Genomic DNA, 144,179 nt, shown 5'->3' on the forward strand with positions numbered 1-144,179 from the left:
AGCCAAGAAACGCTGTCCCCTGCTTGAGGCGTGATCTCTGCCTGCTCTGCATCACCCCACCCTCGCTCTAGATACTGACTACTAGAGCATTGTGTACCTCCCTCCTCTGGACAGATGTCTTCCTCCTCCATTGACTCCTCCTCATCCTCCTCACAAAGTGTCCCCTGCCTAGGCCTTTGTGAGGAACTACGTTGCGCAGACTGTGCAGAAGCAGATGGCATTTGTGACTCCTCATCCTCCACCTCTTCCAAAACCTCGTCCCTTAGTGCTTGCAGTGTTTTTTCAAGCAGGCAGATAAGGGGGATAGTCATGCTGACTAGTGCATCATCTGCACTCGCCATCCGCATGGAATAATCGAAGGCACGCAAAACGTGGCAAATGTCCTTCATAGAGGCCCACTCAGTGGTGGTGAAGTGTGAACGGCGCGCACTGCGACTTGTTTGCGCCTGCTGCAGCTGGTACTCCATTACTGCTGCCTGCTGCTCACACAACCTCTCCAACATATGTAACGTTGAATTCCACCTGGTGGGTAGGTCACATATGATGCGATGTTCCGGAAGACGTAATCGGCGCTGCAGAGCTGTAATGCGCGATCTTGCGTTGCTGGAACGCCGCAAGTGAGCGCACTCTATGCGGACCTTGTGAAGCAGTGCATCAAGATCCGGATAGTCCCTCAAAATACTCTGCACGACCAAGTTGAGCACATGTGCCAGACATGGGATGTGAGTGAGGTTGCCTAGGCCCAGAGCTGCCACCAGATTTTGGCCATTGTCACACAGTACCATGCCTGGCTGGAGATTCGCTGGCACAAACCACACGTCGCTCTGCTGCTTGATGGCATTCCAGAGCTCCTGCGCTGTGTGGCTTCGATTCCCGAAAGAAATTAATTTTAATACGGCCTGTTGACGTTTGGCCACGGCTGTGCTCATATCGGTCATCATAACAGGTAACCGTTCACGGGTCGATGTGGAAGTAGACCGTGACGGCTCCTGCAGCGCTGATTCAGAGGAACTGGAGTATGAGGAGGAGTCAATGTGTACAGACTGGATTCCTGCAATCCTTGGAGTTGGCAGAACACGTACAACGCCACTCTCAAGATCTGTACCCGGCTCCACAACATTTACCCAATGGGCAGTGAGGGAAAGGTATCGTCCCTGTCCATGCTTACTGGTCCACGCATCGGTGGTCAGGTGGACCTTGCTACTGACGGCGTTTTGTAGCGCATGTTTAATTTTTCCCTCCACATGCTGTTGCAGGGCAGGGACGACTTGCCTGCTGAAATAAAAGCGGCTGGGCACGTTGTATTGTGGGACTGCCAATGCCATTAAGTTACGGAAGGTGTCAGTCTCCACCAGCCTGAATGATAGCATTTCAAGGGCCAGTAGTTTAGCAATGCCAGCATTCAGAGCCTGTGCTCGGGGGTGGTTTGCAAAGTATGGGCGCCTTTTCTCCCGTGCCTGTGCTAACGATGGATGTAGACTGGCCTGGGAGTGTGAGGATGACAGGGAAAGTGGTGCTGTGGGTGGAATTACACTGTGTCTCTGTACAACAGTGCCAGAGGTTCTTCCATGGTGATCCTGTGAGGAAGCCGAACCAGCTGTGTGTGAGCTGGAGGAAGAGGCTACAACACGAGCTGAAGAGGTGGTAGGTGGCGCTGTTGGTTGGCCTAGGTCTTCAGTGTGTTTTTGTAACTCCACCACGTGCTTGGTCCGCACATGTTTCCACATATTTGTGTTATTGAGGTTGCTGACACTTTTCCCTCTTTTCACCTTCTGATTACACAGCTTGCATTTGACAAAGCAAATGTCATCTGCAACTGTGTCAAAAAAGGACCAGGCACTGCAAGTCTTGGGAGCGCCCGCTTTGGATTTTGGAAGTGCCATGCTCCTAATGGGTGCCGAAGTGGAGGCTACAGGGAACCAAGTCTGCCCCCTCCCTCTACCTCCTTTTTGGGCCATTCGGGGAATCTCTTCCTCAGAGCTGCTCCCACCACCTTCCTGTCCCTCATGCCATGATGGGTCAAGGACCTCATCATCTACACCACCCTTTTCAAACAACTGCTTCTCCTGGGTAGTCTCGACAGCACAGTACGCACCAGAAAGTGGCACCTGAGTCTCATCATCAGATGCGTACTGAGGTGTGCTGCTGACTATAGGCACTGGCCCACCCGCCTCTTCAGATTCAGAGAGACAAAACGGTTGCACATCACTGCATACTATCTCTTCTTCAAATTCTCGAATTCTGCTTGGCTGGCCCCCTCTTTCCAAGCCAAGAGATTCAGAGAACAGAAGTAGAGATGGCTCCTGTCCAGGGCTCTCTGACTGCCTGGGCAGTTTGGCAGGTGGTGAAGAGACAGATGGGTGCTCTTCAGTGCTCAGGACCTGAGAGGATCTGGAACTAATTGAAGTCGATGTGTTAGCTGCCATCCATCCAACAACAGCTTCAATTTGGTCCTCCCGCAGCAGTGGGGTACGGCTAGCTCCTACAAAGCTGCGCATAAAGGACTGTTCCCTGGTAAAACTGGGGGATGCTGAGTCACTGGTGCCCGCGGCAGGCACAGAATCCCCACGTCCTCTCCCTGCAGGCACAGAATCCTCACGTCCTCTCCCTGCAGAAACTCCACGCCCACAAGCCTTACTCCCTGCCTTCTTCATCTTGGTCGACTGATAAAGATAGGCAGAAAAGTACTAAGGGCTTAGTGTGCTTATTCCTGAACAGCTGCTAACAGGTATAAGAAACACTAATTTTATAAAGTGTGGACTAGACTTTAATATGAGCTAATGTGGCCTACACAACTGTAAAGTGGAGTGTTTGGTGAACTTTATTTAGGATTTTTTTGTCACAAAAAGACACTGGATGTGCCCAAAGATGTAATACCGATAGTATCACAAACTATTTGTAGCTATTACAATGCAGGAAGGTAACCTACAATGCAATAGATGAGGCTACAAAAAATAGGCTAATACTAATCTGGCTGGGGCTGCACGGCACAATGCTGCAGAAAGGCTCCTCTATCTACTCCTATATAGTGTGTTTGGAACCAATTTAGCTGAATACGGATGGAACCACCACACTAATAGGAGAAATCAGGAAAAATGATCAATTAGCAAAAAAGGACAATTTATGAGGCAGTGACACACGCTGAGCGCACTACAACCAGACGTGGCTGAAGCACACACTACAGCGTGAGCTGCACTCACACACAGAGACCTTGCAGACAGGCGTGAACAGTGCAGATGCAGAGCACTGTGCACTAGCGCTGCAAGACAAAAAAAAATTCTCTATCTACTCCTATATAGTGTGTTTGGAACTAATTTAGCTGAATACGGATGGAACCACCACACTAATAGGAGAAATCAGGAAAAATGATCAATTAGCAAAAAAGGACAATGTATGAGGCAGTGACACACACTGAGTGCACTACAACCAGACGTGGCTGAAGCACACACTACAGCGTGAGCTGCACTCACACACACAGACCTTGCAGACAGCGGTGAACAGCACAGAGAACTGTGCACTAGCGCTGCAAGGCACAGCGATTTATAAAGTAGCTTGGGTAAAGCAGAATAGAGCAGATAGGTAGCTAAAACTGTCCCTCAGAACAACAGCGTCCTATGCCTAACTGAATTCACAGCAGAGTGAGCTCAAAATGGCGGCGGAGGCTTTTATAGTGCATCATGACATCATTTCAGCAGCCAATCACAGCCATGCCATTAGTCAACATGCCTACATGCCTAACAGGATGTGCCCACACTTCTTAGGATCCTCATTGGCTGAATAAAATGAAACTGGCTCATTGCATTCCGGTATACGATATGCTAAAAGTATCGGAATTAAGTATCGGAATTCCGATACCGCGAATATCGGCCGATACCCGATATTTCAGTATCGGAATGCTCAACACTAGATAAGAAACCACTGGAACTTGATGAAAACTTGAACACAACACAGTTCATTTAGGATCATCGTCCTCTGTAATCCTGGTGGTCAGTGGTGTGAATGTATTGAATTGACACATCTATCATCACTCAGCATTCAGCAATTTTACCTTCTGATACTTCTGGATAGCGTCTGTTTCTTCTTGTAACTTTTGAGAATCTCTTTAGATTTAGAAATATGGAAAGTCTTTATTAAGATAAAATTAATAATTGCAGTATTTTGATTGAAGTCTTCATTCCCTAATCTAATACCAAATCTGGCAATTTCCTAACCTATAATATCACAGCATACCATAGCAATCAGTAATATTCATCTAATTATTTTCAAAATATTAATATCAATGATGTTTGGAATAATAAAACAATAATAGAAAATAATTATTAATCAGGTTCTTCATGTGATAGAACATTTTTTCATATCATAGGTGTAATTACCTCCTTTTCCAACCCATAGGTGTCAGTGTGTTTTGATGTAACAAGTGTTTATATCTTTATTAACTAGAGATATTGATTAAACCAGTAATACCAAAGAATGTATACTCTTGAACCAAAATGAATAAATATATGAATGAATGAATGACTTGTATTTACTCAAAAAATTGAAATATTTTCTTTTAGTGGAACCATATCATTATATTTAATGAAGCAATATTCTTGTACTAGACATTACTTTATCAAATATTGATGGGCATGGAGAGGGGGTGAATATTCATGCTCTTTAACAGTGGGCACACGCGATCGCCCGGCCGCAGCAGGAGCCGAGCTGCTGATACACTGTGTGCCGCTATTAAGGAGCATGAACTGCGACTACGCTGTGTGCCGGCTATTAAGGAGCTTTAAGTCACTGCTCCCCACGCACACAGTCCCGACGTGGGGAGCAGTGACTTCCGGCAGCTGATCTCTCCTTGTGAGCCGCGCATGACGTCACATGTTGAGATCAGTGCGGGCAGACAGGATGCAGCGCTGGAGGAAAGAGAAGAAAGGTGAGTAGGAGTGTTTATTTTTTATGTGCAGCCTGATGGGGATTAGGGGGACCATGCATACTAGGATAAGGATGAGGGGGCCATACATACCAGGATAGGGATTAGGGGTGCCATGCATACCAGGATAAGAATGAGGGGGCCATGCATACCAGGATAAGGATGAGGTGTGCCATGCATACCAGGATAGGGATGAGGGGTGCCATGCATACCAGGATAGGGATGATGGGTGCCATGCATACCAGGATAGGGATGAGGGGTGCCATGCATACCAGGATAGGGATGAGGGGTGCCATGCATACCAGGATATGGATGAGGGGTGCCATGCATACCAGGATGGAGGGGTGCCATGCACATCAAGATGGGGATGGGAGCCACGTATAATAGGAAGGGGGGGGCATATCTACCAGGATGGGGGATATTATCAGAATTGGGGGACATTGCCCCTATTCCAGTGTCAGCAGCAGACCCACTCTCCCTTAACAGTGCATCGTGACCACATTTTTAGCTTACATTTTTTTTTCTATTTTCCTTCTCTAAAACCTAGGTGTGTCTTATAGTCCGAAAACTACGGTAAGTTATGCAACTTCGCATGTAATACCCTTCTTAGTTATACCATTGTACCTTATTAATATTTCTTCTTTATTAAAATGTGTGAAAAATAAGTATTGATCAAAAGTGATTATATAATCAGGATCAAAAACACATTTTCCCCCTTAATGCCCAAAAAATATTTTATAAAATAATTCACCAAAATTAAAAATAATTATTTTATAAATATTTTGCATACATTTCATATCAATGTGTAGCATATATTTGTCTGAAGATGTGTGTACTCATCTAGGTAACCATTAAAAAATATTAACCTTGAATACTATAAAATTATAATGTGGAAAATTATTCTAAATTATTCTAAATGTAAATTTCCTTTATAAATCATTTTGATGTGTGCTTGCACTTATCCACTATAAACTAAATCAAGAAATAATAATTACTAAAGATTATATATATATATATATATATATATATATATATATATATATATATATATATATATATATATAATGTGGATAATACTTAATTATGTATCATAATATTCTCAGAATGAAATGTATTTCTATTACTTCACATAAAAACTTTTTTTTGGGGGGGGGATTTTGCAGCTGCTCATGTACTCATCTGTCATTTCACTCTGTCCTAGATCTATTCAAACCATACATTCAACATGCAAAGGTATGAATACATATGTTTTTAACACAAAATTATTATATCCTAATTATCAATGAGCATTGTAAACTATTAAATTTAATATCTTTATATTTCTTTGAATATTCCCCACATACATATAACTATTTCCTTTACTTGCAAAGATAGAAATGTCTTGGAAATTCTCTCTACTCGGCTTACAAGCTTTAAGTTACACCAACTGAAAATAGGAATTCACATATAGTAAAAGGAAAGCCAGCTCACCCAATACTTATAATCTAGCTTGCATGGAACCAGGTGATTCCACACCAGAATATGCTAAAAAAAGGGATAGTTGTTCCAGAGTCTGGTAAAATAATTCTTTCTTTATTTTTCATCCATTAAAAACTTGCAAAAATTACAAAGGTTGCATAGACAGGGAAGGGGAGCAAGACGCGTTTCGAACGCTCACTTGCGTTCTTTATCACTGCATAGCTACACAATGAACAGGTTTTTATAAAATAATAAAAATGTGCCAATGAAAACAGTTGGAACAAATCACATAATATAATTACCACATTAAGCAACAGTCGTGTATGTTATCAAGCCAAAATCACCAGGGTATGTGAACTTTTGATCAGGGTCATTTGGATGTTTTTGGTTGTCATTAAGATTTAAAAAGAGAAAACACAGTAGTTTGACAATAAATGGCTTCACCCAACCAATAATCATGAGTGGAGAAAAAGTTTTTTTTGTTATCATTCATATTCTCTGAAACAAGGCCAAGAAAGGAAAAATTCTGCCGGAGTATGTAAACTTTTGATCACAACTGTATATACAGGGTGGGCCATTTATATGGATACACCTAAATAAAATGGGAATGGTTGGTTATATCAACTTCCTGTTTGTGGCACATTAATATATGAGAGGAGGAAAACTGTTCCAGATGGGTGGTGACCATGGTGGCCATTTTGAAGTCGGCCATTTTGGATCCAACTTTATTTTTTTCAATTGGAAGAGGGTCATGTGACATTAAACTTATTGAGAATTTCATAAGAAAAACAATGGTGAGCTTGGTTTTAACATAAAACTTTATTCTTTCATGAGTTATTTACAAGTTTATGACCTCTTATAAAATGTGTTCAAAGTGCTGCCCATTGTGTTGGATTGTCAATGCAACCCTCTTCTCCCACTCTTGACACACTGATAGCAACACCCCAGAAGAAATGCTAGCACAGGCATCCAGTATCAGTTGTTTCAGATGCTGCACATCTCATATCTTCACAGCATAGACAATTGCCTTCAGATGACCCCAAAGATAAAAGTCTAAGGGGGTCAGATCAGGAGACCTTGGTGGCCATTCAACTGGCCCATGATGACCAATCCACTTTCCAGGAAACTGTTCATGTAGGAATGCTTGGACCTGACACCCATAATGTGGTGGTGGCACCATCTTGGTGGAAAAACTCAGGGAACGTGCCATCTTCAGTGTATAAAGAAAGCAACACATCATCATGTAGCAATTTCAGCTATCCAGTGGCATTGAGGTTTCCATTGATGAAGAATGGCCCCACTATCTTTGTACCCCATATACCACACCATACTATCATTTTTTGTGTTCCAACAGTCTTGGAGGGATCTATCCACTATGGGTTAGTGTCAGACCAATAGCGGTGGTTTTGTTTGTTAACTTCACCATTCACAAAAAGTTTGCCTCATCACTGAATATAATGTTCTGTGTAAACTGAGGATGCTGTTCCAATTTTTGTTTTGCCCATTCTGCAAATTCAGTGCGTTGATCTGGGTCATCCTCGTTGAGATGCTGCAGCAGCTGGATTTTGCAAGGGTGCCATTTGTGAGTAGCTAATATCCGCTGAAGGGATGTTCACTGAACCTGTTTTACGAAATTTGGCAAGCAGTTTGGTAACTGTAGCATGGGAGATGGGTGGTCTCATAGGGTGTCTTGCATTGAATCTGCTGCAATGACCTGAGTACTGCGCGTTCACCAGACATCAACACAATTTCTATCCACTCCTCAAGTGTTAACCTCTGTGACATATCAATGGCTGTAAACAAAGAGAAACTTGTAAAAAACTCATGAAAGAATAGAGTTACGTTAAAACCAAGCACACCATTGTTTTTCTTATGAAATTGTCAATAAGTTTGATGTGTCACATGACCCTCTTCCCATGGAAAAAATAAAGTTGGATCCAAAATGGCAGACTTCAAAATGGCCGCCATGGTCACCACCCATCTGGAAAAGTTTTCCCCCTCCCATATATTAATATGCCACAAACCGGAAGCTAATATCACCAACCATTCCCATTTTATTTAGGTGTATCCATATAAATGGCCCACCCTTTTTTGGCATTTTGGCATGATTTTTTATAATTTTAACAAATTTTTCCTAACTTTAATTTGGAATTGGGCCTGTGTAGCTTTTAAGTTTTCTTCTAGTTTTAATGGTCTTTGTACATAAGCTCCTCCTACATCACTTGAGTCAATTATCATGTCTCCTCCTACATCACTTAATATGTCAGTTTCTCTTTTGTCCGTTCCCATGTCAGTCTCTTTGTCACCAGACGGTCACCTTCAGTAGCTGTTATCCTGTTCAATTTCCACATTACAGTCAGAATCAGTAACATCATTAGTATCCTTTACACTATTACAGAGTCATGCTTTGACTTTTCTGACACAAGTTTGTGAAATGTCAACCAATTGTAAAATATTTTTCAACTTCTCTTTGTCTCTATAAAAGGACACCAGCTTAGAATCTAATTTTAAATTCTCCATTTCACATTCTGCGCATAAGCTAAGCCACAAAACGTCTAAGTCAGTCTCGTCAGTAGCCTTTAATTTTAGTTTACTTTGCTTAGAAAAGAAGAAATAATATCCATATTTTTCCTTAACTTCAGATTTCTCAGATTCTCCTTTACACTGGGGTTTGGTCATCAGTGTACTTCTGATCCTTGTAGTACTTCTGGTGCCTGTCAATCCATCTGGAGAATATATCAGTCCTCAATCATCTGTAGGTTATTTCTGATTCTTGTGACAAAGTTAGTGGATTTCCCGACACTTGGACAACAGGTGTTCAGCAAAAGCTTTCCTCCTCTCCCCCACCTTGTTCAAGGAGAAGGAAGCCACTTGAAAGCACAAAAAAACTCAGGACTGGGGGCTCGCCAAAATGTTAAATATAATTATTTTTGTATATTTATATATAGATAGGACTGTTTATCAGATGCGATTGTTCAAAGAATATATTATTTATTCTTGGGTTGTCCATTAAAAAGAATAATTCCAGCAGTTACATAAAATAGGTGAAATAGTTACAAAGTGATTTTCCATTTGTCCATAATTAGCCTATTAGTTGAGATTCACCTATCTTTTCCTGGGATCCTGAATGGTAGGTTGCGTCTGTCTGTGTCCAGCACGTGTGTCAGGGCCTACATATCAGCTGTCTCTTCAGCTCTTAGATCCTAGGACTGAGCCATGTAATGTAGAATGGAAAAGAGACCCCGAGACCCCCACCCTGTGTGGGTTATATTGGCCCCTCACAGCACCTGTTGTTCTGCTTATGGCACTAACTTACACTGAGCTAAAAAGACAAGAATAGCCTGAATGTCTTGTCAGCAAAACCTAGCTCGAGGCTGATCTATATAGAATTCAGATTAAAAAATGAATATCCATAATTCATATTTAACAGTAATATAGCACACCTATAAGTGTATAGGATCATAATGTTTAATACAATAGTATGGTTATATAAGAAATTTCAAGAATGTGGAATGTTAATTGTAAGATATAGTGACTGCAAGTTATCAGACGGTAATGGGCAAGCTGAAAGGATATATAGGAGAGATGCATGTATGTCATCCTATGGTATGTTATTTTATTACTGTATGTACTGGTTTCTTGGTTTGTAAAAAAAAAAAACTAATAAAAAAATATCTATAAAAATGTATTGGATTAAAAAAAAAAGATTAGGAAAAAGGCTTCTCCCCTGTGTGAGTTCTCATGTGTCTATCCAAAGCTGATTTCTGGTTAAAACTTTTCCCACATTCAGAACATGAAAAAGGCTTCTCCCCTGTGTGAGTTCTCTGGTGATTAACCAAAGCTGATTTCTGGTTAAAACATTTCCCACATTCTGAACACGAAAAAGGCTTCTCTCCTGTGTGAGCTCTCTGGTGACTAACCAAAGTGGATTTCTGGTTAAAACATTTCCCACATTCTGAACATGAAAAAGGCTTCTCCCCTGTGTGGGTTCTCTGGTGCTTAATCAAATCTGATTTCTGGTTAAAACATTTGCCACATTCTGAACATGAAAAAGGCTTCTCCCCCGTGTGAGTTCTCTTGTGGATATTAAGAAGTGATTTCTGGTTGAAATATTTCCCACATTCTGAACAGGAAAAAGGCTTCTCCTTACTGTGAGTTCTCTGGTGTCTAACAAAAGCTGATTTCCAGTTAAAACATTTCCCACATTCCGAACATGAAAAAGGCTTCTCCCCCGTGTGAGTTCTCTTGTGGATATTAAGAAGTGATTTCCGGTTAAAACATTTCCCACATTCTGAACATGAAAAAGGCTTCTCCGCTATGTGAGTTCGCTGGTGCGCAACAAAAACTGATTTCTGGTTAAAACTTCGGCCACATTTGGAACAAAACAATCTATTATCCGCTGTGTGTATTTTTTGATGTTTAAGAATAGACTTTTCGAGGGTAAAACTATTTCCATTTTCTGAAAGTGAAAATGACCTCTTTCCTTTAGGAGCAGTTCGTTTTTTAATGCTTATTTTTTTATTTTGATTTTTTTCCTTCATAGTCGGTAATGAATCAGAAGACAGGATCTGTTCCATAGGCTTAGATGATAGATCTTTGCTTTGAAGGGAAGATGGGATATCTGGAGAAATGGCATAAACTTCAATTGTATCCTGTAAGATCTCAAGATCATCCGATTTAAAAATCTCCGGTCTCTCTGATCTCCAGGTACAGTCATCTGCCAAGAAAAAAAACAATTAATAATTTTGAATGAAATATCCTTGAATTTACATTTTTGAACATTTCTACTTAAATGTCTGTAGAAATGGCAAGTTATTGACAGAATGACAGTGAAAAGTGAAAACCTCACAGAATGAACCAGTAGAGCGTAGTGTTCAACTGTTTGTTCATTCTGTCTCCAAAATATGGAATAAGAAGCCATCAAAAAATGTTATGTAGGCAAAAATGATACCAATAAAAACTTCTACTCATCCATAAACCAATGCAGCAAAATCCGGTCTCCCAAAGTCAAATCTCCCCCTTCCTTCTGAGCCTTGAAGTGTGCCTAAACAATATTTAGCAACCATGTATTTGGCATTATTATAGTGAGAAGAACCCACTTAATTTACGGTGTGCGTCTCCTAGAGCACAATCTGGGCACTATGTGTTGGGTAATAAAATGGCAAATGTGTAATTTTCACCCTTCAACATCCACTGCGTGCTAATTTCTGGAAAGTGATTGTGGAGTCAAAATATTCACTTCTCCTATAGATTAATTCACTGAGGGTTATAATTTTCAAAATGAAGCTACTTTATGGTGATTTCTACTGCTCTGGTTTTCTGTCATTTTATTATATTAAGGCTTCTTTAAATGGTGTGTTCCATCTCCTCTGGGGATAAGCAAGGCAGTCCCTGGGATCTGGAAAATGGATTATATAGCACCAAGCCTGTTAGTGGTGGCCATCTTTTGAGCTGTCAGGTGACCATGAACAGCGCCCCCAATACATTGTGTCTGAAAACTATTCCAGCAAGATCAGCAATACAATAGCTAAATGTCGCTCCTTCCCTTCTTAACCTGCCATGTGCCCAGACAGTAGTGTACAGCTGTATATAGGGTATTGTCAAATTCAAGAGAAGTTGGAATATAATTTGTAAGGTCCATTTGTTTCCTATTATCCTTTGTGAAGAATTACAAAGTTATCACCACATAAAGTGACACACGTCTGATTTGAAAATGGAGCCTGACTAGGAACACAAAACTGGCTGCAGGAAGAGGTTAAATTAGAGGATCACTTGAGTCAAAAACTGTGACTATAGACAATAACACATCTACTGAAATGATCAAACTCAATAGTCTCCATCAGTTAAAAACGAGTAACTAGTGGTGAAACCTTTCTGTGGTAATTGGAGTATGGGGCTCGGTGGCTCTTCGTAATCTAAACTATGATAAGGGCCAATATTTTCTGTCAGAGGAGTTTCAAGAAGAAATATTAGACATTTAAAGAGAACTTTTTATAATAGTGCAGAGCTGAGGTGTCTTAAATTTAGACCTCGGGCATTGGGAAGACATAATGGAGACCTTCTTTTAAAGACAACGAGGGAGTTACAGAGTCACATAAGTGAGTCAGGCCGATTCCACCACACTCAAACTATCATACAAAATGAACCTGTAAAAAAAGACAGAATAAAAGATATGTTACATCCCCAACAACAATATATGTATCAGGGGAGAACTACAACACTAAACCGGAATTGCAGTCATTTATGGTGGACCATTGGATCTACTATGAGTCCTGATGAGAAGAGTAGAGAAAGTATTAGTGCTCCTGTCAGGCAAAATGTATTTTTGGTCATAGTTTTAAAAAATGAGAGCTGTCTCAAATCTCCACCCCCCTGTCCATTTGTAAGAGTTTTACATAGAACTCACTGTTGCTTTTCCCCCAAACCTCAGGAATTTTTATGAGCGTCATAAAGCCTCAGCCCAGAGCAAGCACTGGTATACCCTGGATTTTTCCCTCCAATCCTATTGTTTAGCTGCACAAATGTTTAATGTCGATTTTAATCATGCACATGACTGTCAGAAACACAGGGAGCACATTTTTGAGATGGTCATCTTTTTCCAATTGTGATGGTGTGGTTTTCGTGACGAGGAGACCACCGGAAGCCCGGGAAATGGGTTCTGAGCTTCTGAGCATCATAGAGATTTCATATTTGATATCCATCTTCATGAATAGTGGTGACAGCAAACATGATGTCTCCATCTTGGATGTGGGACCCCCCCCCCACACCAAGATATGAAATCTGAAGGAGTTTTAGGTCTTCTGCAGCTGGGTGGGTTCACAAAGCCGAGTCCCCGTGTGAGGTAAGCACCATGGGTGTCTCCTAATGTTTTGGCCCCTTTACTAAAAACCAGAACGGCCATTTTTTAAGTCATTCTTGCCCCGGGATGTCAGACGCATGCACACCACGCTGCGTGGAAGAATCACATCTAATTTCCGGGGAGCCGTCCCCCCCACAGAATCTGAGACCATCACCACGTGGCACAGGTTTTGCTATTACTTATCCCTTTTATTTTAATAACTGTTTATTCATATATGTACATTATCTCTTTTATAATATCTTGTATATCTTTTGTAAACACTGCCCACTTTTGGGAGTAAATCATTATTATTTACCAGCTTCGTTCTTCTTGTCCTATGTCGAGCAAACACGTTCCTCACCCGCTAATTCACATTACCTAACGGGTACCCAATCCACCTGTTAAGCGATCGGTGGTGGCAGTATACCAGTATTTATGTGATATTGTGGTTTGAGGGCGGCTGGTCGGAGGTATATATACAGTGCTGGCCAAAAGTATTAGCACCCCTGCAATTCTGTCAGATAATACTCAGTTTCTTCCTGAAAATTATTGCAATCACAAATTCTTTGGTATTATTCTCTTCATTTAATTTGCTTGCAAGGAAAAAACACAAAAGAGAATGAAGCAAAAATCAAATCATTGATCATTTGACACAAAACTCCAAAAAAGGGCCGGACAAAAGTATTGGCACCCTCAGCCTAATACTTGGTTGCACAACCTTTAGCCAAAATAACTGCGAACAACCGCTTCCGGTAACCATCAATGAGTTTCTTACAATGCTCTGCTGGAATTGTAGACCATTCTTCTTTGGCAAACTGCTCCAGGTCCCTGATATTTGAAGGGTGCCTTCTCCAAACTGCCATTTTGAGATCTCTCCACAGGTGTTCTATGGGATTCAGGTCTGGACTCATTGCTGGCCACCTTAGAAGTCTCCATTGCTTTCTCTCAAACCATTTTATAGTGCTTTTGGAAGTGTGTTTTGGGTCATTGTCCTGCTGAAAGACCCATGACCTCTGAGGTGAGCTTTCTCACACTGGGCCCTACAGTGCCTACAAGTAGTATTCAACCCCCTGCAGATTTAGCTGGTTTGATAAGATGCAAATAAGTTAGAGCCTTCAAACTGCAAACGAGAGTAGGTTTTATGAACAGAAGCATAAATCTTACAAACCAAAAAGTTATGTTGCTCAGTTGAATTTTATTAAATTTTAAACATAAAAGTGTGGGTCAATTATTATACAACCCCTATGTTTAATATTTTGTGGAATAACCCTTGTTTGCAATTACAGCAAATAATCGTCTTTTATAAGACCTGATCAGGCCGGCACAGGTCTGTGGAGTTATCTTGGCCCACTCCTCCATGCAGATCTTCTCCAAGTTATCTAGGTTCTTTGGGTGTCTCATGTGGACTTTATTCTTGAGCTCCTTCCACAAGTTTTCAATTGGGTTAAGGTCAGGAGACTGACTAGGCCACTCCAACATCTTGACTTTTTCCCTATTGAACCAGGCCTTGGTTTTCTTGGCTGTGTGCTTTGGGTCGTTGTCTTGTTGGAAGATGAAATTACGACCCATCTTAAGATCTTTGATGGAGGAGCGGAGGTTCTTGGCCAAAATCTCCAGGTAGGCCGTGCTATCCATCTTCCCATGGATGCGGACCAGATGGCCAGGCCCCTTGGCAGAGAAACAGCCCCACAGCATGATGCTGCCACCACCATGCTTGACTGTAGGGATGGTATTCTTGGGGTCGTATGCAGTGCCATCCAGTCTCCAAACGTCACGTGTGTGGTTGGCACCAAAGATCTCGATCTTGGTCTCATCAGACCATAGAACCTTGAACCAGTCTGTCTCAGAGTCCTCCAAGTGATCATGAGCAAACTGTAGACGAGCCTTGACATGTCGCTTTGAAAGTAAAGGTACCTTACGGGCTCGTCTGGAACGGAGACCATTGCGGTGGAGTACGTTACTTATGGTATTGACTGAAACCAATGTCCCCACTGCCATGAGATCTTCCCGGAGCTCCTTCCTTGTTGTCCTTGGGTTAGCCTTGACTCTTCGGACAAGCCTGGCCTCGGCACGGGAGGACACTTTCAAAGGCTGTCCTGGCCGTGGAAGGCTAACAGTAGTTCCATAATCCTTCCACTTACGGATGATGCTCCCAACAGTGGAGACAGGTAGGCCCAACTCCTTGGAAAGGGTTTTGTACCCCTTGCCAGCCTTGTGACCCTCCACGATCTTGTCTCTGATGGCCTTGGAATGCTCCTTTGTCTTTCCCATATTGACCATGTCTGAGTGCTGTTCACAAGTTTGGGGAGGGTCTTAAATAGTCAGAAAAGGCTGGCAAAAGAGATCTTTAATCCACACATGTGAAGCTCATTATTCTTGGTGCCTGAACTACTTCTTAATACTTTAGGGGGACCAAACAGAATTCTTGTGGTTTGAGGGGTTGAATAATAAATGACACTCTGAATTAACTTTTTACGTTTTAAAAAAAAAAAAAAAAAAATTTGCTGCAGTGCATTTCCCACTTCCAGGCTGATCTACAGTACAAATGTCACAATGCCAAGTTAATTCCGCATGTGTCAACCAGCTAAATCTGCAGGGGGTTGAATACTACTTGTAGGCACTGTACATTATGCTGCAAAATTTGTTGGTAGTCTTCAGACTTCATAATGCCATGCACACGGTCAAGCAGTCCAGTGGCAGAGGCAGCAAAGCAACCCCAAAACATCAGAGAACCTCGGCCATGTTTGACTGTAGGGACCGTGTTCTTTTCTTTGAATGCCTCTTTTTTTTTCCTGTACACTCTATGTTGATGCTTTTTCCCAAAAAGCTCTACTTTTGTCTCATCTGACCAGAGAACATTCTTCCAAAACGTTTTAGGCTTTCTCAGGTAAGTTTTGGCAAACTCCAGCCTGGCTCTTTTATGTCTCGGGGTAAGAAGTGGGGTCTTCCTGGGTATCCTACCATACAGTCCTTTTTCATTCAGACGCCGACGGATAGTACGGGTTGACACTGTTGTACCCTTGGACTGCAGGGCAGCTTGAACTTGTTTGGATGTTAGTCGAGGTTCTTTATCCACCATCCGCACAATATTGCGTTGAAATCTCTCGTCAATTTTTCTTTTCCGTCCACATCTAGGGAGGTTAGCCACAGTGCCATGGGCTTTATACTTCTTGATGACACTGCGCACGGAAGACACAGGAACATTCAGGTCTCTGGAGATGGACTTGTAGCCTTGAGATTGCTCATGCTTCCTCACAATTTGGTTTCTCAAGTCCTCAGACAGTTGTTTGGTCTTCTTTCTTTTCTCCATGCTCAATGTGGTACACACAAGGACACAGGACAGAGGTTGAGTCAACTTTAATCCATGTTAACTGGCTGCAAGTGTGATTTAGTTATTGCCAACACCTGTTAGGTGCCACAGGTAAGTTACAGGTGCTGTTAATTACACGAATTAGAGAAGCATCACATGATTTTTCAAATGGTGCCAATACTTTTGTCCACCCCGTTTTTTAGGTTTGGTGTGGAATTATATCCAATTTGGCTTAAGGACAATTCTTTTTGTGTTTTTTTCATTGAAGACAAATTAAATGAAGAGAATAATACCAAAGAATTTGTGATTGCAATCATTTTCAGGAAGAAACTGAGTATTATCTGACAGAATTGCAGGGGTGCCAATACTTTTGGCCAGCACTGTACGTTCCTGGAAGGAACTGGTGGTATATATACGTCCTGTCACATCACGTGCCGCAATAGTCGACATAAATTAGAGCAGCTGCGCCCGTGCTTATCCTCGGTCAATACCGTGTTTGACCAGCAGGATAAGGGGGCGCCAGAGAGCTGCAAGGTCTGACCAATTGGTGTTTTCGTGACAGCTCCCCATTTCAGGAGAGATTGTGCAGTAATCTGAATTCCTTAGGATTGAAAACATGGAATTTATGATGTGGAGTGAATCCATGAAACCAGGGCTCGAGCCAACACATCTTCTGCAGGTGTGAATATATGTATATTACAGTCTTCAGCCAAGCACAGCTTAGAGATATATCATGGCGCAGGTGTAATGTTTTTATGTAGTTTATCACGATCCTGTTTGAAGTTAATTGGTTTGAAAAGTCAAGATAAAGGGAAACTCTGTTGTTATTGTACAGAAATTCACACTTGGCCTCACTGCACATTTAATGTTGTTGATAATAAAAGTGAAGTTTGGCCAGAAAGACTGGACCTGGTCTTGTAGGGACCATATGAGGACATTCAGCAACACAGAAGGGAGAGAAGGTAGATTCATCCAATAAGATATCAGGGTTCTAGGAAGCCAACAGCATCATTACCCTCCACTTTCTCTTACGGCCCATCATAATGTTTTTCTTCAAGTGATTTTCTAACTTGTCAGCACATTCTACGTACGCTGTCATTTGACTTTGTAGTTTACAGATCTGGGCAGGTAACGGACAGCGTCTCCTAATCCCAGGGGGTAGGTGGATCCTCCAGGTTGTAAGTTCTCTAGAAAAGGGCTTTCCCAATTCACAAAGTAATTTGAACATTTTCGGATGGAGGAGAATGTTGTGGTCTAGCGGCAAAATGGTGATCACACGATTGTGATACGGCCGGTCTACACCACCATTAAAGCAGCCACAGCCGGTGACTGAGAAGAATCTGTGACTTCTCTGCATTTAGTGGTCACTACTCACCTGGGTAGTCATATGTAGGAATCTCCTCCTTACACCGCTCATCACCCCTCACATATGTCTCTGTAGTATTAATATGGGTCAGATCTTCACCCTGAAACAAATATTGTAAAAGTCACAGACAGATGAAGAAGTCACATCCATGATCAGCTCTAATCCTGCCATCTCCACCATTCTCATTTCACAAGTATAAAACATGTAATACTGGGGGATAAAACAAAATTGAGCACAAGACCTTCACAGACATCTATACATCATAGGGGAGATTTCATGACACCTTCTCTTCATCTACCTGATGATCCTGAGGAACACTGGGATCTTCTTGTTTACAGTCTTGTGAAAGAAGAGGACGGGGACATCTCTCTGGTGTTGTTCTCTTACTGGATAGATCTGGAGGAAACACATACAGGGACTGAATTCATCCTTTACATACAGATAATTATAGGCCATGTGTATTTAGTCCTGTCTATTACCTGGCGATGTGAGGGGCTGGGGAACCTCCATCATGATGTCCTTGTACAGATCTTTGTGTCCTTCTAAATACTCCCACTCCTCCATGGAGAAATAGACAGCGACATCCTGACACCTTATAGGAACCTAACACATACAATGATACAGTCATCCCCTGATCTCTTCATAGCATTACTGTATAATGTCCCAGCATTCCCAGCAGTGTCACCTCTCCAGTCAGCAGCTCAATCATCTTGTAGGTGAGTTCTAGGATCTTCTGGTCATTGATGTCCTCATGTATCAGGGTGTAAGGTGGAGGCCCCGTGATTGGGCTCAGGGGTCTTCTCCATCCCTCAGACGCAGGGTCCTGACAGCGCTCACTAGAGGTCTTCTTCACTACTGTGTAATCCTGGTTATGGAGAGACACATTAATAAATCTCACTCCAGACATTTCCAGAGTCCTCACCTCTCCAGTTCTGTCCATCTGTTATTCCCATAGATAAGAATGATGTAATGTGACGTCATCAGAATCTCTCACCTCTCCAGTAAGCCGGAAGAGGATCTCTAGGGTGAGGTGTAATATCCTCTCCGCCATCTTGTCTCTATCCATATCCATCTTTGATGGGTAAATCAAGAAAATTCTCTTATCTAGAAGATCTTCACTGAGAGGATCTGATATTGTAGAGACCTGAATGAGAAGAAGATGAGCCGATGTAACATCATAAAAATTCTGTGTAATAATACAATTACTGGAGATAATAAGGGAAACATTTGAGGAGATTTATTATTTTACAGTATTTAGTTTTCTTCTTCACATCTACTAATAAAACCTATATATTTTATGCCACAGAAAACAAGCAGTTTCTTCCTCTCCAGTTGAATGCGTTTCTCATAGACTCATCTTCCATAACACTAATTGTCGTCTCATTTACCGACACTGGAATCGGCATTAGCAATACTGCAGGAGATATTCATTACACGTGACTAGTGTTGAGCGATACCTTCCGATATCAGGAAATATCGTATCGGATTGGATCGGGCCGATACCCAAAAAGTATCGGATATCGCCGATTCCGATACCGGAAACCAATGCAAGTCAATGGGACACAAATATCGGAATGAAAATAAACCCTTTCTTTCCTTGTAGGTTAATTCTACATGAAGTAAAACAACTAAGAATAATGTAGAATGACATGAAAAGCCGGCAATTCATCAGCGGCATACACCGGTACCCGACAATTTACAACAGAAAGAATAGAGCATCACACATAGATTAGATAGATAGAAACATGTTAGTCACATATATATGAAGTACAGTGACAATGTTGCTTACTGTACTTGTCATTTAGTGTAAAGGATTTATTAAAAAAAATATTAGTGTTTTCATGCACCGTCTCTTTAAGAAAGCCAGCCGGCAATTCAGCAGCGGTACCCGACAATTTATAACAGACAGAATAGAGCTTCACACATAGATTAGATAGATAGAAACATGTCAGTCACATATATAAGAAGTACAGTGACAGTGTTGCTTACTGTACTTGTCATTTAGTGTAAAGGATTTATTTAAAAAAATAATAGTGTTTTCATGCACCGTCTCTTTAAGAAAGCCGGCCGGCAATTCAGCATCTGTACCCGACAATTTAGAATAGAAAGAATAGAGAATCACACATAGATTAGATAGATAGAAACATGTCAGTCACATATATATGAAGTACAGTGACAGTGTTGATTACTGTACTTGTCATTTAGTGTTAAAATAAAGGATTTATTTAAAAAAAAATTGGCGTGGGGTTCCCCTTAATTTTAGGCTCTAGCGGAGGTTAAGCAGACAGCTGGGGCAGATGTTTGAAGCCTGGGAAGGGGGTAATACCCACGGAGCTTCCCAGGCTACTAATATCAGCCCCCAGCTGAATACCTAGCCTTTACTAGCTATTAAAATGGGGGAACCCCCCAAAAAAAATAACGTGGGGTCCCCCCTAATTTAATAGCTAGCACAGGCTAGGCAGACAGCTGGGGGCTGATATTAATAGCCCAGGAAGGGTGCCATGAATATTGGCCCCCTCCCAGGCTAGAATCGTCAGCCGCCCCAGAAATGGCGCATCCATAGGATGCGCCAATTCTGGCACTTAGCCTCGCTCTTCCACGCTGCCCTGGTGCGGTGGCAGGGGGTAATAGGGTTGGGGTTGATGTCAGCTTATAATGCCAGCTGACATCAAGCCCAGGTTGGTAATGGAGAGGCGTCTATAAGACACCCCCATTACTAACCCCATAGTCAAAGTTAAAAGAAAACACAAACACCCAGAATAAAGTCCTTTAATTGAAATAAAGACACAATTCTTTATTGTTCTAAATTAAACCATACTTACCATCACGCCCATTCCAGCTGAAGCCAACGATCTCCTGCAATAAAAGTAAAATAATAAAGCAACCTCATCCTTACCTTTCAATGGTTCCCAGGACAGCTCCAGCTCTGCTACATCGAGATGACAGGCTGGACCGCAGCAGAACGCTGCCATCCAGCCTGTCATCCCGCAGACACTGAGAAGCGCAGGCATGCTTGCGCTCCTCAGTGTCTCTCTGTGACGTCATCCAGATGAGCCGAGTTCATGTCCAATGAACTCAGCTCACCTCATGCACGTCACTGACAGCGTGGGAAAATTCTCACGCTGAAGTGCTGAGTGCAGGAGAATTTTCCCACGCTGTCAGTGACGTACATGAGGTGAGCTGAGTTCATTGGACATGACCTCGGCTCATCTGGATGCCGTCACAGCCAGACACTGAGGAGTGGAAGCATGCCTGCGCTTCTCAGTGTCTGCGGGATGACAGGATGGATGGCAGCGTTCTGCTGCGGTCCAGCCTGTCATCTCGATGTAGCAGAGCTGAAGCTGTCGTGGGAGCCATGGAAAGGTAAGGATGATGTTGCTTTATTATTTTACTTTTATTGCAGGAGATCGTTGGCTTCAGCTGGAATGGGCGTGACGGTAAGTATGGTTTAATTTAGAACAATAAAGAATTGTGTCTTTATTTCAATTAAAGGACTTTTTTCTGGGTGTTGTGTTTTTTTAAATACTTTACTAGAAATTCATGGTGGTCATGTCTAATATTGGCGTGACCCCATGAATTTCGGGCTTAGGGCCAGCTGATAATGCCAAGCTGGCCTTAACCCCTTTATTACCCAGTGAGCCACCGCACCAGGGCCCTGGATGAGTTGGGTACAGCGCCAGAAGATGGCGCTTCTATGAACGCGCCATTTTCTGGGGCGGCTGCGGACTGCAATTTGCAGCGGGGGTGGCCCAGAAAGCTTGGGTCTCCCTGCGCTGCGGATTCCAGCCCCCAGCTGCCTAGTTGTATCTGGCTGGGCACAAAAACAGGGCGAAGCCCCACGCATTTTTTTTTTAAATTATTTCATGAAATTCATGGAATAATTAAGAAAAAAAGGGCTTCCCTATATTGTTGTGTCCAACCAGGTACAAATAGGCAGCTGGTGGTTGGGGGCAGCCCGTTCCTGCCTGCTGTACCTGGCTGGACACAAATATAGTGCGAAGCCCCACGTCAATTTTTTTTTAATTATTTCATGAAATAATTTTTTTAAAAAAAGGGCTTCCCTATATTGTTGTGTCCGGCCAGGTACAAATAGGCAGCTGGTGGTTGGGGGCAGCCTGTTCCTGCCTGCTGTACCTGGCTGGACACAAATATAGGGCGAAGCCCCACGTCAATTTTTTTTAAAATAAATCCTTTATTTTAACACTAAATGACATTTGAGGAGTTAATAAAGATGCAGTCCCTAAATTATTATTTATTTTTTAATTAATTTTTCCCAAAACTTTTGACGTGGGCTTCGCCATATTTTTGTATGCAGCCAGGTACAGCATCCAGCTTCTATGAACGCGCCATTTTCCGGGGTGGCTGCGGACTGCAATTTTCAGCGGGGGGGGGGGGGCAGAAAGCTTGGGCCTCCCTGCGCTGCAGATTCCATCCCCCAGCTGCCTAGTTGTACCTGGCTGGACACAAAAATAGGGAGAAGCTTCACGTATTTTTTTTTTTTAATTATTTCATGAAATTCATGAAATAATTAAGAAAAAAAGGGCTTCCCTTTTTTTATATAGTGCGAAGCCCCACGTCAATTTTTTTAAATCATTTCAGGAAATTCATGAAATAATTAAAAAAAAAATTGATGTGGGGCTTCGCCCTATATTTGTGTCCAGTCAGGTACAGCAGGCAGGAACGGGCTGCCCCCAACCACCAGCTGCCTATTTGTACCTAGCCGGACACAACAATATAGGGAAGCCCTTTTTTCTTAATTATTCCATGAATTTCATGAATTTAAAAAAAAAAACGTGGAGCTTCGCCCTATTTTTGTGTCCAGCCAGGTACAACTAGGCAGCTGGGGGCTGGAATCTGCAGCGCAGGGAGGCCCAAGCTTTCTGGGCCCCACCCGCTGCAAATTGCAGTCCGCAGCCGCCCCGGAAAATGGCGCGTTCATAGAAGCGCCATCTTCTGGCGCTGTACCCAACTCATCCAGGGCCCTGGTGCGGTGGCTCACTGGGTAATAAAGGGGTTAAGGCCAGCTTGGCATTATCAGCTGGCCCTAAGCCCGAAATTCATGGGGGCACGCCAATATTAGACATGACCACCATGAATTTCTAGTAAAGTATTTAAAAAAAACACAAACACCCAGAAAAAAGTCCTTTAATTGAAATAAACACACAATTCTTTATTGTTCTAAATTAAACCATACTTACCATCACGCCCATTCCAGCTGAAGCCAACGATCTCCTGCAATAAAAGAAAAATAATAAACCAACCTCATCTTTACCTTTCCATGGCTCCCACGACGGCTCCAGCTCTGCTACATCGAGATGACAGGCTGGACCGCAGCAGAACGCTGCCATCCAGCCTGTCATCCCGCAGACACTGAGAAGCGCAGGCATACTTCCACTCCTCAGTGTCTGGCTGTGACGGCATTCCAGCCCCCAGCTGCCTTGTTGTACCTGGCTGGACACAAAAATAGGGCGAAGCTCCACGTATTTTTTTTTAATTATTTCATGAAATTCATGGAATAATTAAGAAAAAAAAGGGCTTCCCTATATTGTTGTGTCCGGCTAGGTACAAATAGGCAGCTGGTGGTTGGGGGCAGCCCGTTCCTGCCTGCTGTACCTGACTGGACACAAATATAGGGCGAAGCCCCACATAATTTTTTTTTAATTATTTCATGAATTTCCTGAAATAATTAAAAAAAAATTGACGTGGAGCTTTGCACTATATTTGGGTCCAGCCAGGTACAGCAGGCAGGAACGGGCTGCCCCCAACCACCAGCTGCCTATTTGTACCTGGTTGGACACAACAATATAGGGAAGCCCTTTTTTTCTTAATTATTCCATGAATTTCATGAAATAATTAAAAAAAAAAAAAAAAAAACGTGGAGCTTCTCCCTATTTTTGTGTCCAGCCAGGTACAACTAGGCAGCTGGGGGATGGAATCTGCAGCGCAGGGAGGCCCAAGCTTTCTGCTCCCCGCTGAAAATTGCAGTCCGCAGCCGCCCCGGAAAATGGCGCGTTCATAGAAGCTGGATGCTGTACCTGGCTGGCATACAAAAATATGGCGAAGCCCACGTCAAAAGTTTTGGGAAAAATTAATTAAAAAATAAATAATAATTTAGGGACTAAATAAAAAAAAATGGCGTGGGATCCCCCATAATTTTAGTCTCTAGCGGAGGTTAAGCAGACGGCTGGGGCAGATGTTTGAAGCCTGGAAGGGGGTAAAACCCACGGAGCTTCCCAGGCTGATATTAATAGCCCAGGAAGGGTGCCATGAATATTGGCCCCCTCCCAGGCTAGAAACACCAGTCGTCAGCCGCCCCAGAAATGGCGCATCCATAGGATGCGCCAACTCTGGCACTTAGCCTCGCTCTTCCACGCTGCCCTGGTGCGGTGGCAGGGGGTAATAGTGGTGGGGTTCATGTCAGCGCCAGCTGCCATGAAGCCCAGGTTAGTAATGATGGGCGTCTATAAGACACCCCCATTACTAACCTACAAAGTGTTAAAAAGAAAAAACACACTACACCCAGAAAAAAATAATTTATTTGAAATAAAACACACAATTTTATTTAATTCTTAGTTTACTAAAAATAATAGTTACCTGTCCACGTTCCTGCGCTGATCTCCCATGCACAGCTGTCACATCTGGAGATGGTGACAGCTGTGCATGGCTGCTGTAAGCTCACGCTGCCGGGAACACGTCCGCTCCCGGCAGCGGGAGCCACTGACTGAGGTCACCGGAGTGCATTCAGGCAGCGCAGCTCCGGAGACCTCCTTTACGGCACTGCTGTACCGTGGGAATTTCTCACGATACAGCAGGGCCGTAAAGGAGATAACCGGAGCAGCGCTGCCTGAACTCCGGTGAACCCTTACGGCCCCGTCATTCTAGCGGCGGCAGCGGTTCAGAGCGGTCACATTCTATGTGGCTGCTCTGAACTGGAGATCTTCGTGGGACACTCGTGGACTGCTACGGAGGGGTAAGGATAAGGTTGTGGTTTATTATTTTATATTTTATTACAGGAGATCGATGGCTTCGGGGAATTAGGTGTCTTGGTGAGTATAGGTGTAGTTTTTTATTTTTTACTTTATTTTAGGTGGCGATCGGCGGGGACAGGTAATGTATGAACTAATTTCTTTTAGGTAACCACTGGCCACCAATGACATGTATTTAACATTTATTGGGGACACAGTAGGGCAATTTAAATAGCAGGATCAGTCTGATGGGAACTACTGCTCCCATCGAGCTGATCCTGCTGGCAGGAGTGGACGGGGGACAGACATAGGCCGATGGGAGTAGTAGTGTCACATCGGCCTATGTCTGCCTGCACGCACAGACACCGCGCACACCCGCACAAACATCGCACACACACCCCGCACACATCGCACAGACACCGCACACACCCTAATCATGACGGGTCTGGGAGGTGAGGCTGACCTGTGCGGCCGTGGGAAAGTTCATGTGAGTTCATGCAGTCAAGCATGAACTCACATGAACCCTCTGAGGGCAACGCGGCGACTTCAAATGAACAGCTGATCGGCATCACCTGATACCTCAGCTGTTCATTTGAAATAACCGGCGGGAAAGCGCAGCACAGAACGGGAAAGCCGGCGGTGAAGTGTTTTCACTGCCGGCTTCCCCGCCCGGGTCCTTCACTCCCCGCTCCTTGGAGCTGCGCTCCCCGCCCGGTCCTAACTTACGATCGGGATGGGAGGTGGCGAGGGGAGCGGAGGATCGGGGTGGGAGGCTGCGGGGAAGCAGTATGGGGCTGTGTGATTGTTTAAAAGCCGGCGGCTTTATACCGCCCGCCGGCTTTTAAACAATCAGGAGAATTCTCCCCCGCTGGGATGGCATTCTGATGACAGGCTGGATCGCGCTGCCATCCAACTTGTCATCCTTCACAGACACTGCAGAGCGCAGGCATTATGGGAACTTCCGATTCCGGTATCCGATATTGTAAAAGTATCGGAATTAAGTATCGGAATTCCGATACCGCGAATATCGGCCGATACCCGATATTACAGTATCGGAATGCTCAACACTACACGTGACATGAGAAATAACTACTTCATGATGAGGACGACATCTTCATCTTCTACTACAGCTCCAGAAACATTTTTGGCCAGAGTCTGTCACTTACTACATCACCACCAGCCATCTATATGAATGTTTCCCGTCTTCCCCGGGCTCTACCATGTTAGATCTCATGACTGATTCACACACAGAAGTTTGAGGCTTTTATAAAAGCTTTTTTGTTTGCACAAACACCGCGGACAGAAATTACTTGATACCAAAGTCTCCATATACAGTTTTTTATGGGGTTTATTTCTGGACTCAGGCTTTCCTATATTACAAGAAATACACCAGAAAAAAATCAGATATTAAAATGTTTCAAAAGAAAACTGGCACCAACAATTCTTGTAAAAAGAAAGAAACTTGCAAAACGTATTAGGCCCATTGTTATTTCTTAAGAGGTTAAACATTTGTTTTTAAAAAAAAAATAACTCTTTAGGGCACCAGAACATAGATGTACACTGCAGAGATGGCACAGGTGCGTCTGCAACAGAAACCCTGGCAGTTTAACCACTTGCTGCTGTCAAAAGGAAACATGGCATCTAAGAAGGTTTGACAATGTTCGGCTCAATTCCCCTCCTCACCCAAGTACTCCATAGTAATAAGTTACCTTTTAACACCCCCATACACATTAGACTAAAGTTACATTAAAGCACTGATTTCAGTGGGGTTTAGTCGACTATACAATGTATTCGGGGCCTACGGACAGATGATGTCAGGGCAGGGAAGGATCTGGCATCCTGAATTTCAGAGGCTAATCCATTTGTTTTTCCTGTAGATAATCCTCGACTAGAGGAGTCTGGAGGCGACGCTCTCATACAAACCACAGGAAAGCTGGAATATTTGTGTGTATGGTAGAGTTGGGAGAGAAAGCCATCTGCCAAATGACCATTTAGGCAACACTTATCTCATATGTATGGAGTCGTTAGTATTACACTGACAGGCAGGGATAATACACGGCACTACAGTAGTACAGTGCATCACCGGAGCGATCAGAGGCTTGCATGTTGTATGATCACACTAATCAGTGTTGTTTAAAAAAAAGTTTAAAGTGAAAAAAATATCACAGTTTTATCAACAAGAAATATCAGTCACTATAGTGAAAACAGATTCACTGCGCAATGTTAGGTAAGTCACGTCCATAACAACAATAGCTATAAGTGGACCCCCCAACCTCAAAAGGAAAAAAAAAAATATATATATATATAGAGAACTCATATCTCCTGACTCTGCAAGCCTGGACCAGATGATGTGGAGATGAATGAGGAAGAACAATGTCCAAGGGTACGTGCCCACGATCAGGAATAGCAGAGTTTTGGATGCAGCTCACCTGCGCTGCGTATAAAACGCTACATTCCACATTACAAGCACAGTAGATGGGATTTATAGAAATCCCATGCCCAAGGTGCTTCTATTTGACGTTGCATAAACTCACCGGTGGTGCGGGTTTACGAGCCACAGCATGTTAATTTCTGTTGTGGAGACACTAGTCTCCGCAAACAGAAATTTCCACAATAGAATGTATTAGATGTGGTAAATCCGCATTGTTCAATGAACACATGCAGATTTAACTGCGTGATTGAATGCAGCGTATGAATGCATAATGCAGAAGAAGCAGTCAGGAACTTTCTGGTTACATGTAGCAGTACATAACTTTTGTTACAAGCCACAACAGTCCAGCAAACCATTATGGGAAGGCCCATCATCCCCTGTGTCACTACGGCCCCTGAGAGCTACTCTAAGCTCCCAGTTGATTTGTGAGGACCTCACTGGCTGAGGTCCATCGGTACAACTTCTTAGTAGTACTCTCTATGTCCATTCGATGACTGGCTTCCTCAGGGGCTGGGGTTATAATTAGTGTTGAGCATTCCGATACTGAAATATCGGGTATCGGCCGATATTCGCGGTATCGGAATTCCAATACTTAATTCCGATACTTTTACAATATCGTATACCGGAATCGGAAGTTCCCATAATGCAATGAGCCAGTTTCATTTTATTCAGCCAATGAGGATCCTAAGAAGTGTGGGCACATCCTGTTAGGCATGTAGGCATCTTAACTAATGGCATGGCTGTGATTGGCTGCTGAAATGATGTCATGATGCACTATAAAAGCCGCCGCCGCCATTTTGAGCTCACTCTGCTGTGAATTCAGTTAGGCATAGGACGCTGCTGTTCTGAGGGACAGTTTTAGCTACCTATTTGGTCTATTCTGCTTTACCCAAGCTACTTTATAAATCGCTGTGCCATGCAGCGCTAGTGCACAGTTCTCTGCGCTGTTCACGGCTGTCTGCAAGGTCTGTGTGTGTGTGTGAGTGCAGCTCACCCTGCAGTGTGTGCTTCAGCCACGTCTGGTTGTAGTGCACTCAGTGTGTGTCACTGCCTCATACATTGTCCTTTTTTGACAATTCATAATTTTTCCTGATATCTCCTATTAGTGTGGTGGTTCCATCCGTATTCAGCTAAATTGGTTCCAAACACACTATATAGGAGTAGTTAGAGGAGCCTTTCTGCAGCATTGCGCCCTGCAGCCCTAGCCAGATTAGTATTAGCCTATTTTTTGTAGCCTCATCTATTGCATTGTAGGTTACCTTCCTACATTGTAATAGCTACAAAAAGTTTGTGATACTATCGGTATTACATCTTTGGGCACATCCAGTGTCTTTTTGTGACAAAAAAAACTAAATAAAGTTCACCAAACACTCCACTTTACAGTTGTGTAGGCCACATTAGCTCATATTAAAGTCTAGTCCATACTTTATAAAATTAGTGTTTCTTATACATGTTAGCAGCTGTTCAGGAATAAGCTTACTAAGGCCTTAGTACTTTTCTGCCTATCTTTATCAGACTACCAAGATGAAGTAGGCAGGGAGTGGTCGTGGTCGTGGAGTTTCTGCAGGGAGAGGACGTGAGGATTCTGTGCCTGCAGGGAGAGGACGTGGGGATTCTGTGCCTGCTGCGGGCACCAGTGACTCAGCATCCCCCAGTTTTACCAGGGAACAGTCCTTTATGCGCAGCTTTGTAGGAGCTAGCCGTACCCCACTACTGCGAGAGGACCAAATTGAAGCCGTTGTCGGATGGATGGCAGCTAACGCATCGACTTCAATTAGTTCCAGATCCCCTCAGGTCCAGAGCACTGAAGAGCACCCATCTGTCTCTTCACCACCTGCCAAATTGCCCAGGCAGTCAGAGAGCCCTGGACAGGAGCCATCTCTACTTCTGTTCTCTGAATCTCTTGGCTTGGAAAGAGGGGGCCAGCCAAGCAGAATTCGAGAATTTGAAGAAGAGGTAGTATGCAGTGATGCGCAACCGTTTTGTCTCTCTGAATCTGAAGAGGCGGGTGGGCCAGTGCCTATGGTCAGCAGCACACCTCAGTATGCATCTGATGATGAGACTCAGGTGCCTCTTTCTGGTGCGTACTGTGCTGTCGAGACTACCCAGGAGAAGCAGTTGTTTGAAGAGGGTGGTGTAGATGATGAGGTCCTTGACCCATCATGGTGTGAGGGACAGGAAGGTGGTGGGAGCAGCTCTGAGGAAGAGATTCCCCAAACAGCCCAAAAAGGAGGGATAGGGAGGGGGCAGACTTGGTTGCCTGTAGCCTCCACTTAGGCACCCATTAGGAGCATGGCTCTTCCAAAATCCAAAGCGGACGCTCCCAAGACTTGCAGTGCCTGGTCCTTTTTTGACACAGTTGCAGATGACATTTGCTTTGTCAAATGCAAGCAGTGTAATCAGAAGGTGAAAAGAGGGAAAAGTGTCAGTAACCTCAATACCACAAATATGTGGAAACATGTGCGGACCAAGCACGTGGTGGAGTTACAAAAACACACTGAAGACCTAGGCCAACCTACAGTGCCACCTAATACCTCTTCAGCTCGTGTTGTAGCCTCTTCCTCCAGCTCACACACAGCTGGTTCGGCTTCCTCACAGGATCGCCATGGAAGAATCTCTGGCACTGTTGTACAGAGACACAGTGTAATTCCACCCACAGCACCACTTTCCCTGTCATCCTCACACTCCCAGGCCAGTCTACAGCCATCGTTAGCACAGGCATGGGAGAAAAGGCGCCCATACTCGGCAAACCACCCCCGAGCACAGGCTCTGAATGCTGGCATTGCTAAACTACTGGCCCTTGAAATGCTATCATTCAGGCTGGTGGAGACTGACACCTTCCGTAACTTTATGGCATTGGCAGTCCCACAATACAACGTGCCCAGCCGCTTTTATTTCAGCAGGCAAGCCGTCCCTGCCCTGCAACATCATGTGGAGGGAAAAATTAAACATGCGCTACAAAACGCCGTCAGTAGCAAGGTCCACCTGACCACCGATGCGTGGACCAGTAAGCATGGACAGGGACGATACCTTTCCCTCACTGCCCATTGGGTAAATGTTGTGGAGCCGGGTACAGATCTTGAGAGTGGCGCTGTACGTGTTCTGCCAACTCCAAGGACTGCAGGAATCCAGTCTGTACACATTGACTCCTCCTCATACTCCAGTTCCTCTGAATCAGCGCTGCAGGAGCCGTCACGGTCTACCTCCACATCGACCCGTGAACGGTAACCTGTTATTATGACCGATATGAGCACAGCTGTGGCCAAACGTCAACAGGCCGTATTAAAATTAATTTCTTTGGGGAATCGAAGCCACACAGCACAGGAGCTCTGGAATGCCATCAAGCAGTAGAGCGACGTGTGGTTTGTGCCAGCGAATCTCCAGCCAGGCATGGTAGTGTGTGACAATGGCCGAAATCTGGTGGCAGCTCTGGGCCTAGGCAACTTCACTCACATCCCATGTCTGGCACATGTGCTCAACTTGGTTGTGCAGAGTTTTTTGAGGGACTATCCGGATCTTGATGCACTGCTTCACAAGGTCCGCATAGAGTGCGCTCACTTGCGGCGTTCCAGCAACGCAAGATCAGGCATTGCAGCTCTGCAGCGCCGATTACGTCTTACGGAACATCGCATCATATGTGACCTACCCACCAGGTGGAATTCAACGTTACATATGTTGGAGAGGTTGTGTGAGCAGCAGGCAGCAGTAATGGAGTACCAGCTGCAGCAGGCGCAAAAAAGTCGCAGTGCGCGCCGTTCACACTTCACCACCACTGAGTGGGCCTCTTTGAAGGACATTTGCCACGTTTTGCATGCCTTCGATTATTCCAAAAGGATGGCGAGTGCAGATGATGCACTAGTCAGCATGACTATCCCCCTTATCTGCCTGCTTGAAAAAACACTGCAAGCACTAAGGGACAAGGTTTTGGAAGTGGAGGATGAGGAGTCACAAATGCCATCTGATTCTCTACAGTCTGCGCAACGTGGTTCCTCACAAAGACCTAGGCAGGGGACACTTTGTGAGGAGGATGAGGAGGAGTCAATGGATGAGGAAGACATCTGTCCAGAGGAGGGAGGTACACAATGCTCTAGTAGTCAGTATCTAGAGCGAGGGTGGGGTGATGCAGAGCAGGCAGAGATCACGCCTCAAGCAGGGGACAGCGTTTCTTGGCCAGTTGGCAGTCTGCAGCACATGGTTGATTTCATGCTGCAGTGCCTGAGAAATGACCGCCGCATCGCCCACATTCTCAACACGGCTGATTATTGGGTGTCCACCCTCCTAGATCCTCGCTACCGGGACAACTTACAAAGCCTCATAACTAGTGTTGAGCATTCCGATACTGTAATATCGGGTATCGGCCGATATTCGCGGTATCGGAATTCCGATACTTAATTCCGATACTTTTACAATATCGGATACCGGAATCGGAAGTTCCCATAATGCCTGCGCTCTGCAGTGTCTGTGAAGGATGACAAGTTGGATGGCAGCACGATCCAGCCTGTCATCAGAATGCCATCCCAGCGGGGGAGAATTCTCCTGATTGTTTAAAAGCCGGCGGGCGGTATAAAGCCGCCGGCTTTTAAACAATCACACAGCCCCATACTGCTTCCCCGCAGCCTCCCACCCCGATCCTCCGCTCCCCTCGCCACCTCCCATCCCGATCGTAAGTTAGGACCGGGCGGGGAGCGCAGCTCCAAGGAGCGGGGAGCGAAGGACCCGGGCGGGGAAGCCGGCAGTGAAAAGACTTCACCGCCGGCTTTCCCGTTCTGTGCTGCGCTTTCCCGCCGGTTATTTCAAATGAACAGCTGAGGTATCAGCTGATGCCGATCAGCTGTTCATTTGAAGTAGCCGCGGTGCCCTCAGAGGGTTCATGTGAGTTCATGCTTGACTGCATGAACTCACATGAACTTTCCCACGGCCGCACAGGTCAGCCTCACCTCCCAGACGATCAGACCGTCATGATTAGTGTGTGTGCGGGGTGTGTGCGCGATGTTTGTGCGGGTGTGCGCGGTGTCTGTGCGATGTGTGCGGGTGTGTGCGGTGTCTGTGCGATGTGTGCGGGTGTGTGCGGTGTGTGTGCGGGTGTGTGCGTGCAGGCAGACATAGGCCGATGTGACACTACTACTCCCATCGGCCTATGTCTGTCCCCCGTCCACTCCTGCCAGCAGGATCAGCTCGATGGGAGCAGTAGTTCCCATCAGACTGATCCTGCTATTTAAATTGCCCTACTGTGTCCCCAATAAATGTTAAATACATGTCATTGGTGGCCAGTGGTTACCTAAAAGAAATTAGTTCATACATTACCTGTCCCCGCCGATCGCCACCTAAAATAAAGTAAAAAATAAAAAACTACACCTATACTCACCTAGACACCTAATTCCCCGAAGCCATCGATCTCCTGTAATAAAATATAAAATAATAAACCACAACCTTATCCTTACCCCTCCGTAGCAGTCCACGAGTGTCCCACGAAGATCTCCAGTTCAGAGCAGCCACATAGAATGTGACCGCTCTGAACCGCTGCCGCCGCTAGAATGACGGGGCCGTAAGGGTTCACCGGAGTTCAGGCAGCGCTGCTCCGGTTAGCTCCTTTACGGCCCTGCTGTATCGTGAGAAATTCCCACGGTACAGCAGTGCCGTAAAGGAGGTCTCCGGAGCTGCGCTGCCTGAATGCACTCCGGTGACCTCAGTCAGTGGCTCCCGCTGCCGGGAGCGGACGTGTTCCCGGCAGCGTGAGCTTACAGCAGCCATGCACAGCTGTCACCATCTCCAGATGTGACAGCTGTGCATGGGAGATCAGCGCAGGAACGTGGACAGGTAACTATTATTTTTAGTAAACTAAGAATTAAATAAAATTGTGTGTTTTATTTCAAATAAATTATTTTTTTCTGGGTGTAGTGTGTTTTTTCTTTTTAACACTTTGTAGGTTAGTAATGGGGGTGTCTTATAGACGCCCATCATTACTAACCTGGGCTTCATGGCAGCTGGCGCTGACATGAACCCCACCACTATTACCCCCTGCCACCGCACCAGGGCAGCGTGGAAGAGCGAGGCTAAGTGCCAGAGTTGGCGCATCCTATGGATGCGCCATTTCTGGGGCGGCTGACGACTGGTGTTTCTAGCCTGGGAGGGGGCCAATATTCATGGCACCCTTCCTGGGCTATTAATATCAGCCCCCAGCTGTCTGCCTAGCCTTTGCTAGCTATTAAAATAGGGGGGACCCCACGTCATTTTTTTGGGGGGGGTCCCCCATTTTAATAGCTAGTAAAGGCTAGGTATTCAGCTGGGGGCTGATATTAGTAGCCTGGGAAGCTCCGTGGGTTTTACCCCCTTCCCAGGCTTCAAACATCTGCCCCAGCCGTCTGCTTAACCTCCGCTAGAGACTAAAATTATGGGGGATCCCACGCCATTTTTTTTTAAAATAAATCCATTATTTTAACACTAAATGACATTTGAGGAGTTAATAAAGATGCAGTCCTTAAATTATTATTTATTTTTTAATTAATTTTTCCCAAAACTTTTGACGTGGGCTTCGCCATATTTTTGTATGCCAGCCAGGTACAGCATCCAGCTTCTATGAACGCGCCATTTCCCGGGGCGGCTGCGGACTGCAATTTTCAGCGGGGGGCAGAAAGCTTGGGCCTCCCTGCGCTGCAGATTCCATCCCCCAGCTGCCTAGTTGTACCTGGCTGGACACAAAAATAGGGAGAAGCTCCACGTTTTTTTTTTTTTAATTATTTCATGAAATTCATGGAATAATTAAGAAAAAAAGGGCTTCCCTATATTGTTGTGTCCAACCAGGTACAAATAGGCAGCTGGTGGTTGGGGGCAGCCCGTTCCTGCCTGCTGTACCTGGCTGGACCCAAATATAGTGCAAAGCCCCACGTCAATTTTTTTTTAATTATTTCAGGAAATTCATGAAATAATTAAAAAAAAATTATGTGGGGCTTCGCCCTATATTTGTGTCCAGTCAGGTACAGCAGGCAGGAACGGGCTGCCCCCAACCACCAGCTGCCTATTTGTACCTAGCCGGACACAACAATATAGGGAAGCCCTTTTTTTCTTAATTATTCCATGAATTTCATGAAATAATTAAAAAAAAAAATACGTGGGGCTTCGCCCTATTTTTGTGTCCAGCCAGGTACAACAAGGCAGCTGGGGGCTGGAATCCGCAGCGCAGGGAGGCCCAAGCTTTCTGGGCCCCACCCGCTGCAAATTGCAGTCCGCAGCCGCCCCGGAAAATGGCGCGTTCATAGAAGCGCCATCTTCTGGCGCTGTACCCAACTCATCCAGGGCCCTGGTGCGGTGGCTCACTGGGTAATAAAGGGGTTAAGGCCAGCTTGGCATTATCAGCTGGCCCTAAGCCCGAAATTCATGGGGTCACGCCAATATTAGACATGACCACCATGAATTTCTAGTAAAGTATTTAAAAAAAACACAAACACCCAGAAAAAAGTCCTTTAATTGAAATAAAGACACAATTCTTTATTGTTCTAAATTAAACCATACTTACAGTCACGCCCATTCCAGCTGAAGCCAACGATCTCCTGCAATAAAAGTAAAATAATAAACCAACCTCATCCTTACCTTTCCATGGTTCCCAGGACAGCTTCAGCTCTGCTACATCGAGATGACAGGCTGGACCGCAGCAGAACGCTGCCATCCATCCTGTCATCCCGCAGACACTGAGAAGCGCAGGCATGCTTGCGCTCCTCAGTGTCTCGCTGTGACGGCATCCAGATGAGCCGAGGTCATGTCCAATGAACTCAGCTCACCTCATGCACGTCACTGACAGCGTGGGAAAATTCTCCTGCACTCAGCGCTTCAGCGTGAGAATTTTCCCACGCTGTCAGTGACGTGCATGAGGTGCGCCGAGTTCATTGGACATGACCTCACCTCATGCACGTCACTGACAGCGTGGGAAAATTCTCACGCTGAAGCGCTGAGTGCAGGAGAATTCTCCCACGCTGTCAGTGACGTACATGAGGTGAGCCGAGTTCATTGTCGGCTCATCTGGATGCCGTCACAGCCAGACACTGAGGAGTGGAAGTATGCCTGCGCTTCTCAGTGTCTGCGGGATGACAGGCTGGATGGCAGCGTTCTGCTGCGGTCCAGCCTGTCATCTCGATGTAGCAGAGCTGGAGCCGTCGTGGGAGCCATGGAAAGGTAAGGATGAGGTTGCTTTATTATTTTTCTTTTATTGCAGGAGATCGTTGGCTTCAGCTGGAATGGGCGTGATGGTAAGTATGGTTTAATTTAGAACAATAAAGAATTGTGTGTTTATTTCAATTAAAGGACTTTTTTCTGGGTGTTTGTGTTTTTTTTAAATACTTTACTAGAAATTCATGGTGGTCATGTCTAATATTGGCGTGACCCCATGAATTTCGGGCTTAGGGCCAGCTGATAATGCCAAGCTGGCCTTAACCCCTTTATTACCCAGTGAGCCACCGCACCAGGGCCCTGGATGAGTTGGGTACAGCGCCAGAAGATGGCGCTTCTATGAACGCGCCATTTTCCGGGGCGACTGCGGACTGCAATTTGCAGCGGGTGGGGCCCAGAAAGCTTGGGCCTCCCTGCGCTGCAGATTCCAGCCCCCAGCTGCCTAGCTGTACCTGGCTGGACACAAAAATAGGGCGAAGCTCCACGTTTTTTTTTTTTTAAATTCATGAAATTCATGAAATAATTAAGAAAAAAAGGGCGTCCCTATATTGTTGTGTCCAACCAGGTACAAATAGGCAGCTGGTGGTTGGGGGCAGCCCGTTCCTGCCTGCTGTACCTGACTGGACACAAATATAGGGCGAAGCCCCACATCAATTTTTTTTAATTATTTCATGAATTTCCTGAAATGATTTAAAAAAAATTGACGTGAAGCTTCTCCCTATTTTTGTGTCCAGCCAGGTACAACTAGGCAGCTGGGGGATGGAATCTGCAGCGCAGGGAGGCCCAAGCTTTCTGCCCCCCCCCCCCCCCCGCTGAAAATTGCAGTCCGCAGCCACCCCGGAAAATGGCGCGTTCATAGAAGCTGGATGCTGTACCTGGCTGGCATACAAAAATATGGCGAAGCCCACGTCAAAAGTTTTGGGAAAAATTAATTAAAAAATAAATAATAATTTAGGGACTGCATCTTTATTAACTCCTCAAATGTCATTTAGTGTTAAAATAAAGGATTTATTTTAAAAAAAATTGACGTGGGGCTTCGCCCTATATTTGTGTCCAGCCAGGTACAGCAGGCAGGAACAGGCTGCCCCCAACCACCAGCTGCCTATTTGTACCTGGCCGGACACAACAATATAGGGAAGCCCTTTTTTAAAAAAATTATTTCATGAAATAATTAAAAAAAAATTGACGTGGGGCTTCGCACTATATTTGTGTCCAGCCAGGTACAGCAGGCAGGAATGGGCTGCCCCCAACCACCAGCTGCCTATTTGTACCTGGTTGGACACAACAATATAGGGAAGCCCTTTTTTTCTTAATTATTCCATGAATTTCATGAAATAATTAAAAAAAAAAATGCGTGGGGCTTCGCCCTATTTTTGTGCCCAGCCAGATACAACTAGGCAGCTGGGGGCTGGAATCCGCAGCGCAGGGAGACCCAAGCTTTCTGGGCCACCCCCGCTGCAAATTGCAGTCCGCAGCCGCCCCAGAAAATGGCGCGTTCATAGAAGCGCCATCTTCTGGCGCTGTACCCAACTCATCCAGGGCCCTGGTGCGGTGGCTCACTGGGTAATAAAGGGGTTAAGGCCAGCTTGGCATTATCAGCTGGCCCTAAGCCCGAAATTCATGGGGTCACGCCAATATTAGACATGACCACCATGAATTTCTAGTAAAGTATTTAAAAAAACACAACACCCAGAAAAAAGTCCTTTAATTGAAATAAACACACAATTCTTTATTGTTCTAAATTAAACCATACTTACAGTCACGCCCATTCCAGCTGAAGCCAACGATCTCCTGCAATAAAAGTAAAATAATAAAGCAACATCATCCTTACCTTTCCATGGCTCCCACGACAGCTTCAGCTCTGCTACATCGAGATGACAGGCTGGACCGCAGCAGAACGCTGCCATCCTGCCTGTCATCCCGCAGACACTGAGAAGCGCAGGCATACTTCCACTCCTCAGTGTCTGGCTGTGACGGCATCCAGATGAGCCGAGGTCATGTCCAATGAACTCAGCTCACCTCATGTACGTCACTGACAGCGTGGAAAAATTCTCCTGCACTCAGCACTTCAGCGTGAGAATTTTCCCACGCTGTCAGTGACGTGCATGAGGTGAGCTGAGTTCATTGGACATGACCTCACCTCATGTATGTCACTGACAGCGTGGGAGAATTCTCACGCTGAAGCGCTGAGTGCAGGAGAATTTTCCCACGCTGTCAGTGAAGTGCATGAGGTGAGCTGAGTTCATTGGACATGAACTCGGCTCATCTGGATGACGTCACAGAGAGACACTGAGGAGCGCAAGCATGCCTGCGCTTCTCAGTGTCTGCGGGATGACAGGCTGGATGGCAGAGTTCTGCTGCGGTCCAGCCTGTCATCTCGATGTAGCAGAGCTGAAGCTGTCGTGGGAACCATGGAAAGGTAAGGATGAGGTTGCTTTATTACTTTACTTTTATTGCAGGAGATCGTTGGCTTCAGCTGGAATGGGCGTGATGGTAAGTATGGTTTAATTTAGAACAATAAAGAATTGTGTCTTTATTTCAATTAAAGGACTTTATTCTGGGTGTTTGTGTTTTCTTTTAACTTTGACTATGGGGTTAGTAATGGGGGTGTCTTATAGACGCCTCTCCATTACTAACCTGGGCTTGATGTCAGCTGGCATTATAAGCTGACATCAACCCCAACCCTATTACCCCCTGCCACCGCACCAGGGCAGCGTGGAAGAGCGAGGCTAAGTGCCAGAATTGGCGCATCCTATGGATGCGCCATTTCTGGGGCGGCTGACGGCTGGTGTTTCTAGCCTGGGAGGGGGCCAATATTCATGGCACCCTTCCTGGGCTATTAATATCAGCCCCCAGCTGTCTGCCTAGCCTGTGCTAGCTATTAAATTAGGGGGGACCCCACGTTATTTTTTTTGGGGGGGTCCCCCATTTTAATAGCTAGTAAAGGCTAGGTATTCAGCTGGGGGCTGATATTAGTAGCCTGGGAAGCTCCATGGGTATTACCCCCTTCCCAGGCTTCAAACATTTGCCCCAGCTGTCTGCTTAACCTCCGCTAGAGCCTAGAATTAAGGGGAACCCCACGCCAATTTTTTTTTAAATAAATCCTTTATTTTAACACTAAATGACAAGTACAGTAATCAACACTGTCACTGTACTTCATATATATGTGACTGACATGTTTCTATCTATCTAATCTATGTGTGAAGCTCTATTCTGTCTGTTATAAATTGTCGGGTACCGCTGCTGAATTGCCGGCCGGCTTTCTTAAAGAGACGGTGCACGAAAACACTAATATTTTTTTTAATAAATCCTTTACACTAAATGACAAGTACAGTAAGCAACACTGTCACTGTACTTCATATATATGTGACTGACATGTTTCTATCTATCTAATCTATGTGTGATTCTCTATTCTTTCTATTCTAAATTGTCGGGTACAGATGCTGAATTGCCGGCCGGCTTTCTTAAAGAGACGGTGCTTGAAAACACTATTATTTTTTTAAATAAATCCTTTACACTAAATGACAAGTACAGTAAGCAACACTGTCACTGTACTTCTTATATATGTGACTGACATGTTTCTATCTATCTAATCTATGTGTGATTCTCTATTCTTTCTATTCCAAATTGTCGGGTACCGCTGCTGAATTGCCGGCCGGCTTTTTTAAAGAGACGGTGCACGAAAACACTAATATTTTTTTTAATAAATCCTTTACACTAAATGACAAGTACAGTAAGCAACACTGTCACTGTACTTCATATATATGTGACTGACATGTTTCTATCTATCTAATCTATGTGTGAAGCTCTATTCTTTCTGTTGTAAATTGTCGGGTACCGGTGTATGCCGCTGATGAATTGCCGGCTTTTCATGTCATTCTACATTATTCTTAGTTGTTTTCCTTCATGTAGAATTAACCTACAAGGAAAGAAAGGGTTTATTTTCATTCCGATATTTGTGTCCCATTGACTTGCATTGGTTTCCGGTATCGGAATCGGCGATATCCGATACTTTTTGGGTATCGGCCGATCCAATCCGATACGATATTTCCTGATATCGGAAGGTATCGCTCAACACTACTCATAACACCATTGAACCGGGAGCGTAAAATGCGGGAGTACCAAGACGCACTGGTGCATTCCATCATGTTCTCCATTCCAACCGAGAGCAGTGCTGCTAGTGCTTTACAAAGCAGCTCAGTGCTTCGAGGCAGTGGAGGAAGCTCTGCACAAAGAGGGAGCAGAAGCAGAGCCTCAGCACAAGGCAAGACCAGTATGGCCCAAATGTGGCAAAGTTTTGTGTCCCCACCGCCACAAATGTCTACACCATCACAGACGGCTCCAGTCAGCAGGAGGCAACGTTTTCGTCAGATGGTGACAGACTACATGTCTTGCCCTCTCAGTGTACTCCCAGACGGCTCTTCTCCCTTCAAGTTTTGGGTCTGTAAGCTGGATACATGGCCAGAGCTTAGTCAGTATGCATTGGAGGTGCTAGCTTGCCCTGCTGCTAGTGTATTATCGGAACGCGTCTTTAGTGCCGCAGGTGGTGTACTAACAGACCGTCACATGCGACTATCCTCCGATAACGTTGACCGGCTTACTTTTCTCAAAATGAACAAGGCCTGGATCTCTCATGAATTTGCCAGTCCTCTTCCAGAATAAGTAATTGGTTGGCAACAGTATCCAGGTCTCCTGTTGTGTTCATGTTTCTACCACCTGAACTGTAATCCCTGAGCTCCAACACCGCCAGTTGGCGCTCAGAAGTGCCGTCTGCACAGTCAACACTTGCTGCCGGGTTATTGGGGCTCAGTAACGTCAGCTGTACCCCTGCTGTGCGGATGTCAATTTCTCCTGCTCTGTCCTCATTCACACTACTACAAATTTTAAAGTTGCTCCAATTACACCTCTGGCTCCTCTGTTTTCAGTATTATCCCTGAGCTCCAACACCGCCAGTTGGCGCTCAGAAGTGCCGTCTGCACAGTCAACACTGGCTACCGTGTTATTGGGGTTCAGTAACGTCAGCTGTTCCCCTGCTGTGCGTACGTCAATTTCTCCTGCTCTGTCCACAATCACACTACTACAGATTTTAAAGTTGCTCAAATTACTCCTCTGGCTCCTCTGTTTTCAGTATTATCCCTGAGCTCCAACACCGCCAGTTGGCGCTCAGAAGTGCCGTCTGCACAGTTAACACTGGCTGCCGTGTTATTGGGGTTCAGTAACGTCAGCTGTACCCCTGCTGTGCGGACGTCAATTTCTCCTGCTCTGTCCTCATTCACACTACTACAAATTTTAAAGTTGCTCCAATTACACCTCTGGCTCCTCTGTTTTTAGTATTTACCCTGGGCTCCAATACCGCTAGTTGCTGCTCAGAAGTGCCGTCTGCACAGTCAACACTTGCTCCAGTGTTATTGGGGTTCAGTAACGTCAGCTGATCCCCAGCTGTGTGTCCGGCAAATTCTCCTGCTTTGTCCACATCCACTGTACTACTGATTTAAAACTTGCTCCAATTACACCTCTGGCTCCTCTGTTTTTAGTATTTACCCTGGGCTCCAATACCGCTAGTTGCTGCTCAGAAGTGCCGTCTGCACAGTCAACGCTTGCTCCAGTGTTATTGGGGTTCAGTAACGTCAGCTGATCCCCAGCTGTGTGTCCGGCAATTTCTCCTGCTCTGTCCACATTCACGCTACTACAGATTTTAAAGTTGCTCCAATTACGCCTCTGGCTCCACTCTGTTTTTATTATTTACCCTGGGTTCCAGCTGTTTCCCAGCAGTGTCTTTGGCACGGGTACTCCCTCCTGCCCAGCCTGGTTCCAGCACGCCAGCTGTTTCCGGGTAGTGTCAACGTCACTTTGCCTCCAATGCATTGTCCTGTCGTGTTGCGGTCGGGTTAGCCGACTCTATGGTGCCTGCAGTTTAGGTGACTCCTATGTGGGCTGCGGGATCTGGCAATGAAGGCTGGTTCCATAGTGCCAATAGGACAAGCACCCCCTGTAGGACTGTGGGTTTTGGTAACTGCGGCCGGCTTGCGGCCTTGAAACTTTTTTTTACATGGGTACCTTCTGCTACCCCTCCGGGTTCCAGTACCGTCAGCTGGTTCTTGGCAGTGCCTTTGGCTTAGGTGCCTCCTTCTCGGTATCCAAGTTCCACCAACGTCTGCTGGTCCTTGGTACTGCTTTCTGGCACAGGTACCTCCTGCTTAGTAACCGAGTTCCAGTACCGTCAGCTGGTCTTCGGTAGTTCCATTGGCTCTTGTACCTTCTGCTACCCATCCGGGTTCCAGTACCGTCAGCTGGTCCTCGTTAGTTCCATTTGCTCTTGTACCTTCTACTACCCATCCGGGTTCCAGTACCGTCAGCTGGTTCTCGGCAGTGCCTTTGGCTTAGGTGCCTCCTTCTCGGTATCCAAGTTCCACCAACGTCTGCTGGCCCTTGGTAGTGCTTTCTGGCACAGGTACCTCCTGCTTAGTAACTGAATTCCAGTACCGTCAGCTGGTCCTCGGTAGCTGTACCTTCTGCTACATTTCCAAGTTCAAGCTTTTTGAAATGGTTCTTGGTAATCACTCTGGATCTCCCTTACGAGGACCCTGAAGATGAGGACCCTGAAGACCACCCCGAAGAAGACGAGGACCCCGAAGACGAGGACCCTGAAAACGAGGACCCCGAAGACGAGGACCTTGAAGACCAACCCGAAGAAGACGAGGACCCTGAAGACGAGGACCCCGAAGACGAGGACCCCGAAGACGAGGACCCCGAAGATGAGGACCCTGAAGACGAGGACCCTGAAGACGAGGACCCTGAAGACGAGGACCCTGAAGACGAGGACCCTGAAGACGAGGACCCTGAAGACCAACCCGAAGAAGACGAGGACCCCGAAGACGACAACCCTGAAGACGAGGATCCTGAAGACGACCCCGAAGAAGACGAGGACCCCGAAGACGACAACCCTGAACACGAGGACCCTGAAGACCAACCCGAAGAAGACGAGGACCCCGAAGACGACGACCCTGAAGACGAGGATCCCGAAGACGACGACCCTGAAGACCACCCCGAAGAAGACCAAGAAGATGACCCTGAAGAAGTTGACCAAGAGGATAAAGAAGAAGAAGACAACCACCAAGATACAGAAGAACAAGAGACAGAAAACCAAGAAGCAGAAGTACAAGAAGCTGCAGAACAAAAAGCGGAAGAACATTAAGCATAAGACAAAAAATCAGAACAAAAGATAATATCTAAATTATAAGCAGAAGATGACTAAGCAGTGTATGGGGGTGAGTCCGTTTCTCCTCGTGGTGCCCCTGGAAAAGACCTGCTGCTGCAGGCCAAACTGAACGCAGACAAATCCTGTTGTAAATCTTTTGTGACACGCAGAACGAAAGGTGTAATGTTCAAACTTTTATAGATAACAACTACAGGAATGCCTGCCACAAATAAGAATATGATGAAGATGAAGAAGTAGAATATGAAGAAGATTAATAGTTGAATAAGAAGAATATGAAGAATGTAAAAAAAAAGAATAATAAAAAGAAGGTGAAGAAGAAGAAGATGAAGAAGGTGAAGAAGAAGAAGATGAAAAAGATGCTGATGCTGAGGATGATGAAGGAGAGAGTGTGGGAGAACTAAAAAAGAAGGTGAAGAGCATGGAAGTAATGAAACATAAATATCTGACAAAATATAAAAATACTTAACATAGTCAATATTTCGTAACTCAGAACGTCTTAAAAAATATATTAATTCCTGCTATTCCATTTGATTGGGCTAAACCTCCATGCCTTTATTGTCTCCCCCACCTCCCCCAATACATTCTACATTATTCTTAGTTGTTTTCCTTCATGTAGAATTAACCTACAAGGAAAGAAAGGGTTTATTTTCATTCCGATATTTCTGTCCCATTGACTTGCATTGGTTTCCGGTATCGGAATCGGCGATATCCGATACTTTTTGGGTATCGGTCCGATCCAATCCGATCCGATATTTCCCGATATCGGAAGGTATCGCTCAACACTAGTTATAATGCAATAAAAAATGGAGTCACTTACCTTTTAAAGCCTTTGCTTTAGCACCATAGGTCCAATAGGTACCAATAAATTGGCCACTTCTATGTCCAAAATCTTAACAGCTTCTTGCTCTTTCTTCCTGCAGTCATAGTGGAGATATGGCGAAATTTTAAATTGATATACCACTTTTAAAGATAAATCATGTTTTAATGCTTTTAATCCTTTATTTAGGGTTTATTTACCCCTACAGTAATTTGGTAATACGCAAATATCTCATAGGTCCTGGGTTTATTAGCATCTGCACCAAGAATGGGGCTAAGTAAGTATTTATTAATTAGCCGTGGGGTAGATAGTACCATATTGTGTATGTAGGAGGCAGTACTGTGGGAAAATTTTACTGTGTGTGGGGAGGTGGCAGTACTGTGGGAACATTACACTGTTAGTGGGGGATGGCAGTCCTCAGGAAACATTATAATGTGCATGGAAGGATGGTGGTATTGTGGGAACATTAAACTTTGTGCTAGGGGAATGCTAGTACTGTGGGAACATTATACTGTGTGTGGTGGGAATGGTGGTACAGTGGGAATATTATAATGTGTGTGAGGGATGGTTGTACAGTGGAAACATTATACTGTGTGTGGGGCGGATGGTGGAACTATGGAAATATTATCTTTTGTATGAGAGATGGCAGTACTGTAGGAACATTATACTGTGTGAGGGGCATCATACATACTGCATAAGGAGTGTAAGATTGTGCGCCATAAAAAGAGAAAATCCTCAGTGTTGTGCAGCATTTGTATAAGAAGATTGCCATCTGTCGTCCAAGCGGAACCCTCCAGAACCAATGGGAAGAGGTCGAGTTTCAGGAAGGAGTCTAGATGGTTCACCGGGTAAGGTGACTTTGATGACACAGTTTCTTGACATAAAAGGCCAGCTCCCCAAAATGGGAGCAGATTTGTTGCCAAGCAAAGAATCGAGCACGATATGTGCAGGGGAATCTGAAGCCGAGGAACCAGGCGGGGGTAAAACCCAAGGCAGCGCGTTGTGGTGCGCCGGGAAGCAGAACCCGGCCGGTGCCAGATGAGTCCCAGAATCCAGTCTATGCTAGCTGAAGCCCAAGAACCAGACCTGCGCCGGTCAAGAGCCGAAGTCATAGCTACGCCAGTCAAGGCCAGAGAACTAGACCCCAGTACTTCGGGTATGAGAAATGCCCACAGTTGGATAAGCACCGAAGATCCGCGAGGAGATTCCTCTCGGGAGTATACGGCTACAGTTAAGAGTGGGAGGCGCAAGTGAGCCAGGCTGCTGCTTCCAGCACTGACATATGGTACAGGGGTTGGTCCAGGCTACTACAACAAGCAGGGCAAGGCTGGTTGAAGTGATGGCGGCCCAGCGAGCCTTGATAAACTTTGTCAGGAGGACTTGCATCCTAGGGGGAAGAACCGGAAACCCCCGCTAGGGAAAATATTATATACAGTGGGTACAGAAAGTATTCAGACTCCTTTAAATTTTTCACTCTGTTTCATTGCAGCCATTTGGTAAATTCTAAAAACTTCATTTTTTTTCTCATTAAAGTCCACTCTGCACCCCATCTTGTCTGAAAGAAAACAGAAATGTAGAAATATTTGCAAATTTATTAAAAAAGAAAAACTGAAATATCACATGGTCATAAGTATTCAGACCCTTTGCTCAGACACTCATATTTAAGTCACATGCTGTCCATTTCCTTGTGATCCTCCTTGAGATGGTTCTACTCTTTCATTGGAGTCCAGCTGTGTTTAATTAAACTGATAGGACTTGATTTGGAAAGGCACACACCTGTCTATATAAGACCTCACAGCTCACAGTGCATGTCAGACCAAATGAGAATCATGAGCTCAAAGGAACTGCCCAAGGAGACAGGTGTACGGAGCGGAGCCGCGTGTGTACGAGGTGCACGGAGCGGAGCCGCGTGTGTACGAGGTGTACGGAGCAGAGCCGTGTGTGTACGAGGTGCACGGAGCGGAGCCGCGTGTGTACGAGGTGTACGGAGCAGAGCCGTGTGTGTACGAGGTGTACGGAGCGGAGCCGCGTGTGTACGAGGTGCACGGAGCGGAGCCGCGTGTGTACGAGGTGTACGGAGCAGAGCCGTGTGTGTACGAGGTGTACGGAGCGGAGCCGCGTGTGTACGAGGTGCACGGAGCGGAGCCGCGTGTGTACGAGGTGTACGGAGCAGAGCCGTGTGTGTACGAGGTGCACGGAGCGGAGCCGCGTGTGTACGAGGTGTACGGAGCAGAGCCGTGTGTGTACGAGGTGTACGGAGCGGAGCCGCGTGTGTACGAGGTGCACGGAGCGGAGCCGCGTGTGTACGAGGTGTACGGAGCAGAGCCGCGTGTGTACGAGGTGTACGGAGCGGAGCCGCGTGTGTATGAGGTGCACGGAGCGGAGCCGCGTGTGTACGAGGTGTACGGAGCAGAGCCGAGTGTGTACGAGGTGTACGGAGCGGAGCCATGTGTACGAGGTGTACGGAGCGGAGCCGCGTGTGTACGAGGCGTACGGAGCGGAGCCGCGTGTGTATGAGGCGTACGGAGCGGAGTCGCACGTGTGCGAGGTGTAAGGAGCGGAGCCGTGTGTACGAGGTGTACGGAGCAGAGCCGCACGTGTACGAGGTGTACGGAGCGGAGCCGTGTGTGTACGAGGTGTACGGAGCGGAGCCGCGCGTTTACGGGTGTATGGAGCGGAGCCGCGTGTGTACGAGGTGTATGGAGCGGAGCCGCGTGTGTACGAGGTGTACGGAGTGGAGTCGCACGTGTGCGAGGTGTACGGAGCGGAGCCGCACGTGTGCGAGGTGTACGGAGCGGAGCCGCACGTGTGCGAGGTGTACGGAGCGGAGCCGTGTGTGTACGAGGTGTACGGAGCGGAGCCGCGCGTTTACGGGTGTACGGAGTGGAGCCGCGTCTGTATGAGGTGTACGGAGCGGAGCCGCTTGTATACGAGGTGTACGGAGCGGAGCCGTGTGTACGAGGTGTAAAGAGGAGAGCCGCACGTGTACGAGGTGTACGGAGAGGAGACGCGTGTGTACGAGGTGTACGGAGAGGAGACGCGTGTGTACGAGGTGTACGGAGCGGAGCCGCGTGTGTACGAGGTGTACGGAGCGGAGCCGCGTGTGTACGAGGTGTACGGAGCGGAGCCGCGTGTGTACGAGGTGTACGGAGCGGAGCCGCGTGTGTACGAGGTGTACGGAGCGGAGCCGCGTGTGTACGGGGTGTACGGAGCGGAGCCGCGTGTGTACGAGGTGTACGGAGGAGAGCCGCGTGTGTACGAGGTGTACGGAGCGGAGCCGCGTGTGTACGAGGTGTACGGAGCGGAGCCGCTTGTATACGAGGTGAACGGAGCGGAGCCGCTTGTGTACGAGGTGTGCGGAGCGGAGCCGCGTGTGTACGAGGTGTACGGAGCGGAGCCGCGCGTTTACGGGTGTACGGAGCGGAGCCGCGTGTGTACGAGGTGTACGGAGCGGAGCCGTGCGTACGAGGTGTACGGAGCGGAGCCGTGTGTACGAGGTGTAAAGAGGAGAGCCGCACGTGTACGAGGTGTACGGAGCGGAGCCGCGCGTGTACGAGGTGTACGGAGCAGAGCCACGTGTGTACGAGGTGTACGGAGCGGAGCCGCGCGTTTACGGGTGTACGGAGCGGAGCCGCGTGTGTACGAGGTGTACGGAGCGGAGCCGCGTGTGTACGAGGTGTACGGAGCGGAGCCGCGCGTTTACGGGTGTACGGAGCGGAGCCGCGTGTGTACGAGGTGTACGGAGCGGAGCCGCGGGTGTACGGAGGAGAGCCGCACGTGTACGAGGTGTACGAGGCTTACGAAGTCGAGCCGTGTGTGTACGAGGCGTACGGAGCCGAGCCGTGTGTGTACGAGGCGTACGGAGCAGAGCCGCGTTGTACGAGGTGTACGGAGCGGAGCCGCGCGTTTACGGGTGTACGGAGCGGAGCCACGTGTATACGAGGTGTACGGAGCGGAGCCGCGCGTTTACGGGTGTATGGAGCGGAGCCGCGTTTGTACGAGGTGTACGGAGCAGAGCCGCGTATGTACGAGGTGTACGGAGCGGAGCCGTGTGTGTACGAGGTGTACGAAGCGGAGCCATTTGTACGGAGCGGAGCCTCGTGTGTACGAGGTGTACGGAGCGGAGCCTCGTGTGTACGAGGTGTACGGAGCGGAGCCTCGTCTGTACGGAGCGGAGCCGCATGTGTACGAGGTGTACGGAGCGGAGTCGCGTGTGTACGAGGTGTACGGAGCGGAGCCGCACGTTTACGGGTGTACGGAGCGGAGCCACGTGTGTACGAGGTGTACGGAGCGGAGCCGCGTGTGTACGAGGTGTACGAAGTCGATCCGTGTGTGTACGAGGCGTACGGAGCCGAGCCGTGTGTGTACGAGGTGTACGGAGCAGAGCCGCGTATGTACGAGGTGTACGGAGCGGAGCCGTGTGTGTACAAGGTGTACGAAGCGGAGCCATTTGTACGGAGCAGAGACTCGTGTGTACGAGGTGTACTGAGCGGAGCCGCGTGTGTACGAGGTGTACGGAGCAGAGCCGCACGTGTACGAGGTGTACGGAGCGGAGCCGCGTGTGTACGAGGTGTACGGAGCGGAGCCGCGCGTGTACGAGGTGTACGGAGCGGAGCCGCGCGTTTACGGGTGTACGGAGCGGAGCCGCGTGTGTACGAGGTGTACGGAGCGGAGCCGCGGGTGTACGGAGGAGAGCCGCACGTGTACGAGGTGTACGGAGCGGAGCCGCGTGTGTACGAGGCTTACGGAGCCGAGCCGTGTGTGTACGAGGTGTACGGAGCAGAGCCGCGTATGTACGAGGTGTACGGAGCGGAGCCGAGTGTGTACGAGGTGTACGGAGCAGAGCCGCGTATGTACGAGGTGTACGGAGCGGAGCCGTGTGTGTACGAGGTGTACGGAGCGGAGCCGCACGTTTACGGGTGTACGGAGCGGAGCCACGTGTGTACGAGGTGTACGGAGCGGAGCCGCGTGTGTACGAGGTGTACGAAGTCGAGCCGTGTGTGTACGAGGCGTACGGAGCCGAGCCGTGTGTGTACGAGGTGTACGGAGCAGAGCCGCGTATGTACGAGGTGTACGGAGCGGAGCCGTGTGTGTACAAGGTGTACGAAGCGGAGCCATTTGTACGGAGCAGAGACTCGTGTGTACGAGGTGTACTGAGCGGAGCCGCGTGTGTACGAGGTGTACGGAGCAGAGCCGCGCGTGTACGAGGTGTACGGAGCGGAGCCGCGCGTGTACGAGGTGTACGGAGCGGAGCCGCGCGTGTACGAGGTGTACGGAGCGGAGCCGCGCGTGTACGAGGTGTACGGAGCGGAGCCGCGCGTGTACGAGGTGTACGGAGCGGAGCCGCGCGTGTACGAGGTGTACGGAGCGGAGCCGCGTGTGTACGAGGTGTACGAAGCAGAGCCGCGTGTGTACGAGGTGTACGGAGCGGAGCCATGTGTACGGAGCGGAGCCGCGCGTTTACGAGTATACGGAGCAGAGCCGCGTGTGTACGAGGCGTACGGAGCGGAGCCGCGTGTGTACGAGGCGTACGGAGCGGAGCCGCGTGTGTACGAGGTGTACGGAGCGGAGCTGTGTGTACGAGGTGTACGGAGCAGAGCCGCACATGTACGAGGTGTACGCAGCGGAGACGTGTGTTTACGAGGTGTACGGAGCGGAGCCGCGTGTGTACGAGGTGTACGGAGCGGAGCCGCGCGTTTACGGGTGTACGGAGCGGAGCCACGTGTGTTCGAGGTGTACGGAGCGGAGCCGCGCGTGTACGAGGTGTACGGAGCGGAGCCGCGCGTGTACGAGGTGTACGGAGCGGAGCCGCGCGTGTACGAGGTGTACGGAGCGGAGCCGCGCGTGTACGAGGTGTACGGAGCGGAGCCGCGCGTGTACGAGGTGTACGGAGCGGAGCCGCGCGTGTACGAGGTGTACGGAGCGGAGCCGCGCGTGTACGAGGTGTACGGAGCGGAGCCGCGCGTGTACGAGGTGTACGGAGCAGAGCCGCGTGTGTACGGAGCGGAGCCACGTGTGTACGGAGCGGAGCCGCGCGTTTACGGGTGTACGGAGCGGAGCCGCGTGTGTACGAGGTGTACGGCAATTTCTTCTGCTCTGTCCACATTCACACTACTACAGATTTTAAAGTTGCTCCAATTACACCTCTGGCTCCTCTGTTTTCAGCATTATCCCTGAGCTCCAACACCGCCAGTTGGCGCTCAGAAGTGCCGTCTGCACAGTCAACACTGGCTGCCGTGTTATTGGGGTTCAGTAACGTCAGCTGTTCCCCTGCTGTGCGTACGTCAATTTCTCCTGCTCTGTCCACATTCACACTACTACAGATTTTAAAGTTGCTCCAATTACACACACTACAGCGTGAGCTGCACTCACACACAGAGACCTTGCAGACAGGCGTGAACAGTGCAGATGCAGAGCACTGTGCACTAGTGCTGCAAGACAAAAAAAATTTCTCTATCTACTCCTATATAGAGTATTTGGAACCAATTTAGCTGAATACGGATGGAACCACCACACTAATAGGAGAAATCAGGAAAAATGATCAATTAGCAAAAAAGGACAATGTATGAGGCAGTGACACACGCTGAGCGCACTACAACCAGACGTGGCTGAAGCACACACTACAGCGTGAGCTGCACTCACACACACAGACCTTGCAGACAGCGGTGAACAGCACAGAGAACTGTGCACTAGCGCTGCAAGGCACAGCGATTTATAAAGTAGCTTGGGTAAAGCAGAATAGAGCAGATAGGTAGCTAAAACTGTCCCTCAGAACAACAGCGTCCTATGCCTAACTGAATTCACAGCAGAGTGAGCTCAAAATGGCGGCGGAGGCTTTTATAGTGCATCATGACATCATTTCAGCAGCCAATCACAGCCATGCCATTAGTTAACATGCCTACATGCCTAACAGGATGTGCCCACACTTCTTAGGATCCTCATTGGCTGAATAAAATGAAACTGGCTCATTGCATTCCGGTATACGATATGCTAAAAGTATCGGAATTAAGTATCGGAATTCCGATACCGCGAATATCGGCCGATACCCGATATTTCAGTATCGGAATGCTCAACACTAGATAAGAAACCACTGGAACTTGATGAAAACTTGAACACAACACAGTTCATTTAGGATCATCGTCCTCTGTAATCCTGGTGGTCAGTGGTGTGAATGTATTGAATTGACACATCTATCATCACTCAGCATTCAGCAATTTTACCTTCTGATACTTCTGGATAGCGTCTGTTTCTTCTTGTAACTTTTGAGAATCTCTTTAGATTTAGAAATATGGAAAGTCTTTATTAAGATAAAATTAATAATTGCAGTATTTTGATTGAAGTCTTCATTCCCTAATCTAATACCAAATCTGGCAATTTCCTAACCTATAATATCACAGCATACCATAGCAATCAGTAATATTCATCTAATTATTTTCAAAATATTAATATCAATGATGTTTGGAATAATAAAACAATAATAGAAAATAATTATTAATCAGGTTCTTCATGTGATAGAACATTTTTTCATATCATAGGTGTAATTACCTCCTTTTCCAACCCATAGGTGTCAGTGTGTTTTGATGTAACAAGTGTTTATATCTTTATTAACTAGAGATATTGATTAAACCAGTAATACCAAAGAATGTATACTCTTGAACCAAAATGAATAAATATATGAATGAATGAATGACTTGTATTTACTCAAAAAATTGAAATATTTTCTTTTAGTGGAACCATATCATTATATTTAATGAAGCAATATTCTTGTACTAGACATTACTTTATCAAATATTGATGGGCATGGAGAGGGGGTGAATATTCATGCTCTTTAACAGTGGGCACACGCGATCGCCCGGCCGCAGCAGGAGCCGAGCTGCTGATACACTGTGTGCCGCTATTAAGGAGCATGAACTGCGACTACGCTGTGTGCCGGCTATTAAGGAGCTTTAAGTCACTGCTCCCCACGCACACAGTCCCGACGTGGGGAGCAGTGACTTCCGGCAGCTGATCTCTCCTTGTGAGCCGCGCATGACGTCACATGTTGAGATCAGTGCGGGCAGACAGGATGCAGCGCTGGAGGAAAGAGAAGAAAGGTGAGTAGGAGTGTTTATTTTTTATGTGCAGCCTGATGGGGATTAGGGGGACCATGCATACTAGGATAAGGATGAGGGGGCCATACATACCAGGATAGGGATTAGGGGTGCCATGCATACCAGGATAAGAATGAGGGGGCCATGCATACCAGGATAAGGATGAGGTGTGCCATGCATACCAGGATAGGGATGAGGGGTGCCATGCATACCAGGATAGGGATGATGGGTGCCATGCATACCAGGATAGGGATGAGGGGTGCCATGCATACCAGGATAGGGATGAGGGGTGCCATGCATACCAGGATATGGATGAGGGGTGCCATGCATACCAGGATGGAGGGGTGCCATGCACATCAAGATCGGGATGGGAGCCACGTATAATAGGAAGGGGGGGGCATATCTACCAGGATGGGGGATATTATCAGAATTGGGGGACATTGCCCCTATTCCAGTGTCAGCAGCAGACCCACTCTCCCTTAACAGTGCATCGTGACCACATTTTTAGCTTACATTTTTTTTTCTATTTTCCTTCTCTAAAACCTAGGTGTGTCTTATAGTCCGAAAACTACGGTAAGTTATGCAACTTCGCATGTAATACCCTTCTTAGTTATACCATTGTACCTTATTAATATTTCTTCTTTATTAAAATGTGTGAAAAATAAGTATTGATCAAAAGTGATTATATAATCAGGATCAAAAACACATTTTCCCCCTTAATGCCCAAAAAATATTTTATAAAATAATTCACCAAAATTAAAAATAATTATTTTATAAATATTTTGCATACATTTCATATCAATGTGTAGCATATATTTGTCTGAAGATGTGTGTACTCATCTAGGTAACCATTAAAAAATATTAACCTTGAATACTATAAAATTATAATGTGGAAAATTATTCTAAATTATTCTAAATGTAAATTTCCTTTATAAATCATTTTGATGTGTGCTTGCACTTATCCACTATAAACTAAATCAAGAAATAATAATTACTAAAGATTATATATATATATATATATATATATATATATATATATATATATATATATATATATGTGGATAATACTTAATTATGTATCATAATATTCTCAGAATGAAATGTATTTCTATTACTTCACATAAAAACTTTTTTTTGGGGGGGGGATTTTGCAGCTGCTCATGTACTCATCTGTCATTTCACTCTGTCCTAGATCTATTCAAACCATACATTCAACATGCAAAGGTATGAATACATATGTTTTTAACACAAAATTATTATATCCTAATTATCAATGAGCATTGTAAACTATTAAATTTAATATCTTTATATTTCTTTGAATATTCCCCACATACATATAACTATTTCCTTTACTTGCAAAGATAGAAATGTCTTGGAAATTCTCTCTACTCGGCTTACAAGCTTTAAGTTACACCAACTGAAAATAGGAATTCACATATAGTAAAAGGAAAGCCAGCTCACCCAATACTTATAATCTAGCTTGCACGGAACCAGGTGATTCCACACCAGAATATGCTAAAAAAAGGGATAGTTGTTCCAGAGTCTGGTAAAATAATTCTTTCTTTATTTTTCATCCATTAAAAACTTGCAAAAATTACAAAGGTTGCATAGACAGGGAAGGGGAGCAAGACGCGTTTCGAACGCTCACTTGCGTTCTTTATCACTGCATAGCTACACAATGAACAGGTTTTTATAAAATAATAAAAATGTGCCAATGAAAACAGTTGGAACAAATCACATAATATAATTACCACATTAAGCAACAGTCGTGTATATTATCAAGCCAAAATCACCAGGGTATGTGAACTTTTGATCAGGGTCATTTGGATGTTTTTGGTTGTCATTAAGATTTAAAAAGAGAAAACACAGTAGTTTGACAATAAATGGCTTCACCCAACCAATAATCATGAGTGGAGAAAAAGTTTTTTTTGTTATCATTCATATTCTCTGAAACAAGGCCAAGAAAGGAAAAATTCTGCCGGAGTATGTAAACTTTTGATCACAACTGTATATACAGGGTGGGCCATTTATATGGATACACCTAAATAAAATGGGAATGGTTGGTTATATCAACTTCCTGTTTGTGGCACATTAATATATGAGAGGAGGAAAACTGTTCCAGATGGGTGGTGACCATGGTGGCCATTTTGAAGTCGGCCATTTTGGATCCAACTTTATTTTTTTCAATTGGAAGAGGGTCATGTGACATTAAACTTATTGAGAATTTCATAAGAAAAACAATGGTGAGCTTGGTTTTAACATAAAACTTTATTCTTTCATGAGTTATTTACAAGTTTATGACCTCTTATAAAATGTGTTCAAAGTGCTGCCCATTGTGTTGGATTGTCAATGCAACCCTCTTCTCCCACTCTTGACACACTGATAGCAACACCCCAGAAGAAATGCTAGCACAGGCATCCAGTATCAGTTGTTTCAGATGCTGCACATCTCATATCTTCACAGCATAGACAATTGCCTTCAGATGACCCCAAAGATAAAAGTCTAAGGGGGTCAGATCAGGAGACCTTGGTGGCCATTCAACTGGCCCATGATGACCAATCCACTTTCCAGGAAACTGTTCATGTAGGAATGCTTGGACCTGACACCCATAATGTGGTGGTGGCACCATCTTGGTGGAAAAACTCAGGGAACGTGCCATCTTCAGTGTATAAAGAAAGCAACACATCATCATGTAGCAATTTCAGCTATCCAGTGGCATTGAGGTTTCCATTGATGAAGAATGGCCCCACTATCTTTGTACCCCATATACCACACCATACTATCATTTTTTGTGTTCCAACAGTCTTGGAGGGATCTATCCACTGTGGGTTAGTGTCAGACCAATAGCGGTGGTTTTGTTTGTTAACTTCACCATTCACAAAAAGTTTGCCTCATCACTGAATATAATGTTCTGTGTAAACTGAGGATGCTGTTCCAATTTTTGTTTTGCCCATTCTGCAAATTCAGTGCGTTGATCTGGGTCATCCTCGTTGAGATGCTGCAGCAGCTGGATTTTGCAAGGGTGCCATTTGTGAGTAGCTAATATCCGCTGAAGGGATGTTCACTGAACCTGTTTTACGAAATTTGGCAAGCAGTTTGGTAACTGTAGCATGGGAGATGGGTGGTCTCATAGGGTGTCTTGCATTGAATCTGCTGCAATGACCTGAGTACTGCGCGTTCACCAGACATCAACACAATTTCTATCCACTCCTCAAGTGTTAACCTCTGTGACATATCAATGGCTGTAAACAAAGAGAAACTTGTAAAAAACTCATGAAAGAATAGAGTTACGTTAAAACCAAGCACACCATTGTTTTTCTTATGAAATTGTCAATAAGTTTGATGTGTCACATGACCCTCTTCCCATGGAAAAAATAAAGTTGGATCCAAAATGGCAGACTTCAAAATGGCCGCCATGGTCACCACCCATCTGGAAAAGTTTTCCCCCTCCCATATATTAATATGCCACAAACCGGAAGCTAATATCACCAACCATTCCCATTTTATTTAGGTGTATCCATATAAATGGCCCACCCTGTACAGACATGGATTTTGGCATGATTTTTTATAATTTTAACAAATTTTTCCTAACTTTAATTTGGAATTGGGCCTGTGTAGCTTTTAAGTTTTCTTCTAGTTTTAATGGTCTTTGTACATAAGCTCCTCCTACATCACTTGAGTCAATTATCATGTCTCCTCCTACATCACTTAATATGTCAGTTTCTCTTTTGTCCGTTCCCATGTCAGTCTCTTTGTCACCAGACGGTCACCTTCAGTAGCTGTTATCCTGTTCAATTTCCACATTACAGTCAGAATCAGTAACATCATTAGTATCCTTTACACTATTACAGAGTCATGCTTTGACTTTTCTGACACAAGTTTGTGAAATGTCAACCAATTGTAAAATATTTTTCAACTTCTCTTTGTCTCTATAAAAGGACACCAGCTTAGAATCTAATTTTAAATTCTCCATTTCACATTCTGCGCATAAGCTAAGCCACAAAACGTCTAAGTCAGTCTCGTCAGTAGCCTTTAATTTTAGTTTACTTTGCTTAGAAAAGAAGAAATAATATCCATATTTTTCCTTAACTTCAGATTTCTCAGATTCTCCTTTACACTGGGGTTTGGTCATCAGTGTACTTCTGATCCTTGTAGTACTTCTGGTGCCTGTCAATCCATCTGGAGAATATATCAGTCCTCAATCATCTGTAGGTTATTTCTGATTCTTGTGACAAAGTTAGTGGATTTCCCGACACTTGGACAACAGGTGTTCAGCAAAAGCTTTCCTCCTCTCCCCCACCTTGTTCAAGGAGAAGGAAGCCACTTGAAAGCACAAAAAAACTCAGGACTGGGGGCTCGCCAAAATGTTAAATATAATTATTTTTGTATATTTATATATAGATAGGACTGTTTATCAGATGCGATTGTTCAAAGAATATATTATTTATTCTTGGGTTGTCCATTAAAAAGAATAATTCCAGCAGTTACATAAAATAGGTGAAATAGTTACAAAGTGATTTTCCATTTGTCCATAATTAGCCTATTAGTTGAGATTCACCTATCTTTTCCTGGGATCCTGAATGGTAGGTTGCGTCTGTCTGTGTCCAGCACGTGTGTCAGGGCCTACATATCAGCTGTCTCTTCAGCTCTTAGATCCTAGGACTGAGCCATGTAATGTAGAATGGAAAAGAGACCCCGAGACCCCCACCCTGTGTGGGTTATATTGGCCCCTCACAGCACCTGTTGTTCTGCTTATGGCACTAACTTACACTGAGCTAAAAAGACAAGAATAGCCTGAATGTCTTGTCAGCAAAACCTAGCTCGAGGCTGATCTATATAGAATTCAGATTAAAAAATGAATATCCATAATTCATATTTAACAGTAATATAGCACACCTATAAGTGTATAGGATCATAATGTTTAATACAATAGTATGGTTATATAAGAAATTTCAAGAATGTGGAATGTTAATTGTAAGATATAGTGACTGCAAGTTATCAGACGGTAATGGGCAAGCTGAAAGGATATATAGGAGAGATGCATGTATGTCATCCTATGGTATGTTATTTTATTACTGTATGTACTGGTTTCTTGGTTTGTAAAAAAAAAAAACTAATAAAAAAATATCTATAAAAATGTATTGGATTAAAAAAAAAGATTAGGAAAAAGGCTTCTCCCCTGTGTGAGTTCTCATGTGTCTATCCAAAGCTGATTTCTGGTTAAAACTTTTCCCACATTCAGAACATGAAAAAGGCTTCTCCCCTGTGTGAGTTCTCTGGTGATTAACCAAAGCTGATTTCTGGTTAAAACATTTCCCACATTCTGAACACGAAAAAGGCTTCTCTCCTGTGTGAGCTCTCTGGTGACTAACCAAAGTGGATTTCTGGTTAAAACATTTCCCACATTCTGAACATGAAAAAGGCTTCTCCCCTGTGTGGGTTCTCTGGTGCTTAATCAAATCTGATTTCTGGTTAAAACATTTGCCACATTCTGAACATGAAAAAGGCTTCTCCCCCGTGTGAGTTCTCTTGTGGATATTAAGAAGTGATTTCTGGTTGAAATATTTCCCACATTCTGAACAGGAAAAAGGCTTCTCCTTACTGTGAGTTCTCTGGTGTCTAACAAAAGCTGATTTCCAGTTAAAACATTTCCCACATTCCGAACATGAAAAAGGCTTCTCCCCCGTGTGAGTTCTCTTGTGGATATTAAGAAGTGATTTCCGGTTAAAACATTTCCCACATTCTGAACATGAAAAAGGCTTCTCCGCTATGTGAGTTCGCTGGTGCGCAACAAAAACTGATTTCTGGTTAAAACTTCGGCCACATTTGGAACAAAACAATCTATTATCCGCTGTGTGTATTTTTTGATGTTTAAGAATAGACTTTTCGAGGGTAAAACTATTTCCATTTTCTGAAAGTGAAAATGACCTCTTTCCTTTAGGAGCAGTTCGTTTTTTAATGCTTATTTTTTTATTTTGATTTTTTTCCTTCATAGTCGGTAATGAATCAGAAGACAGGATCTGTTCCATAGGCTTAGATGATAGATCTTTGCTTTGAAGGGAAGATGGGATATCTGGAGAAATGGCATAAACTTCAATTGTATCCTGTAAGATCTCAAGATCATCCGATTTAAAAATCTCCGGTCTCTCTGATCTCCAGGTACAGTCATCTGCCAAGAAAAAAAACAATTAATAATTTTGAATGAAATATCCTTGAATTTACATTTTTGAACATTTCTACTTAAATGTCTGTAGAAATGGCAAGTTATTGACAGAATGACAGTGAAAAGTGAAAACCTCACAGAATGAACCAGTAGAGCGTAGTGTTCAACTGTTTGTTCATTCTGTCTCCAAAATATGGAATAAGAAGCCATCAAAAAATGTTATGTAGGCAAAAATGATACCAATAAAAACTTCTACTCATCCATAAACCAATGCAGCAAAATCCGGTCTCCCAAAGTCAAATCTCCCCCTTCCTTCTGAGCCTTGAAGTGTGCCTAAACAATATTTAGCAACCATGTATTTGGCATTATTATAGTGAGAAGAACCCACTTAATTTACGGTGTGCGTCTCCTAGAGCACAATCTGGGCACTATGTGTTGGGTAATAAAATGGCAAATGTGTAATTTTCACCCTTCAACATCCACTGCGTGCTAATTTCTGGAAAGTGATTGTGGAGTCAAAATATTCACTTCTCCTATAGATTAATTCACTGAGGGTTATAATTTTCAAAATGAAGCTACTTTATGGTGATTTCTACTGCTCTGGTTTTCTGTCATTTTATTATATTAAGGCTTCTTTAAATGGTGTGTTCCATCTCCTCTGGGGATAAGCAAGGCAGTCCCTGGGATCTGGAAAATGGATTATATAGCACCAAGCCTGTTAGTGGTGGCCATCTTTTGAGCTGTCAGGTGACCATGAACAGCGCCCCCAATACATTGTGTCTGAAAACTATTCCAGCAAGATCAGCAATACAATAGCTAAATGTCGCTCCTTCCCTTCTTAACCTGCCATGTGCCCAGACAGTAGTGTACAGCTGTATATAGGGTATTGTCAAATTCAAGAGAAGTTGGAATATAATTTGTAAGGTCCATTTGTTTCCTATTATCCTTTGTGAAGAATTACAAAGTTATCACCACATAAAGTGACACACGTCTGATTTGAAAATGGAGCCTGACTAGGAACACAAAACTGGCTGCAGGAAGAGGTTAAATTAGAGGATCACTTGAGTCAAAAACTGTGACTATAGACAATAACACATCTACTGAAATGATCAAACTCAATAGTCTCCATCAGTTAAAAACGAGTAACTAGTGGTGAAACCTTTCTGTGGTAATTGGAGTATGGGGCTCGGTGGCTCTTCGTAATCTAAACTATGATAAGGGCCAATATTTTCTGTCAGAGGAGTTTCAAGAAGAAATATTAGACATTTAAAGAGAACTTTTTATAATAGTGCAGAGCTGAGGTGTCTTAAATTTAGACCTCGGGCATTGGGAAGACATAATGGAGACCTTCTTTTAAAGACAACGAGGGAGTTACAGAGTCACATAAGTGAGTCAGGCCGATTCCACCACACTCAAACTATCATACAAAATGAACCTGTAAAAAAAGACAGAATAAAAGATATGTTACATCCCCAACAACAATATATGTATCAGGGGAGAACTACAACACTAAACCGGAATTGCAGTCATTTATGGTGGACCATTGGATCTACTATGAGTCCTGATGAGAAGAGTAGAGAAAGTATTAGTGCTCCTGTCAGGCAAAATGTATTTTTGGTCATAGTTTTAAAAAATGAGAGCTGTCTCAAATCTCCACCCCCCTGTCCATTTGTAAGAGTTTTACATAGAACTCACTGTTGCTTTTCCCCCAAACCTCAGGAATTTTTATGAGCGTCATAAAGCCTCAGCCCAGAGCAAGCACTGGTATACCCTGGATTTTTCCCTCCAATCCTATTGTTTAGCTGCACAAATGTTTAATGTCGATTTTAATCATGCACATGACTGTCAGAAACACAGGGAGCACATTTTTGAGATGGTCATCTTTTTCCAATTGTGATGGTGTGGTTTTCGTGACGAGGAGACCACCGGAAGCCCGGGAAATGGGTTCTGAGCTTCTGAGCATCATAGAGATTTCATATTTGATATCCATCTTCATGAATAGTGGTGACAGCAAACATGATGTCTCCATCTTGGATGTGGGACCCCCCCCCCACACCAAGATATGAAATCTGAAGGAGTTTTAGGTCTTCTGCAGCTGGGTGGGTTCACAAAGCCGAGTCCCCGTGTGAGGTAAGCACCATGGGTGTCTCCTAATGTTTTGGCCCCTTTACTAAAAACCAGAACGGCCATTTTTTAAGTCATTCTTGCCCCGGGATGTCAGACGCATGCACACCACGCTGCGTGGAAGAATCACATCTAATTTCCGGGGAGCCGTCCCCCCCACAGAATCTGAGACCATCACCACGTGGCACAGGTTTTGCTATTACTTATCCCTTTTATTTTAATAACTGTTTATTCATATATGTACATTGTCTCTTTTATAATATCTTGTATATCTTTTGTAAACACTGCCCACTTTTGGGAGTAAATCATTATTATTTACCAGCTTCGTTCTTCTTGTCCTATGTCGAGCAAACACGTTCCTCACCCGCTAATTCACATTACCTAACGGGTACCCAATCCACCTGTTAAGCGATCGGTGGTGGCAGTATACCAGTATTTATGTGATATTGTGGTTTGAGGGCGGCTGGTCGGAGGTATATATACAGTGCTGGCCAAAAGTATTAGCACCCCTGCAATTCTGTCAGATAATACTCAGTTTCTTCCTGAAAATTATTGCAATCACAAATTCTTTGGTATTATTCTCTTCATTTAATTTGCTTGCAAGGAAAAAACACAAAAGAGAATGAAGCAAAAATCAAATCATTGATCATTTGACACAAAACTCCAAAAAAGGGCCGGACAAAAGTATTGGCACCCTCAGCCTAATACTTGGTTGCACAACCTTTAGCCAAAATAACTGCGAACAACCGCTTCCGGTAACCATCAATGAGTTTCTTACAATGCTCTGCTGGAATTGTAGACCATTCTTCTTTGGCAAACTGCTCCAGGTCCCTGATATTTGAAGGGTGCCTTCTCCAAACTGCCATTTTGAGATCTCTCCACAGGTGTTCTATGGGATTCAGGTCTGGACTCATTGCTGGCCACCTTAGAAGTCTCCATTGCTTTCTCTCAAACCATTTTATAGTGCTTTTGGAAGTGTGTTTTGGGTCATTGTCCTGCTGAAAGACCCATGACCTCTGAGGTGAGCTTTCTCACACTGGGCCCTACAGTGCCTACAAGTAGTATTCAACCCCCTGCAGATTTAGCTGGTTTGATAAGATGCAAATAAGTTAGAGCCTTCAAACTGCAAACGAGAGTAGGTTTTATGAACAGAAGCATAAATCTTACAAACCAAAAAGTTATGTTGCTCAGTTGAATTTTATTAAATTTTAAACATAAAAGTGTGGGTCAATTATTATACAACCCCTATGTTTAATATTTTGTGGAATAACCCTTGTTTGCAATTACAGCAAATAATCGTCTTTTATAAGACCTGATCAGGCCGGCACAGGTCTGTGGAGTTATCTTGGCCCACTCCTCCATGCAGATCTTCTCCAAGTTATCTAGGTTCTTTGGGTGTCTCATGTGGACTTTATTCTTGAGCTCCTTCCACAAGTTTTCAATTGGGTTAAGGTCAGGAGACTGACTAGGCCACTCCAACATCTTGACTTTTTCCCTATTGAACCAGGCCTTGGTTTTCTTGGCTGTGTGCTTTGGGTCGTTGTCTTGTTGGAAGATGAAATTACGACCCATCTTAAGATCTTTGATGGAGGAGCGGAGGTTCTTGGCCAAAATCTCCAGGTAGGCCGTGCTATCCATCTTCCCATGGATGCGGACCAGATGGCCAGGCCCCTTGGCAGAGAAACAGCCCCACAGCATGATGCTGCCACCACCATGCTTGACTGTAGGGATGGTATTCTTGGGGTCGTATGCAGTGCCATCCAGTCTCCAAACGTCACGTGTGTGGTTGGCACCAAAGATCTCGATCTTGGTCTCATCAGACCATAGAACCTTGAACCAGTCTGTCTCAGAGTCCTCCAAGTGATCATGAGCAAACTGTAGACGAGCCTTGACATGTCGCTTTGAAAGTAAAGGTACCTTACGGGCTCGTCTGGAACGGAGACCATTGCGGTGGAGTACGTTACTTATGGTATTGACTGAAACCAATGTCCCCACTGCCATGAGATCTTCCCGGAGCTCCTTCCTTGTTGTCCTTGGGTTAGCCTTGACTCTTCGGACAAGCCTGGCCTCGGCACGGGAGGACACTTTCAAAGGCTGTCCTGGCCGTGGAAGGCTAACAGTAGTTCCATAATCCTTCCACTTACGGATGATGCTCCCAACAGTGGAGACAGGTAGGCCCAACTCCTTGGAAAGGGTTTTGTACCCCTTGCCAGCCTTGTGACCCTCCACGATCTTGTCTCTGATGGCCTTGGAATGCTCCTTTGTCTTTCCCATATTGACCATGTCTGAGTGCTGTTCACAAGTTTGGGGAGGGTCTTAAATAGTCAGAAAAGGCTGGCAAAAGAGATCTTTAATCCACACATGTGAAGCTCATTATTCTTGGTGCCTGAACTACTTCTTAATACTTTAGGGGGACCAAACAGAATTCTTGTGGTTTGAGGGGTTGAATAATAAATGACACTCTGAATTAACTTTTTACGTTTTAAAAAAAAAAAAAAAAAATTTGCTGCAGTGCATTTCCCACTTCCAGGCTGATCTACAGTACAAATGTCACAATGCCAAGTTAATTCCGCATGTGTCAACCAGCTAAATCTGCAGGGGGTTGAATACTACTTGTAGGCACTGTACATTATGCTGCAAAATTTGTTGGTAGTCTTCAGACTTCATAATGCCATGCACACGGTCAAGCAGTCCAGTGGCAGAGGCAGCAAAGCAACCCCAAAACATCAGAGAACCTCGGCCATGTTTGACTGTAGGGACCGTGTTCTTTTCTTTGAATGCCTCTTTTTTTTTCCTGTACACTCTATGTTGATGCTTTTTCCCAAAAAGCTCTACTTTTGTCTCATCTGACCAGAGAACATTCTTCCAAAACGTTTTAGGCTTTCTCAGGTAAGTTTTGGCAAACTCCAGCCTGGCTCTTTTATGTCTCGGGGTAAGAAGTGGGGTCTTCCTGGGTATCCTACCATACAGTCCTTTTTCATTCAGACGCCGACGGATAGTACGGGTTGACACTGTTGTACCCTTGGACTGCAGGGCAGCTTGAACTTGTTTGGATGTTAGTCGAGGTTCTTTATCCACCATCCGCACAATATTGCGTTGAAATCTCTCGTCAATTTTTCTTTTCCGTCCACATCTAGGGAGGTTAGCCACAGTGCCATGGGCTTTATACTTCTTGATGACACTGCGCACGGAAGACACAGGAACATTCAGGTCTCTGGAGATGGACTTGTAGCCTTGAGATTGCTCATGCTTCCTCACAATTTGGTTTCTCAAGTCCTCAGACAGTTGTTTGGTCTTCTTTCTTTTCTCCATGCTCAATGTGGTACACACAAGGACACAGGACAGAGGTTGAGTCAACTTTAATCCATGTTAACTGGCTGCAAGTGTGATTTAGTTATTGCCAACACCTGTTAGGTGCCACAGGTAAGTTACAGGTGCTGTTAATTACACGAATTAGAGAAGCATCACATGATTTTTCAAATGGTGCCAATACTTTTGTCCACCCCGTTTTTTAGGTTTGGTGTGGAATTATATCCAATTTGGCTTTAGGACAATTCTTTTTGTGTTTTTTTCATTGAAGACAAATTAAATGAAGAGAATAATACCAAAGAATTTGTGATTGCAATCATTTTCAGGAAGAAACTGAGTATTATCTGACAGAATTGCAGGGGTGCCAATACTTTTGGCCAGCACTGTACGTTCCTGGAAGGAACTGGTGGTATATATACGTCCTGTCACATCACGTGCCGCAATAGTCGACATAAATTAGAGCAGCTGCGCCCGTGCTTATCCTCGGTCAATACCGTGTTTGACCAGCAGGATAAGGGGGCGCCAGAGAGCTGCAAGGTCTGACCAATTGGTGTTTTCGTGACAGCTCCCCATTTCAGGAGAGATTGTGCAGTAATCTGAATTCCTTAGGATTGAAAACATGGAATTTATGATGTGGAGTGAATCCATGAAACCAGGGCTCGAGCCAACACATCTTCTGCAGGTGTGAATATATGTATATTACAGTCTTCAGCCAAGCACAGCTTAGAGATATATCATGGCGCAGGTGTAATGTTTTTATGTAGTTTATCACGATCCTGTTTGAAGTTAATTGGTTTGAAAAGTCAAGATAAAGGGAAACTCTGTTGTTATTGTACAGAAATTCACACTTGGCCTCACTGCACATTTAATGTTGTTGATAATAAAAGTGAAGTTTGGCCAGAAAGACTGGACCTGGTCTTGTAGGGACCATATGAGGACATTCAGCAACACAGAAGGGAGAGAAGGTAGATTCATCCAATAAGATATCAGGGTTCTAGGAAGCCAACAGCATCATTACCCTCCACTTTCTCTTACGGCCCATCATAATGTTTTTCTTCAAGTGATTTTCTAACTTGTCAGCACATTCTACGTACGCTGTCATTTGACTTTGTAGTTTACAGATCTGGGCAGGTAACGGACAGCGTCTCCTAATCCCAGGGGGTAGGTGGATCCTCCAGGTTGTAAGTTCTCTAGAAAAGGGCTTTCCCAATTCACAAAGTAATTTGAACATTTTCGGATGGAGGAGAATGTTGTGGTCTAGCGGCAAAATGGTGATCACACGATTGTGATACGGCCGGTCTACACCACCATTAAAGCAGCCACAGCCGGTGACTGAGAAGAATCTGTGACTTCTCTGCATTTAGTGGTCACTACTCACCTGGGTAGTCATATGTAGGAATCTCCTCCTTACACCGCTCATCACCCCTCACATATGTCTCTGTAGTATTAATATGGGTCAGATCTTCACCCTGAAACAAATATTGTAAAAGTCACAGACAGATGAAGAAGTCACATCCATGATCAGCTCTAATCCTGCCATCTCCACCATTCTCATTTCACAAGTATAAAACATGTAATACTGGGGGATAAAACAAAATTGAGCACAAGACCTTCACAGACATCTATACATCATAGGGGAGATTTCATGACACCTTCTCTTCATCTACCTGATGATCCTGAGGAACACTGGGATCTTCTTGTTTACAGTCTTGTGAAAGAAGAGGACGGGGACATCTCTCTGGTGTTGTTCTCTTACTGGATAGATCTGGAGGAAACACATACAGGGACTGAATTCATCCTTTACATACAGATAATTATAGGCCATGTGTATTTAGTCCTGTCTATTACCTGGCGATGTGAGGGGCTGGGGAACCTCCATCATGATGTCCTTGTACAGATCTTTGTGTCCTTCTAAATACTCCCACTCCTCCATGGAGAAATAGACAGCGACATCCTGACACCTTATAGGAACCTAACACATACAATGATACAGTCATCCCCTGATCTCTTCATAGCATTACTGTATAATGTCCCAGCATTCCCAGCAGTGTCACCTCTCCAGTCAGCAGCTCAATCATCTTGTAGGTGAGTTCTAGGATCTTCTGGTCATTGATGTCCTCATGTATCAGGGTGTAAGGTGGAGGCCCCGTGATTGGGCTCAGGGGTCTTCTCCATCCCTCAGACGCAGGGTCCTGACAGCGCTCACTAGAGGTCTTCTTCACTACTGTGTAATCCTGGTTATGGAGAGACACATTAATAAATCTCACTCCAGACATTTCCAGAGTCCTCACCTCTCCAGTTCTGTCCATCTGTTATTCCCATAGATAAGAATGATGTAATGTGACGTCATCAGAATCTCTCACCTCTCCAGTAAGCCGGAAGAGGATCTCTAGGGTGAGGTGTAATATCCTCTCCGCCATCTTGTCTCTATCCATATCCATCTTTGATGGGTAAATCAAGAAAATTCTCTTATCTAGAAGATCTTCACTGAGAGGATCTGATATTGTAGAGACCTGAATGAGAAGAAGATGAGCCGATGTAACATCATAAAAATTCTGTGTAATAATACAATTACTGGAGATAATAAGGGAAACATTTGAGGAGATTTATTATTTTACAGTATTTAGTTTTCTTCTTCACATCTACTAATAAAACCTATATATTTTATGCCACAGAAAACAAGCAGTTTCTTCCTCTCCAGTTGAATGCGTTTCTCATAGACTCATCTTCCATAACACTAATTGTCGTCTCATTTACCGACACTGGAATCGGCATTAGCAATACTGCAGGAGATATTCATTACACGTGACTAGTGTTGAGCGATACCTTCCGATATCAGGAAATATCGTATCGGATTGGATCGGGCCGATACCCAAAAAGTATCGGATATCGCCGATTCCGATACCGGAAACCAATGCAAGTTAATGGGACACAAATATCGGAATGAAAATAAACCCTTTCTTTCCTTGTAGGTTAATTCTACATGAAGTAAAACAACTAAGAATAATGTAGAATGACATGAAAAGCCGGCAATTCATCAGCGGCATACACCGGTACCCGACAATTTACAACAGAAAGAATAGAGCATCACACATAGATTAGATAGATAGAAACATGTTAGTCACATATATATGAAGTACAGTGACAATGTTGCTTACTGTACTTGTCATTTAGTGTAAAGGATTTATTAAAAAAAATATTAGTGTTTTCATGCACCGTCTCTTTAAGAAAGCCAGCCGGCAATTCAGCAGCGGTACCCGACAATTTATAACAGACAGAATAGAGCTTCACACATAGATTAGATAGATAGAAACATGTCAGTCACATATATAAGAAGTACAGTGACAGTGTTGCTTACTGTACTTGTCATTTAGTGTAAAGGATTTATTTAAAAAAATAATAGTGTTTTCATGCACCGTCTCTTTAAGAAAGCCGGCCGGCAATTCAGCATCTGTACCCGACAATTTAGAATAGAAAGAATAGAGAATCACACATAGATTAGATAGATAGAAACATGTCAGTCACATATATATGAAGTACAGTGACAGTGTTGATTACTGTACTTGTCATTTAGTGTTAAAATAAAGGATTTATTTAAAAAAAAATTGGCGTGGGGTTCCCCTTAATTTTAGGCTCTAGCGGAGGTTAAGCAGACAGCTGGGGCAGATGTTTGAAGCCTGGGAAGGGGGTAATACCCACGGAGCTTCCCAGGCTACTAATATCAGCCCCCAGCTGAATACCTAGCCTTTACTAGCTATTAAAATGGGGGAACCCCCCAAAAAAAATAACGTGGGGTCCCCCCTAATTTAATAGCTAGCACAGGCTAGGCAGACAGCTGGGGGCTGATATTAATAGCCCAGGAAGGGTGCCATGAATATTGGCCCCCTCCCAGGCTAGAATCGTCAGCCGCCCCAGAAATGGCGCATCCATAGGATGCGCCAATTCTGGCACTTAGCCTCGCTCTTCCACGCTGCCCTGGTGCGGTGGCAGGGGGTAATAGGGTTGGGGTTGATGTCAGCTTATAATGCCAGCTGACATCAAGCCCAGGTTGGTAATGGAGAGGCGTCTATAAGACACCCCCATTACTAACCCCATAGTCAAAGTTAAAAGAAAACACAAACACCCAGAATAAAGTCCTTTAATTGAAATAAAGACACAATTCTTTATTGTTCTAAATTAAACCATACTTACCATCACGCCCATTCCAGCTGAAGCCAACGATCTCCTGCAATAAAAGTAAAATAATAAAGCAACCTCATCCTTACCTTTCAATGGTTCCCAGGACAGCTCCAGCTCTGCTACATCGAGATGACAGGCTGGACCGCAGCAGAACGCTGCCATCCAGCCTGTCATCCCGCAGACACTGAGAAGCGCAGGCATGCTTGCGCTCCTCAGTGTCTCTCTGTGACGTCATCCAGATGAGCCGAGTTCATGTCCAATGAACTCAGCTCACCTCATGCACGTCACTGACAGCGTGGGAAAATTCTCACGCTGAAGTGCTGAGTGCAGGAGAATTTTCCCACGCTGTCAGTGACGTACATGAGGTGAGCTGAGTTCATTGGACATGACCTCGGCTCATCTGGATGCCGTCACAGCCAGACACTGAGGAGTGGAAGCATGCCTGCGCTTCTCAGTGTCTGCGGGATGACAGGATGGATGGCAGCGTTCTGCTGCGGTCCAGCCTGTCATCTCGATGTAGCAGAGCTGAAGCTGTCGTGGGAGCCATGGAAAGGTAAGGATGATGTTGCTTTATTATTTTACTTTTATTGCAGGAGATCGTTGGCTTCAGCTGGAATGGGCGTGACGGTAAGTATGGTTTAATTTAGAACAATAAAGAATTGTGTCTTTATTTCAATTAAAGGACTTTTTTCTGGGTGTTGTGTTTTTTTAAATACTTTACTAGAAATTCATGGTGGTCATGTCTAATATTGGCGTGACCCCATGAATTTCGGGCTTAGGGCCAGCTGATAATGCCAAGCTGGCCTTAACCCCTTTATTACCCAGTGAGCCACCGCACCAGGGCCCTGGATGAGTTGGGTACAGCGCCAGAAGATGGCGCTTCTATGAACGCGCCATTTTCTGGGGCGGCTGCGGACTGCAATTTGCAGCGGGGGTGGCCCAGAAAGCTTGGGTCTCCCTGCGCTGCGGATTCCAGCCCCCATCTGCCTAGTTGTATCTGGCTGGGCACAAAAACAGGGCGAAGCCCCACGCATTTTTTTTTTAAATTATTTCATGAAATTCATGGAATAATTAAGAAAAAAAGGGCTTCCCTATATTGTTGTGTCCAACCAGGTACAAATAGGCAGCTGGTGGTTGGGGGCAGCCCGTTCCTGCCTGCTGTACCTGGCTGGACACAAATATAGTGCGAAGCCCCACGTCAATTTTTTTTTAATTATTTCATGAAATAATTTTTTTAAAAAAAGGGCTTCCCTATATTGTTGTGTCTGGCCAGGTACAAATAGGCAGCTGGTGGTTGGGGGCAGCCTGTTCCTGCCTGCTGTACCTGGCTGGACACAAATATAGGGCGAAGCCCCACGTCAATTTTTTTTAAAATAAATCCTTTATTTTAACACTAAATGACATTTGAGGAGTTAATAAAGATGCAGTCCCTAAATTATTATTTATTTTTTAATTAATTTTTCCCAAAACTTTTGACGTGGGCTTCGCCATATTTTTGTATGCAGCCAGGTACAGCATCCAGCTTCTATGAACGCGCCATTTTCCGGGGTGGCTGCGGACTGCAATTTTCAGCGGGGGGGGGGGGGGGGCAGAAAGCTTGGGCCTCCCTGCGCTGCAGATTCCATCCCCCAGCTGCCTAGTTGTACCTGGCTGGACACAAAAATAGGGAGAAGCTTCACGTATTTTTTTTTTTTAATTATTTCATGAAATTCATGAAATAATTAAGAAAAAAAGGGCTTCCCTTTTTTTATATAGTGCGAAGCCCCACGTCAATTTTTTTAAATCATTTCAGGAAATTCATGAAATAATTAAAAAAAAAATTGATGTGGGGCTTCGCCCTATATTTGTGTCCAGTCAGGTACAGCAGGCAGGAACGGGCTGCCCCCAACCACCAGCTGCCTATTTGTACCTAGCCGGACACAACAATATAGGGAAGCCCTTTTTTCTTAATTATTCCATGAATTTCATGAATTTAAAAAAAAAAACGTGGAGCTTCGCCCTATTTTTGTGTCCAGCCAGGTACAACTAGGCAGCTGGGGGCTGGAATCTGCAGCGCAGGGAGGCCCAAGCTTTCTGGGCCCCACCCGCTGCAAATTGCAGTCCGCAGCCGCCCCGGAAAATGGCGCGTTCATAGAAGCGCCATCTTCTGGCGCTGTACCCAACTCATCCAGGGCCCTGGTGCGGTGGCTCACTGGGTAATAAAGGGGTTAAGGCCAGCTTGGCATTATCAGCTGGCCCTAAGCCCGAAATTCATGGGGGCACGCCAATATTAGACATGACCACCATGAATTTCTAGTAAAGTATTTAAAAAAAACACAAACACCCAGAAAAAAGTCCTTTAATTGAAATAAACACACAATTCTTTATTGTTCTAAATTAAACCATACTTACCATCACGCCCATTCCAGCTGAAGCCAACGATCTCCTGCAATAAAAGAAAAATAATAAACCAACCTCATCTTTACCTTTCCATGGCTCCCACGACGGCTCCAGCTCTGCTACATCGAGATGACAGGCTGGACCGCAGCAGAACGCTGCCATCCAGCCTGTCATCCCGCAGACACTGAGAAGCGCAGGCATACTTCCACTCCTCAGTGTCTGGCTGTGACGGCATTCCAGCCCCCAGCTGCCTTGTTGTACCTGGCTGGACACAAAAATAGGGCGAAGCTCCACGTATTTTTTTTTAATTATTTCATGAAATTCATGGAATAATTAAGAAAAAAAAGGGCTTCCCTATATTGTTGTGTCCGGCTAGGTACAAATAGGCAGCTGGTGGTTGGGGGCAGCCCGTTCCTGCCTGCTGTACCTGACTGGACACAAATATAGGGCGAAGCCCCACATAATTTTTTTTTAATTATTTCATGAATTTCCTGAAATAATTAAAAAAAAATTGACGTGGAGCTTTGCACTATATTTGGGTCCAGCCAGGTACAGCAGGCAGGAACGGGCTGCCCCCAACCACCAGCTGCCTATTTGTACCTGGTTGGACACAACAATATAGGGAAGCCCTTTTTTTCTTAATTATTCCATGAATTTCATGAAATAATTAAAAAAAAAAAAAAAAAAAACGTGGAGCTTCTCCCTATTTTTGTGTCCAGCCAGGTACAACTAGGCAGCTGGGGGATGGAATCTGCAGCGCAGGGAGGCCCAAGCTTTCTGCTCCCCGCTGAAAATTGCAGTCCGCAGCCGCCCCGGAAAATGGCGCGTTCATAGAAGCTGGATGCTGTACCTGGCTGGCATACAAAAATATGGCGAAGCCCACGTCAAAAGTTTTGGGAAAAATTAATTAAAAAATAAATAATAATTTAGGGACTAAATAAAAAAAAATGGCGTGGGATCCCCCATAATTTTAGTCTCTAGCGGAGGTTAAGCAGACGGCTGGGGCAGATGTTTGAAGCCTGGAAGGGGGTAAAACCCACGGAGCTTCCCAGGCTGATATTAATAGCCCAGGAAGGGTGCCATGAATATTGGCCCCCTCCCAGGCTAGAAACACCAGTCGTCAGCCGCCCCAGAAATGGCGCATCCATAGGATGCGCCAACTCTGGCACTTAGCCTCGCTCTTCCACGCTGCCCTGGTGCGGTGGCAGGGGGTAATAGTGGTGGGGTTCATGTCAGCGCCAGCTGCCATGAAGCCCAGGTTAGTAATGATGGGCGTCTATAAGACACCCCCATTACTAACCTACAAAGTGTTAAAAAGAAAAAACACACTACACCCAGAAAAAAATAATTTATTTGAAATAAAACACACAATTTTATTTAATTCTTAGTTTACTAAAAATAATAGTTACCTGTCCACGTTCCTGCGCTGATCTCCCATGCACAGCTGTCACATCTGGAGATGGTGACAGCTGTGCATGGCTGCTGTAAGCTCACGCTGCCGGGAACACGTCCGCTCCCGGCAGCGGGAGCCACTGACTGAGGTCACCGGAGTGCATTCAGGCAGCGCAGCTCCGGAGACCTCCTTTACGGCACTGCTGTACCGTGGGAATTTCTCACGATACAGCAGGGCCGTAAAGGAGATAACCGGAGCAGCGCTGCCTGAACTCCGGTGAACCCTTACGGCCCCGTCATTCTAGCGGCGGCAGCGGTTCAGAGCGGTCACATTCTATGTGGCTGCTCTGAACTGGAGATCTTCGTGGGACACTCGTGGACTGCTACGGAGGGGTAAGGATAAGGTTGTGGTTTATTATTTTATATTTTATTACAGGAGATCGATGGCTTCGGGGAATTAGGTGTCTTGGTGAGTATAGGTGTAGTTTTTTATTTTTTACTTTATTTTAGGTGGCGATCGGCGGGGACAGGTAATGTATGAACTAATTTCTTTTAGGTAACCACTGGCCACCAATGACATGTATTTAACATTTATTGGGGACACAGTAGGGCAATTTAAATAGCAGGATCAGTCTGATGGGAACTACTGCTCCCATCGAGCTGATCCTGCTGGCAGGAGTGGACGGGGGACAGACATAGGCCGATGGGAGTAGTAGTGTCACATCGGCCTATGTCTGCCTGCACGCACAGACACCGCGCACACCCGCACAAACATCGCACACACACCCCGCACACATCGCACAGACACCGCACACACCCTAATCATGACGGGTCTGGGAGGTGAGGCTGACCTGTGCGGCCGTGGGAAAGTTCATGTGAGTTCATGCAGTCAAGCATGAACTCACATGAACCCTCTGAGGGCAACGCGGCGACTTCAAATGAACAGCTGATCGGCATCACCTGATACCTCAGCTGTTCATTTGAAATAACCGGCGGGAAAGCGCAGCACAGAACGGGAAAGCCGGCGGTGAAGTGTTTTCACTGCCGGCTTCCCCGCCCGGGTCCTTCACTCCCCGCTCCTTGGAGCTGCGCTCCCCGCCCGGTCCTAACTTACGATCGGGATGGGAGGTGGCGAGGGGAGCGGAGGATCGGGGTGGGAGGCTGCGGGGAAGCAGTATGGGGCTGTGTGATTGTTTAAAAGCCGGCGGCTTTATACCGCCCGCCGGCTTTTAAACAATCAGGAGAATTCTCCCCCGCTGGGATGGCATTCTGATGACAGGCTGGATCGCGCTGCCATCCAACTTGTCATCCTTCACAGACACTGCAGAGCGCAGGCATTATGGGAACTTCCGATTCCGGTATCCGATATTGTAAAAGTATCGGAATTAAGTATCGGAATACCGATACCGCGAATATCGGCCGATACCCGATATTACAGTATCGGAATGCTCAACACTACACGTGACATGAGAAATAACTATTTCATGATGAGGACGACATCTTCATCTTCTACTACAGCTCCAGAAACATTTTTGGCCAGAGTCTGTCACTTACTACATCACCACCAGCCATCTATATGAATGTTTCCCGTCTTCCCCGGGCTCTACCATGTTAGATCTCATGACTGATTCACACACAGAAGTTTGAGGCTTTTATAAAAGCTTTTTTGTTTGCACAAACACCGCGGACAGAAATTACTTGATACCAAAGTCTCCATATACAGTTTTTTATGGGGTTTATTTCTGGACTCAGGCTTTCCTATATTACAAGAAATACACCAGAAAAAAATCAGATATTAAAATGTTTCAAAAGAAAACTGGCACCAACAATTCTTGTAAAAAGAAAGAAACTTGCAAAACGTATTAGGCCCATTGTTATTTCTTAAGAGGTTAAACATTTGTTTTTAAAAAAAAAATAACTCTTTAGGGCACCAGAACATAGATGTACACTGCAGAGATGGCACAGGTGCGTCTGCAACAGAAACCCTGACAGTTTAACCACTTGCTGCTGTCAAAAGGAAACATGGCATCTAAGAAGGTTTGACAATGTTCGGCTCAATTCCCCTCCTCACCCAAGTACTCCATAGTAATAAGTTACCTTTTAACACCCCCATACACATTAGACTAAAGTTACATTAAAGCACTGATTTCAGTGGGGTTTAGTCGACTATACAATGTATTCGGGGCCTACGGACAGATGATGTCAGGGCAGGGAAGGATCTGGCATCCTGAATTTCAGAGGCTAATCCATTTGTTTTTCCTGTAGATAATCCTCGACTAGAGGAGTCTGGAGGCGACGCTCTCATACAAACCACAGGAAAGCTGGAATATTTGTGTGTATGGGGGAGTCGGGAGAGATAGCCGTCTGCCAAATGACCATTTAGGCAACACTTATCTCATATGTATGGAGTCGTTAGTATTACACTGACAGGCAGGGATAATACACGGCACTACAGTAGTACAGTGCATCACCGGAGCGATCAGAGGTTTGTATGTTGTATGATCACACTAATCAGTGTTGTTTAAAAAAAAGTTTAAAGTGAAAAAAATATCACAGTTTTATCAACAAGAAATATCAGTCACTATAGTGAAAACAGATTCACTGCGCAATGTTAGGTAAGTCACGTCCATAACAACAATAGCTATAAGTGGACCCCCCAACCTCAAAAGGAAAAAAAAATATATATATATATATAGAGAACTCATATCTCCTGACTCTGCAAGCCTGGACCAGATGATGTGGAGATGAATGAGGAAGAACAATGTCCAAGGGTACGTGCCCACGATCAGGAATAGCAGAGTTTTGGATGCAGCTCACCTGCGCTGCGTATAAAACGCTACATTCCACATTACAAGCACAGTAGATGGGATTTATAGAAATCCCATGCCCAAGGTGCTTCTATTTGACGTTGCATAAACTCACCGGTGGTGCGGGTTTACGAGCCACAGCATGTTAATTTCTGTTGTGGAGACACTAGTCTCCGCAAACAGAAATTTCCACAATAGAATGTATTAGATGTGGTAAATCCGCATTGTTCAATGAACACATGCAGATTTAACTGCGTGATTGAATGCAGCGTATGAATGCATAATGCAGAAGAAGCAGTCAGGAACTTTCTGGTTACATGTAGCAGTACATAACTTTTGTTACAAGCCACAACAGTCCAGCAAACCATTATGGGAAGGCCCATCATCCCCTGTGTCACTACGGCCCCTGAGAGCTACTCTAAGCTCCCAGTTGATTTGTGAGGACCTCACTGGCTGAGGTCCATCGGTACAACTTCTTAGTAGTACTCTCTATGTCCATTCGATGACTGGCTTCCTCAGGGGCTGGGGTTATAATTAGTGTTGAGCATTCCGATACTGAAATATCGGGTATCGGCCGATATTCGCGGTATCGGAATTCCAATACTTAATTCCGATACTTTTACAATATCGTATACCGGAATCGGAAGTTCCCATAATGCAATGAGCCAGTTTCATTTTATTCAGCCAATGAGGATCCTAAGAAGTGTGGGCACATCCTGTTAGGCATGTAGGCATCTTAACTAATGGCATGGCTGTGATTGGCTGCTGAAATGATGTCATGATGCACTATAAAAGCCGCCGCCGCCATTTTGAGCTCACTCTGCTGTGAATTCAGTTAGGCATAGGACGCTGCTGTTCTGAGGGACAGTTTTAGCTACCTATTTGGTCTATTCTGCTTTACCCAAGCTACTTTATAAATCGCTGTGCCATGCAGCGCTAGTGCACAGTTCTCTGCGCTGTTCACGGCTGTCTGCAAGGTCTGTGTGTGTGTGTGAGTGCAGCTCACCCTGCAGTGTGTGCTTCAGCCACGTCTGGTTGTAGTGCACTCAGTGTGTGTCACTGCCTCATACATTGTCCTTTTTTGACAATTCATAATTTTTCCTGATATCTCCTATTAGTGTGGTGGTTCCATCCGTATTCAGCTAAATTGGTTCCAAACACACTATATAGGAGTAGTTAGAGGAGCCTTTCTGCAGCATTGCGCCCTGCAGCCCTAGCCAGATTAGTATTAGCCTATTTTTTGTAGCCTCATCTATTGCATTGTAGGTTACCTTCCTACATTGTAATAGCTACAAAAAGTTTGTGATACTATCGGTATTACATCTTTGGGCACATCCAGTGTCTTTTTGTGACAAAAAAAACTAAATAAAGTTCACCAAACACTCCACTTTACAGTTGTGTAGGCCACATTAGCTCATATTAAAGTCTAGTCCATACTTTATAAAATTAGTGTTTCTTATACATGTTAGCAGCTGTTCAGGAATAAGCTTACTAAGGCCTTAGTACTTTTCTGCCTATCTTTATCAGACTACCAAGATGAAGTAGGCAGGGAGTGGTCGTGGTCGTGGAGTTTCTGCAGGGAGAGGACGTGAGGATTCTGTGCCTGCAGGGAGAGGACGTGGGGATTCTGTGCCTGCTGCGGGCACCAGTGACTCAGCATCCCCCAGTTTTACCAGGGAACAGTCCTTTATGCGCAGCTTTGTAGGAGCTAGCCGTACCCCACTACTGCGAGAGGACCAAATTGAAGCCGTTGTCGGATGGATGGCAGCTAACGCATCGACTTCAATTAGTTCCAGATCCCCTCAGGTCCAGAGCACTGAAGAGCACCCATCTGTCTCTTCACCACCTGCCAAATTGCCCAGGCAGTCAGAGAGCCCTGGACAGGAGCCATCTCTACTTCTGTTCTCTGAATCTCTTGGCTTGGAAAGAGGGGGCCAGCCAAGCAGAATTCGAGAATTTGAAGAAGAGGTAGTATGCAGTGATGCGCAACCGTTTTGTCTCTCTGAATCTGAAGAGGCGGGTGGGCCAGTGCCTATGGTCAGCAGCACACCTCAGTATGCATCTGATGATGAGACTCAGGTGCCTCTTTCTGGTGCGTACTGTGCTGTCGAGACTACCCAGGAGAAGCAGTTGTTTGAAGAGGGTGGTGTAGATGATGAGGTCCTTGACCCATCATGGTGTGAGGGACAGGAAGGTGGTGGGAGCAGCTCTGAGGAAGAGATTCCCCAAACAGCCCAAAAAGGAGGGATAGGGAGGGGGCAGACTTGGTTGCCTGTAGCCTCCACTTAGGCACCCATTAGGAGCATGGCTCTTCCAAAATCCAAAGCGGACGCTCCCAAGACTTGCAGTGCCTGGTCCTTTTTTGACACAGTTGCAGATGACATTTGCTTTGTCAAATGCAAGCAGTGTAATCAGAAGGTGAAAAGAGGGAAAAGTGTCAGTAACCTCAATACCACAAATATGTGGAAACATGTGCGGACCAAGCACGTGGTGGAGTTACAAAAACACACTGAAGACCTAGGCCAACCTACAGTGCCACCTAATACCTCTTCAGCTCGTGTTGTAGCCTCTTCCTCCAGCTCACACACAGCTGGTTCGGCTTCCTCACAGGATCGCCATGGAAGAATCTCTGGCACTGTTGTACAGAGACACAGTGTAATTCCACCCACAGCACCACTTTCCCTGTCATCCTCACACTCCCAGGCCAGTCTACAGCCATCGTTAGCACAGGCATGGGAGAAAAGGCGCCCATACTCGGCAAACCACCCCCGAGCACAGGCTCTGAATGCTGGCATTGCTAAACTACTGGCCCTTGAAATGCTATCATTCAGGCTGGTGGAGACTGACACCTTCCGTAACTTTATGGCATTGGCAGTCCCACAATACAACGTGCCCAGCCGCTTTTATTTCAGCAGGCAAGCCGTCCCTGCCCTGCAACATCATGTGGAGGGAAAAATTAAACATGCGCTACAAAACGCCGTCAGTAGCAAGGTCCACCTGACCACCGATGCGTGGACCAGTAAGCATGGACAGGGACGATACCTTTCCCTCACTGCCCATTGGGTAAATGTTGTGGAGCCGGGTACAGATCTTGAGAGTGGCGCTGTACGTGTTCTGCCAACTCCAAGGACTGCAGGAATCCAGTCTGTACACATTGACTCCTCCTCATACTCCAGTTCCTCTGAATCAGCGCTGCAGGAGCCGTCACGGTCTACCTCCACATCGACCCGTGAACGGTTACCTGTTATGATGACCGATATGAGCACAGCTGTGGCCAAACGTCAACAGGCCGTATTAAAATTAATTTCTTTGGGGAATCGAAGCCACACAGCACAGGAGCTCTGGAATGCCATCAAGCAGTAGAGCGACGTGTGGTTTGTGCCAGCGAATCTCCAGCCAGGCATGGTAGTGTGTGACAATGGCCGAAATCTGGTGGCAGCTCTGGGCCTAGGCAACTTCACTCACATCCCATGTCTGGCACATGTGCTCAACTTGGTTGTGCAGAGTTTTTTGAGGGACTATCCGGATCTTGATGCACTGCTTCACAAGGTCCGCATAGAGTGCGCTCACTTGCGGCGTTCCAGCAACGCAAGATCAGGCATTGCAGCTCTGCAGCGCCGATTACGTCTTACGGAACATCGCATCATATGTGACCTACCCACCAGGTGGAATTCAACGTTACATATGTTGGAGAGGTTGTGTGAGCAGCAGGCAGCAGTAATGGAGTACCAGCTGCAGCAGGCGCAAAAAAGTCGCAGTGCGCGCCGTTCACACTTCACCACCACTGAGTGGGCCTCTTTGAAGGACATTTGCCACGTTTTGCATGCCTTCGATTATTCCAAAAGGATGGCGAGTGCAGATGATGCACTAGTCAGCATGACTATCCCCCTTATCTGCCTGCTTGAAAAAACACTGCAAGCACTAAGGGACAAGGTTTTGGAAGTGGAGGATGAGGAGTCACAAATGCCATCTGATTCTCTACAGTCTGCGCAACGTGGTTCCTCACAAAGACCTAGGCAGGGGACACTTTGTGAGGAGGATGAGGAGGAGTCAATGGATGAGGAAGACATCTGTCCAGAGGAGGGAGGTACACAATGCTCTAGTAGTCAGTATCTAGAGCGAGGGTGGGGTGATGCAGAGCAGGCAGAGATCACGCCTCAAGCAGGGGACAGCGTTTCTTGGCCAGTTGGCAGTCTGCAGCACATGGTTGATTTCATGCTGCAGTGCCTGAGAAATGACCGCCGCATCGCCCACATTCTCAACACGGCTGATTATTGGGTGTCCACCCTCCTAGATCCTCGCTACCGGGACAACTTACAAAGCCTCATAACTAGTGTTGAGCATTCCGATACTGTAATATCGGGTATCGGCCGATATTCGCGGTATCGGAATTCCGATACTTAATTCCGATACTTTTACAATATCGGATACCGGAATCGGAAGTTCCCATAATGCCTGCGCTCTGCAGTGTCTGTGAAGGATGACAAGTTGGATGGCAGCACGATCCAGCCTGTCATCAGAATGCCATCCCAGCGGGGGAGAATTCTCCTGATTGTTTAAAAGCCGGCGGGCGGTATAAAGCCGCCGGCTTTTAAACAATCACACAGCCCCATACTGCTTCCCCGCAGCCTCCCACCCCGATCCTCCGCTCCCCTCGCCACCTCCCATCCCGATCGTAAGTTAGGACCGGGCGGGGAGCGCAGCTCCAAGGAGCGGGGAGCGAAGGACCCGGGCGGGGAAGCCGGCAGTGAAAAGACTTCACCGCCGGCTTTCCCGTTCTGTGCTGCGCTTTCCCGCCGGTTATTTCAAATGAACAGCTGAGGTATCAGCTGATGCCGATCAGCTGTTCATTTGAAGTAGCCGCGGTGCCCTCAGAGGGTTCATGTGAGTTCATGCTTGACTGCATGAACTCACATGAACTTTCCCACGGCCGCACAGGTCAGCCTCACCTCCCAGACGATCAGACCGTCATGATTAGTGTGTGTGCGGGGTGTGTGCGCGATGTTTGTGCGGGTGTGCGCGGTGTCTGTGCGATGTGTGCGGGTGTGTGCGGTGTCTGTGCGATGTGTGCGGGTGTGTGCGGTGTGTGTGCGGGTGTGTGCGTGCAGGCAGACATAGGCCGATGTGACACTACTACTCCCATCGGCCTATGTCTGTCCCCCGTCCACTCCTGCCAGCAGGATCAGCTCGATGGGAGCAGTAGTTCCCATCAGACTGATCCTGCTATTTAAATTGCCCTACTGTGTCCCCAATAAATGTTAAATACATGTCATTGGTGGCCAGTGGTTACCTAAAAGAAATTAGTTCATACATTACCTGTCCCCGCCGATCGCCACCTAAAATAAAGTAAAAAATAAAAAACTACACCTATACTCACCTAGACACCTAATTCCCCGAAGCCATCGATCTCCTGTAATAAAATATAAAATAATAAACCACAACCTTATCCTTACCCCTCCGTAGCAGTCCACGAGTGTCCCACGAAGATCTCCAGTTCAGAGCAGCCACATAGAATGTGACCGCTCTGAACCGCTGCCGCCGCTAGAATGACGGGGCCGTAAGGGTTCACCGGAGTTCAGGCAGCGCTGCTCCGGTTAGCTCCTTTACGGCCCTGCTGTATCGTGAGAAATTCCCACGGTACAGCAGTGCCGTAAAGGAGGTCTCCGGAGCTGCGCTGCCTGAATGCACTCCGGTGACCTCAGTCAGTGGCTCCCGCTGCCGGGAGCGGACGTGTTCCCGGCAGCGTGAGCTTACAGCAGCCATGCACAGCTGTCACCATCTCCAGATGTGACAGCTGTGCATGGGAGATCAGCGCAGGAACGTGGACAGGTAACTATTATTTTTAGTAAACTAAGAATTAAATAAAATTGTGTGTTTTATTTCAAATAAATTATTTTTTTCTGGGTGTAGTGTGTTTTTTCTTTTTAACACTTTGTAGGTTAGTAATGGGGGTGTCTTATAGACGCCCATCATTACTAACCTGGGCTTCATGGCAGCTGGCGCTGACATGAACCCCACCACTATTACCCCCTGCCACCGCACCAGGGCAGCGTGGAAGAGCGAGGCTAAGTGCCAGAGTTGGCGCATCCTATGGATGCGCCATTTCTGGGGCGGCTGACGACTGGTGTTTCTAGCCTGGGAGGGGGCCAATATTCATGGCACCCTTCCTGGGCTATTAATATCAGCCCCCAGCTGTCTGCCTAGCCTTTGCTAGCTATTAAAATAGGGGGGACCCCACGTCATTTTTTTGGGGGGGGTCCCCCATTTTAATAGCTAGTAAAGGCTAGGTATTCAGCTGGGGGCTGATATTAGTAGCCTGGGAAGCTCCGTGGGTTTTACCCCCTTCCCAGGCTTCAAACATCTGCCCCAGCCGTCTGCTTAACCTCCGCTAGAGACTAAAATTATGGGGGATCCCACGCCATTTTTTTTTAAAATAAATCCATTATTTTAACACTAAATGACATTTGAGGAGTTAATAAAGATGCAGTCCTTAAATTATTATTTATTTTTTAATTAATTTTTCCCAAAACTTTTGACGTGGGCTTCGCCATATTTTTGTATGCCAGCCAGGTACAGCATCCAGCTTCTATGAACGCGCCATTTCCCGGGGCGGCTGCGGACTGCAATTTTCAGCGGGGGGCAGAAAGCTTGGGCCTCCCTGCGCTGCAGATTCCATCCCCCAGCTGCCTAGTTGTACCTGGCTGGACACAAAAATAGGGAGAAGCTCCACGTTTTTTTTTTTTTAATTATTTCATGAAATTCATGGAATAATTAAGAAAAAAAGGGCTTCCCTATATTGTTGTGTCCAACCAGGTACAAATAGGCAGCTGGTGGTTGGGGGCAGCCCGTTCCTGCCTGCTGTACCTGGCTGGACCCAAATATAGTGCAAAGCCCCACGTCAATTTTTTTTTAATTATTTCAGGAAATTCATGAAATAATTAAAAAAAAATTATGTGGGGCTTCGCCCTATATTTGTGTCCAGTCAGGTACAGCAGGCAGGAACGGGCTGCCCCCAACCACCAGCTGCCTATTTGTACCTAGCCGGACACAACAATATAGGGAAGCCCTTTTTTTCTTAATTATTCCATGAATTTCATGAAATAATTTAAAAAAAAAATACGTGGGGCTTCGCCCTATTTTTGTGTCCAGCCAGGTACAACAAGGCAGCTGGGGGCTGGAATCCGCAGCGCAGGGAGGCCCAAGCTTTCTGGGCCCCACCCGCTGCAAATTGCAGTCCGCAGCCGCCCCGGAAAATGGCGCGTTCATAGAAGCGCCATCTTCTGGCGCTGTACCCAACTCATCCAGGGCCCTGGTGCGGTGGCTCACTGGGTAATAAAGGGGTTAAGGCCAGCTTGGCATTATCAGCTGGCCCTAAGCCCGAAATTCATGGGGTCACGCCAATATTAGACATGACCACCATGAATTTCTAGTAAAGTATTTAAAAAAAACACAAACACCCAGAAAAAAGTCCTTTAATTGAAATAAAGACACAATTCTTTATTGTTCTAAATTAAACCATACTTACAGTCACGCCCATTCCAGCTGAAGCCAACGATCTCCTGCAATAAAAGTAAAATAATAAACCAACCTCATCCTTACCTTTCCATGGTTCCCAGGACAGCTTCAGCTCTGCTACATCGAGATGACAGGCTGGACCGCAGCAGAACGCTGCCATCCATCCTGTCATCCCGCAGACACTGAGAAGCGCAGGCATGCTTGCGCTCCTCAGTGTCTCGCTGTGACGGCATCCAGATGAGCCGAGGTCATGTCCAATGAACTCAGCTCACCTCATGCACGTCACTGACAGCGTGGGAAAATTCTCCTGCACTCAGCGCTTCAGCGTGAGAATTTTCCCACGCTGTCAGTGACGTGCATGAGGTGCGCCGAGTTCATTGGACATGACCTCACCTCATGCACGTCACTGACAGCGTGGGAAAATTCTCACGCTGAAGCGCTGAGTGCAGGAGAATTCTCCCACGCTGTCAGTGACGTACATGAGGTGAGCCGAGTTCATTGTCGGCTCATCTGGATGCCGTCACAGCCAGACACTGAGGAGTGGAAGTATGCCTGCGCTTCTCAGTGTCTGCGGGATGACAGGCTGGATGGCAGCGTTCTGCTGCGGTCCAGCCTGTCATCTCGATGTAGCAGAGCTGGAGCCGTCGTGGGAGCCATGGAAAGGTAAGGATGAGGTTGCTTTATTATTTTTCTTTTATTGCAGGAGATCGTTGGCTTCAGCTGGAATGGGCGTGATGGTAAGTATGGTTTAATTTAGAACAATAAAGAATTGTGTGTTTATTTCAATTAAAGGACTTTTTTCTGGGTGTTTGTGTTTTTTTTAAATACTTTACTAGAAATTCATGGTGGTCATGTCTAATATTGGCGTGACCCCATGAATTTCGGGCTTAGGGCCAGCTGATAATGCCAAGCTGGCCTTAACCCCTTTATTACCCAGTGAGCCACCGCACCAGGGCCCTGGATGAGTTGGGTACAGCGCCAGAAGATGGCGCTTCTATGAACGCGCCATTTTCCGGGGCGACTGCGGACTGCAATTTGCAGCGGGTGGGGCCCAGAAAGCTTGGGCCTCCCTGCGCTGCAGATTCCAGCCCCCAGCTGCCTAGCTGTACCTGGCTGGACACAAAAATAGGGCGAAGCTCCACGTTTTTTTTTTTTTAAATTCATGAAATTCATGAAATAATTAAGAAAAAAAGGGCGTCCCTATATTGTTGTGTCCAACCAGGTACAAATAGGCAGCTGGTGGTTGGGGGCAGCCCGTTCCTGCCTGCTGTACCTGACTGGACACAAATATAGGGCGAAGCCCCACATCAATTTTTTTTAATTATTTCATGAATTTCCTGAAATGATTTAAAAAAAATTGACGTGGGGCTTCGCACTATATTTGTGTCCAGCCAGGTACAGCAGGCAGGAACGGGCTGCCCCCAACCACCAGCTGCCTATTTGTACCTGGTTGGACACAACAATATAGGGACGCCCTTTTTTTCTTAATTATTTCATGAATTTCATGAAATAATTAAAAAAAAAAAATACGTGAAGCTTCTCCCTATTTTTGTGTCCAGCCAGGTAGAACTAGGCAGCTGGGGGATGGAATCTGCAGCGCAGGGAGGCCCAAGCTTTCTGCCCCCCCCCCCCCCGCTGAAAATTGCAGTCCGCAGCCACCCCGGAAAATGGCGCGTTCATAGAAGCTGGATGCTGTACCTGGCTGGCATACAAAAATATGGCGAAGCCCACGTCAAAAGTTTTGGGAAAAATTAATTAAAAAATAAATAATAATTTAGGGACTGCATCTTTATTAACTCCTCAAATGTCATTTAGTGTTAAAATAAAGGATTTATTTTAAAAAAAATTGACGTGGGGCTTCGCCCTATATTTGTGTCCAGCCAGGTACAGCAGGCAGGAACAGGCTGCCCCCAACCACCAGCTGCCTATTTGTACCTGGCCGGACACAACAATATAGGGAAGCCCTTTTTTAAAAAAATTATTTCATGAAATAATTAAAAAAAAATTGACGTGGGGCTTCGCACTATATTTGTGTCCAGCCAGGTACAGCAGGCAGGAATGGGCTGCCCCCAACCACCAGCTGCCTATTTGTACCTGGTTGGACACAACAATATAGGGAAGCCCTTTTTTTCTTAATTATTCCATGAATTTCATGAAATAATTAAAAAAAAAAATGCGTGGGGCTTCGCCCTATTTTTGTGCCCAGCCAGATACAACTAGGCAGCTGGGGGCTGGAATCCGCAGCGCAGGGAGACCCAAGCTTTCTGGGCCACCCCCGCTGCAAATTGCAGTCCGCAGCCGCCCCAGAAAATGGCGCGTTCATAGAAGCGCCATCTTCTGGCGCTGTACCCAACTCATCCAGGGCCCTGGTGCGGTGGCTCACTGGGTAATAAAGGGGTTAAGGCCAGCTTGGCATTATCAGCTGGCCCTAAGCCCGAAATTCATGGGGTCACGCCAATATTAGACATGACCACCATGAATTTCTAGTAAAGTATTTAAAAAAACACAACACCCAGAAAAAAGTCCTTTAATTGAAATAAACACACAATTCTTTATTGTTCTAAATTAAACCATACTTACAGTCACGCCCATTCCAGCTGAAGCCAACGATCTCCTGCAATAAAAGTAAAATAATAAAGCAACATCATCCTTACCTTTCCATGGCTCCCACGACAGCTTCAGCTCTGCTACATCGAGATGACAGGCTGGACCGCAGCAGAACGCTGCCATCCTGCCTGTCATCCCGCAGACACTGAGAAGCGCAGGCATACTTCCACTCCTCAGTGTCTGGCTGTGACGGCATCCAGATGAGCCGAGGTCATGTCCAATGAACTCAGCTCACCTCATGTACGTCACTGACAGCGTGGGAAAATTCTCCTGCACTCAGCACTTCAGCGTGAGAATTTTCCCACGCTGTCAGTGACGTGCATGAGGTGAGCTGAGTTCATTGGACATGACCTCACCTCATGTATGTCACTGACAGCGTGGGAGAATTCTCACGCTGAAGCGCTGAGTGCAGGAGAATTTTCCCACGCTGTCAGTGAAGTGCATGAGGTGAGCTGAGTTCATTGGACATGAACTCGGCTCATCTGGATGACGTCACAGAGAGACACTGAGGAGCGCAAGCATGCCTGCGCTTCTCAGTGTCTGCGGGATGACAGGCTGGATGGCAGAGTTCTGCTGCGGTCCAGCCTGTCATCTCGATGTAGCAGAGCTGAAGCTGTCGTGGGAACCATGGAAAGGTAAGGATGAGGTTGCTTTATTACTTTACTTTTATTGCAGGAGATCGTTGGCTTCAGCTGGAATGGGCGTGATGGTAAGTATGGTTTAATTTAGAACAATAAAGAATTGTGTCTTTATTTCAATTAAAGGACTTTATTCTGGGTGTTTGTGTTTTCTTTTAACTTTGACTATGGGGTTAGTAATGGGGGTGTCTTATAGACGCCTCTCCATTACTAACCTGGGCTTGATGTCAGCTGGCATTATAAGCTGACATCAACCCCAACCCTATTACCCCCTGCCACCGCACCAGGGCAGCGTGGAAGAGCGAGGCTAAGTGCCAGAATTGGCGCATCCTATGGATGCGCCATTTCTGGGGCGGCTGACGGCTGGTGTTTCTAGCCTGGGAGGGGGCCAATATTCATGGCACCCTTCCTGGGCTATTAATATCAGCCCCCAGCTGTCTGCCTAGCCTGTGCTAGCTATTAAATTAGGGGGGACCCCACGTTATTTTTTTTGGGGGGGTCCCCCATTTTAATAGCTAGTAAAGGCTAGGTATTCAGCTGGGGGCTGATATTAGTAGCCTGGGAAGCTCCATGGGTATTACCCCCTTCCCAGGCTTCAAACATTTGCCCCAGCTGTCTGCTTAACCTCCGCTAGAGCCTAGAATTAAGGGGAACCCCACGCCAATTTTTTTTTAAATAAATCCTTTATTTTAACACTAAATGACAAGTACAGTAATCAACACTGTCACTGTACTTCATATATATGTGACTGACATGTTTCTATCTATCTAATCTATGTGTGAAGCTCTATTCTGTCTGTTATAAATTGTCGGGTACCGCTGCTGAATTGCCGGCCGGCTTTCTTAAAGAGACGGTGCACGAAAACACTAATATTTTTTTTAATAAATCCTTTACACTAAATGACAAGTACAGTAAGCAACACTGTCACTGTACTTCATATATATGTGACTGACATGTTTCTATCTATCTAATCTATGTGTGATTCTCTATTCTTTCTATTCTAAATTGTCGGGTACAGATGCTGAATTGCCGGCCGGCTTTCTTAAAGAGACGGTGCATGAAAACACTATTATTTTTTTAAATAAATCCTTTACACTAAATGACAAGTACAGTAAGCAACACTGTCACTGTACTTCTTATATATGTGACTGACATGTTTCTATCTATCTAATCTATGTGTGATTCTCTATTCTTTCTATTCCAAATTGTCGGGTACCGCTGCTGAATTGCCGGCCGGCTTTTTTAAAGAGACGGTGCACGAAAACACTAATATTTTTTTTAATAAATCCTTTACACTAAATGACAAGTACAGTAAGCAACACTGTCACTGTACTTCATATATATGTGACTGACATGTTTCTATCTATCTAATCTATGTGTGAAGCTCTATTCTTTCTGTTGTAAATTGTCGGGTACCGGTGTATGCCGCTGATGAATTGCCGGCTTTTCATGTCATTCTACATTATTCTTAGTTGTTTTCCTTCATGTAGAATTAACCTACAAGGAAAGAAAGGGTTTATTTTCATTCCGATATTTGTGTCCCATTGACTTGCATTGGTTTCCGGTATCGGAATCGGCGATATCCGATACTTTTTGGGTATCGGCCGATCCAATCCGATACGATATTTCCTGATATCGGAAGGTATCGCTCAACACTACTCATAACACCATTGAACCGGGAGCGTAAAATGCGGGAGTACCAAGACGCACTGGTGCATTCCATCATGTTCTCCATTCCAACCGAGAGCAGTGCTGCTAGTGCTTTACAAAGCAGCTCAGTGCTTCGAGGCAGTGGAGGAAGCTCTGCACAAAGAGGGAGCAGAAGCAGAGCCTCAGCACAAGGCAAGACCAGTATGGCCCAAATGTGGCAAAGTTTTGTGTCCCCACCGCCACAAATGTCTACACCATCACAGACGGCTCCAGTCAGCAGGAGGCAACGTTTTCGTCAGATGGTGACAGACTACATGTCTTGCCCTCTCAGTGTACTCCCAGACGGCTCTTCTCCCTTCAAGTTTTGGGTCTGTAAGCTGGATACATGGCCAGAGCTTAGTCAGTATGCATTGGAGGTGCTAGCTTGCCCTGCTGCTAGTGTATTATCGGAACGCGTCTTTAGTGCCGCAGGTGGTGTACTAACAGACCGTCGCATGCGACTATCCTCCGATAACGTTGACCGGCTTACTTTTCTCAAAATGAACAAGGCCTGGATCTCTCATGAATTTGCCAGTCCTCTTCCAGAATAAGTAATTGGTTGGCAACAGTATCCAGGTCTCCTGTTGTGTTCATGTTTCTACCACCTGAACTGTAATCCCTGAGCTCCAACACCGCCAGTTGGCGCTCAGAAGTGCCGTCTGCACAGTCAACACTTGCTGCCGGGTTATTGGGGCTCAGTAACGTCAGCTGTACCCCTGCTGTGCGGATGTCAATTTCTCCTGCTCTGTCCTCATTCACACTACTACAAATTTTAAAGTTGCTCCAATTACACCTCTGGCTCCTCTGTTTTCAGTATTATCCCTGAGCTCCAACACCGCCAGTTGGCGCTCAGAAGTGCCGTCTGCACAGTCAACACTGGCTACCGTGTTATTGGGGTTCAGTAACGTCAGCTGTTCCCCTGCTGTGCGTACGTCAATTTCTCCTGCTCTGTCCACAATCACACTACTACAGATTTTAAAGTTGCTCAAATTACTCCTCTGGCTCCTCTGTTTTCAGTATTATCCCTGAGCTCCAACACCGCCAGTTGGCGCTCAGAAGTGCCGTCTGCACAGTTAACACTGGCTGCCGTGTTATTGGGGTTCAGTAACGTCAGCTGTACCCCTGCTGTGCGGACGTCAATTTCTCCTGCTCTGTCCTCATTCACACTACTACAAATTTTAAAGTTGCTCCAATTACACCTCTGGCTCCTCTGTTTTTAGTATTTACCCTGGGCTCCAATACCGCTAGTTGCTGCTCAGAAGTGCCGTCTGCACAGTCAACACTTGCTCCAGTGTTATTGGGGTTCAGTAACGTCAGCTGATCCCCAGCTGTGTGTCCGGCAAATTCTCCTGCTTTGTCCACATCCACTGTACTACTGATTTAAAACTTGCTCCAATTACACCTCTGGCTCCTCTGTTTTTAGTATTTACCCTGGGCTCCAATACCGCTAGTTGCTGCTCAGAAGTGCCGTCTGCACAGTCAACGCTTGCTCCAGTGTTATTGGGGTTCAGTAACGTCAGCTGATCCCCAGCTGTGTGTCCGGCAATTTCTCCTGCTCTGTCCACATTCACGCTACTACAGATTTTAAAGTTGCTCCAATTACGCCTCTGGCTCCACTCTGTTTTTATTATTTACCCTGGGTTCCAGCTGTTTCCCAGCAGTGTCTTTGGCACGGGTACTCCCTCCTGCCCAGCCTGGTTCCAGCACGCCAGCTGTTTCCGGGTAGTGTCAACGTCACTTTGCCTCCAATGCATTGTCCTGTCGTGTTGCGGTCGGGTTAGCCGACTCTATGGTGCCTGCAGTTTAGGTGACTCCTATGTGGGCTGCGGGATCTGGCAATGAAGGCTGGTTCCATAGTGCCAATAGGACAAGCACCCCCTGTAGGACTGTGGGTTTTGGTAACTGCGGCCGGCTTGCGGCCTTGAAACTTTTTTTTTACATGGGTACCTTCTGCTACCCCTCCGGGTTCCAGTACCGTCAGCTGGTTCTTGGCAGTGCCTTTGGCTTAGGTGCCTCCTTCTCGGTATCCAAGTTCCACCAACGTCTGCTGGTCCTTGGTACTGCTTTCTGGCACAGGTACCTCCTGCTTAGTAACCGAGTTCCAGTACCGTCAGCTGGTCTTCGGTAGTTCCATTGGCTCTTGTACCTTCTGCTACCCATCCGGGTTCCAGTACCGTCAGCTGGTCCTCGTTAGTTCCATTTGCTCTTGTACCTTCTACTACCCATCCGGGTTCCAGTACCGTCAGCTGGTTCTCGGCAGTGCCTTTGGCTTAGGTGCCTCCTTCTCGGTATCCAAGTTCCACCAACGTCTGCTGGCCCTTGGTAGTGCTTTCTGGCACAGGTACCTCCTGCTTAGTAACTGAATTCCAGTACCGTCAGCTGGTCCTCGGTAGCTGTACCTTCTGCTACATTTCCAAGTTCAAGCTTTTTGAAATGGTTCTTGGTAATCACTCTGGATCTCCCTTACGAGGACCCTGAAGATGAGGACCCTGAAGACCACCCCGAAGAAGACGAGGACCCCGAAGACGAGGACCCTGAAAACGAGGACCCCGAAGACGAGGACCTTGAAGACCAACCCGAAGAAGACGAGGACCCTGAAGACGAGGACCCCGAAGACGAGGACCCCGAAGACGAGGACCCCGAAGACGAGGACCCCGAAGATGAGGACCCTGAAGACGAGGACCCTGAAGACGAGGACCCTGAAGACGAGGACCCTGAAGACGAGGACCCTGAAGACGAGGACCCTGAAGACCAACCCGAAGAAGACGAGGACCCCGAAGACGACAACCCTGAAGACGAGGATCCTGAAGACGACCCCGAAGAAGACGAGGACCCCGAAGACGACAACCCTGAACACGAGGACCCTGAAGACCAACCCGAAGAAGACGAGGACCCCGAAGACGACGACCCTGAAGACGAGGATCCCGAAGACGACGACCCTGAAGACCACCCCGAAGAAGACCAAGAAGATGACCCTGAAGAAGTTGACCAAGAGGATAAAGAAGAAGAAGACAACCACCAAGATACAGAAGAACAAGAGACAGAAAACCAAGAAGCAGAAGTACAAGAAGCTGCAGAACAAAAAGCGGAAGAACATTAAGCATAAGACAAAAAATCAGAACAAAAGATAATATCTAAATTATAAGCAGAAGATGACTAAGCAGTGTATGGGGGTGAGTCCGTTTCTCCTCGTGGTGCCCCTGGAAAAGACCTGCTGCTGCAGGCCAAACTGAACGCAGACAAATCCTGTTGTAAATCTTTTGTGACACGCAGAACGAAAGGTGTAATGTTCAAACTTTTATAGATAACAACTACAGGAATGCCTGCCACAAATAAGAATATGATGAAGATGAAGAAGTAGAATATGAAGAAGATTAATAGTTGAATAAGAAGAATATGAAGAATGTAAAAAAAAAGAATAATAAAAAGAAGGTGAAGAAGAAGAAGATGAAGAAGGTGAAGAAGAAGAAGATGAAAAAGATGCTGATGCTGAGGATGATGAAGGAGAGAGTGTGGGAGAACTAAAAAAGAAGGTGAAGAGCATGGAAGTAATGAAACATAAATATCTGACAAAATATAAAAATACTTAACATAGTCAATATTTCGTAACTCAGAACGTCTTAAAAAATATATTAATTCCTGCTATTCCATTTGATTGGGCTAAACCTCCATGCCTTTATTGTCTCCCCCACCTCCCCCAATACATTCTACATTATTCTTAGTTGTTTTCCTTCATGTAGAATTAACCTACAAGGAAAGAAAGGGTTTATTTTCATTCCGATATTTCTGTCCCATTGACTTGCATTGGTTTCCGGTATCGGAATCGGCGATATCCGATACTTTTTGGGTATCGGTCCGATCCAATCCGATCCGATATTTCCCGATATCGGAAGGTATCGCTCAACACTAGTTATAATGCAATAAAAAATGGAGTCACTTACCTTTTAAAGCCTTTGCTTTAGCACCATAGGTCCAATAGGTACCAATAAATTGGCCACTTCTATGTCCAAAATCTTAACAGCTTCTTGCTCTTTCTTCCTGCAGTCATAGTGGAGATATGGCGAAATTTTAAATTGATCTACCACTTTTAAAGATAAATCATGTTTTAATGCTTTTAATCCTTTATTTAGGGTTTATTTACCCCTACAGTAATTTGGTAATACGCAAATATCTCATAGGTCCTGGGTTTATTAGCATCTGCACCAAGAATGGGGCTAAGTAAGTATTTATTAATTAGCCGTGGGGTAGATAGTACCATATTGTGTATGTAGGAGGCAGTACTGTGGGAAAATTTTACTGTGTGTGGGGAGGTGGCAGTACTGTGGGAACATTACACTGTTAGTGGGGGATGGCAGTCCTCAGGAAACATTATAATGTGCATGGAAGGATGGTGGTATTGTGGGAACATTAAACTTTGTGCTAGGGGAATGCTAGTACTGTGGGAACATTATACTGTGTGTGGTGGGAATGGTGGTACAGTGGGAATATTATAATGTGTGTGAGGGATGGTTGTACAGTGGAAACATTATACTGTGTGTGGGGCGGATGGTGGAACTATGGAAATATTATCTTTTGTATGAGAGATGGCAGTACTGTAGGAACATTATACTGTGTGAGGGGCATCATACATACTGCATAAGGAGTGTAAGATTGTGCGCCATAAAAAGAGAAAATCCTCAGTGTTGTGCAGCATTTGTATAAGAAGATTGCCATCTGTCGTCCAAGCGGAACCCTCCAGAACCAATGGGAAGAGGTCGAGTTTCAGGAAGGAGTCTAGATGGTTCACCGGGTAAGGTGACTTTGATGACACAGTTTCTTGACATAAAAGGCCAGCTCCCCAAAATGGGAGCAGATTTGTTGCCAAGCAAAGAATCGAGCACGATATGTGCAGGGGAATCTGAAGCCGAGGAACCAGGCGGGGGTAAAACCCAAGGCAGCGCGTTGTGGTGCGCCGGGAAGCAGAACCCGGCCGGTGCCAGATGAGTCCCAGAATCCAGTCTATGCTAGCTGAAGCCCAAGAACCAGACCTGCGCCGGTCAAGAGCCGAAGTCATAGCTACGCCAGTCAAGGCCAGAGAACTAGACCCCAGTACTTCGGGTATGAGAAATGCCCACAGTTGGATAAGCACCGAAGATCCGCGAGGAGATTCCTCTCGGGAGTATACGGCTACAGTTAAGAGTGGGAGGCGCAAGTGAGCCAGGCTGCTGCTTCCAGCACTGACATATGGTACAGGGGTTGGTCCAGGCTACTACAACAAGCAGGGCAAGGCTGGTTGAAGTGATGGCGGCCCAGCGAGCCTTGATAAACTTTGTCAGGAGGACTTGCATCCTAGGGGGAAGAACCGGAAACCCCCGCTAGGGAAAATAATATATACAGTGGGTACAGAAAGTATTCAGACTCCTTTAAATTTTTCACTCTGTTTCATTGCAGCCATTTGGTAAATTCTAAAAACTTCATTTTTTTTCTCATTAAAGTCCACTCTGCACCCCATCTTGTCTGAAAGAAAACAGAAATGTAGAAATATTTGCAAATTTATTAAAAAAGAAAAACTGAAATATCACATGGTCATAAGTATTCAGACCCTTTGCTCAGACACTCATATTTAAGTCACATGCTGTCCATTTCCTTGTGATCCTCCTTGAGATGGTTCTACTCTTTCATTGGAGTCCAGCTGTGTTTAATTAAACTGATAGGACTTGATTTGGAAAGGCACACACCTGTCCATATAATACCTCACAGCTCACAGTGCATGTCAGACCAAATGAGAATCATGAGCTCAAAGGAACTGCCCAAGGAGACAGGTGTACGGAGCGGAGCCGCGTGTGTACGAGGTGCACGGAGCGGAGCCGCGTGTGTACGAGGTGTACGGAGCAGAGCCGTGTGTGTACGAGGTGCACGGAGCGGAGCCGCGTGTGTACGAGGTGCACGGAGCGGAGCCGCGTGTGTACGAGGTGTACGGAGCAGAGCCGTGTGTGTACGAGGTGTACGGAGCGGAGCCGCGTGTGTACGAGGTGCACGGAGCGGAGCCGCGTGTGTACGAGGTGTACGGAGCAGAGCCGTGTGTGTACGAGGTGTACGGAGCGGAGCCGCGTGTGTACGAGGTGCACGGAGCGGAGCCGCGTGTGTACGAGGTGTACGGAGCGGAGCCGTGTGTGTACGAGGTGCACGGAGCGGAGCCGCGTGTGTACGAGGTGTACGGAGCAGAGCCGTGTGTGTACGAGGTGTACGGAGCGGAGCCGCGTGTGTACGAGGTGCACGGAGCGGAGCCGCGTGTGTACGAGGTGTACGGAGCAGAGCCGTGTGTGTACGAGGTGTACGGAGCGGAGCCGCGTGTGTACGAGGTGCACGGAGCGGAGCCGCGTGTGTACGAGGTGCACGGAGCGGAGCCGCGTGTGTACGAGGTGTACGGAGCGGAGCCGCGTGTGTACGAGGTGTACGGAGCGGAGCCGTGTGTGTACGAGGTGTACGGAGCGGAGCCGCGTGTGTACGAGGTGCACGGAGCGGAGCCGCGTGTGTACGAGGTGCACGGAGCGGAGCCGCGTGTGTACGAGGTGTACGGAGCGGAGCCGCGTGTGTACGAGGTGTACGGAGCGGAGCCGCGTGTGTACGAGGTGTACGGAGCGGAGCCGCGTGTGTACGAGGTGTACGGAGCGGAGCCGCGTGTGTACGAGGTGTACGGAGCAGAGCCGAGTGTGTACGAGGTGTACGGAGCGGAGCCATGTGTACGAGGTGTACGGAGCGGAGCCGCGTGTGTACGAGGCGTACGGATCGGAGCCGCGTGTGTATGAGGCGTACGGAGCGGAGTCGCACGTGTGCGAGGTGTAAGGAGCGGAGCCGTGTGTACGAGGTGTACGGAGCAGAGCCGCACGTGTACGAGGTGTACGGAGCGGAGCCGTGTGTGTACGAGGTGTACGGAGCGGAGCCGCGCGTTTACGGGTGTATGGAGCGGAGCCGCGTGTGTACGAGGTGTATGGAGCGGAGCCGCGTGTGTACGAGGTGTACGGAGTGGAGCCGCTTGTGTACGAGGTGTACGGAGTGGAGTCGCACGTGTGCGAGGTGTACGGAGCGGAGCCGCACGTGTGCGAGGTGTACGGAGCGGAGCCGCACGTGTGCGAGGTGTACGGAGCGGAGCCGCACGTGTGCGAGGTGTACGGAGCGGAGCCGCACGTGTGCGAGGTGTACGGAGCGGAGCCGCGCGTTTACGGGTGTACGGAGTGGAGCCGCGTCTGTATGAGGTGTACGGAGCGGAGCCGCTTGTATACGAGGTGTACGGAGCGGAGCCGTGTGTACGAGGTGTAAAGAGGAGAGCCGCACGTGTACGAGGTGTACGGAGAGGAGACGCGTGTGTACGAGGTGTACGGAGCGGAGCCGTGTGTGTACGAGGTGTACGGAGCGGAGCCGCGTGTGTACGAGGTGTACGGAGCGGAGCCGCGTGTGTACGAGGTGTACGGAGCGGAGCCGCGTGTGTACGAGGTGTACGGAGCGGAGCCGCGTGTGTACGAGGTGTACGGAGCGGAGCCGCGTGTGTACGAGGTGTACGGAGCGGAGCCGCGTGTGTACGAGGTGTACGGAGCGGAGCCGCGCGTTTACGGGTGTACGGAGCGGAGCCGCGTGTGTACGAGGTGTACGGAGGAGAGCCGCGTGTGTACGAGGTGTACGGAGCGGAGCCGCGTGTGTACGAGGTGTACGGAGTGGAGCCGCGTCTGTATGAGGTGTACGGAGCGGAGCCGCTTGTATACGAGGTGAACGGAGCGGAGCCGCTTGTGTACGAGGTGTGCGGAGCGGAGCCGCGTGTGTACGAGGTGTACGGAGCGGAGCCGCGCGTTTACGGGTGTACGGAGCGGAGCCGCGTGTGTACGAGGTGTACGGAGCGGAGCCGTGCGTACGAGGTGTACGGAGCGGAGCCGTGTGTACGAGGTGTAAAGAGGAGAGCCGCACGTGTACGAGGTGTACGGAGCGGAGCCGCGTGTGTACGAGGTGTACGGAGCGGAGCCGCGCGTGTACGAGGTGTACGGAGCAGAGCCACGTGTGTACGAGGTGTACGGAGCGGAGCCGCGCGTTTACGGGTGTACGGAGCGGAGCCGCGCGTTTACGGGTGTACGGAGCGGAGCCGCGTGTGTACGAGGTGTACGGAGCGGAGCCGCGTGTGTACGGGTGTACGGAGCGGAGCCGCGTGTGTACGAGGTGTACGGAGCGGAGCCGCGGGTGTACGGAGGAGAGCCGCACGTGTACGAGGTGTACGAGGCTTACGAAGTCGAGCCGCGTGTGTACGAGGCGTACGGAGCCGAGCCGTGTGTGTACGAGGCGTACGGAGCAGAGCCGCGTATGTACGAGGTGTACGGAGCGGAGCCGCGCGTTTACGGGTGTACGGAGCGGAGCCACGTGTATACGAGGTGTACGGAGCGGAGCCGCGCGTTTACGGGTGTATGGAGCGGAGCCGCGTTTGTACGAGGTGTACGGAGCAGAGCCGCGTATGTACGAGGTGTACGGAGCGGAGCCGTGTGTGTACGAGGTGTACGAAGCGGAGCCATTTGTACGGAGCGGAGCCTCGTGTGTACGAGGTGTACGGAGCGGAGCCTCGTGTGTACGAGGTGTACGGAGCGGAGCCTCGTCTGTACGGAGCGGAGCCGCATGTGTACGAGGTGTACGGAGCGGAGTCGCGTGTGTACGAGGTGTACGGAGCGGAGCCGCACGTTTACGGGTGTACGGAGCGGAGCCACGTGTGTACGAGGTGTACGGAGCGGAGCCGCGTGTGTACGAGGTGTACGAAGTCGATCCGTGTGTGTACGAGGCGTACGGAGCCGAGCCGTGTGTGTACGAGGTGTACGGAGCAGAGCCGCGTATGTACGAGGTGTACGGAGCGGAGCCGTGTGTGTACAAGGTGTACGAAGCGGAGCCATTTGTACGGAGCAGAGACTCGTGTGTACGAGGTGTACTGAGCGGAGCCGCGTGTCTACGAGGTGTACGGAGCAGAGCCGCACGTGTACGAGGTGTACGGAGCGGAGCCGCGTGTGTACGAGGTGTACGGAGCGGAGCCGCGCGTGTACGAGGTGTACGGAGCGGAGCCGCGCGTTTACGGGTGTACGGAGCGGAGCCGCGTGTGTACGAGGTGTACGGAGCGGAGCCGCGGGTGTACGGAGGAGAGCCGCACGTGTACGAGGTGTACGGAGCGGAGCCGCGTGTGTACGAGGCTTACGGAGCCGAGCCGTGTGTGTACGAGGTGTACGGAGCAGAGCCGCGTATGTACGAGGTGTACGGAGCGGAGCCGCGTGTGTACGAGGTGTACGGAGCAGAGCCGCGTATGTACGAGGTGTACGGAGCGGAGCCGTGTGTGTACGAGGTGTACGGAGCGGAGCCGCACGTTTACGGGTGTACGGAGCGGAGCCACGTGTGTACGAGGTGTACGGAGCGGAGCCGCGTGTGTACGAGGTGTACGAAGTCGAGCCGTGTGTGTACGAGGCGTACGGAGCCGAGCCGTGTGTGTACGAGGTGTACGGAGCGGAGCCGTGTGTGTACAAGGTGTACGAAGCGGAGCCATTTGTACGGAGCAGAGACTCGTGTGTACGAGGTGTACTGAGCGGAGCCGCGTGTGTACGAGGTGTACGGAGCAGAGCCGCGCGTGTACGAGGTGTACGGAGCGGAGCCGCGCGTGTACGAGGTGTACGGAGCGGAGCCGCGCGTGTACGAGGTGTACGGAGCGGAGCCGCGCGTGTACGAGGTGTACGGAGCGGAGCCGCGCGTGTACGAGGTGTACGGAGCGGAGCCGTGTGTTTACGGGTGTACGGAGTGGAGCCGCGTGTGTACGAGGTGTACGAAGCAGAGCCGCGTGTGTACGAGGTGTACGGAGCGGAGCCATGTGTACGGAGCGGAGCCGCGCGTTTACGAGTATACGGAGCAGAGCCGCGTGTGTACGAGGTGTACGGAGCGGAGCCATGTGTACGAGGCGTACGGAGCGGAGCCGCGTGTGTACGAGGCGTACGGAGCGGAGCCGCGTGTGTACGAGGTGTACGGAGCGGAGCTGTGTGTACGAGGTGTACGGAGCAGAGCCGCACGTGTACGAGGTGTACGCAGCGGAGACGTGTGTTTACGAGGTGTACGGAGCGGAGCCGCGTGTGTACGAGGTGTACGGAGCGGAGCCGCGCGTTTACGGGTGTACGGAGCGGAGCCACGTGTGTTCGAGGTGTACGGAGCGGAGCCGCGCGTGTACGAGGTGTACGGAGCGGAGCCGCGCGTGTACGAGGTGTACGGAGCGGAGCCGCGCGTGTACGAGGTGTACGGAGCGGAGCCGCGCGTGTACGAGGTGTACGGAGCGGAGCCGCGCGTGTACGAGGTGTACGGAGCGGAGCCGCGCGTGTACGAGGTGTACGGAGCGGAGCCGCGCGTGTACGAGGTGTACGGAGCGGAGCCGCGCGTGTACGAGGTGTACGGAGCGGAGCCGCGCGTGTACGAGGTGTACGGAGCAGAGCCGCGTGTGTACGAGGTGTACGGAGCGGAGCCACGTGTGTACGGAGCGGAGCCGCGCGTTTACGGGTGTACGGAGCGGAGCCGCGTGTGTACGAGGTGTACGGCAATTTCTTCTGCTCTGTCCACATTCACACTACTACAGATTTTAAAGTTGCTCCAATTACACCTCTGGCTCCTCTGTTTTCAGCATTATCCCTGAGCTCCAACACCGCCAGTTGGCGCTCAGAAGTGCCGTCTGCACAGTCAACACTGGCTGCCGTGTTATTGGGGTTCAGTAACGTCAGCTGTTCCCCTGCTGTGCGTACGTCAATTTCTCCTGCTCTGTCCACATTCACACTACTACAGATTTTAAAGTTGCTCCAATTACACACACTACAGCGTGAGCTGCACTCACACACAGAGACCTTGCAGACAGGCGTGAACAGTGCAGATGCAGAGCACTGTGCACTAGTGCTGCAAGACAAAAAAAATTTCTCTATCTACTCCTATATAGAGTATTTGGAACCAATTTAGCTGAATACGGATGGAACCACCACACTAATAGGAGAAATCAGGAAAAATGATCAATTAGCAAAAAAGGACAATGTATGAGGCAGTGACACACGCTGAGCGCACTACAACCAGACGTGGCTGAAGCACACACTACAGCGTGAGCTGCACTCACACACACAGACCTTGCAGACAGCGGTGAACAGCACAGAGAACTGTGCACTAGCGCTGCAAGGCACAGCGATTTATAAAGTAGCTTGGGTAAAGCAGAATAGAGCAGATAGGTAGCTAAAACTGTCCCTCAGAACAACAGCGTCCTATGCCTAACTGAATTCACAGCAGAGTGAGCTCAAAATGGCGGCGGAGGCTTTTATAGTGTATCATGACATCATTTCAGCAGCCAATCACAGCCATGCCATTAGTTAACATGCCTACATGCCTAACAGGATGTGCCCACACTTCTTAGGATCCTCATTGGCTGAATAAAATGAAACTGGCTCATTGCATTCCGGTATACGATATGCTAAAAGTATCGGAATTAAGTATCGGAATTCCGATACCGCGAATATCGGCCGATACCCGATATTTCAGTATCGGAATGCTCAACACTAGATAAGAAACCACTGGAACTTGATGAAAACTTGAACACAACACAGTTCATTTAGGATCATCGTCCTCTGTAATCCTGGTGGTCAGTGGTGTGAATGTATTGAATTGACACATCTATCATCACTCAGCATTCAGCAATTTTACCTTCTGATACTTCTGGATAGCGTCTGTTTCTTCTTGTAACTTTTGAGAATCTCTTTAGATTTAGAAATATGGAAAGTCTTTATTAAGATAAAATTAATAATTGCAGTATTTTGATTGAAGTCTTCATTCCCTAATCTAATACCAAATCTGGCAATTTCCTAACCTATAATATCACAGCATACCATAGCAATCAGTAATATTCATCTAATTATTTTCAAAATATTAATATCAATGATGTTTGGAATAATAAAACAATAATAGAAAATAATTATTAATCAGGTTCTTCATGTGATAGAACATTTTTTCATATCATAGGTGTAATTACCTCCTTTTCCAACCCATAGGTGTCAGTGTGTTTTGATGTAACAAGTGTTTATATCTTTATTAACTAGAGATATTGATTAAACCAGTAATACCAAAGAATGTATACTCTTGAACCAAAATGAATAAATATATGAATGAATGAATGACTTGTATTTACTCAAAAAATTGAAATATTTTCTTTTAGTGGAACCATATCATTATATTTAATGAAGCAATATTCTTGTACTAGACATTACTTTATCAAATATTGATGGGCATGGAGAGGGGGTGAATATTCATGCTCTTTAACAGTGGGCACACGCGATCGCCCGGCCGCAGCAGGAGCCGAGCTGCTGATACACTGTGTGCCGCTATTAAGGAGCATGAACTGCGACTACGCTGTGTGCCGGCTATTAAGGAGCTTTAAGTCACTGCTCCCCACGCACACAGTCCCGACGTGGGGAGCAGTGACTTCCGGCAGCTGATCTCTCCTTGTGAGCCGCGCATGACGTCACATGTTGAGATCAGTGCGGGCAGACAGGATGCAGCGCTGGAGGAAAGAGAAGAAAGGTGAGTAGGAGTGTTTATTTTTTATGTGCAGCCTGATGGGGATTAGGGGGACCATGCATACTAGGATAAGGATGAGGGGGCCATACATACCAGGATAGGGATTAGGGGTGCCATGCATACCAGGATAAGAATGAGGGGGCCATGCATACCAGGATAAGGATGAGGTGTGCCATGCATACCAGGATAGGGATGAGGGGTGCCATGCATACCAGGATAGGGATGAGGGGTGCCATGCATACCAGGATAGGGATGATGGGTGCCATGCATACCAGGATAGGGATGAGGGGTGCCATGCATACCAGGATAGGGATGAGGGGTGCCATGCATACCAGGATATGGATGAGGGGTGCCATGCATACCAGGATGGAGGGGTGCCATGCACATCAAGATCGGGATGGGAGCCACGTATAATAGGAAGGGGGGGGCATATCTACCAGGATGGGGGATATTATCAGAATTGGGGGACATTGCCCCTATTCCAGTGTCAGCAGCAGACCCACTCTCCCTTAACAGTGCATCGTGACCACATTTTTAGCTTACATTTTTTTTTCTATTTTCCTTCTCTAAAACCTAGGTGTGTCTTATAGTCCGAAAACTACGGTAAGTTATGCAACTTCGCATGTAATACCCTTCTTAGTTATACCATTGTACCTTATTAATATTTCTTCTTTATTAAAATGTGTGAAAAATAAGTATTGATCAAAAGTGATTATATAAATCAGGATCAAAAACACATTTTCCCCCTTAATGCCCAAAAAATATTTTATAAAATAATTCACCAAAATTAAAAATAATTATTTTATAAATATTTTGCATACATTTCATATCAATGTGTAGCATATATTTGTCTGAAGATGTGTGTACTCATCTAGGTAACCATTAAAAAATATTAACCTTGAATACTATAAAATTATAATGTGGAAAATTATTCTAAATTATTCTAAATGTAAATTTCCTTTATAAATCATTTTGATGTGTGCTTGCACTTATCCACTATAAACTAAATCAAGAAATAATAATTACTAAAGATTATATATATATATATATATATATATATATATATATATATATATATATATATATATATATATAATGTGGATAATACTTAATTATGTATCATAATATTCTCAGAATGAAATGTATTTCTATTACTTCACATAAAAACTTTTTTTTGGGGGGGGGATTTTGCAGCTGCTCATGTACTCATCTGTCATTTCACTCTGTCCTAGATCTATTCAAACCATACATTCAACATGCAAAGGTATGAATACATATGTTTTTAACACAAAATTATTATATCCTAATTATCAATGAGCATTGTAAACTATTAAATTTAATATCTTTATATTTCTTTGAATATTCCCCACATACATATAACTATTTCCTTTACTTGCAAAGATAGAAATGTCTTGGAAATTCTCTCTACTCGGCTTACAAGCTTTAAGTTACACCAACTGAAAATAGGAATTCACATATAGTAAAAGGAAAGCCAGCTCACCCAATACTTATAATCTAGCTTGCACGGAACCAGGTGATTCCACACCAGAATATGCTAAAAAAAGGGATAGTTGTTCCAGAGTCTGGTAAAATAATTCTTTCTTTATTTTTCATCCATTAAAAACTTGCAAAAATTACAAAGGTTGCATAGACAGGGAAGGGGAGCAAGACGCGTTTCGAACGCTCACTTGCGTTCTTTATCACTGCATAGCTACACAATGAACAGGTTTTTATAAAATAATAAAAATGTGCCAATGAAAACAGTTGGAACAAATCACATAATATAATTACCACATTAAGCAACAGTCGTGTATATTATCAAGCCAAAATCACCAGGGTATGTGAACTTTTGATCAGGGTCATTTGGATGTTTTTGGTTGTCATTAAGATTTAAAAAGAGAAAACACAGTAGTTTGACAATAAATGGCTTCACCCAACCAATAATCATGAGTGGAGAAAAAGTTTTTTTTGTTATCATTCATATTCTCTGAAACAAGGCCAAGAAAGGAAAAATTCTGCCGGAGTATGTAAACTTTTGATCACAACTGTATATACAGGGTGGGCCATTTATATGGATACACCTAAATAAAATGGGAATGGTTGGTTATATCAACTTCCTGTTTGTGGCACATTAATATATGAGAGGAGGAAAACTGTTCCAGATGGGTGGTGACCATGGTGGCCATTTTGAAGTCGGCCATTTTGGATCCAACTTTATTTTTTTCAATTGGAAGAGGGTCATGTGACATTAAACTTATTGAGAATTTCATAAGAAAAACAATGGTGAGCTTGGTTTTAACATAAAACTTTATTCTTTCATGAGTTATTTACAAGTTTATGACCTCTTATAAAATGTGTTCAAAGTGCTGCCCATTGTGTTGGATTGTCAATGCAACCCTCTTCTCCCACTCTTGACACACTGATAGCAACACCCCAGAAGAAATGCTAGCACAGGCATCCAGTATCAGTTGTTTCAGATGCTGCACATCTCATATCTTCACAGCATAGACAATTGCCTTCAGATGACCCCAAAGATAAAAGTCTAAGGGGGTCAGATCAGGAGACCTTGGTGGCCATTCAACTGGCCCATGATGACCAATCCACTTTCCAGGAAACTGTTCATGTAGGAATGCTTGGACCTGACACCCATAATGTGGTGGTGGCACCATCTTGGTGGAAAAACTCAGGGAACGTGCCATCTTCAGTGTATAAAGAAAGCAACACATCATCATGTAGCAATTTCAGCTATCCAGTGGCATTGAGGTTTCCATTGATGAAGAATGGCCCCACTATCTTTGTACCCCATATACCACACCATACTATCATTTTTTGTGTTCCAACAGTCTTGGAGGGATCTATCCACTGTGGGTTAGTGTCAGACCAATAGCGGTGGTTTTGTTTGTTAACTTCACCATTCACAAAAAGTTTGCCTCATCACTGAATATAATGTTCTGTGTAAACTGAGGATGCTGTTCCAATTTTTGTTTTGCCCATTCTGCAAATTCAGTGCGTTGATCTGGGTCATCCTCGTTGAGATGCTGCAGCAGCTGGATTTTGCAAGGGTGCCATTTGTGAGTAGCTAATATCCGCTGAAGGGATGTTCACTGAACCTGTTTTACGAAATTTGGCAAGCAGTTTGGTAACTGTAGCATGGGAGATGGGTGGTCTCATAGGGTGTCTTGCATTGAATCTGCTGCAATGACCTGAGTACTGCGCGTTCACCAGACATCAACACAATTTCTATCCACTCCTCAAGTGTTAACCTCTGTGACATATCAATGGCTGTAAACAAAGAGAAACTTGTAAAAAACTCATGAAAGAATAGAGTTACGTTAAAACCAAGCACACCATTGTTTTTCTTATGAAATTGTCAATAAGTTTGATGTGTCACATGACCCTCTTCCCATGGAAAAAATAAAGTTGGATCCAAAATGGCAGACTTCAAAATGGCCGCCATGGTCACCACCCATCTGGAAAAGTTTTCCCCCTCCCATATATTAATATGCCACAAACCGGAAGCTAATATCACCAACCATTCCCATTTTATTTAGGTGTATCCATATAAATGGCCCACCCTGTACAGACATGGATTTTGGCATGATTTTTTATAATTTTAACAAATTTTTCCTAACTTTAATTTGGAATTGGGCCTGTGTAGCTTTTAAGTTTTCTTCTAGTTTTAATGGTCTTTGTACATAAGCTCCTCCTACATCACTTGAGTCAATTATCATGTCTCCTCCTACATCACTTAATATGTCAGTTTCTCTTTTGTCCGTTCCCATGTCAGTCTCTTTGTCACCAGACGGTCACCTTCAGTAGCTGTTATCCTGTTCAATTTCCACATTACAGTCAGAATCAGTAACATCATTAGTATCCTTTACACTATTACAGAGTCATGCTTTGACTTTTCTGACACAAGTTTGTGAAATGTCAACCAATTGTAAAATATTTTTCAACTTCTCTTTGTCTCTATAAAAGGACACCAGCTTAGAATCTAATTTTAAATTCTCCATTTCACATTCTGCGCATAAGCTAAGCCACAAAACGTCTAAGTCAGTCTCGTCAGTAGCCTTTAATTTTAGTTTACTTTGCTTAGAAAAGAAGAAATAATATCCATATTTTTCCTTAACTTCAGATTTCTCAGATTCTCCTTTACACTGGGGTTTGGTCATCAGTGTACTTCTGATCCTTGTAGTACTTCTGGTGCCTGTCAATCCATCTGGAGAATATATCAGTCCTCAATCATCTGTAGGTTATTTCTGATTCTTGTGACAAAGTTAGTGGATTTCCCGACACTTGGACAACAGGTGTTCAGCAAAAGCTTTCCTCCTCTCCCCCACCTTGTTCAAGGAGAAGGAAGCCACTTGAAAGCACAAAAAAACTCAGGACTGGGGGCTCGCCAAAATGTTAAATATAATTATTTTTGTATATTTATATATAGATAGGACTGTTTATCAGATGCGATTGTTCAAAGAATATATTATTTATTCTTGGGTTGTCCATTAAAAAGAATAATTCCAGCAGTTACATAAAATAGGTGAAATAGTTACAAAGTGATTTTCCATTTGTCCATAATTAGCCTATTAGTTGAGATTCACCTATCTTTTCCTGGGATCCTGAATGGTAGGTTGCGTCTGTCTGTGTCCAGCACGTGTGTCAGGGCCTACATATCAGCTGTCTCTTCAGCTCTTAGATCCTAGGACTGAGCCATGTAATGTAGAATGGAAAAGAGACCCCGAGACCCCCACCCTGTGTGGGTTATATTGGCCCCTCACAGCACCTGTTGTTCTGCTTATGGCACTAACTTACACTGAGCTAAAAAGACAAGAATAGCCTGAATGTCTTGTCAGCAAAACCTAGCTCGAGGCTGATCTATATAGAATTCAGATTAAAAAATGAATATCCATAATTCATATTTAACAGTAATATAGCACACCTATAAGTGTATAGGATCATAATGTTTAATACAATAGTATGGTTATATAAGAAATTTCAAGAATGTGGAATGTTAATTGTAAGATATAGTGACTGCAAGTTATCAGACGGTAATGGGCAAGCTGAAAGGATATATAGGAGAGATGCATGTATGTCATCCTATGGTATGTTATTTTATTACTGTATGTACTGGTTTCTTGGTTTGTAAAAAAAAAAAACTAATAAAAAAATATCTATAAAAATGTATTGGATTAAAAAAAAAGATTAGGAAAAAGGCTTCTCCCCTGTGTGAGTTCTCATGTGTCTATCCAAAGCTGATTTCTGGTTAAAACTTTTCCCACATTCAGAACATGAAAAAGGCTTCTCCCCTGTGTGAGTTCTCTGGTGATTAACCAAAGCTGATTTCTGGTTAAAACATTTCCCACATTCTGAACACGAAAAAGGCTTCTCTCCTGTGTGAGCTATCTGGTGACTAACCAAAGTGGATTTCTGGTTAAAACATTTCCCACATTCTGAACATGAAAAAGGCTTCTCCCCTGTGTGGGTTCTCTGGTGCTTAATCAAATCTGATTTCTGGTTAAAACATTTGCCACATTCTGAACATGAAAAAGGCTTCTCCCCCGTGTGAGTTCTCTTGTGGATATTAAGAAGTGATTTCTGGTTGAAATATTTCCCACATTCTGAACAGGAAAAAGGCTTCTCCTTACTGTGAGTTCTCTGGTGTCTAACAAAAGCTGATTTCCAGTTAAAACATTTCCCACATTCCGAACATGAAAAAGGCTTCTCCCCCGTGTGAGTTCTCTTGTGGATATTAAGAAGTGATTTCCGGTTAAAACATTTCCCACATTCTGAACATGAAAAAGGCTTCTCCGCTATGTGAGTTCGCTGGTGCGCAACAAAAACTGATTTCTGGTTAAAACTTCGGCCACATTTGGAACAAAACAATCTATTATCCGCTGTGTGTATTTTTTGATGTTTAAGAATAGACTTTTCGAGGGTAAAACTATTTCCATTTTCTGAAAGTGAAAATGACCTCTTTCCTTTAGGAGCAGTTCGTTTTTTAATGCTTATTTTTTTATTTTGATTTTTTTCCTTCATAGTCGGTAATGAATCAGAAGACAGGATCTGTTCCATAGGCTTAGATGATAGATCTTTGCTTTGAAGGGAAGATGGGATATCTGGAGAAATGGCATAAACTTCAATTGTATCCTGTAAGATCTCAAGATCATCCGATTTAAAAATCTCCGGTCTCTCTGATCTCCAGGTACAGTCATCTGCCAAGAAAAAAAACAATTAATAATTTTGAATGAAATATCCTTGAATTTACATTTTTGAACATTTCTACTTAAATGTCTGTAGAAATGGCAAGTTATTGACAGAATGACAGTGAAAAGTGAAAACCTCACAGAATGAACCAGTAGAGCGTAGTGTTCAACTGTTTGTTCATTCTGTCTCCAAAATATGGAATAAGAAGCCATCAAAAAATGTTATGTAGGCAAAAATGATACCAATAAAAACTTCTACTCATCCATAAACCAATGCAGCAAAATCCGGTCTCCCAAAGTCAAATCTCCCCCTTCCTTCTGAGCCTTGAAGTGTGCCTAAACAATATTTAGCAACCATGTATTTGGCATTATTATAGTGAGAAGAACCCACTTAATTTACGGTGTGCGTCTCCTAGAGCACAATCTGGGCACTATGTGTTGGGTAATAAAATGGCAAATGTGTAATTTTCACCCTTCAACATCCACTGCGTGCTAATTTCTGGAAAGTGATTGTGGAGTCAAAATATTCACTTCTCCTATAGATTAATTCACTGAGGGTTATAATTTTCAAAATGAAGCTACTTTATGGTGATTTCTACTGCTCTGGTTTTCTGTCATTTTATTATATTAAGGCTTCTTTAAATGGTGTGTTCCATCTCCTCTGGGGATAAGCAAGGCAGTCCCTGGGATCTGGAAAATGGATTATATAGCACCAAGCCTGTTAGTGGTGGCCATCTTTTGAGCTGTCAGGTGACCATGAACAGCGCCCCCAATACATTGTGTCTGAAAACTATTCCAGCAAGATCAGCAATACAATAGCTAAATGTCGCTCCTTCCCTTCTTAACCTGCCATGTGCCCAGACAGTAGTGTACAGCTGTATATAGGGTATTGTCAAATTCAAGAGAAGTTGGAATATAATTTGTAAGGTCCATTTGTTTCCTATTATCCTTTGTGAAGAATTACAAAGTTATCACCACATAAAGTGACACACGTCTGATTTGAAAATGGAGCCTGACTAGGAACACAAAACTGGCTGCAGGAAGAGGTTAAATTAGAGGATCACTTGAGTCAAAAACTGTGACTATAGACAATAACACATCTACTGAAATGATCAAACTCAATAGTCTCCATCAGTTAAAAACGAGTAACTAGTGGTGAAACCTTTCTGTGGTAATTGGAGTATGGGGCTCGGTGGCTCTTCGTAATCTAAACTATGATAAGGGCCAATATTTTCTGTCAGAGGAGTTTCAAGAAGAAATATTAGACATTTAAAGAGAACTTTTTATAATAGTGCAGAGCTGAGGTGTCTTAAATTTAGACCTCGGGCATTGGGAAGACATAATGGAGACCTTCTTTTAAAGACAACGAGGGAGTTACAGAGTCACATAAGTGAGTCAGGCCGATTCCACCACACTCAAACTATCATACAAAATGAACCTGTAAAAAAAGACAGAATAAAAGATATGTTACATCCCCAACAACAATATATGTATCAGGGGAGAACTACAACACTAAACCGGAATTGCAGTCATTTATGGTGGACCATTGGATCTACTATGAGTCCTGATGAGAAGAGTAGAGAAAGTATTAGTGCTCCTGTCAGGCAAAATGTATTTTTGGTCATAGTTTTAAAAAATGAGAGCTGTCTCAAATCTCCACCCCCCTGTCCATTTGTAAGAGTTTTACATAGAACTCACTGTTGCTTTTCCCCCAAACCTCAGGAATTTTTATGAGCGTCATAAAGCCTCAGCCCAGAGCAAGCACTGGTATACCCTGGATTTTTCCCTCCAATCCTATTGTTTAGCTGCACAAATGTTTAATGTCGATTTTAATCATGCACATGACTGTCAGAAACACAGGGAGCACATTTTTGAGATGGTCATCTTTTTCCAATTGTGATGGTGTGGTTTTCGTGACGAGGAGACCACCGGAAGCCCGGGAAATGGGTTCTGAGCTTCTGAGCATCATAGAGATTTCATATTTGATATCCATCTTCATGAATAGTGGTGACAGCAAACATGATGTCTCCATCTTGGATGTGGGACCCCCCCCCACACCAAGATATGAAATCTGAAGGAGTTTTAGGTCTTCTGCAGCTGGGTGGGTTCACAAAGCCGAGTCCCCGTGTGAGGTAAGCACCATGGGTGTCTCCTAATGTTTTGGCCCCTTTACTAAAAACCAGAACGGCCATTTTTTAAGTCATTCTTGCCCCGGGATGTCAGACGCATGCACACCACGCTGCGTGGAAGAATCACATCTAATTTCCGGGGAGCCGTCCCCCCCACAGAATCTGAGACCATCACCACGTGGCACAGGTTTTGCTATTACTTATCCCTTTTATTTTAATAACTGTTTATTCATATATGTACATTGTCTCTTTTATAATATCTTGTATATCTTTTGTAAACACTGCCCACTTTTGGGAGTAAATCATTATTATTTACCAGCTTCGTTCTTCTTGTCCTATGTCGAGCAAACACGTTCCTCACCCGCTAATTCACATTACCTAACGGGTACCCAATCCACCTGTTAAGCGATCGGTGGTGGCAGTATACCAGTATTTATGTGATATTGTGGTTTGAGGGCGGCTGGTCGGAGGTATATATACAGTGCTGGCCAAAAGTATTAGCACCCCTGCAATTCTGTCAGATAATACTCAGTTTCTTCCTGAAAATTATTGCAATCACAAATTCTTTGGTATTATTCTCTTCATTTAATTTGCTTGCAAGGAAAAAACACAAAAGAGAATGAAGCAAAAATCAAATCATTGATCATTTGACACAAAACTCCAAAAAAGGGCCGGACAAAAGTATTGGCACCCTCAGCCTAATACTTGGTTGCACAACCTTTAGCCAAAATAACTGCGAACAACCGCTTCCGGTAACCATCAATGAGTTTCTTACAATGCTCTGCTGGAATTGTAGACCATTCTTCTTTGGCAAACTGCTCCAGGTCCCTGATATTTGAAGGGTGCCTTCTCCAAACTGCCATTTTGAGATCTCTCCACAGGTGTTCTATGGGATTCAGGTCTGGACTCATTGCTGGCCACCTTAGAAGTCTCCATTGCTTTCTCTCAAACCATTTTATAGTGCTTTTGGAAGTGTGTTTTGGGTCATTGTCCTGCTGAAAGACCCATGACCTCTGAGGTGAGCTTTCTCACACTGGGCCCTACAGTGCCTACAAGTAGTATTCAACCCCCTGCAGATTTAGCTGGTTTGATAAGATGCAAATAAGTTAGAGCCTTCAAACTGCAAACGAGAGTAGGTTTTATGAACAGAAGCATAAATCTTACAAACCAAAAAGTTATGTTGCTCAGTTGAATTTTATTAAATTTTAAACATAAAAGTGTGGGTCAATTATTATACAACCCCTATGTTTAATATTTTGTGGAATAACCCTTGTTTGCAATTACAGCAAATAATCGTCTTTTATAAGACCTGATCAGGCCGGCACAGGTCTGTGGAGTTATCTTGGCCCACTCCTCCATGCAGATCTTCTCCAAGTTATCTAGGTTCTTTGGGTGTCTCATGTGGACTTTATTCTTGAGCTCCTTCCACAAGTTTTCAATTGGGTTAAGGTCAGGAGACTGACTAGGCCACTCCAACATCTTGACTTTTTCCCTATTGAACCAGGCCTTGGTTTTCTTGGCTGTGTGCTTTGGGTCGTTGTCTTGTTGGAAGATGAAATTACGACCCATCTTAAGATCTTTGATGGAGGAGCGGAGGTTCTTGGCCAAAATCTCCAGGTAGGCCGTGCTATCCATCTTCCCATGGATGCGGACCAGATGGCCAGGCCCCTTGGCAGAGAAACAGCCCCACAGCATGATGCTGCCACCACCATGCTTGACTGTAGGGATGGTATTCTTGGGGTCGTATGCAGTGCCATCCAGTCTCCAAACGTCACGTGTGTGGTTGGCACCAAAGATCTCGATCTTGGTCTCATCAGACCATAGAACCTTGAACCAGTCTGTCTCAGAGTCCTCCAAGTGATCATGAGCAAACTGTAGACGAGCCTTGACATGTCGCTTTGAAAGTAAAGGTACCTTACGGGCTCGTCTGGAACGGAGACCATTGCGGTGGAGTACGTTACTTATGGTATTGACTGAAACCAATGTCCCCACTGCCATGAGATCTTCCCGGAGCTCCTTCCTTGTTGTCCTTGGGTTAGCCTTGACTCTTCGGACAAGCCTGGCCTCGGCACGGGAGGACACTTTCAAAGGCTGTCCTGGCCGTGGAAGGCTAACAGTAGTTCCATAATCCTTCCACTTACGGATGATGCTCCCAACAGTGGAGACAGGTAGGCCCAACTCCTTGGAAAGGGTTTTGTACCCCTTGCCAGCCTTGTGACCCTCCACGATCTTGTCTCTGATGGCCTTGGAATGCTCCTTTGTCTTTCCCATATTGACCATGTCTGAGTGCTGTTCACAAGTTTGGGGAGGGTCTTAAATAGTCAGAAAAGGCTGGCAAAAGAGATCTTTAATCCACACATGTGAAGCTCATTATTCTTGGTGCCTGAACTACTTCTTAATACTTTAGGGGGACCAAACAGAATTCTTGTGGTTTGAGGGGTTGAATAATAAATGACACTCTGAATTAACTTTTTACGTTTTAAAAAAAAAAAAAAAAAATTTGCTGCAGTGCATTTCCCACTTCCAGGCTGATCTACAGTACAAATGTCACAATGCCAAGTTAATTCCGCATGTGTCAACCAGCTAAATCTGCAGGGGGTTGAATACTACTTGTAGGCACTGTACATTATGCTGCAAAATTTGTTGGTAGTCTTCAGACTTCATAATGCCATGCACACGGTCAAGCAGTCCAGTGGCAGAGGCAGCAAAGCGACCCCAAAACATCAGGGAACCTCCGCCATGTTTGACTGTAGGGACCGTGTTCTTTTCTTTGAATGCCTCTTTTTTTTTCCTGTACACTCTATGTTGATGCTTTTTCCCAAAAAGCTCTACTTTTGTCTCATCTGACCAGAGAACATTCTTCCAAAACGTTTTAGGCTTTCTCAGGTAAGTTTTGGCAAACTCCAGCCTGGCTCTTTTATGTCTCGGGGTAAGAAGTGGGGTCTTCCTGGGTATCCTACCATACAGTCCTTTTTCATTCAGACGCCGACGGATAGTACGGGTTGACACTGTTGTACCCTTGGACTGCAGGGCAGCTTGAACTTGTTTGGATGTTAGTCGAGGTTCTTTATCCACCATCCGCACAATATTGCGTTGAAATCTCTCGTCAATTTTTCTTTTCCGTCCACATCTAGGGAGGTTAGCCACAGTGCCATGGGCTTTATACTTCTTGATGACACTGCGCACGGAAGACACAGGAACATTCAGGTCTCTGGAGATGGACTTGTAGCCTTGAGATTGCTCATGCTTCCTCACAATTTGGTTTCTCAAGTCCTCAGACAGTTGTTTGGTCTTCTTTCTTTTCTCCATGCTCAATGTGGTACACACAAGGACACAGGACAGAGGTTGAGTCAACTTTAATCCATGTTAACTGGCTGCAAGTGTGATTTAGTTATTGCCAACACCTGTTAGGTGCCACAGGTAAGTTACAGGTGCTGTTAATTACACGAATTAGAGAAGCATCACATGATTTTTCAAATGGTGCCAATACTTTTGTCCACCCCGTTTTTTAGGTTTGGTGTGGAATTATATCCAATTTGGCTTTAGGACAATTCTTTTTGTGTTTTTTTCATTGAAGACAAATTAAATGAAGAGAATAATACCAAAGAATTTGTGATTGCAATCATTTTCAGGAAGAAACTGAGTATTATCTGACAGAATTGCAGGGGTGCCAATACTTTTGGCCAGCACTGTACGTTCCTGGAAGGAACTGGTGGTATATATACGTCCTGTCACATCACGTGCCGCAATAGTCGACATAAATTAGAGCAGCTGCGCCCGTGCTTATCCTCGGTCAATACCGTGTTTGACCAGCAGGATAAAGGGCGCCAGAGAGCTGCAAGGTCTGACCAATTGGTGTTTTCGTGACAGCTCCCCATTTCAGGAGAGATTGTGCAGTAATCTGAATTCCTTAGGATTGAAAACATGGAATTTATGATGTGGAGTGAATCCATGAAACCAGGGCTCGAGCCAACACATCTTCTGCAGGTGTGAATATATGTATATTACAGTCTTCAGCCAAGCACAGCTTAGAGATATATCATGGCGCAGGTGTAATGTTTTTATGTAGTTTATCACGATCCTGTTTGAAGTTAATTGGTTTGAAAAGTCAAGATAAAGGGAAACTCTGTTGTTATTGTACAGAAATTCACACTTGGCCTCACTGCACATTTAATGTTGTTGATAATAAAAGTGAAGTTTGGCCAGAAAGACTGGACCTGGTCTTGTAGGGACCATATGAGGACATTCAGCAACACAGAAGGGAGAGAAGGTAGATTCATCCAATAAGATATCAGGGTTCTAGGAAGCCAACAGCATCATTACCCTCCACTTTCTCTTACGGCCCATCATAATGTTTTTCTTCAAGTGATTTTCTAACTTGTCAGCACATTCTACGTACGCTGTCATTTGACTTTGTAGTTTACAGATCTGGGCAGGTAACGGACAGCGTCTCCTAATCCCAGGGGGTAGGTGGATCCTCCAGGTTGTAAGTTCTCTAGAAAAGGGCTTTCCCAATTCACAAAGTAATTTGAACATTTTCGGATGGAGGAGAATGTTGTGGTCTAGCGGCAAAATGGTGATCACACGATTGTGATACGGCCGGTCTACACCACCATTAAAGCAGCCACAGCCGGTGACTGAGAAGAATCTGTGACTTCTCTGCATTTAGTGGTCACTACTCACCTGGGTAGTCATATGTAGGAATCTCCTCCTTACACCGCTCATCACCCCTCACATATGTCTCTGTAGTATTAATATGGGTCAGATCTTCACCCTGAAACAAATATTGTAAAAGTCACAGACAGATGAAGAAGTCACATCCATGATCAGCTCTAATCCTGTCATCTCCACCATTCTCATTTCACAAGTATAAAACATGTAATACTGGGGGATAAAACAAAATTGAGCACAAGACCTTCACAGACATCTATACATCATAGGGGAGATTTCATGACACCTTCTCTTCATCTACCTGATGATCCTGAGGAACACTGGGATCTTCTTGTTTACAGTCTTGTGAAAGAAGAGGACGGGGACATCTCTCTGGTGTTGTTCTCTTACTGGATAGATCTGGAGGAAACACATACAGGGACTGAATTCATCCTTTACATACAGATAATTATAGGCCATGTGTATTTAGTCCTGTCTATTACCTGGCGATGTGAGGGGCTGGGGAACCTCCATCATGAAGTCCTTGTACAGATCTTTGTGTCCTTCTAAATACTCCCACTCCTCCATGGAGAAATAGACAGCGACATCCTGACACCTTATAGGAACCTAACACATACAATGATACAGTCATCCCCTGATCTCTTCATAGCATTACTGTATAATGTCCCAGCATTCCCAGCAGTGTCACCTCTCCAGTCAGCAGCTCAATCATCTTGTAGGTGAGTTCTAGGATCTTCTGGTCATTGATGTCCTCATGTATCAGGGTGTAAGGTGGAGGCCCCGTGATTGGGCTCAGGGGTCTTCTCCATCCCTCAGACGCAGGGTCCTGACAGCGCTCACTAGAGGTCTTCTTCACTACTGTGTAATCCTGGTTATGGAGAGACACATTAATAAATCTCACTCCAGACATTTCCAGAGTCCTCACCTCTCCAGTTCTGTCCATCTGTTATTCCCATAGATAAGAATGGTGTAATGTGACGTCATCAGAATCTCTCACCTCTCCAGTAACCCGGAAGAGGATCTCTAGGGTGAGGTGTAATATCCTCTCCGTCATCTTGTCTCTATCCATATCCATCTTTGATGGGTAAATCAAGAAAATTCTCTTATCTAGAAGATCTTCACTGAGAGGATCTGATATTGTAGAGACCTGAATGAGAAGAAGATGAGCCGATGTAACATCATAAAAATTCTGTGTAATAATACAATTACTGGAGATCATAAGGGAAACATTTGAGGAGATTTATTATTTTACAGTATTTAGTTTTCTTCTTCACATCTACTAATAAAACCTATATATTTTATGCCACAGAAAACAAGCAGTTTCTTCCTCTCCAGTTGAATGCGTTTCTCATAGACTCATCTTCCATAACACTAATTGTCGTCTCATTTACCGACACTGGAATCGGCATTAGCAATACTGCAGGAGATATTCATTACACGTGACTAGTGTTGAGCGATACCTTCCGATATCAGGAAATATCGTATCGGATTGGATCGGGCCGATACCCAAAAAGTATCGGATATCGCCGATTCCGATACCGGAAACCAATGCAAGTCAATGGGACACAAATATCGGAATGAAAATAAACCCTTTCTTTCCTTGTAGGTTAATTCTACATGAAGTAAAACAACTAAGAATAATGTAGAATGACATGAAAAGCCGGCAATTCATCAGCGGCATACACCGGTACCCGACAATTTACAACAGAAAGAATAGAGCATCACACATAGATTAGATAGATAGAAACATGTTAGTCACATATATATGAAGTACAGTGACAATGTTGCTTACTGTACTTGTCATTTAGTGTAAAGGATTTATTAAAAAAAATATTAGTGTTTTCATGCACCGTCTCTTTAAGAAAGCCAGCCGGCAATTCAGCAGCGGTACCCGACAATTTATAACAGACAGAATAGAGCTTCACACATAGATTAGATAGATAGAAACATGTCAGTCACATATATAAGAAGTACAGTGACAGTGTTGCTTACTGTACTTGTCATTTAGTGTAAAGGATTTATTTAAAAAAATAATAGTGTTTTCATGCACCGTCTCTTTAAGAAAGCCGGCCGGCAATTCAGCATCTGTACCCGACAATTTAGAATAGAAAGAATAGAGAATCACACATAGATTAGATAGATAGAAACATGTCAGTCACATATATATGAAGTACAGTGACAGTGTTGATTACTGTACTTGTCATTTAGTGTTAAAATAAAGGATTTATTTAAAAAAAAATTGGCGTGGGGTTCCCCTTAATTTTAGGCTCTAGCGGAGGTTAAGCAGACAGCTGGGGCAGATGTTTGAAGCCTGGGAAGGGGGTAATACCCACGGAGCTTCCCAGGCTACTAATATCAGCCCCCAGCTGAATACCTAGCCTTTACTAGCTATTAAAATGGGGGAACCCCCCAAAAAAAATAACATGGGGTCCCCCCTAATTTAATAGCTAGCACAGGCTAGGCAGACAGCTGGGGGCTGATATTAATAGCCCAGGAAGGGTGCCATGAATATTGGCCCCCTCCCAGGCTAGAATCGTCAGCCGCCCCAGAAATGGCGCATCCATAGGATGCGCCAATTCTGGCACTTAGCCTCGCTCTTCCACGCTGCCCTGGTGCGGTGGCAGGGGGTAATAGGGTTGGGGTTGATGTCAGCTTATAATGCCAGCTGACATCAAGCCCAGGTTGGTAATGGAGAGGCGTCTATAAGACACCCCCATTACTAACCCCATAGTCAAAGTTAAAAGAAAACACAAACACCCAGAATAAAGTCCTTTAATTGAAATAAAGACACAATTCTTTATTGTTCTAAATTAAACCATACTTACCATCACGCCCATTCCAGCTGAATCCAACGATCTCCTGCAATAAAAGTAAAATAATAAAGCAACCTCATCCTTACCTTTCAATGGTTCCCAGGACAGCTCCAGCTCTGCTACATCGAGATGACAGGCTGGACCGCAGCAGAACGCTGCCATCCAGCCTGTCATCCCGCAGACACTGAGAAGCGCAGGCATGCTTGCGCTCCTCAGTGTCTCTTTGTGACGTCATCCAGATGAGCCGAGTTCATGTCCAATGAACTCAGCTCACCTCATGCACGTCACTGACAGCGTGGGAAAATTCTCACGCTGAAGTGCTGAGTGCAGGAGAATTTTCCCACGCTGTCAGTGACGTACATGAGGTGAGCTGAGTTCATTGGACATGACCTCGGCTCATCTGGATGCCGTCACAGCCAGACACTGAGGAGTGGAAGCATGCCTGCGCTTCTCAGTGTCTGCGGGATGACAGGATGGATGGCAGCGTTCTGCTGCGGTCCAGCCTGTCATCTCGATGTAGCAGAGCTGAAGCTGTCGTGGGAGCCATGGAAAGGTAAGGATGATGTTGCTTTATTATTTTACTTTTATTGCAGGAGATCGTTGGCTTCAGCTGGAATGGGCGTGACGGTAAGTATGGTTTAATTTAGAACAATAAAGAATTGTGTGTTTATTTCAATTAAAGGACTTTTTTCTGGGTGTTGTGTTTTTTTAAATACTTTACTAGAAATTCATGGTGGTCCTGTCTAATATTGGCGTGACCCCATGAATTTCGGGCTTAGGGCCAGCTGATAATGCCAAGCTGGCCTTAACCCCTTTATTACCCAGTGAGCCACCGCACCAGGGCCCTGGATGAGTTGGGTACAGCGCCAGAAGATGGCGCTTCTATGAACGCGCCATTTTCTGGGGCGGCTGCGGACTGCAATTTGCAGCGGGGGTGGCCCAGAAAGCTTGGGTCTCCCTGCGCTGCGGATTCCAGCCCCCAGCTGCCTAGTTGTATCTGGCTGGGCACAAAAACAGGGTGAAGCCCCACGCATTTTTTTTTTAAATTATTTCATGAAATTCATGGAATAATTAAGAAAAAAAGGGCTTCCCTATATTGTTGTGTCCAACCAGGTACAAATAGGCAGCTGGTGGTTGGGGGCAGCCCGTTCCTGCCTGCTGTACCTGGCTGGACACAAATATAGTGCGAAGCCCCACGTCAATTTTTTTTTAATTATTTCATGAAATAATTTTTTTAAAAAAAGGGCTTCCCTATATTGTTGTGTCTGGCCAGGTACAAATAGGCAGCTGGTGGTTGGGGGCAGCCTGTTCCTGCCTGCTGTACCTGGCTGGACACAAATATAGGGCGAAGCCCCACGTCAATTTTTTTTAAAATAAATCCTTTATTTTAACACTAAATGACATTTGAGGAGTTAATAAAGATGCAGTCCCTAAATTATTATTTATTTTTTAATTAATTTTTCCCAAAACTTTTGACGTGGGCTTCGCCATATTTTTGTATGCAGCCAGGTACAGCATCCAGCTTCTATGAACGCGCCATTTTCCGGGGTGGCTGCGGACTGCAATTTTCAGCGGGGGAGGGGGGGGGCAGAAAGCTTGGGCCTCCCTGCGCTGCAGATTCCATCCCCCAGCTGCCTAGTTGTACCTGGCTGGACACAAAAATAGGGAGAAGCTTCACGTATTTTTTTTTTTTAATTATTTCATGAAATTCATGAAATAATTAAGAAAAAAAGGGCTTCCCTTTTTTTATATAGTGCGAAGCCCCACGTCAATTTTTTTAAATCATTTCAGGAAATTCATGAAATAATTAAAAAAAAAATTGATGTGGGGCTTCGCCCTATATTTGTGTCCAGTCAGGTACAGCAGGCAGGAACGGGCTGCCCCCAACCACCAGCTGCCTATTTGTACCTAGCCGGACACAACAATATAGGGAAGCCCTTTTTTCTTAATTATTCCATGAATTTCATGAATTTAAAAAAAAAAAACGTGGAGCTTCGCCCTATTTTTGTGTCCAGCCAGGTACAACTAGGCAGCTGGGGGCTGGAATCTGCAGCGCAGGGAGGCCCAAGCTTTCTGGGCCCCACCCGCTGCAAATTGCAGTCCGCAGCCGCCCCGGAAAATGGCGCGTTCATAGAAGCGCCATCTTCTGGCGCTGTACCCAACTCATCCAGGGCCCTGGTGCGGTGGCTCACTGGGTAATAAAGGGGTTAAGGCCAGCTTGGCATTATCAGCTGGCCCTAAGCCCGAAATTCATGGGGTCACGCCAATATTAGACATGACCACCATGAATTTCTAGTAAAGTATTTAAAAAAAACACAAACACCCAGAAAAAAGTCCTTTAATTGAAATAAACACACAATTCTTTATTGTTCTAAATTAAACCATACTTACCATCACGCCCATTCCAGCTGAAGCCAACGATCTCCTGCAATAAAAGAAAAATAATAAACCAACCTCATCTTTACCTTTCCATGGCTCCCACGACGGCTCCAGCTCTGCTACATCGAGATGACAGGCTGGACCGCAGCAGAACGCTGCCATCCAGCCTGTCATCCCGCAGACACTGAGAAGCGCAGGCATGCTTCCACTCCTCAGTGTCTGGCTGTGACGGCATTCCAGCCCCCAGCTGCCTTGTTGTACCTGGCTGGACACAAAAATAGGGCGAAGCCCCACGTATTTTTTTTTAATTATTTCATGAAATTCATGGAATAATTAAGAAAAAAAGGGCTTCCCTATATTGTTGTGTCCGGCTAGGTACAAATAGGCAGCTGGTGGTTGGGGGCAGCCCGTTCCTGCCTGCTGTACCTGACTGGACACAAATATAGGGCGAAGCCCCACATAATTTTTTTTTAATTATTTCATTAATTTCCTGAAATAATTAAAAAAAAATTGACGTGGAGCTTTGCACTATATTTGGGTCCAGCCAGGTACAGCAGGCAGGAACGGGCTGCCCCCAACCACCAGCTGCCTATTTGTACCTGGTTGGACACAACAATATAGGGAAGCCCTTTTTTTCTTAATTATTCCATGAATTTCATGAAATAATTAAAAAAAAAAAAAAAAAAAACGTGGAGCTTCTCCCTATTTTTGTGTCCAGCCAGGTACAACTAGGCAGCTGGGGGATGGAATCTGCAGCGCAGGGAGGCCCAAGCTTTCTGCTCCCCGCTGAAAATTGCAGTCCGCAGCCGCCCCGGAAAATGGCGCGTTCATAGAAGCTGGATGCTGTACCTGGCTGGCATACAAAAATATGGCGAAGCCCACGTCAAAAGTTTTGGGAAAAATTAATTAAAAAATAAATAATAATTTAGGGACTAAATAAAAAAAAATGGCGTGGGATCCCCCATAATTTTAGTCTCTAGCGGAGGTTAAGCAGACGGCTGGGGCAGATGTTTGAAGCCTGGAAGGGGGTAAAACCCACGGAGCTTCCCAGGCTGATATTAATAGCCCAGGAAGGGTGCCATGAATATTGGCCCCCTCCCAGGCTAGAAACACCAGTCGTCAGCCGCCCCAGAAATGGCGCATCCATAGGATGCGCCAACTCTGGCACTTAGCCTCGCTCTTCCACGCTGCCCTGGTGCGGTGGCAGGGGGTAATAGTGGTGGGGTTCATGTCAGCGCCAGCTGCCATGAAGCCCAGGTTAGTAATGATGGGCGTCTATAAGACACCCCCATTACTAACCTACAAAGTGTTAAAAAGAAAAAACACACTACACCCAGAAAAAAATAATTTATTTGAAATAAAACACACAATTTTATTTAATTCTTAGTTTACTAAAAATAATAGTTACCTGTCCACGTTCCTGCGCTGATCTCCCATGCACAGCTGTCACATCTGGAGATGGTGACAGCTGTGCATGGCTGCTGTAAGCTCACGCTGCCGGGAACACGTTCGCTCCCGGCAGCGGGAGCCACTGACTGAGGTCACCGGAGTGCATTCAGGCAGCGCAGCACCGGAGACCTCCTTTACGGCACTGCTGTACCGTGGGAATTTCTCACGATACAGCAGGGCCGTAAAGGAGCTAACCGGAGCAGCGCTGCCTGAACTCCGGTGAACCCTTACGGCCCCGTCATTCTAGCGGCGGCAGCGGTTCAGAGCGGTCACATTCTATGTGGCTGCTCTGAACTGGAGATCTTCGTGGGACACTCGTGGACTGCTACGGAGGGGTAAGGATAAGGTTGTGGTTTATTATTTTATATTTTATTACAGGAGATCGATGGCTTCGGGGAATTAGGTGTCTTGGTGAGTATAGGTGTAGTTTTTTATTTTTTACTTTATTTTAGGTGGCGATCGGCGGGGACAGGTAATGTATGAACTAATTTCTTTTAGGTAACCACTGGCCACCAATGACATGTATTTAACATTTATTGGGGACACAGTAGGGCAATTTAAATAGCAGGATCAGTCTGATGGGAACTACTGCTCCCATCGAGCTGATCCTGCTGGCAGGAGTGGACGGGGGACAGACATAGGCCGATGGGAGTAGTAGTGTCACATCGGCCTATGTCTGCCTGCACGCACAGACACCGCGCACACCCGCACAAACATCGCACACACACCCCGCACACATCGCACAGACACCGCACACACCCTAATCATGACGGGTCTGGGAGGTGAGGCTGACCTGTGCGGCCGTGGGAAAGTTCATGTGAGTTCATGCAGTCAAGCATGAACTCACATGAACCCTCTGAGGGCAACGCGGCGACTTCAAATGAACAGCTGATCGGCATCACCTGATACCTCAGCTGTTCATTTGAAATAACCGGCGGGAAAGCGCAGCACAGAACGGGAAAGCCGGCGGTGAAGTGTTTTCACTGCCGGCTTCCCCGCCCGGGTCCTTCACTCCCCGCTCCTTGGAGCTGCGCTCCCCGCCCGGTCCTAACTTACGATCGGGATGGGAGGTGGCGAGGGGAGCGGAGGATCGGGGTGGGAGGCTGCGGGGAAGCAGTATGGGGCTGTGTGATTGTTTAAAAGCCGGCGGCTTTATACCGCCCGCCGGCTTTTAAACAATCAGGAGAATTCTCCCCCGCTGGGATGGCATTCTGATGACAGGCTGGATCGCGCTGCCATCCAACTTGTCATCCTTCACAGACACTGCAGAGCGCAGGCATTATGGGAACTTCCGATTCCGGTATCCGATATTGTAAAAGTATCGGAATTAAGTATCGGAATACCGATACCGCGAATATCGGCCGATACCCGATATTACAGTATCGGAATGCTCAACACTACACGTGACATGAGAAATAACTATTTCATGATGAGGACGACATCTTCATCTTCTACTACAGCTCCAGAAACATTTTTGGCCAGAGTCTGTCACTTACTACATCACCACCAGCCATCTATATGAATGTTTCCCGTCTTCCCCGGGCTCTACCATGTTAGATCTCATGACTGATTCACACACAGAAGTTTGAGGCTTTTATAAAAGCTTTTTTGTTTGCACAAACACCGCGGACAGAAATTACTTGATACCAAAGTCTCCATATACAGTTTTTTATGGGGTTTATTTCTGGACTCAGGCTTTCCTATATTACAAGAAATACACCAGAAAAAAATCAGATATTAAAATGTTTCAAAAGAAAACTGGCACCAACAATTCTTGTAAAAAGAAAGAAACTTGCAAAACGTATTAGGCCCATTGTTATTTCTTAAGAGGTTAAACATTTGTTTTTAAAAAAAAAATAACTCTTTAGGGCACCAGAACATAGATGTACACTGCAGAGATGGCACAGGTGCGTCTGCAACAGAAACCCTGGCAGTTTAACCACTTGCTGCTGTCAAAAGGAAACATGGCATCTAAGAAGGTTTGACAATGTTCGGCTCAATTCCCCTCCTCACCCAAGTACTCGATAGTAATAAGTTACCTTTTAACACCCCCATACACATTAGACTAAAGTTACATTAAAGCACTGATTTCAGTGGGGTTTAGTCGACTATACAATGTATTCGGGGCCTACGGACAGATGATGTCAGGGCAGGGAAGGATCTGGCATCCTGAATTTCAGAGGCTAATCCATTTGTTTTTCCTGTAGATAATCCTCGACTAGAGGAGTCTGGAGGCGACGCTCTCATACAAACCACAGGAAAGCTGGAATATTTGTGTGTATGGTAGAGTTGGGAGAGAAAGCCATCTGCCAAATGACCATTTAGGCAACACTTATCTCATATGTATGGAGTCGTTAGTATTACACTGACAGGCAGGGATAATACACGGCACTACAGTAGTACAGTGCATCACCGGAGCAATCAGAGGTTTGTATGTTGTATGATCACACTAATCAGTGTTGTTTAAAAAAAAGTTTAAAGTGAAAAAAATATCACAGTTTTATCAACAAGAAATATCAGTCACTATAGTGAAAACAGATTCACTGCGCAATGTTAGGTAAGTCACGTCCATAACAACAATAGCTATAAGTGGACCCCCCAACCTCAAAAGGAAAAAAAAAAATATATATATATATAGAGAACTCATATCTCCTGACTCTGCAAGCCTGGACCAGATGATGTGGAGATGAATGAGGAAGAACAATGTCCAAGGGTACGTGCCCACGATCAGGAATAGCAGAGTTTTGGATGCAGCTCACCTGCGCTGCGTATAAAACGCTACATTCCACATTACAAGCACAGTAGATGGGATTTATAGAAATCCCATGCCCAAGGTGCTTCTATTTGACGTTGCATAAACTCACCGGTGGTGCGGGTTTACGAGCCACAGCATGTTAATTTCTGTTGTGGAGACACTAGTCTCCGCAAACAGAAATTTCCACAATAGAATGTATTAGATGTGGTAAATCCGCATTGTTCAATGAACACATGCAGATTTAACTGCGTGATTGAATGCAGCGTATGAATGCATAATGCAGAAGAAGCAGTCAGGAACTTTCTGGTTACATGTAGCAGTACATAACTTTTGTTACAAGCCACAACAGTCCAGCAAACCATTATGGGAAGGCCCATCATCCCCTGTGTCACTACGGCCCCTGAGAGCTACTCTAAGCTCCCAGTTGATTTGTGAGGACCTCACTGGCTGAGGTCCATCGGTACAACTTCTTAGTAGTACTCTCTATGTCCATTCGATGACTGGCTTCCTCAGGGGCTGGGGTTATAATTAGTGTTGAGCATTCCGATACTGAAATATCGGGTATCGGCCGATATTCGCGGTATCGGAATTCCAATACTTAATTCCGATACTTTTACAATATCGTATACCGGAATCGGAAGTTCCCATAATGCAATGAGCCAGTTTCATTTTATTCAGCCAATGAGGATCCTAAGAAGTGTGGGCACATCCTGTTAGGCATGTAGGCATCTTAACTAATGGCATGGCTGTGATTGGCTGCTGAAATGATGTCATGATGCACTATAAAAGCCGCCGCCGCCATTTTGAGCTCACTCTGCTGTGAATTCAGTTAGGCATAGGACACTGCTGTTCTGAGGGACAGTTTTAGCTACCTATTTGGTCTATTCTGCTTTACCCAAGCTACTTTATAAATCGCTGTGCCATGCAGCGCTAGTGCACAGTTCTCTGCGCTGTTCACGGCTGTCTGCAAGGTCTGTGTGTGTGTGTGAGTGCAGCTCACCCTGCAGTGTGTGCTTCAGCCACGTCTGGTTGTAGTGCACTCAGTGTGTGTCACTGCCTCATACATTGTCCTTTTTTGACAATTCATAATTTTTCCTGATATCTCCTATTAGTGTGGTGGTTCCATCCGTATTCAGCTAAATTGGTTCCAAACACACTATATAGGAGTAGTTAGAGGAGCCTTTCTGCAGCATTGCGCCCTGCAGCCCTAGCCAGATTAGTATTAGCCTATTTTTTGTAGCCTCATCTATTGCATTGTAGGTTACCTTCCTACATTGTAATAGCTACAAAAAGTTTGTGATACTATCGGTATTACATCTTTGGGCACATCCAGTGTCTTTTTGTGACAAAAAAAACTAAATAAAGTTCACCAAACACTCCACTTTACAGTTGTGTAGGCCACATTAGCTCATATTAAAGTCTAGTCCATACTTTATAAAATTAGTGTTTCTTATACATGTTAGCAGCTGTTCAGGAATAAGCTTACTAAGGCCTTAGTACTTTTCTGCCTATCTTTATCAGACTACCAAGATGAAGTAGGCAGGGAGTGGTCGTGGTCGTGGAGTTTCTGCAGGGAGAGGACGTGAGGATTCTGTGCCTGCAGGGAGAGGACGTGGGGATTCTGTGCCTGCTGCGGGCACCAGTGACTCAGCATCCCCCAGTTTTACCAGGGAACAGTCCTTTATGCGCAGCTTTGTAGGAGCTAGCCGTACCCCACTACTGCGAGAGGACCAAATTGAAGCCGTTGTCGGATGGATGGCAGCTAACGCATCGACTTCAATTAGTTCCAGATCCCCTCAGGTCCAGAGCACTGAAGAGCACCCATCTGTCTCTTCACCACCTGCCAAATTGCCCAGGCAGTCAGAGAGCCCTGGACAGGAGCCATCTCTACTTCTGTTCTCTGAATCTCTTGGCTTGGAAAGAGGGGGCCAGCCAAGCAGAATTCGAGAATTTGAAGAAGAGGTAGTATGCAGTGATGCGCAACCGTTTTGTCTCTCTGAATCTGAAGAGGCGGGTGGGCCAGTGCCTATGGTCAGCAGCACACCTCAGTATGCATCTGATGATGAGACTCAGGTGCCTCTTTCTGGTGCGTACTGTGCTGTCGAGACTACCCAGGAGAAGCAGTTGTTTGAAGAGGGTGGTGTAGATGATGAGGTCCTTGACCCATCATGGTGTGAGGGACAGGAAGGTGGTGGGAGCAGCTCTGAGGAAGAGATTCCCCAAACAGCCCAAAAAGGAGGGATAGGGAGGGGGCAGACTTGGTTGCCTGTAGCCTCCACTTAGGCACCCATTAGGAGCATGGCTCTTCCAAAATCCAAAGCGGACGCTCCCAAGACTTGCAGTGCCTGGTCCTTTTTTGACACAGTTGCAGATGACATTTGCTTTGTCAAATGCAAGCAGTGTAATCAGAAGGTGAAAAGAGGGAAAAGTGTCAGTAACCTCAATACCACAAATATGTGGAAACATGTGCGGACCAAGCACGTGGTGGAGTTACAAAAACACACTGAAGACCTAGGCCAACCTACAGTGCCACCTAATACCTCTTCAGCTCGTGTTGTAGCCTCTTCCTCCAGCTCACACACAGCTGGTTCGGCTTCCTCACAGGATCGCCATGGAAGAATCTCTGGCACTGTTGTACAGAGACACAGTGTAATTCCACCCACAGCACCACTTTCCCTGTCATCCTCACACTCCCAGGCCAGTCTACAGCCATCGTTAGCACAGGCATGGGAGAAAAGGCGCCCATACTCGGCAAACCACCCCCGAGCACAGGCTCTGAATGCTGGCATTGCTAAACTACTGGCCCTTGAAATGCTATCATTCAGGCTGGTGGAGACTGACACCTTCCGTAACTTTATGGCATTGGCAGTCCCACAATACAACGTGCCCAGCCGCTTTTATTTCAGCAGGCAAGCCGTCCCTGCCCTGCAACATCATGTGGAGGGAAAAATTAAACATGCGCTACAAAACGCCGTCAGTAGCAAGGTCCACCTGACCACCGATGCGTGGACCAGTAAGCATGGACAGGGACGATACCTTTCCCTCACTGCCCATTGGGTAAATGTTGTGGAGCCGGGTACAGATCTTGAGAGTGGCGCTGTACGTGTTCTGCCAACTCCAAGGACTGCAGGAATCCAGTCTGTACACATTGACTCCTCCTCATACTCCAGTTCCTCTGAATCAGCGCTGCAGGAGCCGTCACGGTCTACCTCCACATCGACCCGTGAACGGTTACCTGTTATGATGACCGATATGAGCACAGCTGTGGCCAAACGTCAACAGGCCGTATTAAAATTAATTTCTTTGGGGAATCGAAGCCACACAGCACAGGAGCTCTGGAATGCCATCAAGCAGTAGAGCGACGTGTGGTTTGTGCCAGCGAATCTCCAGCCAGGCATGGTAGTGTGTGACAATGGCCGAAATCTGGTGGCAGCTCTGGGCCTAGGCAACTTCACTCACATCCCATGTCTGGCACATGTGCTCAACTTGGTTGTGCAGAGTTTTTTGAGGGACTATCCGGATCTTGATGCACTGCTTCACAAGGTCCGCATAGAGTGCGCTCACTTGCGGCGTTCCAGCAACGCAAGATCAGGCATTGCAGCTCTGCAGCGCCGATTACGTCTTACGGAACATCGCATCATATGTGACCTACCCACCAGGTGGAATTCAACGTTACATATGTTGGAGAGGTTGTGTGAGCAGCAGGCAGCAGTAATGGAGTACCAGCTGCAGCAGGCGCAAAAAAGTCGCAGTGCGCGCCGTTCACACTTCACCACCACTGAGTGGGCCTCTTTGAAGGACATTTGCCACGTTTTGCATGCCTTCGATTATTCCAAAAGGATGGCGAGTGCAGATGATGCACTAGTCAGCATGACTATCCCCCTTATCTGCCTGCTTGAAAAAACACTGCAAGCACTAAGGGACAAGGTTTTGGAAGTGGAGGATGAGGAGTCACAAATGCCATCTGATTCTCTACAGTCTGCGCAACGTGGTTCCTCACAAAGACCTAGGCAGGGGACACTTTGTGAGGAGGATGAGGAGGAGTCAATGGATGAGGAAGACATCTGTCCAGAGGAGGGAGGTACACAATGCTCTAGTAGTCAGTATCTAGAGCGAGGGTGGGGTGATGCAGAGCAGGCAGAGATCACGCCTCAAGCAGGGGACAGCGTTTCTTGGCCAGTTGGCAGTCTGCAGCACATGGTTGATTTCATGCTGCAGTGCCTGAGAAATGACCGCCGCATCGCCCACATTCTCAACACGGCTGATTATTGGGTGTCCACCCTCCTAGATCCTCGCTACCGGGACAACTTACAAAGCCTCATAACTAGTGTTGAGCATTCCGATACTGTAATATCGGGTATCGGCCGATATTCGCGGTATCGGAATTCCGATACTTAATTCCGATACTTTTACAATATCGGATACCGGAATCGGAAGTTCCCATAATGCCTGCGCTCTGCAGTGTCTGTGAAGGATGACAAGTTGGATGGCAGCACGATCCAGCCTGTCATCAGAATGCCATCCCAGCGGGGGAGAATTCTCCTGATTGTTTAAAAGCCGGCGGGCGGTATAAAGCCGCCGGCTTTTAAACAATCACACAGCCCCATACTGCTTCCCCGCAGCCTCCCACCCCGATCCTCCGCTCCCCTCGCCACCTCCCATCCCGATCGTAAGTTAGGACCGGGCGGGGAGCGCAGCTCCAAGGAGCGGGGAGCGAAGGACCCGGGCGGGGAAGCCGGCAGTGAAAAGACTTCACCGCCGGCTTTCCCGTTCTGTGCTGCGCTTTCCCGCCGGTTATTTCAAATGAACAGCTGAGGTATCAGCTGATGCCGATCAGCTGTTCATTTGAAGTAGCCGCGGTGCCCTCAGAGGGTTCATGTGAGTTCATGCTTGACTGCATGAACTCACATGAACTTTCCCACGGCCGCACAGGTCAGCCTCACCTCCCAGACGATCAGACCGTCATGATTAGTGTGTGTGCGGGGTGTGTGCGCGATGTTTGTGCGGGTGTGCGCGGTGTCTGTGCGATGTGTGCGGGTGTGTGCGGTGTCTGTGCGATGTGTGCGGGTGTGTGCGGTGTGTGTGCGGGTGTGTGCGTGCAGGCAGACATAGGCCGATGTGACACTACTACTCCCATCGGCCTATGTCTGTCCCCCGTCCACTCCTGCCAGCAGGATCAGCTCGATGGGAGCAGTAGTTCCCATCAGACTGATCCTGCTATTTAAATTGCCCTACTGTGTCCCCAATAAATGTTAAATACATGTCATTGGTGGCCAGTGGTTACCTAAAAGAAATTAGTTCATACATTACCTGTCCCCGCCGATCGCCACCTAAAATAAAGTAAAAAATAAAAAACTACACCTATACTCACCTAGACACCTAATTCCCCGAAGCCATCGATCTCCTGTAATAAAATATAAAATAATAAACCACAACCTTATCCTTACCCCTCCGTAGCAGTCCACGAGTGTCCCACGAAGATCTCCAGTTCAGAGCAGCCACATAGAATGTGACCGCTCTGAACCGCTGCCGCCGCTAGAATGACGGGGCCGTAAGGGTTCACCGGAGTTCAGGCAGCGCTGCTCCGGTTAGCTCCTTTACGGCCCTGCTGTATCGTGAGAAATTCCCACGGTACAGCAGTGCCGTAAAGGAGGTCTCCGGAGCTGCGCTGCCTGAATGCACTCCGGTGACCTCAGTCAGTGGCTCCCGCTGCCGGGAGCGGACGTGTTCCCGGCAGCGTGAGCTTACAGCAGCCATGCACAGCTGTCACCATCTCCAGATGTGACAGCTGTGCATGGGAGATCAGCGCAGGAACGCGGACAGGTAACTATTATTTTTAGTAAACTAAGAATTAAATAAAATTGTGTGTTTTATTTCAAATAAATTATTTTTTTCTGGGTGTAGTGTGTTTTTTCTTTTTAACACTTTGTAGGTTAGTAATGGGGGTGTCTTATAGACGCCCATCATTACTAACCTGGGCTTCATGGCAGCTGGCGCTGACATGAACCCCACCACTATTACCCCCTGCCACCGCACCAGGGCAGCGTGGAAGAGCGAGGCTAAGTGCCAGAGTTGGCGCATCCTATGGATGCGCCATTTCTGGGGCGGCTGACGACTGGTGTTTCTAGCCTGGGAGGGGGCCAATATTCATGGCACCCTTCCTGGGCTATTAATATCAGCCCCCAGCTGTCTGCCTAGCCTTTGCTAGCTATTAAAATAGGGGGGACCCCACGTCATTTTTTTGGGGGGGGTCCCCCATTTTAATAGCTAGTAAAGGCTAGGTATTCAGCTGGGGGCTGATATTAGTAGCCTGGGAAGCTCCGTGGGTTTTACCCCCTTCCCAGGCTTCAAACATCTGCCCCAGCCGTCTGCTTAACCTCCGCTAGAGACTAAAATTATGGGGGATCCCACGCCATTTTTTTTTAAAATAAATCCATTATTTTAACACTAAATGACATTTGAGGAGTTAATAAAGATGCAGTCCTTAAATTATTATTTATTTTTTAATTAATTTTTCCCAAAACTTTTGACGTGGGCTTCGCCATATTTTTGTATGCCAGCCAGGTACAGCATCCAGCTTCTATGAACGCGCCATTTCCCGGGGCGGCTGCGGACTGCAATTTTCAGCGGGGGGCAGAAAGCTTGGGCCTCCCTGCGCTGCAGATTCCATCCCCCAGCTGCCTAGTTGTACCTGGCTGGACACAAAAATAGGGAGAAGCTCCACGTTTTTTTTTTTTTAATTATTTCATGAAATTCATGGAATAATTAAGAAAAAAAGGGCTTCCCTATATTGTTGTGTCCAACCAGGTACAAATAGGCAGCTGGTGGTTGGGGGCAGCCCGTTCCTGCCTGCTGTACCTGGCTGGACCCAAATATAGTGCAAAGCCCCACGTCAATTTTTTTTTAATTATTTCAGGAAATTCATGAAATAATTAAAAAAAAATTATGTGGGGCTTCGCCCTATATTTGTGTCCAGTCAGGTACAGCAGGCAGGAACGGGCTGCCCCCAACCACCAGCTGCCTATTTGTACCTAGCCGGACACAACAATATAGGGAAGCCCTTTTTTTCTTAATTATTCCATGAATTTCATGAAATAATTAAAAAAAAAAATACGTGGAGCTTAGCCCTATTTTTGTGTCCAGCCAGGTACAACAAGGCAGCTGGGGGCTGGAATCCGCAGCGCAGGGAGGCCCAAGCTTTCTGGGCCCCACCCGCTGCAAATTGCAGTCCGCAGCCGCCCCGGAAAATGGCGCGTTCATAGAAGCGCCATCTTCTGGCGCTGTACCCAACTCATCCAGGGCCCTGGTGCGGTGGCTCACTGGGTAATAAAGGGGTTAAGGCCAGCTTGGCATTATCAGCTGGCCCTAAGCCCGAAATTCATGGGGTCACGCCAATATTAGACATGACCACCATGAATTTCTAGTAAAGTATTTAAAAAAAACACAAACACCCAGAAAAAAGTCCTTTAATTGAAATAAAGACACAATTCTTTATTGTTCTAAATTAAACCATACTTACAGTCACGCCCATTCCAGCTGAAGCCAACGATCTCCTGCAATAAAAGTAAAATAATAAACCAACCTCATCCTTACCTTTCCATGGTTCCCAGGACAGCTTCAGCTCTGCTACATCGAGATGACAGGCTGGACCGCAGCAGAACGCTGCCATCCATCCTGTCATCCCGCAGACACTGAGAAGCGCAGGCATGCTTGCGCTCCTCAGTGTCTCGCTGTGACGGCATCCAGATGAGCCGAGGTCATGTCCAATGAACTCAGCTCACCTCATGCACGTCACTGACAGCGTGGGAAAATTCTCCTGCACTCAGCGCTTCAGCGTGAGAATTTTCCCACGCTGTCAGTGACGTGCATGAGGTGCGCCGAGTTCATTGGACATGACCTCACCTCATGCACGTCACTGACAGCGTGGGAAAATTCTCACGCTGAAGCGCTGAGTGCAGGAGAATTCTCCCACGCTGTCAGTGACGTACATGAGGTGAGCCGAGTTCATTGTCGGCTCATCTGGATGCCGTCACAGCCAGACACTGAGGAGTGGAAGTATGCCTGCGCTTCTCAGTGTCTGCGGGATGACAGGCTGGATGGCAGCGTTCTGCTGCGGTCCAGCCTGTCATCTCGATGTAGCAGAGCTGGAGCCGTCGTGGGAGCCATGGAAAGGTAAGGATGAGGTTGCTTTATTATTTTTCTTTTATTGCAGGAGATCGTTGGCTTCAGCTGGAATGGGCGTGATGGTAAGTATGGTTTAATTTAGAACAATAAAGAATTGTGTGTTTATTTCAATTAAAGGACTTTTTTCTGGGTGTTTGTGTTTTTTTTAAATACTTTACTAGAAATTCATGGTGGTCATGTCTAATATTGGCGTGACCCCATGAATTTCGGGCTTAGGGCCAGCTGATAATGCCAAGCTGGCCTTAACCCCTTTATTACCCAGTGAGCCACCGCACCAGGGCCCTGGATGAGTTGGGTACAGCGCCAGAAGATGGCGCTTCTATGAACGCGCCATTTTCCGGGGCGACTGCGGACTGCAATTTGCAGCGGGTGGGGCCCAGAAAGCTTGGGCCTCCCTGCGCTGCAGATTCCAGCCCCCAGCTGCCTAGCTGTACCTGGCTGGACACAAAAATAGGGCGAAGCTCCACGTTTTTTTTTTTTTAAATTCATGAAATTCATGAAATAATTAAGAAAAAAAGGGCGTCCCTATATTGTTGTGTCCAACCAGGTACAAATAGGCAGCTGGTGGTTGGGGGCAGCCCGTTCCTGCCTGCTGTACCTGACTGGACACAAATATAGGGCGAAGCCCCACATCAATTTTTTTTAATTATTTCATGAATTTCCTGAAATGATTTAAAAAAAATTGACGTGGGGCTTCGCACTATATTTGTGTCCAGCCAGGTACAGCAGGCAGGAACGGGCTGCCCCCAACCACCAGCTGCCTATTTGTACCTGGTTGGACACAACAATATAGGGACGCCCTTTTTTTCTTAATTATTTCATGAATTTCATGAAATAATTAAAAAAAAAAAATACGTGAAGCTTCTCCCTATTTTTGTGTCCAGCCAGGTAGAACTAGGCAGCTGGGGGATGGAATCTGCAGCGCAGGGAGGCCCAAGCTTTCTGCCCCCCCCCCCCCCGCTGAAAATTGCAGTCCGCAGCCACCCCGGAAAATGGCGCGTTCATAGAAGCTGGATGCTGTACCTGGCTGGCATACAAAAATATGGCGAAGCCCACGTCAAAAGTTTTGGGAAAAATTAATTAAAAAATAAATAATAATTTAGGGACTGCATCTTTATTAACTCCTCAAATGTCATTTAGTGTTAAAATAAAGGATTTATTTTAAAAAAAATTGACGTGGGGCTTCGCCCTATATTTGTGTCCAGCCAGGTACAGCAGGCAGGAACAGGCTGCCCCCAACCACCAGCTGCCTATTTGTACCTGGCCGGACACAACAATATAGGGAAGCCCTTTTTTAAAAAAATTATTTCATGAAATAATTAAAAAAAAATTGACGTGGGGCTTCGCACTATATTTGTGTCCAGCCAGGTACAGCAGGCAGGAATGGGCTGCCCCCAACCACCAGCTGCCTATTTGTACCTGGTTGGACACAACAATATAGGGAAGCCCTTTTTTTCTTAATTATTCCATGAATTTCATGAAATAATTAAAAAAAAAAATGCGTGGGGCTTCGCCCTATTTTTGTGCCCAGCCAGATACAACTAGGCAGCTGGGGGCTGGAATCCGCAGCGCAGGGAGACCCAAGCTTTCTGGGCCACCCCCGCTGCAAATTGCAGTCCGCAGCCGCCCCAGAAAATGGCGCGTTCATAGAAGCGCCATCTTCTGGCGCTGTACCCAACTCATCCAGGGCCCTGGTGCGGTGGCTCACTGGGTAATAAAGGGGTTAAGGCCAGCTTGGCATTATCAGCTGGCCCTAAGCCCGAAATTCATGGGGTCACGCCAATATTAGACATGACCACCATGAATTTCTAGTAAAGTATTTAAAAAAACACAACACCCAGAAAAAAGTCCTTTAATTGAAATAAACACACAATTCTTTATTGTTCTAAATTAAACCATACTTACAGTCACGCCCATTACAGCTGAAGCCAACGATCTCCTGCAATAAAAGTAAAATAATAAAGCAACATCATCCTTACCTTTCCATGGCTCCCACGACAGCTTCAGCTCTGCTACATCGAGATGACAGGCTGGACCGCAGCAGAACGCTGCCATCCTGCCTGTCATCCCGCAGACACTGAGAAGCGCAGGCATACTTCCACTCCTCAGTGTCTGGCTGTGACGGCATCCAGATGAGCCGAGGTCATGTCCAATGAACTCAGCTCACCTCATGTACGTCACTGACAGCGTGGGAAAATTCTCCTGCACTCAGCACTTCAGCGTGAGAATTTTCCCACGCTGTCAGTGACGTGCATGAGGTGAGCTGAGTTCATTGGACATGACCTCACCTCATGTATGTCACTGACAGCGTGGGAGAATTCTCACGCTGAAGCGCTGAGTGCAGGAGAATTTTCCCACGCTGTCAGTGAAGTGCATGAGGTGAGCTGAGTTCATTGGACATGAACTCGGCTCATCTGGATGACGTCACAGAGAGACACTGAGGAGCGCAAGCATGCCTGCGCTTCTCAGTGTCTGCGGGATGACAGGCTGGATGGCAGAGTTCTGCTGCGGTCCAGCCTGTCATCTCGATGTAGCAGAGCTGAAGCTGTCGTGGGAACCATGGAAAGGTAAGGATGAGGTTGCTTTATTACTTTACTTTTATTGCAGGAGATCGTTGGCTTCAGCTGGAATGGGCGTGATGGTAAGTATGGTTTAATTTAGAACAATAAAGAATTGTGTCTTTATTTCAATTAAAGGACTTTATTCTGGGTGTTTGTGTTTTCTTTTAACTTTGACTATGGGGTTAGTAATGGGGGTGTCTTATAGACGCCTCTCCATTACTAACCTGGGCTTGATGTCAGCTGGCATTATAAGCTGACATCAACCCCAACCCTATTACCCCCTGCCACCGCACCAGGGCAGCGTGGAAGAGCGAGGCTAAGTGCCAGAATTGGCGCATCCTATGGATGCGCCATTTCTGGGGCGGCTGACGGCTGGTGTTTCTAGCCTGGGAGGGGGCCAATATTCATGGCACCCTTCCTGGGCTATTAATATCAGCCCCCAGCTGTCTGCCTAGCCTGTGCTAGCTATTAAATTAGGGGGGACCCCACGTTATTTTTTTGGGGGGGGTCCCCCATTTTAATAGCTAGTAAAGGCTAGGTATTCAGCTGGGGGCTGATATTAGTAGCCTGGGAAGCTCCATGGGTATTACCCCCTTCCCAGGCTTCAAACATTTGCCCCAGCTGTCTGCTTAACCTCCGCTAGAGCCTAGAATTAAGGGGAACCCCACGCCAATTTTTTTTAAAATAAATCCTTTATTTTAACACTAAATGACAAGTACAGTAATCAACACTGTCACTGTACTTCATATATATGTGACTGACATGTTTCTATCTATCTAATCTATGTGTGAAGCTCTATTCTGTCTGTTATAAATTGTCGGGTACCGCTGCTGAATTGCCGGCCGGCTTTCTTAAAGAGACGGTGCACGAAAACACTAATATTTTTTTTAATAAATCCTTTACACTAAATGACAAGTACAGTAAGCAACACTGTCACTGTACTTCATATATATGTGACTGACATGTTTCTATCTATCTAATCTATGTGTGATTCTCTATTCTTTCTATTCTAAATTGTCGGGTACAGATGCTGAATTGCCGGCCGGCTTTCTTAAAGAGACGGTGCATGAAAACACTATTATTTTTTTAAATAAATCCTTTACACTAAATGACAAGTACAGTAAGCAACACTGTCACTGTACTTCTTATATATGTGACTGACATGTTTCTATCTATCTAATCTATGTGTGATTCTCTATTCTTTCTATTCCAAATTGTCGGGTACCGCTGCTGAATTGCCGGCCGGCTTTTTTAAAGAGACGGTGCACGAAAACACTAATATTTTTTTTAATAAATCCTTTACACTAAATGACAAGTACAGTAAGCAACACTGTCACTGTACTTCATATATATGTGACTGACATGTTTCTATCTATCTAATCTATGTGTGAAGCTCTATTCTTTCTGTTGTAAATTGTCGGGTACCGGTGTATGCCGCTGATGAATTGCCGGCTTTTCATGTCATTCTACATTATTCTTAGTTGTTTTCCTTCATGTAGAATTAACCTACAAGGAAAGAAAGGGTTTATTTTCATTCCGATATTTGTGTCCCATTGACTTGCATTGGTTTCCGGTATCGGAATCGGCGATATCCGATACTTTTTGGGTATCGGCCGATCCAATCCGATACGATATTTCCTGATATCGGAAGGTATCGCTCAACACTACTCATAACACCATTGAACCGGGAGCGTAAAATGCGGGAGTACCAAGACGCACTGGTGCATTCCATCATGTTCTCCATTCCAACCGAGAGCAGTGCTGCTAGTGCTTTACAAAGCAGCTCAGTGCTTCGAGGCAGTGGAGGAAGCTCTGCACAAAGAGGGAGCAGAAGCAGAGCCTCAGCACAAGGCAAGACCAGTATGGCCCAAATGTGGCAAAGTTTTGTGTCCCCACCGCCACAAATGTCTACACCATCACAGACGGCTCCAGTCAGCAGGAGGCAACGTTTTCGTCAGATGGTGACAGACTACATGTCTTGCCCTCTCAGTGTACTCCCAGACGGCTCTTCTCCCTTCAAGTTTTGGGTCTGTAAGCTGGATACATGGCCAGAGCTTAGTCAGTATGCATTGGAGGTGCTAGCTTGCCCTGCTGCTAGTGTATTATCGGAACGCGTCTTTAGTGCCGCAGGTGGTGTACTAACAGACCGTCGCATGCGACTATCCTCCGATAACGTTGACCGGCTTACTTTTCTCAAAATGAACAAGGCCTGGATCTCTCATGAATTTGCCAGTCCTCTTCCAGAATAAGTAATTGGTTGGCAACAGTATCCAGGTCTCCTGTTGTGTTCATGTTTCTACCACCTGAACTGTAATCCCTGAGCTCCAACACCGCCAGTTGGCGCTCAGAAGTGCCGTCTGCACAGTCAACACTTGCTGCCGGGTTATTGGGGCTCAGTAACGTCAGCTGTACCCCTGCTGTGCGGATGTCAATTTCTCCTGCTCTGTCCTCATTCACACTACTACAAATTTTAAAGTTGCTCCAATTACACCTCTGGCTCCTCTGTTTTCAGTATTATCCCTGAGCTCCAACACCGCCAGTTGGCGCTCAGAAGTGCCGTCTGCACAGTCAACACTGGCTACCGTGTTATTGGGGTTCAGTAACGTCAGCTGTTCCCCTGCTGTGCGTACGTCAATTTCTCCTGCTCTGTCCACAATCACACTACTACAGATTTTAAAGTTGCTCAAATTACTCCTCTGGCTCCTCTGTTTTCAGTATTATCCCTGAGCTCCAACACCGCCAGTTGGCGCTCAGAAGTGCCGTCTGCACAGTTAACACTGGCTGCCGTGTTATTGGGGTTCAGTAACGTCAGCTGTACCCCTGCTGTGCGGACGTCAATTTCTCCTGCTCTGTCCTCATTCACACTACTACAAATTTTAAAGTTGCTCCAATTACACCTCTGGCTCCTCTGTTTTTAGTATTTACCCTGGGCTCCAATACCGCTAGTTGCTGCTCAGAAGTGCCGTCTGCACAGTCAACACTTGCTCCAGTGTTATTGGGGTTCAGTAACGTCAGCTGATCCCCAGCTGTGTGTCCGGCAAATTCTCCTGCTTTGTCCACATCCACTGTACTACTGATTTAAAACTTGCTCCAATTACACCTCTGGCTCCTCTGTTTTTAGTATTTACCCTGGGCTCCAATACCGCTAGTTGCTGCTCAGAAGTGCCGTCTGCACAGTCAACGCTTGCTCCAGTGTTATTGGGGTTCAGTAACGTCAGCTGATCCCCAGCTGTGTGTCCGGCAATTTCTCCTGCTCTGTCCACATTCACGCTACTACAGATTTTAAAGTTGCTCCAATTACGCCTCTGGCTCCACTCTGTTTTTATTATTTACCCTGGGTTCCAGCTGTTTCCCAGCAGTGTCTTTGGCACGGGTACTCCCTCCTGCCCAGCCTGGTTCCAGCACGCCAGCTGTTTCCGGGTAGTGTCAACGTCACTTTGCCTCCAATGCATTGTCCTGTCGTGTTGCGGTCGGGTTAGCCGACTCTATGGTGCCTGCAGTTTAGGTGACTCCTATGTGGGCTGCGGGATCTGGCAATGAAGGCTGGTTCCATAGTGCCAATAGGACAAGCACCCCCTGTAGGACTGTGGGTTTTGGTAACTGCGGCCGGCTTGCGGCCTTGAAACTTTTTTTTTACATGGGTACCTTCTGCTACCCCTCCGGGTTCCAGTACCGTCAGCTGGTTCTTGGCAGTGCCTTTGGCTTAGGTGCCTCCTTCTCGGTATCCAAGTTCCACCAACGTCTGCTGGTCCTTGGTACTGCTTTCTGGCACAGGTACCTCCTGCTTAGTAACCGAGTTCCAGTACCGTCAGCTGGTCTTCGGTAGTTCCATTGGCTCTTGTACCTTCTGCTACCCATCCGGGTTCCAGTACCGTCAGCTGGTCCTCGTTAGTTCCATTTGCTCTTGTACCTTCTACTACCCATCCGGGTTCCAGTACCGTCAGCTGGTTCTCGGCAGTGCCTTTGGCTTAGGTGCCTCCTTCTCGGTATCCAAGTTCCACCAACGTCTGCTGGCCCTTGGTAGTGCTTTCTGGCACAGGTACCTCCTGCTTAGTAACTGAATTCCAGTACCGTCAGCTGGTCCTCGGTAGCTGTACCTTCTGCTACATTTCCAAGTTCAAGCTTTTTGAAATGGTTCTTGGTAATCACTCTGGATCTCCCTTACGAGGACCCTGAAGATGAGGACCCTGAAGACCACCCCGAAGAAGACGAGGACCCCGAAGACGAGGACCCTGAAAACGAGGACCCCGAAGACGAGGACCTTGAAGACCAACCCGAAGAAGACGAGGACCCTGAAGACGAGGACCCCGAAGACGAGGACCCCGAAGACGAGGACCCCGAAGATGAGGACCCTGAAGACGAGGACCCTGAAGACGAGGACCCTGAAGACGAGGACCCTGAAGACGAGGACCCTGAAGACCAACCCGAAGAAGACGAGGACCCCGAAGACGACAACCCTGAAGACGAGGATCCTGAAGACGACCCCGAAGAAGACGAGGACCCCGAAGACGACAACCCTGAACACGAGGACCCTGAAGACCAACCCGAAGAAGACGAGGACCCCGAAGACGACGACCCTGAAGACGAGGATCCCGAAGACGACGACCCTGAAGACCACCCCGAAGAAGACCAAGAAGATGACCCTGAAGAAGTTGACCAAGAGGATAAAGAAGAAGAAGACAACCACCAAGATACAGAAGAACAAGAGACAGAAAACCAAGAAGCAGAAGTACAAGAAGCTGCAGAACAAAAAGCGGAAGAACATTAAGCATAAGACAAAAAATCAGAACAAAAGATAATATCTAAATTATAAGCAGAAGATGACTAAGCAGTGTATGGGGGTGAGTCCGTTTCTCCTCGTGGTGCCCCTGGAAAAGACCTGCTGCTGCAGGCCAAACTGAACGCAGACAAATCCTGTTGTAAATCTTTTGTGACACGCAGAACGAAAGGTGTAATGTTCAAACTTTTATAGATAACAACTACAGGAATGCCTGCCACAAATAAGAATATGATGAAGATGAAGAAGTAGAATATGAAGAAGATTAATAGTTGAATAAGAAGAATATGAAGAATGTAAAAAAAAAGAATAATAAAAAGAAGGTGAAGAAGAAGAAGATGAAGAAGGTGAAGAAGAAGAAGATGAAAAAGATGCTGATGCTGAGGATGATGAAGGAGAGAGTGTGGGAGAACTAAAAAAGAAGGTGAAGAGCATGGAAGTAATGAAACATAAATATCTGACAAAATATAAAAATACTTAACATAGTCAATATTTCGTAACTCAGAACGTCTTAAAAAATATATTAATTCCTGCTATTCCATTTGATTGGGCTAAACCTCCATGCCTTTATTGTCTCCCCCACCTCCCCCAATACATTCTACATTATTCTTAGTTGTTTTCCTTCATGTAGAATTAACCTACAAGGAAAGAAAGGGTTTATTTTCATTCCGATATTTCTGTCCCATTGACTTGCATTGGTTTCCGGTATCGGAATCGGCGATATCCGATACTTTTTGGGTATCGGTCCGATCCAATCCGATCCGATATTTCCCGATATCGGAAGGTATCGCACAACACTAGTTATAATGCAATAAAAAATGGAGTCACTTACCTTTTAAAGCCTTTGCTTTAGCACCATAGGTCCAATAGGTACCAATAAATTGGCCACTTCTATGTCCAAAATCTTAACAGCTTCTTGCTCTTTCTTCCTGCAGTCATAGTGGAGATATGGCGAAATTTTAAATTGATCTACCACTTTTAAAGATAAATCATGTTTTAATGCTTTTAATCCTTTATTTAGGGTTTATTTACCCCTACAGTAATTTGGTAATACGCAAATATCTCATAGGTCCTGGGTTTATTAGCATCTGCACCAAGAATGGGGCTAAGTAAGTATTTATTAATTAGCCGTGGGGTAGATAGTACCATATTGTGTATGTAGGAGGCAGTACTGTGGGAAAATTTTACTGTGTGTGGGGAGGTGGCAGTACTGTGGGAACATTACACTGTTAGTGGGGGATGGCAGTCCTCAGGAAACATTACAATGTGCATGGAAGGATGGTGGTATTGTGGGAACATTAAACTTTGTGCTAGGGGAATGCTAGTACTGTGGGAACATTATACTGTGTGTGGTGGGAATGGTGGTACAGTGGGAATATTATAATGTGTGTGAGGGATGGTGGTACAGTGGAAACATTATACTGTGTGTGGGGCGGATGGTGGAACTATGGAAATATTATCTTTTGTATGAGAGATGGCAGTACTGTAGGAACATTATACTGTGTGAGGGGCATCATACATACTGCATAAGAAGTGTAAGATTGTGCGCCATAAAAAGAGAAAATCCTCAGTGTTGTGCAGCATTTGTATAAGAAGATTGCCATCTGTCGTCCAAGCGGAACCCTCCAGAACCAATGGGAAGAGGTCGAGTTTCAGGAAGGAGTCTAGATGGTTCACCGGGTAAGGTGACTTTGATGACACAGTTTCTTGACATAAAAGGCCAGCTCCCCAAAATGGGAGCAGATTTGTTGCCAAGCAAAGAATCGAGCACGATATGTGCAGGGGAATCTGAAGCCGAGGAACCAGGCCGTGGTAAAACCCAAGGCAGCGCGTTGTGGTGCGCCGGGAAGCAGAACCCGGCCGGTGCCAGATGAGTCCCAGAATCCAGTCTATGCTAGCTAAAGCCCAAGAACCAGACCTGCGCCGGTCAAGAGCCGAAGTCATAGCTACGCCAGTCAAGGCCAGAGAACTAGACCCCAGTACTTCGGGTATGAGAAATGCCCACAGTTGGATAAGCACCGAAGATCCGCGAGGAGATTCCTCTCGGGAGTATACGGCTACAGTTAAGAGTGGGAGGCGCAAGTGAGCCAGGCTGCTGCTTCCAGCACTGACGTATGCTACAGGGGTTGGTCCAGGCTACTACAACAAGCAGGGCAAGGCTGGTTGAAGTGATGGCGGCCCAGCGAGCCTTGATAAACTTTGTCAGGAGGACTTGCATCCTAGGGGGAAGAACCGGAAACCCCCGCTAGGGAAAATAATATATACAGTGGGTACAGAAAGTATTCAGACTCCTTTAAATTTTTCACTCTGTTTCATTGCAGCCATTTGGTAAATTCTAAAAACTTCATTTTTTTTCTCATTAAAGTCCACTCTGCACCCCATCTTGACTGAAAAAAAAAACAGAAATGTAGAAATATTTGCAAATTTATTAAAAAAGAAAAACTGAAATATCACATGGTCATAAGTATTCAGACCCTTTGCTCAGACACTCATATTTAAGTCACATGCTGTCCATTTCCTTGTGATCCTCCTTGAGATGGTTCTACTCCTTCAATGGAGTCCAGCTGTGTTTAATTAAACTGATAGGACTTGATTTGGAAAGGCACACACCTGTCTATATAAGACCCCACAGCTCACAGTGCATGTCAGACAAAATGAGAATCATGAGCTCAAAAGGAACTGCCCAAGGAGACAGGTGTACGGAGCGGAGCCGCGTGTGTACGAGGTGCACGGAGCGGAGCCGCGTGTGTACGAGGTGTACGGAGCAGAGCCGTGTGTGTACGAGGTGTACGGAGCGGAGCCGCGTGTGTACGAGGTGCACGGAGCGGAGCCGCTTGTGTACGAGGTGTACGGAGCAGAGCCGCGCGTGTACAAGGTGTACGGAGCAGAGCCGCGCGTGTACAAGGTGTACGGAGCGGAGGCGCGTGTGTACGAGGTGTACATAGCGGAGCCATGTGTACGGAGCGGAGCCGCGTGTGTACGAGGCGTACGGAGCGGAGCCGCGTGTGTACAAGGTGTACGGAGCGGAGGCGCGTGTGTACGAGGCGTACGGAGCGGAGCCGCGTGTGTACGAGGCGAACGGAGCGGAGCCGCTTGTGTACGAGGTGTACGGAGCGGAGCCGCACGTTTACGGGTGTACGGAGCAGAGCCGTGTGTGTACGAGGTGTACGGAGCGGAGCCGCTTGTGTACGAGGTGTACGGAGCGGAGCCGTGTGTTTACGGGTGTACGGAGCGGAGCCGCGTGTGTACGAGGTGTACAAAGCAGAGCCGCGTGTGTACGAGGTGTACGGAGCGGAGCCATGTGTACGGAGCGGAGCCGCGCGTTTACGGGTGTACGGAGCGGAGCCGCACGTGTACGAGGTGTACGGAGCGGAGCCGCGTGTGTACGAGGTGTACAGAGCGGAGCCGCGTGTGTACGAGGTGTACGGAGCGGAGCCGCACGTGTACGGGGTGTACGGAGCAGAGCCGCACGTGTACGAGGTGTACGGAGCGGAGCCGCACGTGTACGAGGTGTACGGAGCAGAGCCGTACGTGTACGAGGTGTACGGAGCGGAGCCGTACGTGTACGAGGTGTACGGAGCGGAGCCGTACGTGTACGAGGTGTACGGAGCGGAGCCGCACGTGTACGAGGTGTACGGAGCGGAGCCGCGTGTGTACGAGGCTTACGAAGTCGAGCCGCGTGTGTACGAGGCGTACGGAGCCGAGCCGTGTGTGTACGAGGTGTACGGAGCAGAGCCGCGTATGTACGAGGTGTACGAAGCGGAGCCATTTGTACGGAGCGGAGCCTCGTGTGTACGAGGTGTACGGAGCGGAGCCTCGTGTGTACGAGGTGTACGGAGCGGAGCCTCGTGTGTACGAGGTGTACGGAGCGGAGCCGCGCGTTTACGGGTGTACGGAGCAGAGCCGCGTGTGTACGAGGCGTACGGAGCGGAGCCGCGTGTGTACGAGGCGTACGGAGCGGAGCCGCACGTGTGCGAGGTGTAAGGAGCGGAGCCGCGCGTGTACGAGGTGTACGGAGCAGAGCCGCGTGTGTACGAGGTGTACGGAGCGGAGCCGCGCGTTTACGGGTGTACGGAGCGGAGCCGCGTGTGTACGAGGTGCACGGAGCGGAGCCGCTTGTGTACGAGGTGTACGGAGCGGAGCCGTGTGTTTACGGGTGTACGGAGCGGAGCCGCGTGTGTACGAGGTGTACGGAGCGGAGCCATGTGTACGGAGCGGAGCCCCGCGTTTACGGGTATACGGAGCGGAGCCGCGTGTGTACGAGGTGTACGGAGCGGAGCCGCGTGTGTACGAGGTGTACGAAGCGGAGCCGCGTGTGTACGAGGTGTACGGAGCGGAGCCATGTGTACGAGGCTTACGGAGCGGAGCCGCGTGTGTACGAGGCGTACGGAGCGGAGCCGCGTGTGTACGAGGCGTACGGAGCGGAGCCGCGTGTGTACGAGGCGTACGGAGCGGAGCCGTGTGTACGAGGTGTACGGAGCAGAGCCGCACGTGTACGAGGTGTACGGAGCGGAGCCGTGTGTGTACGAGGTGTACGGAGCGGAGCCGCGCGTTTACGGGTGTATGGAGCGGAGCCGCGTGTGTACGAGGTGTATGGAGCGGAGCCGCGTGTGTACGAGGTGTACGGAGCGGAGCCGTGTGTGTACGAGGTGTACGGAGCGGAGCCGCGCGTTTACGGGTGTATGGAGCGGAGCCGCGTGTGTACGAGGTGTATGGAGCGGAGCCGCGTGTGTACGAGGTGTATGGAGCGGAGCCGCGTGTGTACGAGGTGTACGGAGCGGAGCCGCGTGTGTACGAGGTGTACGGAGCGGAGCCATGTGTACGGAGCGGAGCCGCGCGTTTACGGGTATACGGAGCGGAGCCGCGTGTGTACGAGGTGTACGGAGCGGAGCCGCGTGTGTACGAGGTGTACGAAGCGGAGCCGCGTGTGTACGAGGTGTACGGAGCGGAGCCATGTGTACGAGGCGTACGGAGCGGAGCCGCGTGTGTACGAGGCGTACGGAGCGGAGCCGCGTGTGTACGAGGCGTACGGAGCGGAGCCGCACGTGTGCGAGGTGTAAGGAGCGGAGCCGTGTGTACGAGGTGTACGGAGCAGAGCCGCACGTGTACGAGGTGTACGGAGCGGAGCCGTGTGTGTACGAGGTGTACGGAGCGGAACCGCGCGTTTACGGGTGTATGGAGCGGAGCCGCGTGTGTACGAGGTGTATGGAGCGGAGCCGCGTGTGTACGAGGTGTACGGAGCGGAGCCGTGTGTGTACGAGGTGTACGGAGCGGAGCCGCGCGTTTACGGGTGTATGGAGCGGAGCCGCGTGTGTACGAGGTGTATGGAGCGGAGCCGCGTGTGTACGAGGTGTACGGAGCGGAGCCGCTTGTGTACGAGGTGTACGGAGTGGAGCCGCTTGTGTACGAGGTGTACGGAGCGGAGCCGCACGTTTACGGGTGTACGGAGCGGATCCGCGTGTGTACGAGGTGTACGGAGCGGAGCCGCGTGTATACGAGGTGTACGAAGTCGAGCCGCGTGTGTATGAGGCGTGCAGAGCCGCGTATGTACGAGGTGTACGGAGCGGAGCCGTGTGTGTACAAGGTGTACGAAGCGGAGCCATTTGTACGGAGCAGAGACTCGTGTGTACGAGGTGTACTGAGCGGAGCCGCGCGTTTACGGGTGTACGGAGCAGAGCCGTGTGTGTACGAGGTGTACGGAGGGGAGCCGCGTGTGTACGAGGTGTACGGAGCGGAGCCGCGCGTTTACGGATGTGCGGAGCCGCGTGTGTACGAGGTGTACGGAGCAGAGCCGCGTGTGTACGAGGTGTACGGAGTGGAGCCGCGTGTGTACGAGGTGCACGGAGCGGAGCCGCGTGTGTACGAGGTGTACGGAGAGGAGCCGCACGTGTACGAGGTGTACGGAGCGGAGCCGCACGTGTACGAGGTGTACGGAGCGGAGCCGTACGTGTACAAGGTGTGCGGAGCAGAGCCGCGTGTATACGAGGTGTACGGAGCGGAGCCGCACGTGTACGAGGTGTACGGAGCGGAGCCGCACGTGTACGAGGTGTACGGAGCGGAGCCGCACGTGTACGAGGTGTACGGAGCGGAGCCGCACGTCTACGAGGTGTACGGAGCGGAGCTGCGCCGCGTGTGTACAAGGTGTACGGAGCAGAGCCGCACGTGTACGAGGTGTGCGGAGCGGAGCCGCGTGTGTACGAGGTGTACGGAGCGGAGCCGCGCGTTTACGGGTGTACGGAGCGGAGCCGCGTGTGTACGAGGTGTACGGAGCGGAGCCGTGTGTACGAGGTGTAAAGAGCAGAGCCGCACGTGTACGAGGTGTACGGAGCGGAGCCGTGTGTGTACGGAGCGGAGCCGCGCGTGTACGAGGTGTACGGAGCGGAGCCGCGCGTGTACGAGGTGTACGGAGCGGAGCCGCGCGTGTACGAGGTGTACGGAGCGGAGCCGCGCGTGTACGAGGTGTACGGAGCGGAGCCGCGCGTGTACGAGGTGTACGGAGCGGAGCCGCGCGTGTACGAGGTGTACGGAGCGGAGCCGCGCGTGTACGAGGTGTACGGAGCGGAGCCGCGCGTGTACGAGGTGTACGGAGCGGAGCCGCGCGTGTACGAGGTGTACGGAGCGGAGCCGCACGTGTACGGGGTGTACGGAGCGGAGCCGCACGTGTACGAGGTGTACGGAGCGGAGCCGCACGTATACGAGGTGTACGGAGCGGAGCCGCACGTGTACGAGGTGTACGGAGCGGAGCCGTACGTGTACGAGGTGTACGGAGCGGAGCCGTGTGTACGAGGTGTAAAGAGCAGAGCCGCACGTGTACGAGGTGTACGGAGCGGAGCCGCGTGTGTACGAGGTGTACGGAGCGAAGCCGCGTGTGTACGAGGTGTACGGAGCGGAGCCGCGTGTGTACGAGGTGTACGGAGCGGAGCCGCGTGTGTACGAGGTGTACGGAGCGGAGCCGCGCGTGTACGAGGTGTACGGAGCGGAGCCGCGTGTGTACGAGGTGTACGTAGCGGAGCCGTGTGTGTACGGAGCGGAGCCGCGTGTGTACGAGGTGTACGGAGCGGAGCCGCGTGTGTACGAGGTGTACGGAGCGGAGCCGCGTGTGTACGAGGTGTACGGAGCGGAGCCGCGCGTGTACGAGGTGTACGGAGCGGAGCCGCGCGTGTACGAGGTGTACGGAGAGGAGCCGCGCGTGTACGAGGTGTACGGAGCGGAGCCGCGCGTGTACGAGGTGTACGGAGCGGAGCCGCACGTGTACGAGGTGTACGGAGCGGAGCCGCACGTGTACGGGGTGTACGGAGCGGAGCCGCACGT

At 46.6% G+C, this 144,179-nt stretch overlaps 3 protein-coding genes across 3 annotated transcripts; all 3 read right to left on the bottom strand.

The window, feature by feature from the left end:
- Nucleotides 1–8,482: 8,482 nt before the first annotated feature.
- LOC141182880 (uncharacterized) lies at nt 8,483–55,704 on the bottom strand. The gene is made up of 7 exons (XM_073660999.1): nt 55,447–55,704; nt 18,885–19,034; nt 18,576–18,755; nt 18,370–18,493; nt 18,189–18,286; nt 17,900–17,990; nt 8,483–11,093 (listed from the first exon to the last, which is right to left on the bottom strand). The coding sequence occupies exons 1-7, from the start codon at nt 55,702–55,704 to the stop codon at nt 10,084–10,086; spliced, it is 1,911 nt and encodes a 636-aa protein (XP_073517100.1). The 3' UTR covers nt 8,483–10,083.
- On the bottom strand, nt 53,814–103,122 carry LOC141182881 (uncharacterized). The gene is made up of 7 exons (XM_073661000.1): nt 102,865–103,122; nt 65,532–65,681; nt 65,223–65,402; nt 65,017–65,140; nt 64,836–64,933; nt 64,547–64,637; nt 53,814–57,741 (listed from the first exon to the last, which is right to left on the bottom strand). Exons 1-7 carry the CDS (start codon nt 103,120–103,122, stop codon nt 56,732–56,734), a joined length of 1,911 nt encoding a protein of 636 aa, XP_073517101.1. The 3' UTR covers nt 53,814–56,731.
- On the bottom strand, nt 101,232–120,155 carry LOC141182882 (uncharacterized). The gene is made up of 7 exons (XM_073661001.1): nt 120,141–120,155; nt 112,948–113,097; nt 112,639–112,818; nt 112,433–112,556; nt 112,252–112,349; nt 111,963–112,053; nt 101,232–105,159 (listed from the first exon to the last, which is right to left on the bottom strand). Exons 1-7 carry the CDS (start codon nt 120,153–120,155, stop codon nt 104,150–104,152), a joined length of 1,668 nt encoding a protein of 555 aa, XP_073517102.1. The 3' UTR covers nt 101,232–104,149.
- Between the last annotated feature and the right edge of the window lie 24,024 nt (nt 120,156–144,179).

The sequence above is a fragment of the Phyllobates terribilis genome, unplaced genomic scaffold (genome assembly GCF_046119375.1).
Source record: "Phyllobates terribilis strain yellow unplaced genomic scaffold, ASM4611937v1 Scaffold_36__1_contigs__length_13169755, whole genome shotgun sequence".
NCBI classification, from domain to species: domain Eukaryota; kingdom Metazoa; phylum Chordata; class Amphibia; order Anura; family Dendrobatidae; genus Phyllobates; species Phyllobates terribilis.

Excerpts from the sequence above, each read along its gene's own strand:
- LOC141182881 (XM_073661000.1), bottom strand. The coding sequence starts at position 103,122 with ATGACCAAACCCCAGTGTAAAGGAGAATCTGAGAAATCTGAAGTTAAG. Across the intron at positions 65,141-65,222 it reads TTGAGCTGCTGACTGGAGAG|GTTCCTATAAGGTGTCAGGA; the intron begins GTGACACTGCTG and ends TGTATGTGTTAG. Across the intron at positions 57,742-64,546 it reads TCCTACATATGACTACCCAG|ATGACTGTACCTGGAGATCA; the intron begins GTGAGTAGTGAC and ends TTTTCTTGGCAG.
- LOC141182880 (XM_073660999.1), bottom strand. The coding sequence starts at position 55,704 with ATGACCAAACCCCAGTGTAAAGGAGAATCTGAGAAATCTGAAGTTAAG. Across the intron at positions 19,035-55,446 it reads TTGACATTTCACAAACTTGT|GTCTCTACAATATCAGATCC; the intron begins GTCAGAAAAGTC and ends CTTCTCATTCAG. Across the intron at positions 17,991-18,188 it reads GTGTTCCTCAGGATCATCAG|GGTGAAGATCTGACCCATAT; the intron begins GTAGATGAAGAG and ends TATTTGTTTCAG.
- LOC141182882 (XM_073661001.1), bottom strand. Across the intron at positions 112,054-112,251 it reads GTGTTCCTCAGGATCATCAG|GGTGAAGATCTGACCCATAT; the intron begins GTAGATGAAGAG and ends TATTTGTTTCAG. Across the intron at positions 105,160-111,962 it reads TCCTACATATGACTACCCAG|ATGACTGTACCTGGAGATCA; the intron begins GTGAGTAGTGAC and ends TTTTCTTGGCAG.